Source organism: Pyrgilauda ruficollis, unplaced genomic scaffold (genome assembly GCF_017590135.1).
Source record: "Pyrgilauda ruficollis isolate IOZ18807 unplaced genomic scaffold, ASM1759013v1 scaffold10, whole genome shotgun sequence".
In the NCBI taxonomy this organism is placed as follows: domain Eukaryota; kingdom Metazoa; phylum Chordata; class Aves; order Passeriformes; family Passeridae; genus Pyrgilauda; species Pyrgilauda ruficollis.
Window position 1 is genome coordinate 14,478,143 of NW_024508101.1, and position 140,823 is coordinate 14,618,965.

General features: G+C 47.1%; 3 protein-coding genes across 7 annotated transcripts; 2 read left to right on the top strand and 1 right to left on the bottom strand.

Annotated features, from left to right (window-relative positions):
• Window positions 1-2,940: 2,940 nt before the first annotated feature.
• ALAS1 (5'-aminolevulinate synthase 1) lies at window positions 2,941-10,097 on the bottom strand. The gene is made up of 10 exons (XM_041463799.1): window positions 9,829-10,097; window positions 8,880-9,083; window positions 7,751-7,906; window positions 7,446-7,668; window positions 6,811-6,995; window positions 6,060-6,239; window positions 5,725-5,889; window positions 4,378-4,646; window positions 3,771-3,933; window positions 2,941-3,220 (listed from the first exon to the last, which is right to left on the bottom strand). The coding sequence occupies exons 1-10, from the start codon at window positions 10,025-10,027 to the stop codon at window positions 3,060-3,062; spliced, it is 1,905 nt and encodes a 634-aa protein (XP_041319733.1). The 5' UTR covers window positions 10,028-10,097; the 3' UTR covers window positions 2,941-3,059.
• Window positions 10,098-32,915: 22,818 nt separating this feature from the next.
• POC1A (POC1 centriolar protein A) lies at window positions 32,916-111,515 on the top strand. Of its 5 annotated transcripts, XM_041466143.1 has the most exons (12): window positions 42,014-42,070; window positions 43,255-43,339; window positions 44,008-44,179; window positions 45,076-45,255; window positions 46,358-46,465; window positions 47,725-47,840; window positions 52,063-52,196; window positions 60,016-60,084; window positions 61,335-61,430; window positions 74,477-74,617; window positions 87,125-87,267; window positions 111,331-111,515. In XM_041466143.1, the coding sequence occupies exons 1-11, from the start codon at window positions 42,053-42,055 to the stop codon at window positions 87,221-87,223; spliced, it is 1,218 nt and encodes a 405-aa protein (XP_041322077.1). In that variant the 5' UTR covers window positions 42,014-42,052; the 3' UTR covers window positions 87,224-87,267; window positions 111,331-111,515. The 5 variants fall into 5 exon arrangements, with proteins under 5 accessions (XP_041322107.1, XP_041322077.1, XP_041322067.1 ...); XM_041466173.1 differs by lacking the exons at window positions 42,014-42,070; window positions 111,331-111,515 and adding an exon at window positions 32,916-33,666 and having other exon boundaries at window positions 74,480-74,617; window positions 87,125-87,380; XM_041466133.1 differs by lacking the exon at window positions 111,331-111,515 and having other exon boundaries at window positions 87,125-87,380.
• A 20,447-nt stretch (window positions 111,516-131,962) lies between these two features.
• DUSP7 (dual specificity phosphatase 7) lies at window positions 131,963-140,149 on the top strand. The gene is made up of 3 exons (XM_041463815.1): window positions 131,963-132,584; window positions 134,846-135,274; window positions 137,748-140,149. Exons 1-3 carry the CDS (start codon window positions 132,173-132,175, stop codon window positions 138,053-138,055), a joined length of 1,149 nt encoding a protein of 382 aa, XP_041319749.1. The 5' UTR covers window positions 131,963-132,172; the 3' UTR covers window positions 138,056-140,149.
• Window positions 140,150-140,823: the final 674 nt, after the last annotated feature.

Below are 140,823 nucleotides of genomic sequence, written 5' to 3' on the forward strand. Positions count from 1 at the left end.
GAAGCAGAGGGGCTGCAAAAGAGTTACACCTGGTTGTAAGCTGAAGTAAGAGTCAATTGGCACCTGGGCTGTGAAACCTCAGGTGCCTGTGGGAAAGGGAGATGAGCCCCGTGCCCTCCCTACAATCCTTGGGGAATGGCAGGAAGCAGGTAGGAGCATCAGGGATTCAAAGATTTTTTACCTGTGGGGTAAGGATATCTGGGATCAGCCCCCCTGGGACTGTGCAGGGTTGGGGGTCTGGGTGGTGGAGGAGGGTGCCTAACCTGACCCTCACCCTCGCCTAACCCTGATGAGGGCTTGGGATCAAGCTGGAGCGGGGCTGGGGCACAGAATGTCCTAAATGACCAGGAGTCCAGCCGTGCTGTGGTGGGCTGGCAGCTCTGGGCCAGGGGCTGCCTTGCACTAGGCTTTTTGTGCCTTGTGCCACTGTGTGCCCCCACAACAGTGGCTTGTGGTGAGTCCACAGTCATATCCCCCATCCCAGCTGCTGGCAGCAGGCCAGGGTGCTATGCAAGGGGTGTGTCCCAAAATAAATGGGGGCAAAGCATCGGGGATGCCAGAGCTGTGGATTTGGTGCTCTCAGTAACGCCCCAGGCCATGGTAGGAACAGAAGCCCCTGCAGCCTCTCCCAGCAGTGGGGAACACGTGCTCCTGCTTGCACTTGGAATGGTTTTGCTGCTCCTGTAGCACCTGGGGTTTCTCCTTTGTGTAAATAGGTTGGGAAATGGAGGGGGGTGTGAGTTTAGGGCTATGCAACATTTAACTAGATGAATTATTTTGGCCTAAACAAATGTTAGCCATGGCTTTATGGCTGCATTCCTGCTTCCTCACTCTGCCACTGCCATTGTCTGACCTTAAACATATTTTACTGATTACTTCCTCTATTATTTTTTCCGGGAACCAAACTAAAGTTTGCATAACTTATCCCTACTTATACAACCCCCTATTCAATTTTTATTAGCTGGGAAACAATATGTGTTTGTTTTTTCTTTCTTTGTCCTTTCCATTGGGGAGAATTTATCTTTTCAATGTGCCATTGGATTTGTCTGTCTTTCTTTTGCAGTTGTGATGGACATCTGCTGGCCTCTTGCTGTGCCCTCATTCTGCTTTCACACTCTTGCTTGCCAACAGCAGTGCTAAAGGTAATTTGTCACAGCTGATGTTAAAGGTGTGGAGGTACTGGCTGCCACGTGCTGAGGTTATTCGTGTTCCTGTCATTTCAAAGGTTGCCATCTTTGAATCCTGGGGTTTGGCTCTCTCCTGTGATTAATTTGGAGGATCTTTGGAGATTTCTGGTAGCTGGTGCCTTTCTGTCTTATTTCTTCTCTTTGGGAGAACAAAGTGTTGACTTGCCATTATAAAAACTAAGAAATAAAACTGGGCTTATAAACTGGTTTGTAAAATGGACTGGGCCAATTCTGAAAGCTTTCAGTGAAAAAAACCTAGAAATGCAAGTGACCTGGTACTGTCAGAATATGGCCATGTGTGAGTCAAAATGTTATCTCACACACACACTGATTGCTTACAGCTGTTCCCTGATTGTTGCCAGAGTTTGCAATGACATTGTTGGCATGTCATGGTGCTGGGGACAAAGTCCTTGGGAGAGGCTGATGGAGGAGCTGTGGCTTGTTATTTTATGTCTCCAGTTAAAAATGCAGTAATATAACCTAAAAGATAATGGGAAGAGCTCTATAACAGATGCATATGCATTGAGTCTTGGGCCACAAATGGTCCATGGCAAGGCCAGGTGGGTCACATCCTCCCTTCTACAGCACACCTGCATGTGGCAGAGGCAGCAGCAGCCCCTTGGCTGGCTGGCAGAGAGCTTTTTCAAAGTACCTTGACTGCTTGGAAAGTCAGATGTTTTATAAAAACTCTTCTGAGAATGGCAGGACCTGGAGAAAGGTGACTCTGTACATACTTAAACAACTGGTGACTTCCAGCTGATGGAGCTGATGATTTTGCTTTAATTTGGGACTCTATCTCCACCCCACATGTGTGTATTTGTGATACTATAACAGATCCCTAGTGGGAGGCAGCCTCCCAGCGCACATGTGAGTGTGCCAGCAGGGGGAAGTGCCAGGCTGGCTCCTTACAGCCACAAAACAAGAGTCCCTGGGGGAGAGTGGCTGTTCACAGCCAGTGCAGCAGTCTGGCTGTGCCTGCACCTGCAAGGAGCAGTTCAGCGCTCTGCCTGACTTCATGCCAACACTGACCTCTGAGTACATGTGCTCACCCAGAGAATTGACTTCTCCCTGTTCAAAGCAGGCATTAAATAAGATAGGCCTGTTACAGCCAATTGCTAAGGTTTCAGAGGGGTTGCAAAGGCAGTACTGATGCTCTCCCATGATGACTTCTCTCAGAGACCTGAACTATTAATATTGCTTGCTGCCAGTTTTTACAGCAGCCCATTGGGATCTGCAGAGACAGAGGCAGCCAGAGCCCACCTACAAGGGTGAACACACCTTCCTTTTCCAGCTCCTGACACACCACCACCTCGGTTTTCTGTCAGGTAGTCAGAAAATACCACTTAATTGATGCCCTTAGCACCTTTTCCCTCAGTGTAGTGAATGCTTGTGCACAAACTATAAAGGAAGAAGAAAGTAGCAGAGGGAGACAGCATCTAGCACAACCCATTCTAAATGCCTGCCTCCCAAAACATGGGAGCTGCTGCTTTTATACAGCACTTCTCAAGATGCCTAAGTATCAGTGGGCATGTAGAACTATACCTGCATGGTTTCAGAGGCTTTCAGGAAGATGGCCCAGAGAAGCCATTTTCTCTTTTCATAATAAATGAACCCTGTGCAGGAAGCACTACTGCAGTTCTGTGGGCATAGTCACTGGACAGGCACTGTTTTATTCCATCAAATGCCATCCCCCCAACACATCATTTCCCAGTATGGAAGGGACACAGACAAGCACACAAACACAACAGGGCCATCATGGCTCTTGAAATTTATTTTCAGAGCATAGTGCTTCAGCTACATTAAAATACTTGAGCAATTAAAAAATGCTACTGACTCAGTACTAGAGCTGGACAACAACTAACACTGTTACTCTCATGCACTGACAGATACTAGTTTGCTCATGCCACTGAAGTAGGCTCGCTCTCGTTCACTCATCACTTCAAAATGCAGGGGTCGTCTACAGAAGTTGCATTCAGCTGAGGAGTGTGGTTTCAGCTCCAGACCAACATCCTTCCATGTAGCCAGCAGTTTTTCTGTTAAGAAAAGTTTATTAAGATCAAAGCTTAAGACTGGATTGCTTTAGAGAAGCAGCAGAAGTGTCCGCAAATTTATTTTCCTAACAAGTGTTTCAGAGTGAAATCCTATTATCCCTGCTCAATCTACCTCTTGAAACAACTGGGCTGCAACTAAGCCTCACCTATCCTCATACCACTCTCCTGACAGGATCAAGAAGGATCTACTTTCTCTGAACAGATCCACATTTAAGACAAGTTAACAGCTCAGCTGAGGACAGCTGAGTTTGGAATCCATGTACCATGTGAAGATTGGTTTGGACAGTGCATGAGCAGAGCCCTGGCTGGGTACAGGTCTGCACTGGCTTTGCACCCTCTGTTCCAAGTCACAGTGCACTGGCCTTCACATCTCACACTCCAAGCAGGGAAATGTGCAGCATGTGCTGCAGCATGGAAAGACACTGTCCAGCTCATGACATCTAAAACTTAAGTACTTCCCAGTCTCATCTTTAGTACAAAGACTGCACAGACAGGCAGGATCTGCAGTGCACTGATGCAGGAGTCCACTCACCGATAAAATAACTCATCATCTGGGGGGTGTGGTGAGGTGTAGGGGCAATTCGGAGCAGCTCCTCTCCACGGGGAACCGTTGGGTAGTTGATGGCTTGGACATAGATGCTGTGCTGGCTCATCAGCTTGTCACAGATCTCTGTATTTTTAGCAGCATCTGCAACCTGAAGTTCAAAATTTTACGTTACAAGAGCAACCAAAAGAATGAGAGTTGGTAAAACTGTCAGCCCAACTTAGCAAGCTGTAAGAATGCAATAGGGGTGGTAAGTAATGTGTAGGTCAGAAAGAAAGGCTAAAAGTCTGTGTTGCAAAGCACTCTGGGCATAAGAACACCACTGCAGCCTAGGCAGGTAGCAGTTTACAACCCACATCTTTTAGCTCGTTAGCAGTTTCCTTATTTTCTGTGTACTGTTAGTGTATGAAACCCAGTCTCTCCCTCTATTTTATATTTACACCAGACTTAAGCCAGACTCCTGGCACATCACCACTGAGCAACAGGGTGAGTTTGAACTTGGTGAAGGCAGTAACAAACACCTGACGGTACAGCGTGCTCATGGACACTCGAATGGGCACCAGAGCCCCGTGTTAACCGCACCCCAGGTGCTCACCCTTATGGGAATGATGTGGCTGGGGCAGTGCACCACGGGCAGCCCTGCGTCCATCAGCATCTGCCTCATGAGCTTGACGTTGCGCTGGTGCTGGCGCCTCAGCGCCTGCCCCTCGGCGCTCTTGAGCGTCCGCACGGACTCCAGGGCCCCGGCCAGCAGCATGGGGGGCAGCGACGTGGTGAAGATGAACCCGGCCGCGTACGAGCGAACCGTGTCCACCAGAGAGCTGGTGCTGGAGATGTAGCCTCCCACGCAGCCAAATGCTTTGCCTGAAGGAAAAAAAAATAAAAAGGTAACGGACTGGACTTATTTTTTCCGCCTGTTGGAATGATGTGAAGTACTGGAGCTGTTCGCTTGGAGGAATGGGTTATTCTGGCTAGGCATGTAATGTAGTCATGGCATGTTCCAGCCCCCCCTCAGTAATCTTGTATTTACTCAGCACACTTTGTTTTTAAGCCAATCTTGATAATGTGGATAACTGTCCTGCACAGCAAGGACAGTTCATGCCTCTATCAAATACACAAGTTTTGATTTTGGGGAAGACCTTCCAAGCCCAATCATCAAGCAAGGACTTGAACAGTGACCCCAAGCAATCAACACTAAGTCTCTCAGCAGATTTAAAATAATCTGTTTCAGAGATGCTAGAAATAGCCTGTGATCCTAAGGAGCACAGAAGGCTGTTACTGTGATTGTGCAGTTGATACCAGCCCTCCTTTCCAAATGTTTGGAGTGCAGAACACAGCCACAGACAGAACTAGGGTGTCTGGTGAACACTTCTGTTCCTATTAGGCTGTAACCCAGGACTAAGTTCCAAAGGGAAAAAACTTTGCTAGTAAATTTTATTTATGTTTTGAAAGGTGTTTAAACAACCTTCCAAATTACAGCAGTAAACTTACTCCCGAGCCTGCAGCATTCTACTCAGATAATAGCAGTTGCTTCAGTACTTGCCAAATCTCTTTACATAACTCCCCATCTCAGGTTTCTAGATTAGGAGCACTCCATTTCACATAAAGGAACCAAGTACTACTAAATATAGAGAACTGCTCTACTAGCATGCTCACCTGAATTTCTTCTTGAGTTGTATAACATGCCACTTGGAGGACTTTTTACTAGCTTGCTTAAAAGAAAACCCCATACAAAGCTACCATAACTATTTCTAAGGCAGTGTAAGTAGCTTAACAGAAGCTTTTCAAACGGTGGGGCACACTTAAATCCCTTGGGCTTTCTGAAAAATCCTAGGCCCCAGCAGACCTTAACAAGTTCATTTGACTGATTTTGAGCCACTTAATTTGGCTGCTCAGCAGCTTTGCTGCCTCAGCTCCTGCAGGAGTGCCAGGCAGTGCATACCAAGCGTTCCAGAGATGATGTCCATCTTGTGCATGACTCCGTCCCGGTCTCCTATCCCACCTCCTCGGGCTCCATACAGCCCCACAGCGTGCACTTCATCCACAAAGGTGATGGCCCCGTGCTCGTGGGCCACGTCACACAGCTCTTCCAGAGGACAAACAGCACCTAGGAACCAAAGCAGTGACTGGCAGTTTAGGATTTTCTGTATGACTGCATAAACCCCAGAAGTACCCCTAGACAACCCCTATAGCACTGTACACTTTGAGACCTAAAACACAGATGATTTGAGCAATAATTGTCCCAGAAGCAGAGAGGAGGCTTTGATGTCAACTTACCATCCATTGAGTGAACAGTTTCAAATGCAACAATTTTCGGGGTGGATGGATCAGACTTTTTCAATAGTTCTCGAAGATGGTTGACATCATTATGGCGAAATATATGTTTTGGCACCCTGCTGTTACAGATCCCCTGGATCATGGAGGCATGGTTTCCAGAATCAGAGTAGATCTCACAACCTGAGAAAACAGGTTACAGCCCAGTTACATTTTAAGTATAGAAAGCATTAACAGATTCCTAGCATTGCATTATGTATGGGAAGAGTTCAGGAAACAAGGGTAGCTTGTTCTTGAAAGTAATGCTCTTGATCAAAAGAGTAAGTTAGAGATCATTAAGCAGCAATAATATTTGAGGTTTATTTTAGGTGTTCACACTAACACAAATGACAGCTTGAGAAAATAGTTATCTAACTCTCCTAACTTCTGAAGTTAGAGAGAAGTTCACCCCTTCCAGTAGGAGGATGCTAAATTCCTGCTGTCTCATTTTCAGGTAGTTTAAACACAAGAACAGAAGACTCAGCTGGTCTCATTCCTCCAGCAGTTCCCAACTCACAGATCTCAAGCTCAGCAGGTTGATATTGTCATTTGCACTGAACATAACTTGAATATGGTATTAAAACCAGCAAACCATACTCTGACCCACGGATTAGGGTGAATCCTCACTTTGGACAGCCATTTGCAAAACATACTCCCAACAGCTTGGGGCAAGGCTGGGTTTTTGTGTCAACAGAGGTGCAGTTTGAGATCTTACCTGGCAGCATTTTAGCCAGAGTGAAGAGAGTGGAGTCATTGGCTACAAAGCAAGATGAGAACAACAGTGCTGCATCTTTTCCATGAAGATCAGCTAGTTCTTTTTCCAAGTCAACATGAAATTTACTTGTTCCTGATATATTTCTGGTGCCTCCTGCTCCAGCACCATGTTGTTTCAGTGTTTCCCTAAAGAAGGCCCAAGAGAGGCATTAGCTTTGCTGTGGGACACACAGAAAAGGATCATTGCTGAAAACATTCCCATACATAATCAGGACTGTTTTAAAAAAGAACTGGCAGCAAAAAGCAGCTGTTGGGTCTTTGAGCAACCTGCTCACTCAGGAGTTCAGTAGGGTCAGGTATCAGCGACCAAGCACAGCTGCAATATACAATCCAGTTTATCTGGTAACATTTGGGGCTTTTAAGGAAGATCCAAGGAGCACAATCAGTGACCAATACACACAGTGCAGCCCTGGATCTGAACACTAAGTGACCGCTTAAGAAATGAGTGCAATCTTAACCGCACACCAAGAATCACATCAGAAGCAGCTTATGTCCCACAGTACAGAATCAGTTTTTCAGAAGTCCTCCCACAAAATACAGCTTGAAAACGCCTCTTAAGAACACAGCAGCACTCACATAACAGCTCCACAGACACGAGGGTGGCGGCTCATGCCCAGGTAATCATTGCTGCACCAGACAGACACCTCCTTCTTGGTGATCAGGGAACCGCTGTAGTCGTCTGCCATGGGGAAGATCTGCGCCTTGCGGTTCACGGTCTTGAACACTCGGTAGGTGTGATCCTTCTTCTTCTCATCTATCTTCTTCTCAAAGAACTGATCATACTGGAAGGTGGATACAGCTGAAAGGAGGCAAGAGACTTCAGCACACAGGAAATAATCACAACAGACTGGGCCTCTGGGGGTTTTGCCAGACATGCTTACATTTTGGCAAGTTGTCCTGAAGCAGATGAGAGACGCTTTCCGGTTTTTGCTTCAGCATAATATCCTTAAACTTCTCGAGCAAGCCACTCTGCTCTGCTCCCTCAGTCTCAATCTTTCTCACTGTGGAAGTACTTGGTATTTTGGCAAATTCTGTACCTACAGATATTGTAATAAATTCCAGTGAGTTTGTTTGGTTTGAAACAGAGTGAAGTAAGTTGAATTCAGCAAAGCAAACATTTTAAGTAAAACCAACATTTCAATCTTTAGGAAGGACATGCCCAAAACCCCATGTTGATCCTGCTAGGATGAACTATTTTATTTGCTTACAAATTTGCCTTTGAGAAGACAGAAGGATTAACCTTGCTAATCAATCACAGTACAACAGGTAATTTCCTTATAATGTATTTAGTTCATTATGACTCAGAGAATCACGTTATACAGCTACAGCACTCATCTGAAAGGATTGGTACACACCTAACTGAAGGCAGAGTTCTAGTCAGCTGCTTCCTTTTTGTTCTGTTAGCACAGATTTTTTTTTTAAACTATGCCACAGAAAGCAAGCAGAAAAGTACAATAAGCCTTGTGAGACAGGCAGCAAGGCTTTATTGACACTGCTGAAAAGTTCCTTCCTTTGAAGGACAGCCCTTCCACACTACCACTGCAAGCCAGCCAACATCCTTTAATTCCATGAACACCAAAATAAAACACCCCAAAACCCTTTGCGTGCTTTCAAGCTTGGATCTGTGCTCGTACTTGCCTGGTATCTTGACACTTTGCTCCATTTTGGATATAAAACTTTTGTCTAAAGCAGCACCCTAGCAAAGCTCTCTTCAGATCTAAGCATCTGCTTGGGTGCAAGTGCAACAGCTTGACTCACACATCTAGAGCCAACCAGCACATCAAAATACACCTCACAGTATTTCCACATCAGAATCACCCAGGGAAGCCCTGCACAATGTCACAGGTATGTCATTAACACCCACATTCTACAGCAGCTTTTCCCTGCAGTCTCCCATAATCCCAGCTGCATCACTTCAGAGGTGCCTGTCAGACCTGGCATGCTCCAGATCCAAGTCAGGCACCAGAAGCTCTCGGGAGGAATCTCTGCTTCAGTGCACAGAGAACGTACCTTTCCTGTCAGCCTGCACTTCCTGCACATCCTCCTGCAGTTCCAGGCTGGCTTTGCAGAAAACGTTGCTCTTCTTGTGGTTCATCTGAGCTGCCAGGAACGGGCATTTGGTAGCTGTACTCTGGCTAGCACTGGCAGGTGGGTGGCCAGCAGGAAGCTGGGTTCCATCTGCATTCTGCTGGGCCACATTGACATTCTTGGCCTCTGAGATGGGGAGGCAGAGAAGGGAAAACAAGTCAGCTTCATCATTTTAATACACTGACTTCAGTTTTTTGATCCATTACTTTTGCAATTAATTTGGCAGGACCCATTCAGAACTATTTAAATGAGCAGTCACATTTTATTTATACAAGCGCAAATTTCCAGTAACACCCAAGGGACATCTGATTTAAGAAGCTAGATCTAGCAGTGTACCCTCTGAGGGGCAAAAATACCTCTCTTTCACTCCCAATGGGAATATTTAAGGAAAGACTGGTTATGGCATTGAGTGCCATGGTTTAGCTGACACGGCAGTGTTCAGTCATAGGCTGGACTCGACCTCAGATGTCTTTTCTAAGCTGTGATTCTGTGACCTTCTTTCGAGGACTTCAGAGATTTTTCGGCCATGCAGCTTCCTCTGCTGCAAGCCTCAGCTCCTTGCCCTGAGCGCCTGGGCAGAATTCCCCAAGGAATATTCCCCAAGGGCGGCGTGAAGGGCCACGGTACCGTGAGAAACACTGCCCCGAGACCCAGGATCCCGGATCCCCAGCCGGGGCTCGCCGCAGGACGCCCCAACAGGCCGGTCCCTGATTCATACCACGGTCACAAATTTCCTTACCGCGGACATTTCAAGGATTGAGCAACCCCTGCCTCAGGGCTGCCTATTCCAGAAGTTTCCCGCCGTGACATGCGGTGTCTGTGTCATATTTCCCCCTCGGGGACCCTCGGCTCGCTCCCCGGCCGTACTCACCGCGGCGGCCCGCGGGGGTCTCCTCCTCCGCCTGCTGCCCGCGGGCGGCGGACGTGGCGAGGGCGCGGGCGGCCGGCGGGGCCGCCTCCATCATGCGCGGGCAGTGCTGGGCGTACAGCAGCAGCGACGGCCCGGCCTTCTGCAGGAACGCCTGGGACACACGGGCCAGGAACGGGCAGCGCCGCACCACCGCCTCCATCCTCGCTATCGGACGGGACACCGGAGGTGACGGCAAAGCTACGAGGAGCCGACACCGCGCTGCGCTCCCGCACTGCCGCCTTTATAGTCCCGGGGGCGCGGCGCAGGCGCGGTGGGGCTGCGCAGGCGCGGGGAGGGACCGGGGGCGGCCCCTGGCCGCTCTGGGGAGTTGTGAGGGACCGCGGGGAGTCCTGAGACAGTGGGAGCGTCCCGAGGATAGGGAGAGACCCCCGGGGGTTGTGAGGGACTGGCGGCGCCCCGAGCACGTGGAGAGGCGCAGGGGGTGTGAGGGACTGGAGGCGTCCCGATCCCCGGCGGTCATGAGGGCTGGAGCGGGTGTGGGCGCCATGGGGGAATAGGGGCGCTGTGAGGGTGTGCGGGAGGCTGAGCCGCTCCCGCAGCGCTGTCAGGGTACGGACGGGGCTTGGGTACTGCCGGGGGCTGTGAGGCGATGGGGCAGCCGGCCCTGAGCCGGGGCTGTGTGGGCATGGTCCGCACGGGAAGCGCTGCTATGGGTTTCCTCAGAGCCCCAGGCTGTGCAGTGCGCGTTTCCCGGGAGGTTTGGGCTCCCTCGCCCCCGGAGACTCGGGGTCACCCCAGCGCCCGTTCGTGGGAAAAGGCGAGCTCTGAGTCAGCTGCGCTGGGGGAAATCCAGCTCTCGGTGCCTCGTTCCTGAATGCCCCTGTGACTCCCTGCAGAGCCATGCCCGGGGCTCAGGTGGTGGTGGTGGGATCCTGAGCTCCTCTCGCTTTTCCTGCGGCTGGTATCAGTCTAACAGCTCCCCTGTAGGTGATGCTCAGACTTTCACCATTGCGTTTTTGCCGGGTTTTGAAGGGAAGAACAACAGCAAAAAGTAAAATAGAACCTTTCATTCTCTGGTTTGCAATGGGCATTAAAGCTTGTTTGCTTACAAGAGTATTTGGTGGGGAGGGTCATGGTAAAAGGAGTTCTCCTTATGTGTGTGGCCATTCAAACCACAGTAGTGCTGCTTCCTGTAAGCACTGGCTGCTCAAGTGTGGAAAGAATGGAGAAGGAAAAACGACAACGCATTTTTTTTCCCTCATCTTATGAAACAATTTCACGGAAGACAGGATTTGGGTAGAGAGCCAAGAGCTGTCTTGGGTGCTTTGGGGCAGGAGTGGGTTTTGTAACAGGTGTGGAGTTTGGAGGAGAGCTTTCTTAAAGGTCACTCCTGGCTCTTGCCTTGCATGAAGTCACATTGTGTAGTTACTAGAAGGTGTTCACATAGCATGACTAGAGAAATACAAAGCCTGTGTAGGACTGTGGCTGCTGGACACAAATTTGGCTATAAGAAACACTTCTGAAAGTGTTGGTTAGCATTTAGGTATTGCAGATTAATCTTTTAATCTGGGGGACAACCAGCAAGGTATTTGCCTGACCCTCTTTTATTCACCGCTGACTTGCTTTGAGGAGGTTGCGTGGAGTTTGTAAACTTTGGGATCTGAGTAAGTTGGTCAGGAGGAAAACCTCATAGTCAAATGTCAGATTTGATGTCAGCTCCAGTGTGTTACTAAGCTCTGAGGCAGGAAATGGGACAGAGTTCTGCCCTCATGTACTACTTACAAGGCCCTGAAAAAGTTAGCTGGGGTTTGACAAGGTGGGGTGTGGGATTTGGGTTTTAGTAGGGCTTTAGTAGGTGTGTTTTAAGCACAGTTCTCTTCTTGCTTTTTAGAAATTTAAGACAGTGTTATATAAGAAGTCTCAATGCTCAGATCTTAATTCAGTATTTGTCAGTGTAATGCACAATTGGTGTCATTAAACCAGATATGTGCTAGTTTTAATTTGTTCTGTAGATAAATTATTAAAGTAGGGCAGTGGTATTTGACCTCAGCCCCTGTAGCAGTTATGATAGCAGGAGTCCTGATCATTTGGTAGTACCAGGATAGTGTTTTGAGTTATTAGTTCAGTTGCTCATTAAGAATTTATTTTTGTTCCCCACCCCCCTCCCAACTGTGTTTTGGCCAGTGTTACATACCTGAAGTATTTAGCAAAATAATAAGTTTAAAGACAACTGATCTGTGTTTCAGATTACTGCTGTCCCCGTTCCCTGGAACATCAACATTTGACTCTCTACCCTGAAGTTTTGTATCACATCATTCTAAAGATGGAGGGAATACCACAGCATTCTAACTTGTGGATACTGTGGATACCTGCCAGGTGTCCTTGGAGCACAGTTAATGTGTCTGGGCCTCAGGGATCACTCCTGTACTCCTGGGGTTAATTGCAGTTTTAGGAACAGAAATCAAGTCCCATAAGCTTGATTTATAGTATGTTGAGAACATTTCTCTTTCTCCTCCTATTTTTCCCTTACCAATTGTCCATGACACTTAGCTCACAGGGAACGTGTATTTCGTTGTAAGAGGCACTAGAGAAAGGTGTTGTGCAAATGAGCACAAATCTGCTGCAAGAGGCTGCAGAGCTTGTCTGCCTGGACACCTGCCACAGCAGGTTAGATCCCTCAGAAATCTGATAATCCTCCTTTATCCTGGTAATCTGAACAGCAGCATCTTGCCATGTTGTAGGGCTGAGGGATGAAGTACCTTAGTCTGCTTGGTTGCCGGAATTCAGGCTGGTGGGTTTGTGTTCAGCAGTGCACGTGAAGCCTGAAGAGCATCAGCTTTTTACACAAACATCATTCAAGGCTGGCAGCTGAGACCCAGCGCCCTTGGCTATGATATGGAGATCTCCAAATGCAGCAGAACTCTCAGCTTCCCTGTCACACTCCCCTCCAATCTGTGCTGTTCATCAAACACTGCAACCACACTTCTTTTGAAGCTTGATTTTGGTGAATTTATTTAACCTTGTACATGACAGGAATTGCGTAGAGCGGTGGAACAACGTTAACTTGACCCTCATCTTGGAGGGTGCTGAAGGAACTGTCCTTGTCAGAGCTGGATGGAGCTCTGGGAGCAACAGAGCAGGGAAAAGCCAGAAAAAGGGTGTCTTGTCAATTGCTCTGCCAGTGTCCTTCCTCCCTTTGGAAATACTGCCACAGCTTGCGTGTTGAAGGTGAAGTAAATAGTAATAAATCTGTTGTTAATTAAAATTTCTTATGGCTTCATTGGATTAATTAAACGGTGTTTAAGGATGTTAATTGTGGCAGTGTATTACTGCCATCCTACAGGGCTCAGGAGAAACAAATGCTATTTGCCACACTGCAGGAGGAGCACAGTGTGCAGCAGGGCCAGTGGCAGCCCAGGAGGGAAGAGGGGGCCCATCCTGAGAGAGAAAAATCAGGCTTAGACCGGAGAGAGGCAGCAGGTACAGCTGGCAGCGGAGAAGGAATGCTGCTTGGCACTATGGAAAGGACAGGGTAACATGTAATAAAGGAGGAAAAGGCTTCAGGCAGAGAGGGTGGCATTGGTGTGAGAACAAATTTATTCAGCTGGCCCTGACAAAATGTAGCTCAGAAGGTATTTCCTTACTGAACCTATGTTTTGCAGCAGCCTTTAGAGCTGGTCCCTGAGACCAGATGGATTGAGCAGAGGAAGCTCAATCTGCCTGAAAGGGCCGTGTGTTGCAGTGGCAGAGGAAGAGAAGGGAAGATCCTTTAGAGCTGGTCCCTGAGACCAGATGGATTGAGCAGAGGAAGAGAAGGGAAGACTCAGCTATCCTGAGAGCCTCTGCTGATTTTAGTTTCCTAAAGTCCATTCTGTTCTGATGATTTGTCAGTTTCTTAGCTAAATAAAAGTTAAGCCAAAACAAGGTTAAATTCCAGCAGTTCGAGTGGAGGGTGAGAAGCCACAGAAAGTGCTTCCCGCAGTGAAATTGCAACGGGGGAAAATCCCCTGCCACAAGACCAAGTTAATGTCGGCAGATGTCTCTGAAGAGTTGCTGCTGAAGATGGTCTCTTTCCATGTTGCTGGTTTACCATGTAGGGTCAGGTGTAAGTTACCTTGAATACTTCCCTCCCATCCCTCTTCTCTCAAGCATGTTTTCCTCAGTACTCCTGGAAACAGAACTTGGTTCACAGGTTTGTAGCATTCATCTCCCCTTGCATTTGTCTGCAGGTAGCTCCTTTCATAGAATTTTCATGAAATTTATGCTTTGAAGAGAGCATTTAGATACTTAGCAGAAAAGCAAAGGTCAGAACCCTTCTGCATTCAGCCTGTTCAAATGAAAGGCTGTAACTCCACCATAATTAGCAACATCTAATCCCTTTTGCCCACTTCTGAAGTCAGGACTGTGCATATTCCTAATTTTTTCCCATCCTGTCAGTGTCAGAGAGGGCAAGCCAGAAAAACAATTCCCCCTCCCCATGCACAAACGCTTGTCTATATTGAGATCTGAATTTTCCGAGGGAGTGGGTGTGATCCTGACATCTGGATTTAATCCAGACTCAGATTCCAGGCTTCATCTGAGAACTTCCACCTCCGGTCCTGAGACCAGCAGTTCTTAGAGAAGATTTAGTTTATTTACCTTTTAAGGCAAAATTAGAGACTTGTTCTAGCAGCTGCATAATGACAGTTCTTCCGATGGTGATTTTCTTTAACACGTTTCCTGATTTGGAGCCAGTGTTTTCTTTACATGACAAAACAGGAAATCTCATTTCTTTCTAGGACCCTCTAAGCAGCAGAGACTTTGAGCAAGCTGGAGGAGCTGCTGGATGCTGAGGCCCATCTTGTGGAGTGGCTGAGCAGCACCCCTGAATCACCAACAAGGGCCAGGCAAGACCTGTACCCATCTCATACAAATGAGCATGAGTTGTTTTGTTCCCTACTGTAGTGGATCTCCTAAAATTCATGCAGTGCTGGTGGCCCTCACAAGGCTCTTGGGTCAGGACACTTTTCCTGTCTGCCAGGCCCCAGGAGCTGCCCACTGCTGTGGAGGAGTTCGGTTTCCTGGCAAAGTCCCATCACAGGGGCGTGAGTCAGGCTCAGTCCGGGCAGTGGGAGCTGTTGCCACCCTCATACAAGGTACCTTGCTGTCCCCCACACTGCTGCTGCAGTCCACAGCCCAGCTGATTAACACATCCAGCAGTGGCTTATCCTAAGTCCAGAATATCTCCCTGCCATCTCTCCAGATGCTTCAGATGTGGAAAATGACATAATAATTTATTTTTCATCTTTCATTGTTGAGTTCGTCTTGCTTCATGCAGCACATAGCAGGAAATGATACACTAATCCTTCCAGCTACTGTGTGCTTTGCTGCACTTGCCATGACTTGCCTCCACACCCTCATTTCCTCCTCTCTCACGCAGTTTTCCTTCTTCTCTTGAAAGGAACCAGTAGACCCTAATCAGTATACTTTTAGTTATGGTTATTGAAGTTATTCAGCCTGTCATTTTTCTTGCATATCTCAGCTCTCACTTCTCATTAGGTAGTCAGTCAGAGCGAACACCTTCTACATCCAGTTTAGGAGCTTGAAGTCTACTCAACAGAAAGCAGAAATACCTTAGAAAATAAGAATTCAAGTGCTTCCTATATTGAAGGTGTGAGAATGTGGGGAAAGGACTTGGATCTTTAGTCAGAGCTCTCTATAGAAATCTGAAACTGGGGTTTTCCAGAAAGTATTTAAATAGATAGTCTGCTCCTCTCTATAACAGGAAGGACAGCTGTCAGAGGTGAGAAATGTTTGAATTCTCTTTGAATGTAAATGCTTTAGGGCTAGAAAGACACTCAAATCATGCTTATGTAAAAAAGCATCTTTGCTATAGCAGGTATCTCTAGTGAGAGCCCCTAGTGTTGCTCATACCTGTGCTACTGTGGGCTTTGGTAGGAAGGTGGAAGTGAAAGCAGAGGAGGGATTGTCCAAGTCCTTGAAAACAAGAAATCAACCCATAGCAGAGAAAAATACTGTGCTGGAGCCTATGGACTCTCCCTTAAAACAATGTCAAAGTTGGGAGTTTTCTGTCAAGATTGCTAGAAAGCAAGGAGCAGACCTTGTTCTCTCCCTCTTGTCCTCTAAAAATATGCTGCTGTTGGCTGGGATAGAGTTAGTACACTTCATAGCAGCTTGTATAGTCTGTGCTTTGGATTCCTGATGAAAGCAGGGATGATAACAGAGGGACATTTCAGTCATTGCTGAGCAGTGCTTGTGCAGTGTCAAGGGCTTTCTGTTTCTCACACTGCCCTGCCAGCAAATAGGCTGGGGGCACACAAGAAGTTGGGAGGGGATGACCCCAACTGAGCAGAGTGATATTCCACACCATATGACATCAAAATCAGCAGTTAAACTGGGAGGGTAGAGGTTGGCTGGGGCTGTCGTAGCTCAGGGACTATCAGGACATCAGTCAGTTGATGGTGAGCAATTGTTTTCTTTTGCATCACTTTTTTTCTCTCTGTTACTTTTGTTCTCTTTTTTAGTTACTAAACTGACTTTATCTCAACCCACAAGTTTTTACACTTTCACCCTTCTGATTATCTCCCCCCATCCAAGAGAAAAGGGGGACTAAGTATGGGCTGTGTGGGGATTTGGTGCCTACTGGTGTTAAATCATAACCAAAACTCATCTCTCTGACTTGTCTACCTGTGCCATGGGCCTGCCATGGACACCTGAGAAAGCAGTAGCATAATTAAACTGCCCTCACTTCTTTCCAGTCACCACAGACTCAGATTGATACAGGAAGTGAAATCCTTTGTATAAATTGATGTCCTTTTTTTTATCAAAATGAAGATTCCCTGACTGGACAGTTTTTAATCAGTGCTATTTCCTGCAGCCTTTACATGCTGCAGGTGTAGCAATACAAGTAAGATTGCCTTTTCAGCCTGGGAATAGGGATAAAGGCATCCAGTGAAGTCCTAATAGTCACAGTACACCTATGAGTAAGGCTCGTGGTTGTGGTTTGTCTCAGCAAAGGCTTGTTATTCTTTTACACATCTGGTAATATAATTTCTTCTGCAAAGGTCAGTGAAATGCAGTGAAGTAAGGAGAAGCATTTCAGAATGAAATACCTGCTGATGACGTGAGAAGGTGGGGGAAAAATCCTGCTCCTGTCTAGAGCCAAGCTGGGTGTTTCTGTGTAGGTGTTATCCCATGAATGAGTACCCGGTGAGGCAACAGAACTCTGTTAGCTGGGTGGCTTTTCTCCTTATCCAGTCATTTCATAGCATTACATATTGCTGGTTGTGAGACAGTTTTAATAACTGTCTTGGAGAAAGCAAGCAGTAACAAAGTAAAGTGTAAAGCAGTTTTGATCTTTCATTGTTTCCATCAATGGCCAGGGAAACGTTATAGTTTTAGAATTAGTTGTCGCAGTTAATATTGTATGCTATAGTTGTACAGTCAGAATCAGCTCCTTGCAAGATATAATCCAAAGGATTGAGGTGAAGCAGCCAAGCAGTAGAGCAGAAGGATGATGCCTCATATTTAAGTAGAGGTTTTCCAGGCATGAAAACAGCATGAAAGTGTGTGGTAACAGGGGGTATAAAACCTCACAGAGTCAAATTCTCCTGTGAGTGGAACACCACAGTCTGTATATACACCAGAAAGGTGGAAGAATGAGCTTACAGCCTTCTTAGGGTCCAGCTCCAAGTGATTCCACCTGCCAGTGTGCATTCTGCCCATGGCGTTTGCTGTGCTGTTTTGCAATAGCTCTTGTTGCTTAACCTGTGAGATGCAAGACATGCTATTCCTCCTTATGTACTGAAGATTGCAGATAGAGGGTGGTGATAAGTTATTAAAATGCGAAGAGTGTCACCTATAGGGAAGAGAGGGCCTTGTGCTGAAATATTAAGGGAGGAAATTAGCACATTGTATCTCCAAATCTGAACTTGACAGCTGAGATGAGAGAAACTCTGTGACGTATTGAAATTACTGGAGTATGCAAGGCTTCCATTCCTTGTTTGCTTTTGTACTGACCTCTCCCAAAAGCTGCCAAGTGCTCTGTGTGCCCTGTCTTACAAACAGCCTCAGTCATGCAAAGCTCTGGACTCCACTTCCAAGGCTCCCAGGCCGCTCTGCCTGCCAAGCAGCACAGGCAGTACCAGGAGCAGTGAGGATGCCAGGACAGCTGGACTGGGAGGTTTCCTGGGGTACTGTGACCCTGCTGGCAGCCTTGTGTGCATTGGTTTATTAGACCTGATGGTTCTGCAGCTGCTTTGAACATCATTCCAGCTGAGATCTATTGGACTAGAGGACTCAAAGGAGTGAGCTGTCTCTGGCTTGGTGTGCTGAGCAAACCTAGTTGTGTTGTGTTGGCTTGGGGTGGTGGTAATGGTGGGAAGATGTGTTGCTCTTGTGCCGCCAGGAGATGTGGTAAAGAACTCAGAGCTTTTAAGGTCTTCTTTTCAGGAATCTCGCTGCTTAATTGGGGGTTAGGCATGTGCTCTCTCTTGGAAATGCATCTTGTCCCAGCCCTGGGCAAAGATGAAAACTGATTCTAGAGAATGTCCTAGAAAGAGATGGAAGTGCAAACATGACATAGCAAAAAGGTTGAGAGGGATCAGCTGAGACATTAAGATTGAAATGGCAAAAATACAAACCCGAGGTTAAGTCATCCTCTTTACTTCTGTGCCTGGTTTCTCATGTCACACTGCTTGTAAGAGCAAACCAAGGGAGAGTGCAGGATTATTGCTGGCTTAGCACTAGTGATGGATCAAGTGACTGACCTGTGTGCTGTGGTTTTATAGAGAGCTCTGATAATCTTATGGAGCTTTTATATACATTAGATAATCTAGTCTCTTCAGACTTGCAACCCAGAAATTCCTGCAGACATCCCACAAGCTTTTAGGAAAACTAAGGTGTAGTTCTGATGATTTAGTTTTGTACTCCTTGTCTTTTTTTTTTTTTTTAAAGACCTCTAGTCTTGAAAAGTCTCTGCTTCAAAGTTTAACTTGAAAAGGCAATTCAGAATTCATGTTCTCAAAAAGATGCATTGTGTTTTCAGTGTGAAATTTAATAATGCATTAATTAATACAAAATAAAAATAATTCTGTGTTACTCCAGGTGACCTGTCGTGAGACACCCTGTCTAGGCACTGGTAAGGATGATTGATCACATAGGGAGGAAGTACTGAGCCTGTGAGAGTGAGGTGTGGTGGCTCTGTGTGGAGAGGGAACTCGGGGCAAAGGATAACTGGTGGATCTCCAGCCATCAGTAGCACCAGAAAACTTTCAAATTAGCTCCACTGCACAAGGCTCTTGCTGGCAGCGGCTCAACTTTTTCCCCCAAAAGCCCTGATGGGAGTTTTATATTTCCTTGTAGTTCTTTGACACTTCAAAGTGTGCAAATACAGCACATAGTGATGTATTATGGCAGTGTTTGACAAGTAGAGGGCTGGCTGGGTTGCTTTGCAGTGTTTTTCCACAGCCCATTCACTACTTTAACGTTAGTTCTTTTGCCTCTGATGGAGTGTGCTGAGCAATCTCTGTGTCTAGGTGGGTGTCAGGTTGGGTTTTTTTCTCAAGCTGAATTTTGTGAGGCAACAATATCTTGCAGGAAGTAATTTTGGGGAGAGATGCCATGCTGGGCCATGCACACTTATTGGTCAGGCTCTGATATGGAGCAAATGTTCATCCTCTCCAACCTGCAGCAAGAATGAGCCATTGTAGTGGAGGGTGGGGTGCCTGAGAAGGGGACAGCCACCATTTCAACCACAAAACAGGAGCCAGCAGTTCTAACGAGCGAAGATGTGCAAACCCTCTGGATCTTTGTGCTCTCTAGTGCTGAAATCCAGAAGGATCTTCAGGGCTTGTGTAGCACCTGGCTTTGCACTTTGGTTGGAAGAGGTAGAGAGGAGGCTGGTGCTTAGCACAGCAAACAGCTCTGCTGTTCTTTGGAGGGTGTCATGGGGGCAAGCTGTGAGTTCACTTGAGAGCCTCTGCGGCCATGGATTGCTCTGTGAGACCTGTGCTCTCTGTACTTCTGTCTTGGAAAGGTGCTAATGTTTCCTGTGTTTATTTCAGCTTCGTTCCCAAAACTGCCTGCCTCCTCCACAGTAAAAAACTCTGTCAGGATTATTTACCATGAAGAACACTGAGATTTTGAGCAAGTAATTGAAATTTAAAGCTCTAATTACAAGAGCAAATAAACTAGAGATGCTTCCTAAGCTCATATTTCAATTAGAAGAAGTGATTTCAGTGCATCCTTCCCAAAGTCCTGGCACTGTCTCTTGGGTTTGATAGCCAGTGACCCAGTTTTCATGGAATGATCTCACTGTAGTGCAGTCCCTTACTCAGCTGCACTTGGACCCAGTGCATGTCTACAGTGATGGTGCATATATTGTGAATTTGATTGCTCTGCTTTTCAAAGTTTCCTTGGGTGAAAATACTGTTTTATGTTTACTTGGCAGCTTTTCTCCTTTCTACTTGTCCTGGTTTAATTGTGTCTGTTCCCTGGCGTGCTGTCAGTTGTTCCTGTTGGGGAATACAGTGCCTTTGGGGGTGGTGGTGAGCACAAGTGACACCTTAATAAGGGGCCCCAGAGACATGGCTTTAGTACTAAGCTGCCCCCCTCTCCCAACAGTTGTCAGTGCAGGGCTTATTAGTCATCCATCTCTCCTCTGAAACACGATTTTTAATGCTTCTGCTCTGTGCTGAGTGCTCAGAAGCTCTGTTAGGTGGTGTTGTTTTTGCTGACAGCAGCTGCTTTTTAATTGCTCAGGTAGCAGAAGCAGGGCTTGAAAACTCCATCAACATTATCTTGTCTTATCTCCCTGTCAGCAGTGGATTTAAGCAGATCAAGATATTCATATGGATCATGTGTAGAGGCAAAACACAACCAGCTGTAGAGCCCAGGGCAGATGACATTTACCTAGACTGCTCTCCCCAGTGCCAGCCATCCATGGCCTTGCCCTCAGTAGTCTCTGCTCCCTGTTGGCAGATGTGCTCTCCACTGTCATGGTCAGCACCAGCTCTCTCTGCCAAGTGAACAGCCTGGCTTTGCCAGCATGTGACCTCTCCTAGTGTCAGCTGCAGTGTCAGGCCCTTTTCTCCTCTGGCCTTGATGCCCCTTTGCAGCACCCAGGGCTGTGACTGCCTCTGTGCAAGCTGAGGCAGCCCAAGCAGAGGGTATCTCTTAGCTTCTCCCAGAGGAGTTGTGGGAAGAAGTGACTTGGGATAGCACACCCCACCCAGCACAGGGACATGCAGAGGAGAAGAGCAGGGCTGCAGGTGAAGCACAGCCCAGGGATCCAGGGTTCAGCTGTCCATCAGGATTTGGTACAGCTCCTCTGCTGGAGCCTCATGTCTGCCTGCCCTGTCTGTTTTCAATCTCATCATTCTCCTGTGTCATGGATTATGTCAGTGTGGTTTGGGCAGGGGCTTGTGAACAGGCTTTGGGTTGCTGTCACTTCCTCAGGGGAGATGGGGGAGCCTGGTGTGTCTGCTGTTGAAAAGCTTGGCAGGGAGCAGGCTGGGCAAAGCAGTTACTGCTTGGCATAGTTCTGGCATAACCCCTGGCCTGCTTTTTTGCTTAATGAGCCACCTTAACTGTCATGTTCCTCATGGCAGATGGGGAATCTTCAGGATTAATTAAGGATCATAACTGTGACCTAGTTACCAGACTTGCACTATTGTCACTGGAGCTCTCTGAGCCATCAGGCTGTTTGAGAGAGCTTCTTACCCTTGCCTTCTCTGGTTACTTGCTCTGTGTATCCTTCTGGGACTGACTCTGAGCCCCAGGCAGGATCACATTACATTAATTTCTCTAATAGATCCCTGCTTTACCCTACCTTTAGGGTAGGTAACTCTGCTTCCTGCTCGCAGTGCCTCAGTTGGTGTGGGGATTGTATGCTGACAGACCTTTCACAGGGCTGTCTCTGTTTGGGAGCAGGGGAGAGATTGGCTGCAAGATGAGGGAGGATGGTGCTGGAGACAACATCCTGAGACAGTCCAGTACCATGCTGCCATACCTTAAACCGTGGATACTGAAAGGTTATTCCAGGGCCTCTCTTCTCTTGGCTCAAATCTTATTTCTAGCTTGTGCTTCATTGTGGCAAGCCCTTAGGAGTGCTCCCCTTATGAGGAAGCAGCAAGGATGAGCTTGAGAAGTAAACTGAGTTCAAGCTCTTCTAACCCTGCTTTTCACCTGCCAGATTTTCAGGTAGAGCACTGTTCCAGCTGGTAATGTCTCAGCCCTGCTTTCCTGTGCTCTACAGACCTGCTACCACCCAGTCCCTCCTTCTGCTGGGGAGGGGTTTGCACCGCAGGGATCTTCTTGTTCTCTCCCTCCTGCTGCTGCTGGTTTGGTGGGAGCTTGCCTTGCCCACGGGACTGAGTCCCACACAGCCAGGCCATTGCATGAGCTCCCAGCCTCGTGCACAGGGGCTGCACATGGCCTCTGTACTGCTCACGTGAGGGAGGTTTGTGTTCCTGAAGCTCCCCTCGGTCCCCCATGGAGCTTTAACCAGCCTGGTGTTCTGCTCAGGGTCTGTCCATAGCCCCAGTGAGATCCCGGCAGCTCCTGCTGGTTTTGGGCAGAGGAGCATGAAGGAGGCTGTGGAGTGGGACCCTGGGGAAGCAGCACTTTGTCCTCAGAAGCCTGTCTGGAGGGGGGGCTGCCTGGCTTTTCTCCTCTGCCTTGAAAAACATCTCTCATGTTCCAGTGACCTGCTTATTATGTAGGTCAGCATCAACCGGAAAAGACAAACAATTTCAAAAGTAGGAGAAATCCAGCATGAATCCTCCACACAGCAGTTCTTTCCAGAAAAGCAAGGAAAGTTTTCCTGGGGGAGGTGGCAGGCAGCATGGCCTGTTCTTCCACCCACCCAGGGCAGAGCAGTTGGAGAGGGAAAGCTCTGAGGCTGTAGGGATGTGTGATACCCTGAAAGTAAGCACAGTGTGCCATGTGATTGGGGAACAGTGCATTAAGTTAGGCAACAGGAACCTGACTTGAGTGCTTGGGGGTTGTTTGTCCTTTTTTGACTTCCTTGGCCTTGATTTTGGTAAAGAGGAGGCAGTTTCTGCTGGTCTGCTTGGTCGTGTCTGCACAGCACACTGGTGCCATGTTGCTGGAGGACTTGTCCCTGCTGGGACACAGCTGTCCTGCCAGGGTGAAAAGGGGACACAGAACAAGCAAATGCCTTTGGATGCCAAAAGTAAAACTGGGACCTCAACCAAAATTCATCTCAGTGTTGTGCTGGTGCCATTACCCTGGAGCTGCTCCACTATGCTTGTAGCAGAGCTGACACCTTGTGATACCCACTGAGGAAAGAGAAAGTCCTTATCATAAACTCCTGACTGTAACCTAAGCAAGGGAAAAGTTACTCTGTGCACAAGAGGTTTGGTGAAGTCCAGCTCCACTTGTACTTGCCACTGATGCAGTAAATCTTAGTATCCCTCACTATGCTCACTTCTCTCCCACATCACCTACTGAATATCAGCTTGGTGGGACACACTGTGTCCTGGCTAATTCTCACTTGGGAAAGTGTGTGTGTTCTTGCTGGCCAGCCAGCAGGCAGGTGATCGCTGCAGCCTTTTCTTGGCAGGAGCAGGAATGTAGCTCCCCTCTCTCCCCACTCACTATGGAATTACTCTTTCCCTTCAAACATGTAGAAACACCATGTTTTTGAGATAGCTGGGTTTGACAGGAGAAGCTAAAAATCACTAAAAGGCTTCACTCATAATCAAGGTGAGGCAATACAATCTCATAATTGTACAATGAGATTTCAGTATGCTGCATTTTTGGTGATGAAAAGGTGTGTGGGGAGGTGGGTTGTGCAGTGAGCAGACGGCTCTGCCTGCATCTGCCTTGCTGTTTGCTGGGTCCCCTCCCCATTCACCCAGCCTGAAGCTGAGTGTTTGAAGCCTCTCCAGCTGCAGGAGGCTCCTGGCACCACCTCTTGTGCTTGAAGGTGCACTGACTTTTTCCCAGACCACAGGTTCTTGCAGAGCTGCTCACTCTGTTTCAGATACAGCCTCCTGCAGCCTTTGCTCCTTACTTTATACCAGCATCTGCTGTGCTGGCTTGATAAAGCATATCTGTCTGTGACTGGACTGTCCTTCCTCTTCAGTGGCTTGATCTTGGTGGTTTCTGTTTATTGTTTGAAGAGCTCTCTGCAGATCCCAGCTCTCCCACTGTCTCACCCAAGGGCAGGCAGTCCTTGCCCCATCACACCATGGTAGTCTGGAGAAGTCAATGCAGGAAGCAACACAGCAATGAAATTTTGAACAGAATGATGTTTTTTCACCTGCAGTAACAAGACATCTCCCATGCTTTGTGCACTCACATAGAGCAGAGCATTAAGGCAGCAGGCATGTGTCTTAGCTGGAGGCACTGCCAGTGCACTGCACACAGCTTGGAAGTGTCAGTGAAGATGCAGGAGATTAGGGTACATTCCTAGCACAAGATTTTCTGAGTTAGCAGGGGATGGGTGCCCTGAGGCTGGGATTGTCACACAGGCTTGGTGGGTCCTTGCACAATGAGGCTGCTGTGTGTTGGAGACAGCAGAGGGCTGAAGCTGTCGTGTACTTGTGGTGAGAGTGTTGAGGATGGCTTGTTATCTGTGCTTGGAGGAAGGATTTGATTAGAAACTGTCTCATAAATGTGTGGTTATTGAATGAGTTGCTCCTTTAGTATGCATGAGCCATCTCCACGTACGTGACAAGTGCATCTGTCCTGGGCAGGCAGCTGCTCTAAAGGAAAGCAGATGAGCTTTCCTCATCACAAGCCTTTTCTCATCAAGCTTTTTCTAAATTGCTCCCTGCATGGAGCAATTCTACAACAATATTAAACACAGCAGCAGGGGTGAGTCAAGCAGATCTTGTCAAAGCTGCCCTATTTTTTCTCTTTTTGGTTTTATTATAAATTGAATTCACTGTGCCACAGGGAACAGTGCTGTTCTCAGCATGATTGGTAGCAACAAATAGCCACCCAGGAAAAATATGTATTGTGTGGTAACTAGGAAGAACCTCCTGTTCCCAACATCTCCAGCCTATCTGGGGCTTGTTGCCATGAAATTGTGGAGCTTAACTAAAGGATGATTGGGCTGTGAGAAAATCCTTTTAGCCACTGGTTAGCTGAGCTTACTTATGTGCCTCATTGTCTTCAGAAGTTGGTTAGACCATAAATGTAGCAAGATGGAGTGTTCAGCTCAGGTTCTTAAATGGAAAACAAGGCAACTTGGTGTTGGAATCAACAGTGATGCTTTTGTGAGGGAAACTTGGGTGTTACTGTCCAGACATAAACCAGTCCTGAGGTGCTGGAGGCCAGGTATACAAGTCTGTGGTTCTTGCACCTCTTTGGGAAGTGTCTGGTGTTGGTCTGGATAAGAGATGAGGTGAGGTGGCCCTTGGGCTTGACATGGAGGCCTTGAGAGCACTCTGCCTGGCCTGGGGCTCTGCATAACTTTCTGTTGCGAGAGCACATCTCCCATTTGCTCAACTTTGCTTTGCTAACATCAAGATAAGTCTGGGTATTGTTCAATGTAGGGTTTTGCCCAAACCATGAACAGCAGTTTAACAGTTACTGCAGCCTCAGATGTTGTAAAACTTGAGGGCAGTGGGTGAGCTGTACTGGAACATAGAGGGTCTTTGAAGCAAACACCAGCCTAAGTCTTGGATAATTACCTGGGCTGCTAGCAAGTGGTTGTCCCACCAGTTACTTGTCTTGGAAGCTTCAGTTGTCCTGTGGATGAAACAACTACTAATTTCAATTAATGTCAAAGTAAAGAAGAAATAAACCACCTTGGCTGTCTGTGTGGCAGTGAGTTCTCTGCAACCTGGGGTTGTTCTTTCCTGCACACCCCCAGCTTGCCAATGCTCAGATCTTGGCTTCCACCTCTGGGGTGGTGCAGTGGCCCCAGCACAGACCTGGCCTGCCCAGGGCAGGAATGAGTGAGGAGCACAGCTGGGCCCTGCTGGGCAACAGAGGGAGGACTTGGAGATGACTGTGCGCCTCTGGATGCAGGTTGAGGGAGGTAAGGAGGCAAGATGAGGCTGCTGGAACCTCAGTGCAATGGTCTTAGCGTGCCTCTGCTCTTTCTGCAGCCTGCAAAGTAGGCCCTTGCAGCCTCTGTCTCTGTCCCTGCACAGCCTTGCCCAGACACTGCTGGGTAAAGCAGGCAGGACGTCCTCCCTAGCAGGTGATTTAATTACAACCAGACACAGCCTTAAGGATCACAGGCTCCAGGTAAGCCTCTGACATCTCTGGTTGCTCAGCCCAGTGGAGTGGCACCGTGCAGGGAACTGGTTTCACAGCTCTCTTGTGCTGGGTGAGATCGTGCTGTGAGGGACAAGAAAACAGCCCAGTGTCCCAGCATGAATGAGCCATCCATTCATACCCAGCTTCTCCAGCAGTACCAGGCAGTCCTGCCCGGAGATGGGCTGCAAGGATAAAGGACTGACTCTCCTCTTGTGACAGGAGGGCTGATGCCAGGCAGTTGTGGCTGGCTACTGCTGGTGATAGGAGAAGGAGACTTGGACTCAAGAGCTTCCCTGCACTCTGGGTGTTCAGGGCTGAAGATCCAGTCTCTGGATCATGACTGTCCAAGTGCTTTAGTTTGGAGGTTCAGACTACAACTCTAAGAACTGAGGAGACGAGCCTACAAACAAGAATCTTCTGATTCTCTGCCTTTTCAGATTTGGTTTTGCAATTCTCTTGTGTTTTAAAGGATTTTTGCTAGACTAGGATATGATTTGCTCTTGGCTTCCTTTTCCATTTGTTTCAAGCTGAACTCTGTGAGGGCACAGTGTTGTACTGTGGTTGTGCTGAATGCCTGGTGGTCGTGCTTCAGTTCAGTGAGAAGCTCAAAGAACAGTAAAGCTTTTAAAAGTTCCTAAGAGATCTCTGAAACCACGAAGCCATTTGATAGAGAACTTGCCATCCACTGACCAAGAAACAGGCTGTAGCAGACTTGAACTGTAGCAGCCATGAGGAAAAAAACCAAACCAGAAACCAATTATCCAAATACTAAATCCATGAGGGACTCGGTTTCCTTAGGTCTGCTGTTGATGGAGCTCTTTGCATGGCAGAGGAAACAAAATCGCTCACCAAGCAGAAACTAAATGAGTGGAACTAATTTCTGGATTGCTTGCAGCTATTTGCCAGTAATGTAAGGTAGGAAAAGGTTAAACATTAATTTCTATTTATCCCTTCTGTACTTTTTTTCACTTATCCAGTGTTAATTCAGTGTAGCAATCTGGAGGGTGGATGGCACACGCAGTGCTGGGGAAAGAGGTGCTTTTGGGTGAGGATATAGTGGGAATGTTCACCTTTGGGGGATATCCTGCCAGGCCAGAGCTGCTGTTGCCAGTTAGGCCAAATGTCACTGAGCTGTTGGGGCGAGGGTTTGGACTTGGCAGCCAGGGTTGCTGTGCTGTGGAGCTGCCCTGCTGCAGCCAGGCCCGTTCTGTGCTGTGTGCCTGGGCAGATGAGAAGGTGAGGACTTAGTCTGTTCTATAACCCCTGCCCTGGGTTTCTCCAAGCCTGTCACTTGTGAGTCACTATTTGTTTATTTACAAAGGGCACACAAATGATATCAATGCAGAGGCAGGCTGTTACAGACACTGCTGTTTGGACATCAGGCTGTGTTTGCAGAGCAGAGGCAGAGCAGTTGCACAATCTGTGTAAGTAGTCAACCATTCCTAAGAAAACCACTCAGATATCTCAGGTTTTCTACCTGATCAATTGCTTGAGCCCGATGACCTGACTCTCTGCTTGCTTTTACGATGTAGAGGGTTTGATTTTCCTGTTGCAAAGGTGTTTTACCATGTGTGGGCTTTGTGTCATCTTTCCACCTCCCCTACTGCATAAAAAGCATTAGCTCAAAAGCTGTAAGAGCTCCACATCCATACAGTTGCATTTCACTTGGGAAGGACAGGGGTTGTATAAAAGATATGTTCAACTTATTTAATGTAGTTACTCATGATTTTATTTTTTGGCGTTAAAGCTTCCTCTCCACAATCTAAGCTCAGAACCCCATTGTGAATGCTGGTTTCATCAGCACAGCAGAGACCACAGCTCAGCTCAGGGGCAGAGTTTTGTACCACACTGAACAAGGTATAAGAACTTATGGTGGGGTTGGCACCAAGAAACTTTACCTTATAATTATGACATCTGGAGGTGATATGAGGGTACCTCTTTATAGTAGCAAGGAGCTGTTTCTGTAACTGTGCAAGAAATGTATATTCAGCAGTAACAGTAAAATGATGCTTCTGCTGTTGACCTTGTAGGATCAAGGCTTCCAGATATGTGGCAGAAAATCTGCTCTAGCATAGTCCTCAGCTAAGATAACAGGCCACAGGTAGGTGCTAGTTGTTTGGCCTAGCTTAAGAGAGCTGGGAATCTCTGTTTATAATTAGAGTAAATAAGCACTGATGGAAAATTGTCATCCTCCTCTTCTTTGGGTCATTTTTATCCATGACATCCATGATTGCAACACCAGTGTGATTAATCTAAGATGTCTTTTCATGCGAGGTTAGACCATTTGCTTGCACAGTGTTGTAATACTTTACAAACAAGAAGCAGAGCAACCCTGTGCCTGCCCTCCTTGGGGATGGTGGTCTGTCTTTTCAGGCTCACAAGAGACACAAGGAGGAACTGAACACTCTGAGAAGACACTTTGAGAAATGAGCCTGTGAAATCCCACACTGCCAAATGAGGCTTTGTTTTGCACAAACAACACTGAGACTTGAATACTTCAGTCTTGGCTGACTGTGTGAGTCCAGTGAGTCAGAGCAAATGCCCATCCAGCTAGCAGCAGACTCAAAATGAAGATGCTGGTGTGCATTGTGGTCCTGGCAATCCCCTGAACCAGAGGATATGAACCAGGATTTAAAAAAAAAGAAAAAAAAATTTGTTAATCATTAAAAGAATAAAACTTCTGGTGAACTCTGCTTTGATGAACTTTTATGAACTTCACAGAATCACTAGGTTGGAAGAGGCCTTCAAGACAAACGTGCTTCGTTTTGAGCTGAAACTTGGCAATGAGTTAAACAGTTCTGTGTCATTTGGAAACGAACTTCTGTAAAAGAAAATAGTATATTTGTGTTCAATATCAGCTGCACTTTCCTGCCCTCTGAACTCTAGGATAGCATATCACACTGTCATGAAACTTGCTGGTCTTTAAACTCTCAGTTTAAAAGCCATACAGTTTTGCTTTGGCTGAGTATCCTGTAATGTCAACAGCCTGCATTTCTGACATCTTTTGTCATGGTGTAAGTATTTATGGCAACCATGTTGTGCTAGAGAGATTTTTCCCTGAAGGTCAGGACAGCTGCAGATGAAATAGCTGATTCCTTACTGTTCTTTACTGTACCTCTGCAATTTCTAATAAAGGTTTGCTGATTAGAATAATTACCTTTGGGATAATTTGACAGAATGAAATACTGCTAACTCTAATTGTTCAATAAGTTGATTTAGCAAGTGAAGTACTTCCCCTTTGCCTTAGGACCTTTTTGGTGCACGTAGGTTTGCACCACTAGGTTTGGACTGCTTAAGTAGGAAAAAAAAAACTGGATGTTCTTAGCATGAAGTTCTCCTACCCCCTGAAATTGGACACCATCTCTCTTCAGTTAACACAAAATACTGAAAATACTTCAGGTTAACACAAATTACTGAAAATTATAAAAATAACAGAAATTAGAAACAACAGGTCTAGCACTTCAGCTCTAATTATAATAGTGTTCAGCCAGTGCCTGCATTTGGCAGAGGTACTGGCTTCTGTGATCAAATCAGCCAGCTTGAACAAGAGCTTGGCCATTCTCCAGCTTTAGTGTGGCACTTTCCTGGGCAGGCAATGCCTTTCTCGTGCTGTTCTCTGGGGAAGTTCCTCACACAGAACAAGTTTCAGTGGATCACTTCCTCATTCTGCTCCTCAGCTTCTGCTTGGCACAGGCTAGAAGTTGCCAGGAGCTTGACAAGTGGGCAGTGGCCATACAGCCCTTGAACTGGAGCCAGCATGAACACAGCTATGGCAGAGGCTGTGGGGTCTGCTTCCAGCAGCTGAGGTCTGGTCCTTCTGAGCAGTGGTGGTTATTCAAGGGACCAAGCAACCCCTGAGGAGCAGCTGGGTGTGATATTCCCCCTGTTCTCCTCCTGGCTGCTTGGAGCATCCTGAAGCCCAGCAGGTGTTTTCTGTTCAGCTGTGTAGCAGGCTGTACTAGATAAATATCTACATATTCAGCAGACTCAGGAGGGTTTGTGAGTGTCTCTTTTTAGGCTGGTCTGGACTTTGTAATGTTTTGCTGCCCTTCCCAGATGCTTCCTTCTGCACTTAATAAAGTAGGGTATGGCGTCACTTTTGGTTTTGTCTTTGGAAGAGTAAACAAAACAGGGACCAAAAGCCAGCTACTTAAAACATATTCCTCTGCTGTAACTGGGAAAAATCTCTCCTCCAGAAACAAGCATCCACTGTTTGCATTGCTCATCCTCCTGGCAGGGGTTATAGGCTTTGTCTGCCTCACTTGGTTCAAGCCTAACCTTTCTGATCTTTCTATTTTTGAAATGCCTGAAATTCTATTGCTTCTTCTCATGAATTCTGGCTCCAGCTGTTTCCCACATCTCCAGGACATGATGAAAATAGAACTCATCAGTGGGTCAAGGTATGGTGCTAGACAAGAATGTGCTTGGTTTTGCCAGGGCTTGGTTTATCTATCAGACACATTGCAGGCCTGGCATTGAGCTGAAAGGCAGGGGCAGAGGAATGTGTCTGGTCTCCAAGAGGGAGTAAGTCCGAAGGAAATGCAGAGCTGGGTGACTTGCAGTGGGAAATAAATTCTTTTGAGAAGGCCTGAGGTGTTGCAGGAGACTCCTACACCTACAGGCTTTTCCTATACCTCAGGATAACACAAAGCAGCACACCCCAAACTCACTACAGCTGTAGCACCTCCCTTTTTTTTGCCTTGTCCATCTTCCTGTGAGAACCAGCATCTTTCTTCACCTTTCTGCTTTCACAGGAAAAAACACAACAACTTACTTCCTGAAGGCTGGGTTGGGAGAGGTGGTGCTGTGATCACTGGATGCTGGCTCTTCACCCCAGAGGGTTTGCCCTGCTGCCAACAACTGCATGTTGCTGTTCCTTGTCTTCTGTGAATGCTTGGTGACCTTGGCCCTTGGAGTAAGCCTAAATTGCTGAGGATTTTCTGGAGATAAAGCTGAAGTCAAGAGCTGAATAAGGACACTATAAGGGTCAGAACCTGTTAGGAACTGGCTTGTTTTGAATGAATGATTCACATCCATTTGCAAAAGACTGGAGCTAGACAGTGAAATATCCTCTGACCCTCCAATTTTCCAGCCCTTAATACAGTATTAAAGCTCTGTTGCAGCAGCTTGAAGGATTCACAGCTAGATATAAACCATTCTATAGAGGAAATATAGTCATGTTTATACTTCTCCCTTGTGCTGCTGGTGACTCTCCCTCTGTTGACAAGCTCTTCATTCATTGGCACGACCATGACAAGCCTGCTTTTAGCACTGTTTCCAAACTTAGCCAGTGTTTAGAACAGATTGTCAGAGAACAGCAACCTGGCAGTGCTAACAAGGTGAGCTCAGGGGCTGTTCTGGGCTCTCAGCCGTCTGCTGGGTCTCTGTCACTTCAGAAATAGCCTCCCCTCTTACAAAGATCACAGAATGCTGCAGCCAAACTGCCTCACACTGGGCTGCAAGAGAGAGACAAGCAGCAGCTCAGAACTGGGTACCAAGACAGGTTGTTAGTATTGATCCTGCTGGCATGAAGACTGTTTACTCCACACAAAGGCTTGCTGCAATGTGTTTCAACAAGGAAAACCCTTTCCCCTTGCTTGGCAGAACTTTCCATAGCCAGTTGAAAGGCTAGTTTGTTACCAAGGAGCTTTGTAAAGTGTTTCTCCAGTGAATCTCAAAAGGTGCAGACTGTCAGGGTGTCTCTGCAGGTGTCAGAGGGGTGCATCTGGAAAGGTTTCCAAAGGGGGCACTGGGATGTCCCAGGCTGCAGCTGTCCCTGCTGCTCTTTGGGGAATCACTCCTGGGTGCAGCTGAACATGGCCCAGGCCTCTTCTCCTTGCCCACAGCCCTTTAGGACAGCTCTGTGGACTTGCTCAGGTAAAAACCCAGGGCTGGTTATCACTTAGTAGAACCATATTGTAACATCTGGGCCAGCCCAAGCTTGAGGTTTCAAACTCCCCTGTCTTCTTCATACCCAGGCTTGGATTTTGGCCAAGACTAAAGTCTTAGTTCTTAGGTATTTTTGTTTTTCAGGCTTGAATTGTTATAATTAACTCTCCTCCTCTGCACTTTCTAGGTTCTATGATTCTGTTACAGTCTAGCTTTAAGATGGACCATCCCAAGGTGCTGGAAGGCTACAAGCCAAGAGTGAGCCACAAAAAAAGAACCCCAGCTGCATTGTGCTTGGATGAGGAGCTGGAGGAAAGCTGCCCCTCAGGAAGCTGTCAAGATCTTTGGCCTGCCCAGGGAACTGCTGCTGGCACGGAGAAGGAGGTGTTCACAGCAGCTCCTGCACAGGACACACAGGTGTCTGCTCACAGAAAGCCTGTGCTTGCCAAGGCAACACAGCTAATCCCTAACACGTCCCTGCATATGCAGACCCTGTACACCTGGACAAGCAGCTGCTCCCCCACTTCCCAGCTGTGCTGGAGAATGCCTGGAATGCCTCATCTCTGTCACCACTACCCAGCAGCCAGGCCCTGGCTGGCCTCCACCTTTGGCATCAGGGCTGGGCTTTCCCACATTCCCCTGTGCAGCCTAGTGCAGTCCCTTGGGCTGGTCCCCTGGGCTGACCTTTCTTCCTGAGATCCACAAGGACATTTCTGGAGGTGTCAGAGGGGCGCAGCCAGAAAGCTCCCCAAAGAGGGCCCTGGGATGGCCAAGGCTGCAGCCAGCCCAGCTCCTCCCTGGTGAGGACCCACTCCTGCTGCAGCCAGACACAGCCCAGGCCTCTCCCTGCCCACAGCCCCTCAGAGCTCTGTGGACACTGCTGGGCTCTGGACTCCCACCGCTGCTGGCTCTGGGACAGAGAAGCAACAAGTTCCTTCAGCAGTTTCTGATCAGGCTGCTCCCCCTGCCAGGACAGCACTGAGATCAGTGGTGAGATCTGTGCCAACCATCACTGAGATGTCACCTGCAATGTCCCCACAGCACAGGCACCACAGTGATATGCCAGAACATTCCACTGGAACCCACAGTTAGCCACGGTCAGTTGGCTTTTGCCCACTGACTGGGAGAACGAGGTATGGCTGTGCAGGGTGATGGCCAATGAGGGAAGCTCCAGTCCACCTGTGGGAATAGAAAAGCGAGCTGATTTCCCCAGAAACACCACCCCTTTCTGCTTCAGATGCACTGGGGCAGTGAGCTGACATGGCTGCTCCTGGCCTTCCAGGACAGGGGGGAATTGTACCCTGTGACACTGCCATGCAAGCGATGGAGGACGAGCAGGACGTCTGGTCTTGCAGAGACAGACACAGGACCAAACGAGCTCCTGCTGTTTCCAGTGAGAGCACAGGCAAAGACAATCGATTCTTGCCCCTCTGCTTTCCAGAGAAGCTTTGGAAAATGCTGGAAAGTGACCAGTTTCAGTCCATTTGGTGGAGTGAGGGTGGAAAATGTGTGGCCATCAACAAAGATCTCTTTGAAGTGGAGGTGCTGGGCAGGGGAGTTTGTCAGCGGGTTTTTAACACACAGCACATCAGGAGTGTTATTCGCCAGCTGAACCTCTATGGATTCACCAAAGTGCAGCGGGATTTCCAAAGATCTGCCTCTCTGCCTGAATTCCTATCAGAGGAAGCAGCAACTTCTGCTCACAGCCAGGTACAGCAGCTGCTCTGCACAGCTACTAATGCTTGTGATAACGTGGGGGGGAAGAGGGACCTTCACAGCAAGTAAGGCCTTGCCATAGAAGAGGTGGGGATGGGAGTGAGTGGTCTGGTTTTCATTCCTTTCTCAGCCTGTGTTCAAGCAGATTTGAGTGAGTCTTTCTGACTAGTGGAAATGCAGATGAAATACATTTCAGTGAGAGCTACTGAGTTTAAACCTGTTTAAGGGACAGACAGACTGAGTGTAGTCTGATTTCTCTGAATGTTTTTGCTCTGTATCTTGCTGGACCAAATCTGGAACCTCCCTGTGGCACCTGCCCAATGCCAAGCAGATGTATCCAAGGATCATGGGATTACCTGCCTGCTCATATCTGCTCTGAAGTTGCAGAGAAATAGTGATGTTTAGCTTTTGAAAACAATTGTTCTGATTTAGCCCCCAGGAGGGTAAAACCTCAAGTTGTGATGGCTGAACACAATGGCCACATAATGCTTTAGCCTGAGCTTTAAGTTCCATATTTAAGTTCAAAGTCCTTTTCCTTAGCCATGCTCCCCTTTTGCAATTCAGAGTCCTAGTTCTTGTAGCTTGCATTTTTCCAGTCTTTGAATAGTAGCAACTAACTCTTCTCCTTGTTTTAGATCCTCTACTACTATAACCCCAGCTTCAACAGAGCACATCCCTGGCTGCTGGGAATGTGCAAAAGGAGAGCTGCCCTCAAACAGAGAGCCCTGTGTGCAGCAGGGTTGGATGAAAGGCCTCTCCAGAAGCGCAGATGGTCAGTGTGGAGGGACATGCAGGTGTCAGCTGAAGCCCATCCATCTCCACTGGCAGCTGCTCCCATCCTTCTAGAGCCTCCTGGAGCACTATATGATACAAAGTCTGATAGCCACAACCTAATAGAATTCTAATAGAATTGATAATAAACTGTTTGAACAATAAACCTTTCTGGTTGTCCTGTCCTATTTGACCAGTGGAAAAATCTCCTAAATTGTTCTGTGTCTTTAATGTCCTACTTGTCCTTTCGTAGCCTCAGCAAGACAGATGTCCCAGTACAAATGTGGCCATATCCTGCTAGCACAGAGGTGCAGGAAAGGCTGAGCTCCTGTTGGCACTGGACAGAAAGGAAGACAAGAGCGTCTTTCTCTCTCTGAGGAAAAAATATTGGAAGGGCAAATGACCTGTGCAAGGAAGAAATTGGTTTGGGTGGTGGGCAGTGAGTCCACCACTGTCTAGTTCTGCCTGCTTCAACTGGCTTAGAAATACAAAGAGCCACTACCCCCTCACACAGCTCAGTTCACAGCAGGAATGTCTAGCTTTAGTAATTATAGTCTGTTCAGAGGGGAAAGTGCTGCAGGGGAGATGCTCAGGTGGGTGCCATAGAGTTTATGCTCGTTGGAACAAGGGCTGCTCTGACATGTTGCAAACAGATGCATCCTTCCCTTCAGCATGTAAAGGCAGCAAATGTAGCAGATATTTGGGGCTGTTCTGTAGTCTGCTCTGGCCACACTTACCTGCCATTCCTCTCTGCAGCGTGCCGGAATGGCGTGTGGGAAGGAGAGAAGCCAGCTTTGGGTCTTCAGGAGATGCAAGGCTCCTGAGAGTGTAGAGCTTTAGAAGAAGGACTGGGCAGTTCTGTGCTTGCCTGTGCTGACCAAACTCTCCTGTCAGCAGGAGTTTCTCAAGGAAGGTTGATGTCACCCTGCCCACTCTGCTCTCAGCATTGCTGAGTCTCCATCCTTTTAGTTTTTCCCATGTTACACTTTCCAGAGACACCTGATACTGTTCAGCAGGGTCTGACTGATACCCTCCTCTAATCTGCAGAGTGGGGATCTGGATTTGTGAAATTCTGGGATGAAGACCTGTTCGATAAGATTAGAGGCTTAAAAGTCAAGGCCAAATGTGATTCAGCCCAGTGATCAATGTTGTTTGGAAAGCAGCCCCATGGGGAGAGGTGAATTCTGGAACATGCTTCCATGGCACTGGTAATAACAACCTGCTTTGCAGGTGAGTGGTGCTGGACCATGCAGTTACCTGCCCTGGCCAGGCCAGCCCCAGCACCAGGGTCTGTGTGGCAATAAACCCTGCTGGGTGTGGGTGCTGGATGTGTGCCCCGTGAGTGAGGAATTCCGTGTCCCAAAGGTTTCAGCTTCACTCCTGTGAACTCAGCTAGCATTTTCCTAGCACCAGTTTTTGTGCACTTTGGGCTGTGGGTTGATGCAATTGTGAGTTCAGCAAAGCCTGAACTCTACTCACCCCTACAGACACCAGTAGAGAAAGTTCAGGGACTGAAAGCAGCCACCTGCCCTTGGTCAGCAACATCAGCACAGCTGAGCCACCTGTGCTGGAGACATTTTAAAGCCAGGTTTTATCCACATTCCTGTAACAGATTTTAAGATCTTATAGTGGCTTAAGACGCTAGAACCGATGTAAGTCGTCAGAGACAACCTTGTAGATGCCAAGAAGCTGCTGATGGTATTCTGGCTGGATCCAGCTTGAGGTTTTCTCACTCCTGAATCCTTCTCCTCCTTTAGGCTGGTTCTGGAAACTGCAGGCATGTATGAGCTCCCTTTACTTGCTCTCTCTCGGATGGCTAAGAACTGTGTAGCTCCACAGAGGGAGTAGCAGCGTATTCCTCTGGTGCTTCTACATGCATGCCCTTGTCACCCTTCCCCTCATACGGATGAGCAGTGAGTAGTACAAAACCACTACAAAGACTAGGCAGCAAATAAAACAGGGTATTGCAATTAACAGGGTGCTTTCTGACTCTCTGCCTAGCAGACACTTCAAGTCTGAAGCAGAAATATTTTCTCTTAGTGTCCTGAGCAACTGCAGAGTCCAGCCTTTGCAGGCTCTCTGCTTTACAACAGCAAAGACCTCCAGCATGCCGAATGCTGAGGGGAGGGCTCCCCCAGCCCTGTCAGCTGTTTCCTGCTGTTGCTGTAATCAGCTCGTGTCACTTTCCTCCCTCTTTTCAAGGTGCTGATAACAAGCACCTGGGGCAGCCAGGTGACCTTTGTCTGAGCTTCCTCTTTAAACTCCCTTGGCTTTTGCTCCCTTGCCTTGTTACGCAGCAGTAAAGATCTGTTCTGATAGAAGCAGAGGCTGCTCCTCTTCCCTTTCTCTTCTTATGCAGCATCAAAGCTCTCTGAATTTCCTTGAACAGATTTGCATTTAGGTCAGGACTTACTTGAGTAAAAGTTGGGGTTTTTTTCTCCCTGTCTTTCTCTTAACTCTGTAAGGAATGGTAATAAACACAAAGACAGGTGGGAAAAAGAAACGTGGGCTATAAATAAACAGGTTTGGCACACAGGGGAGGACAAAGTAATTAGTAAGAGAAAAAATAACTGATGTGGCAGCAAGCTACATCTTCAGCTGATGTAAAGCAGCCTCTTCCCACGGAAGCAATGGGACATGGCACTGTCATCAGCTGAGCGGCTTGATGGGTCTGCTCCCTTCTGCGGTGTCTAACCTGTCTGTAGCTGCCCCGTTCCACAGCAGCAGTAAAGGAGGTTGGACCACAACTCTCTGTGCTATGAATCTTCATCTACATTCTTTGGCTCCTTGTAGCTGTGTGCTTGGGCTGCCTGAGTCCCTGCTGCGCTCTCTGGATGCAAAGTGCCAATACCAAGGTGGCTGTCACAGCCCAGATGGTCATTTTGACCTATGCCATAGCATTGCAGGGTTGGTTGCCCAACACTGTCTCCATCTCCAGGATGTATTGGGATGGGACACAAAAAAGCAGTGAAGGAGCCATGCTGGGATCATGGGCATCATGGAGACAGGATGACCTTGTTGTGAGAGTGCTGCTAGCAACTGGGAGACCTGGGTGTGGGTGCTGGTTCCATTTGGTGTGAGCACATTGCATTCACTAACTCTGTGTCTCTTGGAGCTTCCTTTGTAGATGGCAAAGTACTTCTTCCCAACACTGGTCTCGTTGAGAACCTCAGCTTTTTCAGAAAAAGTCTCATGGTGGCTTTCTGAAGCTTGGCATGCTGTCGTTTGGAATACTCTTAGAACTGCAAAGGTACAAGTAGAGACTGGTGTGCTCAGCCGTTTAAGTATTAACAGGACACGTGACAACTGGGGTTTGCCATATAGAATTGGTAAACATTAAGTTTGGTTGCTAAACTTAGACCCACACACTCTAGTGAGAAATTCAGGGTTTTATGAATTGGGCTTGCAGTCAAAGGTTAACTGTAATTTCATGCAAGAAAAACGCACCTGAATTCTGGGTGTGTCTGATGCTCTGCAATAGCTTTTGCAGCATGCAGAAATCACAGCTTTGGCAGGGCTGCCAGTGCAAGGCTCTGTCGGTGTGACAGACGGGGCAGATCCTGGGGCTTCTGGTCTCTTTCTGATTCACTGTGACAGAGATAAGCCCAGGGAAGGACTTGCTGAGAATTACTAGATAATGCCTAAAGGTGGCAAGCTGGGAAGTGGCATTTGAAAGAGGCACGCTCAGAGCTTTTATCGCCCAGAGTTACGGTATTCTTCCCAAAGAAGCTGCCTAGATGGGCCTGACTCATCTCTAATGCAGCCGCGTGCATTTCATCCCGTTTTCCCGCTGGCTTTTCCCTCTCTATCCCAGGGAGCTGCTGCGGCCCCGCCTGCCCCCCGGTGGCCACCCGAAGGACGGCAGGAGTCCCTCCGGGGAGGGGCTGCCTCCCGGGGACACCGTCCGTGAGGGACAGCCCAGAGCCGGGGCAGATAACGCCACAGGCATGTCTGAATGGCTGAACTGGGCTGTTCAAGACTATCAGCTCCACCGCTGGACCCAGTGTGTGCTTGTTGATCCCAAGGGCACCTTTCCCCCTCTTGACATGAATTTCCTTTAATTCTTTCTCTTTTGACCTTTGCTCTGAACTCCCACAGGTGAGGGTGTCACGCCAATGATCTGCTGTCACCTCTGGCTGTTGGTGTTACACAGTGACACCCCAGGGCTGGGGTAAGCAAAGAAACCATCCATGGCCACCATAGATGCTGCTTGTGTATTATCTAGAAGGCAGATTGGGGTGGTTTTTTGGGTGGTGGAATCCTTCAATTAAAGCAAATGTTCCTATCTCCTGCTTTTATAAGTGGGAGTGCAATCACAACATGTTTCCGGTTTTTTATTTCTCTAAAATTGATTCTTTCAGACCTCAGGCATATATAGCATCATGTATATCTTTCTATTTCAGTACAGAGAAAGAAAAGCTAATACTCAAATGCCAAAGAATTTAATGAGGAACAGGTCAGGCCATGATAGAAACTACTTCAGACTTCCAGATCCAAAATCCATAGCTATGTGGGCAGAAGGGCCATGTCTGAGGGAGGAATGTATCTCTTCAGATGCAGTACCTCAAAGGGCAGGCAGGAATGCAGAGCTTTTCAGGCACACAAACACCCCTGAGCCAGCATGTCTGCTGCAGGAAGGCAGTGCATCAGGGAGAAGGAGGGATGGCTTCCCTGAGAAGACCAATTCATGGAATTGTGTTCATGGCTCTGCACTTATGAACAAAGCAGGAGTCATGCAGGTAAAGTAAACCAGAACATCTCTTGTCTAGATGGCTTGAGTGAGGGCTTGGGCTTTGCTCCCCCAGCCTGACTGCTGGGTCATTCATGGATGGAATGGAAACTACTGCTTTTGGGTCTCATGCCAGAGATGAAGCAAGTGTGTCCCCTGGTCCATCTCTCCCAGCTAGTTTTAAACCCACTAGATAAAATAGTGCAATCCTGTTCAAGAAGTTTGCAAAAACAATGGGTTGACATCAATGAATCCCTGATGCTTTGGGGTAGGAGATGTCAAGAAAATTATTCTCCATGCTATCACTGCTGTTTCTGCATTTCAGGGATCCAGGGAGTCACATTCCTGCAGGTGTCAGAGGGGCGCAGCCAGAAAGCTCCCCAAAGAGGGCCCTGGGATGGCCAAGGCTGCAGCCAGCCCAGCTCCTCCTTGGTGGGGACCCACTCCTGCTGCAGCCAGACACAGCCCAGGCCTCTCCCTGCCCACAGCCCCTCAGGACAGCTCTGTGGACACTGCTGGGCTCTGGACTCCCACCGCTGCTGGCTCTGGGACAGAGAAGCAACAAGTTCCCTTCAGCAGTTTCTGCTCAGGCTGCTCCCCCTGCCAGGACAGCACTGAGATCAGTGGTGAGATCTGTGCCAACCATCACTGAGATGTCACCTGCAATGTCCCCACAGCACAGGCACCACAGTGATATGCCAGAACATTCCATTGGAACCTGCTGTCTGTTGGTGCCAGTTGGTCTTTGCCTGCCAGCTGGTGGGACACAGCCAAGCTGTCCAGGAAGATGGCCATGGAGCGAGAGTTCTCGTCCCTGCGCTTTCCACAGAAGCTTTGGAAAATGCTGGAAAGTAGCAAGTTTCAGTCCATTTGGTGGACTGAGGGTGGAAAATGTGTGGCCATCAACAAAGATCTCTTTGAAGTGGAGGTGCTGGGCAGGGAAGGTCAGCAGGTCTTCCACACACAGAAAATTAAAAGTTTCATGCGACAGCTGAATGCATATGGATTCACCAAAATGCAACGGAATTTCCAAAGATCTGCCTCCCTGCCCGAATTCCTGGCAGAGGAAGCAGCAGCTTCTGCTCACAGCCAGGTACAGCAGCTGCTCTGCACAGCTACTAATGCTTATGATAATGTGGGGGGAAGAGGGATCTTCACAGCAAATAAGGCCTCCTTGTAGAGGGCCATTTGCAGGTTGAAAAGAAGCCACTTTTTATAAGGGGGCTTATAAAAATGAGGGAGAGGGACATTTTGTGCAGGCAGAGAGAGAGAGGACAAGGAACAGTGGTTGTATAGTGAAAGAGGCCAGGTTTAGATTAGCTGTTAGGAAGAAATTATTCCCTGTGTGTGTGGTGAGGCCCTGGCACGGGTTGCCCAGAGAGCTTGTGGATGCCCCATCCCTTGAAGTATTCAAGGCCAGGCTGCATGGGGCTCTGAGCAACCTGGGATAGCGAGTGGCATCCCTGCCAAATGAGTGGGGTTGGCACCTGATGATTTTTAAGATCCCTTCCAACCCAAGAGAGTGTGTGATTCTGTGATGGAGGGGATGGGGATGGGAGTGAGTGCTCTGGTTTTCATTTCCTTCTCAGGCATGTTTGAGTGTGTCTTTCTGACTAGTAGAAATGTGGGTAAGATACATTCTGGTGAGATCTACTGAGTTTGAACCCATTTAAGGCACAGACATGTTCAGCATAACCTGATTTCTCTGAATGTCTTTGCTCCATGTCTTGCTGTATTAAATCTGAAACCTTCCTGTGGCACTTGCCCAATGCCAAGCAGATGCATCAAGGGACCAACAAGATTACCTGCTCACAACTGCACTGAAGCTGCTGAGATATAGTTGTGTTTTAAAAAACAGTTGTTCTGCTTTTGAAAATCCCACACTGCTCTGCTCTCAGGAGGCAACACCCCAGGGGTGGTGATGCCTGAACACAACCGTACAAGCTTTAGGTTCTACACGGCCCTCAGGGTATATGATCCTCTGCTGCAACTTGCAGTAACTGGGGAGATGGCGGCAACTAATTCTTCTCCTTTGCCTGTTTTAGATCCTCTACTACTATAACCCCAGCTTCAACAGAGCACATCCCTGGCTGTCAGAAACGTGCAAGAGGAGAGGTGTCCTTAAAGGAAGGGACCTATATGCAGAAGAGATGGAGGAAAGGCCCCTTTAGAAGCTGAGATGGTCAACCCAAGCTTCATGGAGAGGCAGATCTGGGCTAACACAGGCGCCTGTTAGAGAGCAGTCACTGTGCAGTCCATAGTGTCTAATTAATAGTGCTGTTCCTAGACAGAGATGAACAGCATTGGAATAAATAGATTTGAGTTGGTATTAAACCACTGGAAGAAGAAACCTTTCTCGGCTGTCCTGTGAGCTCTGCACAACCCCGGGGTGAGTTCCTATTTGGAACACTCACAGACCAAGCAGAAGCAACTGCTCTCCCAGCAGCTGAACCACTTCTTGGAAGGGGTTCCACTTCTTGGAAGCCCGGCTTCTTAGCCCTAGAGAACACGGCTCTGTGGTGCTCCCCCGGCTGCGATCCGGGGACCGCCTCACCATTCGGCCCCAGAGCAGCAGTGAGACAAAGGAGCGGGGCGCTCGGCACGGAACGGGCTGCCCAGGGAGCGGCACCACGCCTGCCCGGAGAACTGCTATAACAGCGCCGGACGGGGCTTTCCCAACGTCCGCAGCCCCCTGACGGGGCCGGCCCTGCTCAGAGCAGCCCACTCCCACGCTCGGGACCCTCCGCGGCCCTGAGGAGCTCCGGGGCCCCCGCCCCGCGCCCGCCGCGCCGCCCTCAGGCCGGGCCCGCCCCTCGCAGGGCGGGGCCGTTGCTACGGAGCGCGCGCGGCGCGGGAACCGAACGGCGGCCGCGGGGCGTCATGGCCGCCGTGTGCGAGGTGAGCGGCGGCCGGGCCGGAATGGAAAGGAAAAGAAAAGAAAACAGCCCGTGTGGGGCCGCTGCGGCGGGGCCGGGGTACCCCGGCGTGCTGCGGGGACTGCCGCCGAGCGGGGGCCGGCGGTGGTAGCCCTTGGGCCGTTGTGACTGTGCCGGGAAGAGTGAAAGGGGAAGGCAGGGCTGGTGCCGGCCCGGCGGTTCTGGTGCTGTGGGGCGCCCTGAGGCCGCGGTGGCGGTGGGAGGCAGTGCTGGGCTCAGGGGGGTTCAGTGCTGCTGTGGGGTGGCATCATGCAGGTGGGGCTCCAGGAGCTTGATGCTGGGGTAGCCCTGGGTGCGCGGTGCTGCTGCAGCCGGGGTTGGTGTGTGTTTGTGCAGAGCGGCAGCTCCAGGCCGGTGGGGCGGTTCTGCATCTCCGGGAGGCCGGTGCTGAGGGGGCAGCGCTGCCCTGCTCTGGGGCTGGGTGCTGGTCTGGGCTGGGGGCTCTGCTCACGTGCTGAGTGCGAAAAGGCTGTGGTGGGGATTGCCAGGGAGGCAGTGGCAGTGTGTGTGAGAGCAAGGACTGAAGGCTGATCAGCCTGTCCTGAACTCTGGGCAATTTTCAAGTGTTAAAACCTCTTGTAATAGTTCTCTCGGGTCTTTGTTTTTTTGCCTGACCTCCGGCTTTTCTTGGCCTTTGCAGCAAGGTGCTGTGGGAAGGGTTATGTGTCACTCTGTTTTACTGTTCTCATTCCTCCTGTCTGTTTCAACAAGTGTGTTAAATGTTGCGAGTTTGCCTCTTCTGTGGAAATAGTGGCTTCTTGGCTATACCTAAGCTGAGCTGAGCAGCTGTCAGAGCAAAGCTGGGCTTGGCTGCCTGCTCAGGTGATCATGGACATGGCTTATCTGTTCTACAGTCAGCTTTAGAATCTCTGTGCCAGCAGCATGTTGTAAAAATGTGTGAGGGATTTGTGCAGTCACTCAAGATCCAAGCTAATAACAGCTTGGATAATTTGCTTCTTTTAAAATTTATGGTATATGTGAAATTTGTGTTTTGTGTTGTACAGTTGCCTGCACAACAGTTCTTGCCTCTACCTGTTTTTTGTGGGGTGAATATGTGTCTTGGTTCACTTCTTGTAGAAATAAAATTGTTTTATTGTACAAAGATGGTTCTTGAATCTGTAGCGTCTGAACATTCTTGTCTTCTAGGAAGATCCATCCCTGGAGAGGCACTTCAAAGGCCACAGAGATGCTGTCACTAGTGTGGACTTCAGTCGTGCTAAGAAACAATTGGGTAAATTGTCTGTGTTTTGATGGCCAGAGGATAAAGCAAGAGCTGTTCTGATTTAGTTAGAGGCGGGGAGCAGTGGAGGCAACAGCTCTGCAACAGCTAAAGTTCCTGCTGTTGCTTCCATTGCTTCCTGCTAACAGCAAGTTGAGCACTGCTCCACTCACATTGCAGGCTTGTGTTTTTAATATGTTGTGAAGAAACAGCTGACCTCACTTTGGTCAATGTTTTGCCACAATGGAGAGGTGTAGGAGGGAGATGTAGCCAGGGTGCTTTTAAGTCACCAGCTCACGGGTCTTCTCTGCTTAATCTGAAGTGACAATTAACCTGCTGCAGCTGATACCTGCCTCTTCCAAATAAGAAAGTGAAGAGATAACCTTCATTTACTGAGTGTGTGGAAGATTTGCACCCTGTGGCTGTTGCATGGCTGGACTCTTGGAATTAAATTGTCCAAAGTAATGCATGGCTAGCCTTGTTTTGTTTGAATTACCAATGAAATGTTATGCATGACAATAATGAAATACACAGCTTGCAATAGACTGGTGAAGCTTCAAGGGCAATGTATTGAGATTGCTGGATGGGGAGCTGAGTGTGAAATGCATTTTTAGTGTAATTAGAGGAGAGCTAATGCAAGTTTGGTTTGGTGTGGTTTTGGTTTTCCTTTTTTATTTCAGTAAGTGGCTCAATGGATTCGTGCCTGATGATCTGGAGTATGAAGCCTCAGATGAGAGCCTATCGCTTCTTGGGCCACAAAGATGCAGTTCTGTGTGTCCAGTTCTCACCTTCTGGTCACCTTGTGGCTTCAGGCTCTAGAGACAAAACAGTCCGTTTGTGGATCCCTAGTGCGTGAGTACCTGTTCCCTTCTGCCTCTCTTTGTGTTTAGCTATGGCTTGGAATTTCTCCTTACTGCTTTGTTGCAGTTCTCTGGCTGTGGGACAGGGATCTGTTCGAGGGACAGAAGAACCACTGTGTCTTCTCTTCAGTCTGTGAATGTGGAGCTCCTGGTGGTACAGTACATGCTGGAGACAGATTTTGGACCAAGAGTTCCATGAACCTCTTGGATCTCTAAATACGCTCTGCTTTGGATCTCTAAATATGCCTTGTGTTTATTTGCCAGAAAAATATATCTTGCATTTATTTGGAAATGATGTGTAAAGAAAAATGAACACATTTGAGTTGTCTTGCCTGGCTGAGTTAATGGCAATTTGCTCACAGCTGTACAGCATCAGGTGTGCTGAATTCTTGTGTGATGTGGCACTGGAATGGCCAGCTGGAGCACGGGCCATTGCAGGAGCAGTTGTGAGGTCCTTGACTGCTTGGCTCTTGTTTCAATGAGCTGTGAAAACACCTCTCTCCTTGCCTGCCTTGCAGCGAAGGACCTGGCAAGAGTACAGAACCAAAGTGTCTTCTTTTGCCTTGATCTTTTTGTGTTTAAATGGTTGCACAAATTAGCTGTAGCATTTTTTCCCCTTTATAGGAAACATGGGTTGTTTCCTGTTGGATTGGCCTCCAGTATGCAACTGGAACAACTAGTTTTAGCTGTGTATTCTGTACTGGTCGTGAAGCATGAGCAAATTTGGGGTTGATCAATGTTTTTATCCTAATGTGGTCACATGCAGTTCCCATAGAAGTGGGGGTGAGCTACTAGCACTGCTCAGCATACAGTAGCTCTATGTTTTCAGGTACAGAATGCCTTTCCTGCCCTTTGTGCAGTTTTAAGGAGCTCTTCCCTTTTGTGTAGCAAGGGAGAATCGACTGTGTTCAAGGCTCACACAGGAACCGTGAGAAGTGTTCATTTCTCCAGCGATGGCCAGTCCTTAGTTACAGCTTCTGATGACAAAACAATCAAAGTGTGGACGGTTCACAGGCAGAAGTTTCTGTTCTCACTGAGTCAGCACATCAACTGGGTTCGCTGTGCCAGGTGAGTATGGCCCTCTGACAAGCAGAGATGGAGATTTATCCCTCAAAGCAGAGGCTCAGTGTCATGGTCTGGTGCAACACATTTTTGTTCAGGGTGATTCAGGTGTGTCTAGTGACTGAAATATATTGCTGACCTGCAGAGACATCCTTTGAGTAATGGTCTGCACCCACTTTGTGTTTCTCCAGTAATCTCTGTCAAGCAGAGGCTTTCCTGCTTTGTGATTTGTTCTGTGTTTTGTTTTTACCTGGTAAGGAGAATTCTGTGTCTTGAAGTTGCTAATAGAAAAAAGGGAGAGGTTTCTGCTGTTATTTCAGCTTAGTTTCTTTAGACTTGCCATGCCCTTGTTAAAATGATCACCAGTGTTACCTCTAAAATGTTTTAAGTGCTGTCATGATAAGAACATTATTTCCTGATAACTGTTTCAGATTTGCTTTCAAGAAGTTATTTATGCATACATGTATCTAGGCTAAAGCCATCGTTCCTCTATAGGTGAAAAGTTCATTACAGTTCTGCAATGTGGTGGCAGTGGGTAGTAGGACTATAGATGCCCACAGAAGAGCAGAAAGGATGTTTTTTCCAGCATGTCCGATGATCTGTAGTTAGGAACTCAAGTCCTGGTTCTGTAATGTGTATTCCTGTGAAGAAAGGTCTGGATCTGTCATGTGTATGATATTTTGATATGGGAACTTAATATATTCTCGTAAAGCACTGGAAATGGTGCAGGCTATGCTGCAGCTTTTTTCTTGTGAGTGGCTGCATTGCTCTGAGCTCTTGTGGCAAAGGCAGGAATTGTTTTGAATCAGAGCAGAGAAACAACTTGAGGTACACTTAAAACAAGTAAGACACAAGATCTCAAGTCAGACTCGAAGACCTTCCTGAGGATTATTTTATGTGCTCGTGGAGTTAGGGATAGTTTGAGTACTTAGGGCTTGCTTTCTTTTCCCTCAACTTAGTGATTGGATTTTCAGTCTCACTGATGCCTCTGTGACTTCTTGAAAAGCTGGGTGTGTTTGCCAGCATACTTTGACACCTGGCCAAGATCAGTCGACCCCTACTCCTTTCATTTGAGGGCTTTTGTTAATTGCTGTAACTCTTTCCTTAGATTCTCTCCTGATGGACGATTGATAGTGTCATCCAGTGATGATAAAACTGTCAAGCTGTGGGACAAAACCAGCAGAGAATGCATCCACTCCTTCTGTGAGCATGGAGGGTGAGTACCTGGTGGTGATGTGTGAAGTGGGGTTGCCTGGGGAATTTACACCTGGTTTGTGAGGTTCAGAGGTCTCTGTCCTGGCAATTTTAAAACTGCTTAAAAAACCTTTAGCACCTCTTACAAAAGTAGCCAGTGTGGGGGCCCAGTGCAGAATTGCCCTGGCCCCTTTGACTGATCAAGGTTAGAACTATGAGGGTTGTATTTCAAGCACATCAAGCCTCTGTTTCTTTGTTCTTATTTATTTTTGGAGATGCTTAAATTCCTTATTTCTTCTTTTATTTTGCTCTGAGCCGATGTAAATTAAAAGTGCAAAATTCTACTGACAGAATGGCACTTGGATGCTTTGATTCATCTTCAAGTTTTTAAATAATGAGGTTATTCAAAACCCCCACTTTGCATTCAGAAAAACAGCTGTAAAATTTGGAATGTAGCAAAAGATAATTTACCCAGAAACATAAAACAAGTCTTCAGAGAACTGAGACTGGAATCTCCCTAATTCATTGCTGCACTGAATTTCTAGTGCAATATTTTGTTATTTCTAGGTAATATACAATGATAATAAGACAAATTCAAACATTATTTTTTTCAGTGCTGTTAAGTACGTGTCTTGTCCAAACAACCTATTTAAATATCTCAACTTTTTCAGTACTTGCTACAAGAATACTCAAAAGATAATTAATTTTATCCAGTTTGTTTTGTGAGGAGTTACAAGGTATCTTTCCCTGAAGGGTCTGAAGCTTTTATTGTACTTATGTATTCAAAGTAAAAATTGATTGGATTCAGGTCCAGAAAGAAATATGGCTTCAGCCTTGCTGCTTTCCAAGTGGCAACATACGATTTCAGGCACAAATTCAGTAAGTTCCATCTTAAATTTAATTAACAGAAGAAAAGTCTCTGTTCAGTCTTGTACACATCACTTTGGAAATAATGTTAATAGCAGACATATATTATGCAAATATTAAATGAATACTTGAAAATGTTGTTGTGACAGTTGGATCCATCAGATTTCAGGAGGTTTGTGTCTGCAGCTCCTACACCTGTAATGTGAACTACTGAAGATATGCTTAGGTAGGAGCCTGCAGTCTGGCTGGAGTTAGAAGCAAGGTCCTAAGAGAAATTCAGCAAAATAAATTTTCAGGTTATCTCCTCCTTTCCTTAATGTTCAGTGAGTCATGGTGTAGCTTCCCTTGCTGAAGAGGCTTTTTTGATCTGCAGCAGGAGTTGCAGTAACAGCTGGGTTTGGTTGCCGTTGGCAGGTTTGTGAACCACGTGGATTTCAATCCCAGCGGTAACTGCATTGCTGCGGGCGGTACGGACAGCACGGTGAAGCTGTGGGATGTCAGGATGAACAGACTGCTTCAACATTACCAAGGCAAGTCAAGAGCTTAAAAAAGTTGAACCTTTCATGTATTGATGCCAATTGCTCTGAAGTCCAAGGATTGTTTCTCCATCAGCTGCTGCTTTTTCGAAAAGGCACTGGGTTAGGCCTGCCAGCGGGAGCCTTTCTTCACCAGACATCATGCTTTGCTTTGTGTTTAGCTCCAGAGCTAATCCCGAAACTGTCCCATGTTGCAGGTGGGCATGGGTCTTACCTGTGATGCCATTTGGCTCATATTCACTGTTACTGAGAAGGTGGTGTGCCACAAAAAAGTTCCTCTGAATAAGCCTATAGGAGGAACCAGAACTGTATTCCAGCAATTCAAAATGTTTGGCTCTTTTATGAGAAAATTAGGAAAAGTTAACAAAAAAAGGAGAATCAAAATCAATCAATTGCAATTCTATACTATGATCCATGTTTGTGGTTCCTTTTCCAGACTCTGTTTTTCAGCTTTCAAAATAACTTTGATGATGCCAAATGGCATCTCTTCCCATTACAATTTCTTGTCCTACTGATTAGTGCTGCTCTTTGGTAGATCTGGAAAGGAAAAGGGTGCTTTCCCATCCCTGCCAGCTTCTGTGAGATTGATTGACCTATTCTGTGCATTACTTTGTTCAGCCAAAATGTGGCTTTTCTTTGCTAATAACAGTTTTTAAGGCTACTGTGATATTTTAAAATGAATACATTCTCAAGCACTTTTCCAGTGTTGATGGCTTATTAAACTTAATTTTGCTAACTTTCCCTGAGGAACTGTTTTGGGCATGCTCATAAAGCAGATCAGAGACATGAGGCTGGAGCTTGGTGTGTTCTTTCTGCCCTCAACATAAGCTTTTGTGCATTCCTGCTGTGACAGCCTCCCAGCTTCAGTCATTCTTCTGGATCACAGTCACTCCCAGCTCTCTGATAGTTAACAAAATCTAATAGAAATCAAACTTTTCGGTGACTTGTTCCAACTCGTCAGTATTGAGTGTGCCATTTGTGGAATAAGTATTGTTAACTTGTGGCCCATATCAAAACTTGGAAATGGCTTCCTGAAGTCTTGTTGCTAAAATCAGTAGTGTTTTTAAATATTTGGGCAGTGTCAGGTTGTCCTTTAACCTGCTTTATCAGCTTTTCAGTGGTGGCAAGATCTGCAGTGCATGTTTCCAGCCACAGTATAACTTGGCTCAAAAGTTGTCTCTTCCTGCTTTCCACTTGCTACTGTTAAATTGTCCAAATCTAATGTGGTTTCAGCTTGGCTGCCAGGTTTATTTTTTGTCTTGGAATGATATTTTTCCCTGGTATCCCACCCTTACCGAATGACATTTTAGTGTGACACCCTTGTATTGAAGTGATGATTTTCCTGAGGTGAGTGTTATTTTTAACAGCTACTGTGTAAATCCTAACTGTGTATTAAACCTTTAACTAAAAATAGTAATAATAGCTGAAGAACCTTAAATTGCAATGGTGGTTTTTTGCAGTCACTTCATGCACCTGTGGCCACAAACTGATGTGTTTGTAACATGTTCTGGAGATGTTTATAAGTCCTGCCCTTCTGAGGCCTCCTTTTGGCTAAATCTGATTTAGTTTTGTGTCTCCCCTGTGAGGCTGCCAGTCCTGCCCCACTAGATGGCATCTGTGCCTTCAGAATGTGCTGATGCTGCCTGATTTCCAGGGAATCCATTTTAAACATGGAGTTGCATGGAGGAGTTAATAGATGAGTAGCCCTGCCTCGGGCTCTTGCGTCTTAAGGTTGGGCTGGTTTCCAGCACTGATTAGTCTTTTAGCAGTGTTGCTCTTGTTGCCAGCACTTGTTCCAACTGTGACATTTGTAAATGAAAGTTGGAAGTAGAGAGCAAGCTGCAAAACCTTTTGTGTGGTGTGTTTTTCTTTGAGCCAAGCAAAGTATGCTCTGGTCACGTTTACTGTACAGGAGAGCACACAGATGCTTTATTTGGTTCTCTGCCTGGCACTGACTCTTTTGTACAGCAGATTTTGTACAGCCCCTACAAAAATGGCCAATGTTTATTGCCTGACATTTTTTCCCTGTCCAAAGCTGTGTGTGGGACACCTCTGTAGCAGGTCTATGGAAACAGCTCTAACCTGTTTTTTATTCCTGTTTAAAAAGAGTAATTGGTACTTCTATCCAGTTTGGATGGGGCTGATGGTGGTTATCTGTTCAGTAGAGACTGTGGCTGTTTCAAATTCATCTTGATTTATCTTCTCCCTGGTGATATTAAGGGTTGCATTACACAAAAGAAGTGTTGTGGGACTTGGAGCAGTTTTGTGCAGGCTGTGAGGACTCAATTTTAGATGTTAACCCCCAGTGTAAGTCCCCTAAGAGGCTCTTACTTTGCTAGGGCTTGGCTGGCAGAAGGGTGGGCTTGTAGCAACGAGTCAATGGGAGATGCCACCTTGTTCTTGTTCACAGCATGAAATCAAGTGAGGTGGCAGGATGTGTTGGCACATTTTTTTGGAGAGGTGTTATGAATGGTCTTGTGGGAGGTATGAGCTGCTTTGACAGTAGAGATGAACTTTTCTCTGAGTTTACAAGAGCCAGTAACTCCTTGGGCACAGAAGCTGTGACCACTTATGCAGCCAGTCTGTGTGTCTTTTTTCCATTATGAAAAGGACTTTTTGTGAAGCTGAAAATACTTTATGTACCTTCTGGAACTTGGTAGATGTGATACGTTACTAACCTTGTCTATTTCTGATGTGATTTCTTTCAGGACTTTCCTTAGTTGACAGATACATTTACATTTATCTGAATATAGACACTAAGGGGGTGAAGAATACTACAAATTGCTCAGAATAAGATTTTCAAGGGACAAATATATTTATCACTCTTTCATAAGAAAAAAACTCCACACAGACCTTTTTCTCCTCTAATACATAACATGATACAGGGTTGGGGATAGAGGAAGATCTAGCTGTGTGACAGACAATATTCACCAACAAGAATAACAGTCTAGAAGTTACCTGTGTTAAGGTTTTCTTCTGTTTTGTAACAGTCTGGGTCAAGAGGAGTTGTTTTCAGAATTAGCTGAGGTATTTAGTGTTCCTGAGAATTTCAAAAGTAGAGGCATTCTGTTTTACAGTTGAGCAAGGTTATTTCAGCTATCTGCTTCAAATCCACGTATGCAAAAATAATATTTGCTTCTAATGTACTTTAAATGGTATTTTAAGGGGTTTCTTAACATGCAGTGTGGATTCAAAATGCACAGTAGACTCTCAACAGAACATAAATTTAGTTGGGTGTGATGTATCAGAAGTAGTAGATTTGAGATACCAGAACATTTGGAGGGCATATAGTATAATTAAGAATAATTGGATGGTTAAATCCCTCCTCAGGCATATTAATATTCTGTAATGTCACATACGCTCAGGAAGCTGGGCATATGTGAAGTACTGCGTGTTCTCATAAATAAATATGTTCAATAGCCTGTTCTGTAAAAGTTTGGGGAGGGAAAAAAGTCGTATATTAAATGTTTAATGTTACACTGAACTTCAGTGAAGTTTGACTTTTTTCCTAGAACATTTTCTTTAGCTTTTTTCAGAATAAATCTTGGGCTTCATCTTCATGTAGGGAAAATGGCTTTATTGCAAGTTCACACTCCTGATAGTTTGTCTATTTGTATTTGTTTTAAATTTTTGGTGAGGCAAATAGGATATCTGAGGAAATAATGCTTATACTGGACCGTCTTCAAGTTGCTCTTATTTCCTAGTTTCTCTTAACCCCAGTCTTGGCTAGAGTCAGATAGTAAATCAAAAGAAGTTGTGCAGTGTCAACTGAGTGTCTTCCATTGTAATTTCAGTCTTCTCAGCGTCCTAAGATGCAGATTTTAATCTAGAATGACTTGAGAGTGAGGCCAGCAGCTCCACAGTAGTAAAGTACATCAATGTCCAGCATTCTCACAGAATCCTGTAGTTCACTTGCACATACAGTATATTTTGGGGCTATACTGGAAGCTTTTGTAGCATTAAATCTCCCAGAAAAATTGGCAAAGCTTCCTTTTTCCTTTCAGTAAAGTAGTGCCTATTTTTACAAGAACTGAGTTACTGTTATTGTTCTCCAGTGCTTTGAAGAGCTTTTGTGGAATTTTTCCCCCATGATAATTTTCCTGTTAAATTTTATAACAGAAAATTGCAATGTGCTTGTGCTTTATTTTATTCTTTTGCCTTGGGCTTATGTAAACTGGGCTTTGTGACTATTATACTTTTTTTTTCCCATCCTCAGTGCACAGCTCTGTGGTCAACAGTCTTTCCTTTCATCCCTCTGGAAACTATCTGATTACTGCTTCCAATGACTCAACTCTTAAGATTCTGGACTTGTTAGAAGGAAGACTTCTCTATACTCTGCATGGTCACCAGGTGAGGCAAAGCCTTTTTTACAGTAATGTACAGACTCATAATAAACTGAGCAAATGCAGGCTTGAGACTTGCATTCTTCATGACCAGAAATGGTTTGAAAGCTTCCTTGTGTAAAATCGTGGTTATAATGCTAATCATCTTTGAGATCATCAGTGTTTTGAAGGGAGGGAGGTAAGGCAGGAATGGAGAGAATGAGAAAGCAAGTCTAAAAGTGAGCTCCAATACTGAGGATTCAAGTCTGAGGCAGAAGGAACTCAGAGCAGCACCCTTGACTCTGACTGACCCTGTCAGCCACCCTCTAGTGCAGTTCTGTCTCCCTCTCTAGAGAGCTGCAAATAACACTTGGCCCCCTGACACAGGTGTTTTGAAGATAAATGCTGTTCACCTGGCAGGAGACTCAGGAACAGTAGCAGTAACATAGAGGATATCTATTTTGGGATTTGATTTGGGAACATTTTGTTAATGGACTGAATCATACAATTGAAGGTGATAAATGGTGCTGGTTGGTTAAGTTTAACTGATTTGCCTATTAGTATTATGCTGCTGGATGTGTTGCTTGTAAGGTTAATTTTATGAATGCTTGGAGCTCTCTTTCTAAGTCTTAAATGAAAATAAATAGACTAATTTCATTGTCCATGCAGAGTGGGGTGTGAAAAAGCAGGACTGCCTTAAGGGATCCCTTTCCAAAGGGACAAAGAGAACAGAAATTCTTAACCCACTTTAAAAAAGTGGGGGCTGAGTTTTAAAGCATAAAAACTGTCAGGGAAAAATCACAGTCTGAAGCTTTTTGGAGATGATGGAGATTGTTGTGGGCAATAATGGTATCTATGGAAGCTGTAAATCTGATAATTCTGTCTTCTTGTGGCTTTGTTTAGTGACTGCTTTGTTTGATGTCTAAAAAGATCAAGTTTCTTCTGTAACTTCTCTTTCGCTATATATTAATAAAATTTTCCTTTTTTTTTTTTTTTTTGTAATATTAATGGAAAAAAATAGGAAAACCTTATGCTTAAATCTTTGATGAAGTAGAGCTTTGATTGAAATTGACCAAAGGGTTCAACTGTTAAAAGAATGGGGAGGAGATAATAAATGCTGGTTATCCTAATATGTCAGCCTTGGCTGTATAAAACTGTTCTTGGAGCACTACACTAAGTGGATGCTCCTGTCAGTTAGGGGCTGCAAAGCTTCTGTTGCCTTAATCTTGTTTTCATGTTTGTCTGTTGTGTTAATCTGCCAAGTGAGTTCTTGGGAAGAAGCTTCCTGGAAAAGGGTAAGTGTTGGAAGAATGGGAAATCTTTACACTTCCCCCCTTCCCTCAGGAGGGATGTGCCTGGTTATGGTTCAGCAGGAGGCTGAACCTGCTTTCCATTTTTCTCCCATTTGAGCTGCTAGCTGTGCCTCACTCACTGCAGTAGCACAAAAAAAAAAAAAAAAAAAAAAAGAGTTTAGCATTGAATGAGAGCCCAAAACTGATTATGGTGATGGAGGTTCTTCACAGTGAGCAATAGAAAGTCCCTTTAGGCTAATGTTGTACTTAACTCGAGGCTTTAAAAGAACAGTTTGTGGATCATCTATTCAAAAGTAGAGTTAAAGCTCCCTGTTCTTCCTCCCTGCTGCGTCAGATCAGTAAAACAGTGTCTGTCTCTTTCTCCTGGGCATCTAACTGGCATTAGAAAAGCTTCCTCTCTAGCACAGCTGAAGAGTAGCTGCTGTTGTGGCATTACAGCTCCTTCAGTTTGGAAACAAGTGCAAGTATTGAAGTGGCTGGTAGAGCTTTCTGGTTGCCTCTAAGGGTATTGCACTGAGATATCTGTGAAACCAGTCCTGGCACAGTCCTGCCTGGCATTCTCTGTCTGGCGTGTGCTGTATTGTTGCAAGTTGGTTCTTTTACTGCCTGATTGAACAGATACCTTGCTTGTGCTTTTTTCCTAGTAAGCCACTGTCAGTGGCTACAGGCTGGGCTGTCACCAGAGGTGGATTCCTGCACTGGCTGCATCTCCAGCTAGTTCTGCTCATTGATAAATCCTTGTTACTTAATAATGAGGGACTTTTTTGTCCCCTCTGTTATTACTGTGACTTGTGCCAGTATCCACAAGAGGCTAAAAACAAAGTAGTGTGGACTTTTTGATCATTAAATTGATTTGCCTTTTTAAATGAGTGCTGCAGGTTAGTCACCAGATGGACAATTTGTTCTGAAGATGTTCTTGAATTGTGACTTTTTGAGGTTGAACGTTCTGGTTGACACTTTGTTCCTACTTTTACAGCTGGCTGCTGTTACATTGTTCTGGGAAGGCTGCATGCAAGCGGACACTTAAAGGAAAAAAACCCTACGGTGCTTTAGACATACTTTGACGCAACTGCTGGAGTGCCAGAAATTTGTTAGCAGCTGATTAGCTGTAGTTTACATGGGGAGGTTGGCCAAGTTTACATTGCTGTCTTTAATTGAAATGTAGCTGGCCCCTTGTAGCAGGAGGATCATTGGAGGCAGAAGTTTGCAGCTTGGAGCTGACATCTTGCAGCTGCAAAATATCATTATGTATTGTGCTGCATATTTTGGTTCTGGAGCACTTCAAGCTGTGAAGGGCTCTTATCTAATTCCATACAAATGAGACACTGGCTTGGTATGTAAATCCACCTCTAGTACTGAATCATTGTTGAAGAACAGAATGTTTTGAGGTCTCTAAGCCACCCCCAGAGAGTTGCTAGAGGAGAGCAGGTATGTACATGGTACTTGTCTGCCCTTTGGAGTGGTTTAATTAGAGCATTTCCAGACTGACTTCCTCAGTGGAATGGAAGTTCTCAGTAAATATTTAGAAAACATCTCATGGTTACGTTCATAAATAGGAAAAGAGAAAATGCAAAGTTACAATTTTTCAAGCAATCTTGACTAGAATTATGAAGTAGCTACATTTTACCTAGCTGGGCAACATCAGTGCTCCCTGCTTTGCTCACTGACTAATGAGTGAGGTCTCCTGAGCAGGTGCACAGGAGACAAATGTGCTCCTTTACTGTTAGCTGACAGCTCTGCCTAGGTGGCATTAAACATCTGTGCAGGCCTGTCCTCCTTGAAGAGTATGAGGACATCTCCGGGCTACACAGAAGTCAAACAAAAAAGAAAGAAATGTGTGTTGCAAACAACAAGCAATTGACTTTAGGCTAGCATTTCTAAGTCTCAAAAGGAAATACGAGTTCTCTGTCCTTGCCTTGTGTTTTTATAGACTGAAACTTTCAGGAGTTAAAGCTGCTGAAGATTCAGCTGTAAGATGCCAGTATAAATTTTCCCTATGTTAGTTGTAGCTCTTACTCCCTGGTGAAGGAGGATGCAAACATGTCAGTCTTGCTCAGGAATTTTTCAAGGCCCAGTGTACTGAGAATCCTTGGGGCTTCTTGTCAGAGGTATTCCACCTGAAAACATCCTTTTTGTCAAGGCCACCTCTGTTGCCTGTGCTTTTCTCCTTGCTTCCCTTCCCTTCTTCCTTTCCCATGTGACTTGCACTCTCCTCCCATGCATGAAGCAGCTGAAGGCACAGTCAACAGTGGCAATGTTTGTTCTCTGTTTGTTCTTAGTTCTTTTATGCCTAGAACCGATGATGCCAGGGCTGAGATCCCAGTGTGCTGGTTGCTGCTGGATTTGCTTCTCAGGCCTTGTCTCCTCTCATGTCTCCTGTTTCTCTTTGCACTAGTTAGTCTGTTCCTGGACAGTTTGGCTGAATATACTGGCTCCCACTTTTACATCTCCTTTTGTGGCAGTGGAAGAAGAAGCTGTCCTTTAATTCAACTATTTGCATCCTCTAGATATGCCTTATTCCAATTCTTAGCTTTTCCTTGCTCTCTTACCTGGCTTTTCGCTACTATGCGTTGGTTTCTTGCAGGACTGAAACAAAAAAAGTGAAAATCTACTAGCATCCTTGACCCCACTTGTCTCTCCAGCTTCCTTCCACACTGCCTCTCCTTTCATAGTGCAGGCAGTGCATCATTAAACTACTCTTCTCTGGCTTATTCCTGGACCCTCTCCAACCTGGCTCTTGTTTCTTCTGTTATGCTAAAGCTGAAATGTTACCTCTGTTCCTAGCTGAAGCCTGAAAGTCTGGCCTCTCTTGACTTGCCTGTTGGTGTTGGCCCTATTGTTGTTGAAGTGTTGTGCCTTCTATGCCCAGCAGCTCTGGGAGAAGAAAAGGGCGTCAAGAGAGATTTCTCTGTGATTGTCAACTCATTATTTATGGATGGTACACATTCATCTGCTGCCTGTGTGCAGGTGTGATTCTGGGTTCCAGTCATATTTCTCCAGACTAAACTCTCAGCCTTTCTCTTAAGTATTTCTTTCAGAGACATCTATTTTTAGCTCTACCCTTGAAAGCTTTGTGTTCGGGGATGCTATTCCTGTTGTCTTATGTCACCCCTGTGTCAGTTGTTACTGATGCTATTAGCATCCTGCCAGTCACTTGGTGGTGTAATCTGTGTCCTGGCTTCAGATCCCTTCTCTCTTGGTGATTAATGCATTCAAGTCATTCAGAATAGTCTGACCATCTATTTTGAAGTGCAAACGTAATGTTTTATGTAAGCTGATCATCCTGTGAAATGCTAGGGCAATAAATGCCTTGCAGTCGCTAACCTCCTTTGTAGGAAGTGGGAAAATAGGCAGAAGGTGTAATCTCTATCTCTGCACATAAATTATATAACTTTCTGGGCCTCACCTTTCTCACCTCTGAAAGCAGCTAGAAATGGGCTGTCACCTGGTGTTTCAGCTGCCATGCCATGCATATCTGACCTTGCCTGAGTTGTGTTCACTGGGAATGCTCTGGCAAACAATGAGGCTTGATGCTGTTATCATTCCTTCTCTATGGTTCCTTTTTCTTTATGGTTGCTTTGCTCCATCCAGTGTTTGAGCTTTTTGTCCTTTTCAAGGCTCTCTGGTACTTGCCTCTACTTTGTCTGGTACTCTTTCACTAGAGGGGATGAGTTGAATGTCGATTAGTGGCCATGTTCTTCTCACTCAACAATTTCAGTGGATGACTTGTTGCCTTCTTCTCTATTTTCTTCAAAATTCTTGCTGCTCTTCCAGTATCACTAAAGCTGCTGTTATAATTTCAAACTCTACTGGATATGCAAAAAAGCTTGACAGTCCTGACGTTGACCTGCTGAGGATTAAACAGAAATGTTCCTTACCACTGACTTGGTGTATGTCATTGCCCAACCCCTTCTTCCTGCAGCTTGCTGTCTAGTCTGAGGCAAGAATCTGCTGGACTTTGGGGATTGGTGCTAGCAGCTTGTGGGGATCACCTTGGGCCATGGGGGTTCAGACTGGAAATTCTGAACCTCCACAAAATACTAATAGAGGGTCATTTGATCCTTCTACAGATCCAGTAGAAGAAGGTTGCTTCATCCCACAAGTTCTAGTTATGTGGGAAATAAGCTTAAAATTATCTCCACAACTTCTGTAGAAGAATATGCAACTGCTACTTTTTGATACTTTTAATGGAAGCAGTAAGTTAAAAGAGGGGAAGAAGGAAGGTTTGAGGTGACAGTCTCATGTCTGTCACCCAGGTCTTCATCAGAAATCTGCTGGATTTCTGCTGTGCTTTCCTGGGACAAATGGAAGTGAGGCTGTGTCTAATAACTGGCAAGTGTAGCTTTTTATTTTTGTTTGGTGTGTCAATATTAAATTGCAAGGGCATTTGGCAAACTGTCGCTATGGCAAACCTGTTGTATCTTGGAAGAGTTCTGGGAGTGTATGTAGCAGGAATACTTTTTCACTTAACTTATGTCAACAAATCTGTAGAGGATGTTGCGTCTGTAGACTTGTTTGTTCCCTTTCTTTCAATTTATAAAGGCACATTCAGTCTTTGATATAATTTTCTATTTTGGGAAGAATATGTTCTCTTGAACTTTTTTTCCCTTCAGAATGCCATGACTTTGGAGTCAGTTCATTGCCTGTTTTGATGTGATTTGTGTTGTACTAGATTTTGTCTAAATACACTGAAATATTTAGACTGATAAAAATATTTTTAGGAAACACTGCTCCTTTCCAGTGTTCCTTGCTTGTGCTTATTCCTGAACACTTTGTCTTAAATTTTTTTCTGCCCTCCTAACTCTGACTGGTTTATTATAGTCCGGGAGCAGCTTCTGTATGCTCAACTTCTATTTTCTTGGAGCGATATTCACCACTGCAGTTTTCTGGCTGTGGGGTTGTTTCTGTGCTTTCTTATGCTTGTCTTTTGCTTTTGCATTTTTTTAGAGCCTCCATTCCTGACATGTGATTAGAGAGCTGAACACTAGGGTGGGTGGGTGGGAATAAAGGCAGAGGCACAGTTTGTCTCAGCTGATTGATGGCAGTGTCTTTGGTCTGAAATATCTCCCCTAGTTATTGCTGTGTCAGGTGAGCGAGCTTAGTCACACCAACGACTGCACGTGCGCTTTGGAGCTGCTGCTGCTGCTGGATCGTTCCTGGCAAGCCCTCTCTAGTGAGGTGTTGCTAGGGGAGGCCTTAAAACATTTTGAAATCACTGTGTGTTAAATGATAATATGGAAACACCTTTATGTGTTTTAAGGAAGCTAAAATTGTTCACACTGGGATTGAGCACAGCAAGGTTCTCGTTTTGCTGCCGTAACCTTGTGCCAGCATGTTTGGAAGCCCACAGGACTGGGGCACAGGTTGCAGTGAGAGCTGTGTGCTTATCTCACATGCAATCTTTGGGTATTTGTCTAGCTTCAGGATTTACTGTGTTGAGTTCACTTTTACAGAGAAGGCAAAGAAAGGGTGTGAGGTTTTCATGCAATGTCCCTTAGAAAGATGTGGACTCAGAATTGCGTCTCCTTCCAACAGGGTAGAGAGAAGCTTCTTAATTGCCTTCTGAGATACATGATCTTACTTGAAAGGGGGTAACTGCTTCTGTCAGGAGGTGGATGATCACGTGGTGGAGGTTTCTGGTGGTTGTTGTGGATTTTCTGATTGGTTTGGTGTTTGTTTTTGGTGTTTCCTCCAACTCTACCCAGCCTGTCAGCTCCATAGGCAGCCTCTGGAAGTTCTCATTCTGACCTCTGCCCATGCTGCTGAACAGTCTGCAGAGGAATGTGTTCAGCAGCTGACATAAAACTCCATTATCTGGGTTCTCAGCTGTTTACTCTGAGCAGAACAGTTTGTCTGTTGTGCCTGGGCTTGAACACACGTAGCAGTTCCTCAGCTCTGTTTAACTGCAGCTCCTGTCTCAGCCTGCCATGTGTATCCTCCTGTGTGCTTGCTGGAAGGTGGAAAACATTGAACTAGGTGTGTGGTGTGAAAGATGTGCACTCAGAAGCATTTAAAGTCTCTCAGAACTGAGTGTTTTAAGCATGAGGCTTCTAAAAAATGTAAATGCTGTGCAGAGATGATCCTGGATGCATTAACTCTGGCATCTCTCCTATCAGACTACTAGGAGAAATGCAGTTTAAACCAGCCTACTATACAAAAACCTCATAGTTTCAACACTTTTAATAAATGAACAGGAGTTTTAGAAATTGCTAATTCTGAAGTGAAGAGGGAATGTTTGAGGGGAGCAAGAAAAAGCCTGGTGCTGTAAAAATTGGTTTATTCCTGTCTCTGCCGTGGATATTGAAAAGTGGGTGTCTTAAACTGGGGTCAAAAGTGTGGGAAATGGTAAGTGCCAGCAAGCTTAGCATCTTAATTATGGCCCATTTACTTGACAGGTAAGAGCTTTTTAAATCTTGCCTCTAGATTGCTGATGTCAAATGATAAATACCTTGTAAAGCTGTAATGAATGGAGCATTGTAACAATTCATTTTCTTTTATCTTTTTTTTAAACTTGTCTTTTAAATGTGTTTGCAGGGACCAGCTACCTGTGTAGCATTTTCAAGAAATGGAGACTTATTTGCCTCTGGAGGTTCTGATGAACAGGTACCTGATTAACTTCTGAGTTATAATCCAGATTCACATTTTCTTAAAAGCTGCTACTTTTTGTTCTCTGTTGAACAATGGGGAAAGCAAAAGTGTACCCTTTGTCCAGTATGCCTGGACCATGCTGAAACAACTTGCTGTTTTATTAACAAAAATCTGGAGGTCAAACCCAATTTTTGTGGTGGTAATCTAAGACATGTAGCCCAAGAAACCCATACTCCATTGCCAAACTGCAATCAGGCCCATTGCATGAGCCTGTGCTGCAATTATGTCCTGGTTTTAGCACAGTGAGTTGCCCTGCTGAAGACACAGACAGACTTCAACCCAAAGCAGTGGTCTGAGTAAGGATCATCAGTCTTCAAAGAGCTGTGTTGCATTGCTCCTAATCCCCAGGTTGGACCAGGTGGCAATGCCCATCTTGAACAGCACCTTTGTGAAGAGACAGATTTGTCTATTCACTAACAACATCATTTTTTTCTCCCTGTTGCACAGTGGAATGGCCTTGTTGGTTAACCATGCAACAGTGAAAGAAAATGCTTTTATTTTATGCAAAGCAGTGATGCAAATTTGTAAATGAAGATTAAATGTTCCTTCTGATAATCAAATGAGCTGTCTGGATTCTTGGGTGTCTTGCAGACCTCTGAAATTGTTGATTGATTGCTCTTTAACTTTTTTAGACTTGCGAAGTCTCTGTTGAGGCGTTCACTCCATGGATTTCCTCTTGATACGTTGAAGTGATTTATGTGTCAGAGGCCTCTTTTCTGTACTGTCTTATGGAAAGCAGAGGCCTATAACTGGGATTTAAGTTTGGTGTCCAGCTGACAAACTAGCTTAAGATCTCTGGGGCTGGTCTTAGTACTAACTCTCTTTTTCCTCTGAGTCTCATGATAAATGAGTGACTGAGTTGGGGTGTGGCTGATAAATGTTATAATACTGAGCATGGTATTTTAAAATATTTGTAGTTTTAATGGTGTATTCTTCATGTTGCTTTGAAGTTTTCTTGGTCATTCTAGTTTAATGATGTTCTTGACCCAAAGAATGCTGAAAGAGGTCATTATCCATTGAGAGCTCAGTTAAACTGTCTGTATTTAGTAGCATATTTACAAACAACATCCTTAATTTAATCAATGGCAAAGCTCTTCTGGGGAAACTTCTTGTGGATTTGCTGATTCTTCTCTGAAGGGTTGAAAAAAATTACCTATAAGCAAACTTAGATGGAAAACTTTAATGGAGTTAACTTTCTTCTGCAGGTGATGGTATGGAAGACTAACTTTGATGCTGATTATGGTGATGCAGTGAAACCACAGAAACATAGCAGCAGTGTGGAAGGGACCCATGGCACTGGGGTAAGTCAGCAACCAGTAATTGTGGAGAGTTCCTTTCCAGTGCACTTGGTGCAGCCTTGGAGTGTGTGACTCAGGTGGCTGAACTGTAGAATCATCTTTCTGTGCTGTTTATTTGAGCTGCAAGACACTTGTTTTTTAAGTAACCTTGTATTGTTTGTTTTTGTTTAACTGTACTAACTTCATAGGGCAATTATATATAATGATCTTAAAAGGAAGATAAACTTAGTGCGTGTATAGATGTGTTTTCTAGTAACAGCCACTGTTTAGGAATGTGTGGTTCATAATGACATGAATGACAGTTCACCAAAAAAGCAGATGTAAGCAACAACTGAAGTTGGCTTTGCTAGCTGACATGAATTCTTCAGGCTGGTGTCAGTCCTGAAAATAGAATTCACGATATCTTTTCACTGACAGTCAGCAAAGACAAAAAAAATTGCCTTGTGTAGGTGTCACACATGACAAATAGGTGACATATTGTACTGGAGCTTCTTTCCTGAATACCTGGAGACATTAGTTCATATCTGCTCCCTGAATCATGTGTTGAGACCTCTGAGTTCTGACTGTACCTGAGGATAAATCCAGCAGCTGAGCAATTCAGTGATGCACTGATCTGAGTGGAACTTAGATCAGTGCATCAGATGCTGATACAAAAGTGACCCTTGAAAGCTGCTGCCTGTAAAAGCTGTAATTTTTACACATGGTGGTGATTAATTTACAGGTCTTTATTTTGCCTTGTCAGTCTCTGGATATTTTTGATACATTTGGGTATACTGGTAGGATTCTGCTGTGTGTTATTACCATGGCTGGTGTTTGGTTAATCTTGTTCAGCATGAGCTGTAAGCTGAAAGGCTTTCTGTGAACCAGGGGTCTGTGCATAAGTGGTATTGCCCCAGCTGAAGGGCAGACTTTAGGCAATGGCTGTTTCTCTGTGGCCGTGTCTTTGACCATATCAGTTTAGATCTTTACTGGGGTCCTAAAGTTTTCTCTCAAGCACAATGGTCTTTTTATTTAATATGGCTTCAGTCTATTGCTGGAGATACTGGAATAGCCACAGTATTTTGGGATGAACAAGATTTGAGTTTGCAGTCTAAGCCTGATGCCCTGCTATGTGGAGAGCTGTGTAGAGAAAGCCTGAGGTTGGTTAATGTAGGTTAGTGGGAGAGCACGGGAGGAAGCAGTCACATAAGGAAGAAGGTGAAAGTGTTTATTGATCCTTGGCTTGTTTTGGCTAAATCTGACTTCTTTCTTTTCCTCCCCTCCTGTTCTAACTCTAAAGTTATGCAGGCTATGAAATAATCAGTCCAATGACCTCTTTGTTTATTGAACTGGTCTAGCTTTGAACTCTATCTGCTTTAATTTAAAATATGGCATAGTGTAATACGGGGCTGAAATACATCATAGATACATCCTTTCTGGGAGAAAAATAACACTTTTGGTTTGTAGCATGCTTAATGGCTTAAAAAATGTAGACAAGGTATCAGCTAATGGGAAATGATGGTAAATTTACCCTCTCCTGTGCTGCTGTTATTGCTAGAGCATCTTATCCAGTAGTCTTAAAGAAAGGAAGAAAATGCCTGAGCTCTTCTAAAGCTTAGCTTTTCATTATAAAACCTCTTAAGATTCATTGAAGTCCATTGAAGGGAGCTGCTGAACAAATCCCTTGAACAATGCCTGACCACCTTGAACATCTGTACCTACAACACAAGTGTTTCCCTGTGGAAGAGGGTTTACCTGGCCAAACATCCAGTAAATGCTGCTGGGTTCAGCTGTTTGTGTGCCACTGACAGCAGATCTGTGTCATGTGCTGGTGGCTCACAGGGTTTGCTCTAGTGATGCTCTGAGCCTGTAGGAAACAAGGCACTCTGCATTCTGAGGTGTCATGTGTTGGTTTGGCCCAGGTGCTGTGTATTTGCAGAGGAAGAACTGAATCCATGCTCAATCATGCAGCAGAAAGATACTTTGATTTGGGGTCCTAAATTACTTCAAAGGAGTTTTCTTAAACTGCCATCCAAATGCAAGCTTTGGCTTGGGCATGCAGCAAGGGAGGTGCAAAATACAGCTAGTACTAGATCCTTGGATTAAGGCAGTTAAAATTGCTAAAGTTAGGAGGGGAAGAATAAATAATGTCCTCTGAGACATTAAAGTTTAAGATTAAATTTAGAATTGATCTGGAATGTTCTTTGCTGTTAAAAAGAAACTGATATCTGAAAATGGCTTCATTCTCTATTTTAAGTATAACCTGAGCATGAAGATCTTGGCTCCATAGTGACTTATACACTCATGTCAGTCTCCTCTTTTAAGTGACTGTCATGTCTTGTATCTTTTAGAAATAGATTGTGCTGGGCTCTTTAAGAGTACCACCATTCCTACAACTCACTGCAAGACTTAAATTTCACCGTATTTTAATTTCTTTCTTGTATTGAGCCAAATGCTTGCTTTTATAATAGTGAATTGCTTATTTTGATGGGTTTTGGGTAGGTGAGATAGTTATTTTCTGTCAAATTCAGACTTGACGCTTCCACCTGCAGATCTTGATTTCATTCCAAGGTCACCTTTTCCTTCAATGAAAAGTGAACCTACTCCTTCTTTCTCTACTGCTGTGCTAGTGTGCCAGGATTCTGCCTATTGATTAATCCTGAGATTTTGCAGACATTTCAGGATGTAATTACATTTAAAATAGGCATATGGGTTATTATTTAGTTTTGGTACCCCTAAAATACATGAACACTATTCTTGACGCATCTTGATTCTGTTTTCACCCTTAAGTCCATGAGAATCATTTTCCAAGGAGAGCTTTTACTGCTGTGTAGCTGTATAATTTTTTTTAAGCATTGTGAAGGCACAGATATTGATGAAAATGGTGGCTGTGTAAAACCACTCAGTGCAGTATCTGGTTTCTCATGGAGAGAGGCTGACTAACATGCAAGAAAGAATAACTGAATACAGACATAAAAACTAGTTTGTTATCAAGTTGAATAGGAAGGAAAAACAATCCTAAATAAGCTGTGGGATAAGAGTCATGAAATATTGTCAAGGTTGGTGAGCTTGAAAAAAAATTTGCTCCAAACCAATTTTCACTTCCCTAGGCAGAGGGAGACTGGAGCCTTTAGATGTTTCTGGTTTCTCAGGCAGTTGGTTTAAGTTCTATATGAATCAGGGTATTGGACATGTTTGTAACAATGGACAGAAACTTCAAAGTTGCTCTGCCCACCTGCTTGTGTTTTCTGTAAATATAGAGGCTTGGGAGATGCAGCTTGCTTTGAAAGTAGAAGTGATCTGTGCAAGGACTAATGCAAATGAAAGAGGAGGACACCATGGGCAGAATTGCAGTCATGGCTGGTGTGAAAGCAGAGATGTGAAAGCGTGATAAACAACTGAAGCTGTCAGGAGTGAATTCTAAGTATGTTAGCATAGATGTGAGACTGTAAATGTTAGATCAGAAGTAGTAGCTCTGCAATAAATGCTTGCTCTTAAATTATAGGCTAACAATTGTTGCTTTAAAGTGTTGCATAATCACCTTGAAACCCGAAGTTCAGGGCAAGCACTCCCAGTGTGTGCAGTGGGAAGCTGATGGGAAGAAAGGAAGTCTTGCAGTCCTGTGACTTGATCCTGTGAATGTGCTTGCTTTGGTCTAGAATCTAAAGGGTAAATTCATGCTGTATGCTGCAAATTGAGTGGTGAGGACCTAAAAGAAAGTCAGAATGAGAGAATGGATTTTGCAGGTGATTTCAAAAATACAAGCTTTTATACTTGTCTGGGGTCAGTAACTGTAAGCATTTAGGTCTGTCTGGTTGAAGAGTTGTGTAGGATCAGATCAGAGGATGTGTTCACTGTTCTAATAAGTTATGAAAATATTCAACATATGATTATTTTTTTTTCCAGAGAGGGCAGATAATGTGTTTTATTTTGGGGATTTGGTGGGGGACTTGTTGGTTTTTTTACAGGTACAAGGAAATAGTTGCATGTGTGGCTGCAGCTGACATGAGTGTGCAAGAACACTTGTTTTATTATGGGACAGATTTGCTGCTGTTGTTACTAATTCCAGGAAGGCTGTGTATAGTCAAGTGTCACTGCAAATGCTGAATGATTGATGTCACATGGACAGTTAGAAAGTGCTTGGGTGTTTATCTAAACTTGCTTATCTAAACACTGAAAATGGTGAATAAAAGCGTTGTAGTATAAGCTAATTAGGTAGACAGTTTTTTTGTGAAATATTATGGAAAATAAGAAATATGCATTGATATATAGATTTTTTTGTTCAGATTTAAACATAAACCTTCTGGAGGCATGTTTTAACTGTGCAAAATGTTACTTTGCAAAGCAGGAGGCTTATGAGGCGATTTTAGCCTCAGCATCCATATATAACTTTCTAATGAAAAATACCTTAAAACTTGCTCATGCTGAGGTGCCTCAGACAGACTCAGAAAGAGGTAATCCCTTGGTAGGGCAATTTGAGAGACATGGCCAGAAGTGGGAACTGTCCTCCAACATTCATTTTTTGTTCAGATTTAAACATAAACCTTCTGGAGGCATGTTTTAACTGTGCAAAATGTTACTTTGCAAAGCAGGAGGCTTATGAGGCGATTTTAGCCTCAGCATCCATATATAACTTTCTAATGAAAAATACCTTAAAACTTGCTCATGCTGAGGTGCCTCAGACAGACTCAGAAAGAGGTAATCCCTTGGTAGGGCAATTTGAGAGACATGGCCAGAAGTGGGAACTGTCCTCCAACATTCTCTTGCCAAAAAGCCTTTCTGCTCTTCTGAAATTCAGGAACACAAATGTCTTAAATATTCTTAGCACTTACGGAGTTAAATGGCACTCATTTGTGAAGGTACCAAATTTCTAGGCATAGCTGACCTTCACCAATGCTTGGTAAGAGCAGCATTTCAGCAGAAAGGACTTAGAAACAAGTAGTCTGTGACTCTTCAAATGTGTCTTTCAGCTAAGACAGACATTTAGGCTCTTTTGATGCTGCTGGGTTTAGAGCTTTCTCCAGGCCTTGGACCGTGCTTATTTCTTCAGTGGTAAATTATCCAAAATGGTCCTTTTGGACAGGATTGGAGGCAAATTCCAGAAAATGTGATTTGATCATAAAGTTGTCTGAAGTCCATAACTGAATGTCCAGAGCTGACTCCACCTCTCTCCTTTGCTGGTTGGGTTTGTTTGGTGACCTCGGGTGCCTCCAGTGCTCAGCCCATGGTCTTGTGCTGACTGCAGCAGTTCATCCTGTCAGCTTGTCCTTGTGTAAACAAATTCCTTCTGAATTACTCATAGGCCAGATGTGCCTCTCTTTTTGACCTTTTGGCTTCCAATTTGGTAGCTGTATCTAATTTTGGCATTTGTTAATACTTATAAATCCTGTTGTACCTTTTTTTTTTTACTTCCTGTGAAATTCCTTCCTGGGAATCAGTTTCATTGCATAGGGCTGCAGCTCTTTGCAATGGGATGTGAATGTGGGTTTTTGTTTGCACCTTCTCCACCCCCTTCTGTTTATGTAATTTTAAGCATTATAAGGGAGGGATACTGTGAGCAATCTTCAGTCTATGGCGAAGATGTGGTCTGCAAAATGATGATTTTTCCCCATCTGCTATCACCTTACTTTTCTGAGGATTCCCACTCCAGGAAGCTTTAGTCTTGTGCACAGTTGCCTTCCTCCTGGAATAGGTAGGTAGATGGTTTACTTGGAAGAACAACAGTGTGATGGGTACTCAAGGTGTTTCCACTGTTCTCTATCCTACTTGGCTGTCCAAGGAGGAACTTGGTAGGGATGAACAGGAGCCTTGCTACGATTGATCACAGGAGCTCTTCCCTACATCCTTCTCAAGCAGGGTGGTTGCAGATGGTTACCCATAGCTGCCTCTCCTTTTGTTAAAGGAAGCCCACTTATCTAAGCCTGTTTGGAGATGTGACCTTGTAATTGGTTTGTGAGGGAAGGGATCTTAAACAGGAACAGAGAAAAAGAGATTGAGAGCAGCCCTGAAGAAAAAGACTTGTGGATGTTGTTTGACAAGAAGTGTGACTTGACCCAGCAATATGCACCTGCAGCCCAGAAAGCCAAATGTGTCTTGAGCTGCATCCAAAGCCCTGTGGGCACAGGCTGAGGGAGCTAATCCTGCCCCTCTGCTGTGCTCAGGTGAGACCCCACTTGCAGTGCTGCCTTCAGCTCTGGGGCCCCAACGTGAGAAAAATCTGTACCTGTTGGGGTGGGCCCAGAGGAGGCCATGAGGATGATCAAAGGGCTGGAGTACCTCTGCTGTGCAGACAGGCTGAGACAGTTGGGATTGTTTAGCCTGGAGAAGACTCCAGGGAGACCTTAGAGCCCCTTCTGGTACCTGAGGGGGGACTACAAGAAGAGCTGGAGAGGGTCTTTGGACAAGGGCATGCAGTGACAGGAGGAGTGCCTTGGTGAAGAACGTGGGAGAGAGGAGAAGGCAGCACCCTGAGCTTGGCTTTCCAAGGGGCCTGAATGACTGCAGCAACCTGCAACAGCTTTGCCTGGCAGTGGATGCAGCAGCTGTGCTGCTACAACTGTTTTCCCTTGTGCTCTGGTTTGACAAGATTTCTTCCAGAAATAAGAGGATCAGCTTTTAATTTTTGTCATCTTACAGTGAATAGATTTGTTCTTAGACTCTGGAACAATGAGGCAAGTCCTGACAAGTCATTGTTGGTCAGAAAAAAAATTGCCTTTTAAGTTCAGCATCTCAGGCTAATTAATGTAAATTCTTCCACTTAGGTTGCTGCTGTATGTGGTTTGTTTTAATGCTTGAGTCATAATTCAAAGAAATGAGATGGAGGCAAGATTTTAAAGTTTTTTTTCAAGCTGTGCCAGCTGGGAGATGGATGAAGTTAGCTTAAGGTTTAAAAGTTTCTAAGATCTTGAACTTTTCTGCTAAAATTTAAGCTTCAAGAAGGAGTAAGAATAAGTGCATGTGTTGTGTGTCTGTGTCGGCATTTACATATACATGGCATGCATTTTTATTCATGTATATGAGTAAAAAATAGGTATGCACATGATTTGTATGTTACACAGTGTGTATATACCTAATTCAGTGGAAAAAGAAAAATTATTCTGATGAAGGGAATGAGCTGGAAGCTGTTGTTCCCACTTCAGGAGATCACTGTGTGTCTTGCCTTGGAGGCTGGTGCTTTTGGTGTAAAAAAACCTGTAGCTGGACAACCCAAGGCTGAGAATAAACAGTTTTTTCCATGTTTGGCTGCCTTTTCTTGGGAGTTTTTCTCCAAAAATCAGGACCAGGAAGAAGCAGTTCAAATCTTGGTGACATTTCTTACAAGTGGTTTTCACTCTTATGCTTTTGTTCCTGTCATAGCTTGTTTCCACACAAAACTGTTCTGTTGAAATTTTTGTTGTTGTTATTCTCCAGGAGCAGTGTTAGACAGTTGAGCATCACCTATGCAACAAAGCTTAATTATTCCATGCTGAATTCTGGAAGACCTCTTCCTATTTCCTAAATAAACTCTAGGATTGATGGGAAGGGAAAATTGGTTAAGGGAGATAAAATGCAGGAAACATAAATCTAAAATGTTGAAGTCCACCCTTAGCTTTTCCTTCTCAAGAAATACAGGCTTGCTTTATTTTTTTTTTTAACAGTTAGTAGTCATTAAGTTTTATCTGTTGCTGGGCTTTCAGTGTCTGGCATTACTATTTCTCTTCACATGAATACTGTTTGTGCTTTTGGACATGCAATATGTGCCAAACACCAATTTGTCTTCAATGTTACCTTGAAGCTGATGGTACTACTGTCTGTCCTGATTTAAAAGTGACACTTACAGACTATAGGGGTAAGTAAACTGGACCAATAGACACTGAGGCACAGAGCAAGGTCACTGAAATGTGAGAACAGCTTTTCCCTTCTGGTGTGGACCTGCTCTTGGCTGGAGATGGCCAGACAGGGTCACTTGCAGAGATCGGATGCTGGTATTTCTGCAAGCAAATCCAAATTTCAGTCCAAGTGTAGCCTTCTCTGTATGGACAGGTTGTTTTGTACATTTTTGAGTCCCTTAGCTGGCCACTAGCTCTTCCCCTGTTTCTGTCCTTCTGGGCATTTTGGACAGCAGAGCTGGATGCTCTGATGCTGTTTCACTTAAAATACACGGGCCTGCTTCATCTGCCTCCTCCTGCCAGTGCTTCACTTAGGCTTTGGCACAAGAGTGCCTTGGGACTTAAATGGATTTGAGATGTCCCTATTAACTTATTTCTTCCTGAGTTTATCAGGAGCTTAATATTTATTGGCCTATGCTGAAATACGGCTGTTACAGTAGAGGTGCCAGATTTGAGTGGTTTTTTAGTAACACCACTAGGGGAGGAGGGTTCTGCGTAAATAATTGCATCAAACCAAACGTACCATTTATCTGAAGCAAAAATAAAAGTAGGTAATGTTCTTTTCATCTGCCTTCTCTTTCCTCTCTCTCCCACCCAAATTCCCTGCAATTGCAACTTGAATTCTGACATAAGAGTTGGGCATAGATGAATGGTCATATAAATTGTTTCACACAGCTAATTTAACTGATGTCCTAAATTGAGTTGTTACCCTGTGCTGGTCTGGACAGTAGATGGGGAGTAATGCAAATCTTGAAGAATGTGATTGCTCCAGAAATTTCAGTGCTGCCTTGAAGAGGGGATGCTTTCCAGGCCAGAGAAATGTTCCTGTGCTCAGTCAATGGCACTTTGTGTGCAGCAGGGAGGACTGAGGTTACTTCTCAGCTTTTCATGAGCTCTTCTATCTAGCACGGTGTACTCCACCTGACCTTCCTGTGGAACTCACCTTGGAGCTGATGTGCTTCCACTGGATGTCACTGTTGCTCTTTGGGAACACATGTAAAGTATTTTACCTGTAGTGAAAATGACTCCCCAAAATAGACTTTTAAAAGTATTTCTCTTTTCTTTGGTTTAGTAGAATTGGGGTTCAGATTAACTGCATACACCACCTTTGAGGGTTTTCTGCTGCTCTGTTTTTAGGTGAATTTTTTCAGCTAAGATATTGAATTTGTTTGCACTAGGGAATTTTAATAGATTGAAGGTCTGTGTTGAACTGAACACGTTGGATGTATGTTGTTTAGGGGGTGTGCTGTCTTTCCAGATACTTGAAAATTAACTCTTGGCAACATCACACTGTCTTAAAAAAACCCCACCAAAACACAAAACCCTCAAAAGAGTAAAGACACTGTTATTTAATTGAAAGGGACTTAAAGGTAGACCTGAACCTATTCCCTTCACACCACTCAATTCTTCCCATCCAGTGCAGAGAGGGGAAGAAAAGGGAGAAGAAATATTTCCTCTGGACTGAATTATAAGAATCCTACATTTTATTAGTAGGTGTAAAAATGAGGTGGATGGTTATTGTATCAATATGTCTTCTGAGGATCACCATTTAAGAAGCAAAATGGCATTTTTTAGTTGTCTCATGCAGTTTCCTACAGTTGCACATGTGTTTTTTAGTTCATACCTGCCCCCCACCCCCTGATCAGCACTGTAATTGCTGGCCAGGATGCTGTTTAGCCAGAACAATTTTCATAAGAGGCTCAGTAAGAGACCTCTGGAATGAAGGCTGATTAATTTTCCCCTTCCCCCAAGTAGTTGCCTTGTGCTGTCTTTAAGTGGTTGCTATAAATAAATCACTTCTGTTTTCCCTTTGTCACTGAGATCTGTATTGTACTCTGAAACTGCTCATCTCTTCTTCCTTTAATGTTCAGCTGCTCCTTGCTCTACTCCCAGGGTGTAATACACAGATGTAGTAATAAGATATTTAATGGCAGAGACGTTTGTTTGGTTGTGCCAAATAAATTGTACACTTGAACTCTGACTGAAATGAATTAAACCTCTGCAGCAGTGCAGTTTCTGGTGCCTGTCCCCAGGATTCAGCTGGCACTTTACCCACAGGTGAGTCAGATGAGAGCACAGGTCTCTGCCTGTAATCATGATGGTCGTTGGTACTGAGACTGACGCAATTTTGTATTTTTGCAATTTTTTTCTAAACCTGTTAGAATTTAAATTCCTGATGGCTGGCTCAGATGATATAATTTGTCATTAGAAGGGCTCCTGGAGTATGGCTGTATGTTTCTAAGGGTTATCATTCTTGGGAACAGCAGCTGATTTAGTCTGCTTTTACAGAACTTGAAAATGTTTCAGTGTGGAGGCAATTTGGTTCTTCCTCAGCTAGGTGCACACTTCCTAGAACCGAGTGGTCAAAGACCTTGGTCAGCTGAAACTCTCCTTTTTGGAAGTCACTGCTGTGTCCCAGTGGTTATTTGCTGGCTGGCTGTGTCCCTGGTTTAGACACAGGCACTAACTCAGAACCTCACTGCAGAAGGCTGCAGCTCTGGGATTTCTTGATGATGGGCAGTAGGGAGCCTTTCAAGCAGCTGTGGTGTTTGAAATGGGACAGTATGCCATGTTGTCGTGTTTCTACATTTTAAATGTAGATATAGTTCTGTTCTTGGGGCTGTTGCCTTCAGGAGTCCCCATGGCCTTTCTGGAGGTGGCTTTTCGTGGGAGTAGTACATAGCTTGTGAGGTGAGCAGCAGAATATGGCATCTGACAGCTCTGGCTTCAACTTGACATGATGAGGGACCACCTGACCCCTAAAGCATCAGTGTGGGAACATCTCTGCAGTATTGCCTTTGCCAGACTCTTACACTTTGTGAACTGTAACAAAGAGAATATAGACTCAGAGTTCAACCCTGAAGCTTTTTATGAAAAGCTGTCTGACATATGCTATAAAGATAGATGGAGAAAATCTGTTGGTACAGTCATTTTTCTGCTCTGTGAGTCAGCTTGTTCTAATGGGTTTTGAAGAGGATAGCTCATCATCATTTGGGGTTTTTAAGTGCAGGTTGTATGCAGCGTTAGCTCACTAAAATTTCTGCTGTGCCATGATTGACTGGCCTGAAGTTACATCATCAGCATAAGCTAGTCAGCCTTAAAATAGAAAGAAAATGTTTATTTTATGCTAGTACCTATTGAAAAGCAGTGGTTTGTGGTTTTTGTTTGTTTTCACTTTTAAATTTAAACAGCAAATAGTAGGTTTTTTAGACTAGATTGATCTCATCTCTGCAAGAACATATTTTAGTTAATTAAATCAATGCATCGGTGAGCAACCTTTGGTGGCTCTTTGGCTTCCTGCAGCACAGGAGTAGCTGGAGTGTGGCTCCCATGCTGTGTTGGCCAGGGACCTGTAGACAATCCAAATTATTCAAGCAGGTGGGAGGAAGGAAATAAGCAGAGGCCGGTGTGGCTGGTACCACCTGATACCCAGCGGCACTGCCAGCCTGTACTGGAGCACAGTGACCCCTGTGGAGCAGCTGTCACTTAAACCTTCCCCTTCTTTCCTGCTCCTTATGCAAAACTGGCCATGTGAGGCTTAGCAGCAGAAGGATGGTTTGGTGGGCAGGGTCTGGAAGAATGGTCAGCTCCTACTAGCAGATGGTGGCCAGCAGCAAGGCATTCTCCTGTCAAAGCTGCTACTGCTGCAGCCTCTTATTTCTTCTTTTGCTCACCCCCTCCAGTCTCCACCTTGCCTAGGTACTCATGTTTCTGCTTCTTGTACTACTTACTGCATATTTTGCCTGTGTTGTTGAGCTGGCTCTCAGCCTTGGGAGCCTTCATGTGGCTTCAATCAGTGGCTCCCAGCAGCACAAGGGTTTTTATGTATATTTTTTAAATACATGAAATTTTTTGTATGCATGTATATATCTTCATGATGTACTGAACAGTTTGGTGGTTGAAGTTATGTGAGCTGGTCTTGTTGCAGTTTATTTGCACATCTGCACACATCTGGCATCAAATACAGAAAGGAGCAGGTAAATCAGTACTGTGCTGGTGAGAAATGCATTCATGCTGTTGCATAGGAGAGAAGAGACAGAGGCAAATCTTTGTTTCTACTTAGAAAAAGTACATGTGGAAGAACTTCTGGAGTTTGTTTTTCAATCTGTCAGAATTCCTTGCTTTGTTGATTTGTAACTCAAAATCAACAAAGTAATCAACTTTTGTTGATGACTCAAACTTTGTGTGAGTAATAAGTGCATGGGATAGAGCTGCACAGGCATTGGGCTATGGAGAAGTGTTTTGAGAGCTGTGATCTTGGCTTTCAATTCAAATTTTGTCCATTCGTGTAAATTGAGAAACTGAAGTCTGCAGTTGCTTAACCAGTTGGCTACCTCCTTTAGTTAAACTTCTTTGTACTGCTTCTACTGGCAATATTGCAGATAAACAATGCAAATAGTGTTTGTTCTACAAGGAAGATACCATTCTGAAAGAAAAGGAAAGAAGAATAGGTTCTTTAGTAGAGATCTATTTGTGTTTTTCAAACTTAATTTATTCTGAATGAAATATTCAAGCTTGCATAACTAAAACAGTTGAAACTTCAAAGTAAACTTGTTCTTAATCTCATTGAGGAGGAAAACCAGTTCAAGATATAAACAAAATTTAAATTACTTAATCAAAACAGTCCCAGTGCATACTGGGACATCTTGCTTCTGCTGAACTTAACTATGGTACAATGTCTTTGCCTTCTTTAAGCTACCAAACATGGAGAGAGGCTTTAACTTCACTTTTGGAGTGAAATAATCAGACTCCTCTGGCGTAGCTTACTTAATTCCTGTCATTGGGATGTAGTGCTTCCCTAAGCAGCTCCAGTAAGTCTTCACTTACTTAGTCTGTGCCTGTGTGCCACAAGAGCACACCAAAGTTCTTCGCACATAGAAAATGTGAACGTTGCAGGATTGCTTCAAGATTTTTATCTAAGGTTTGCCTTTCCTGCTGGTAGTTTAGAAACAAGCAAAAGCACACACAAAACCCCCCCAGAAAACAACAAAACCACTGTCCACCTGGAGCAGGCAGACAAGTCAGCAGAAGCTTTTCCTTTTCCAGCTGTGGCAAGAACAATTCCTTTCCTCCTTTGCCTGTTTTTAATAGCATAGACTGTCCCAGCATAAACTGTCCTTTACTGTTTACCCTCCGTGGAGCAGAAATCCCTGTGCAGTTATTTGCATTGCAATAGCAGATTATGTCTGTTTGTTTTTCTAGCAGTCAGAAATGGATGGTGGCATTCATCATAAGAAAACAAAAACTCAGGATTCTGTTAGGACCCATGAGCAGCAAGAGGAGGAGACCAGTATTGCAAATACCCTGGAGCATATTATGGGACAGCTGGATGTTCTGACTCAGGTATGACTTGCTTTTTAATTTGTTATTGACAAAGGTACCTGTGACTGGAAGAATTGGGAATGTTTTGCAATAGTTTCATAGAAAAATAATATGGCTAGTTCAAAACCTCTTGCTTTTCAGTAGTATTTTGATGAGTCTTTCATCATCTGCTTCTCAGCTTCTCTCTATCAGTTCCCTCACACTGACTTCCACCTTAGGCCCTGCTCTTCCCCAGTTTCTTTGTGCTGCAGCGTGGTAGATGCTGCTGGAGCCAGCTGTGATAGACTGTGCTGGTAGCCAGGGTTTATCTAAGGTGATGCCTAAAGGATTGGTTGGCAGAACAACTCTGTTTTGGTGAATAATCTCTGTCTCTCTTCCCTCCTCTGTTATACCACAGCCTATAGGTGAACTCTGTTCAGATCCTGCTCCTTTCCTCCACCCAGCACTCACCTACACAGTCCAATCTCTGCAGAATCCTCCTCCCATCAACAAGTCTGGGCCCTTCTGTGCCTCGTTGCTGGAACATGTTTTTCACCCACAGCTACAAACAACTAATCCCTTGCTAAAACATTAACAAACAGTTCTTTCTTGGAGTCAATAAGCAATGTTTGAACAGAACCAGCCATGAATGGTGATCATCACAGAATGTGTTTACTTAATAAGAATTTGGGGATAGAAATGTTTTTTGACTTACTAAACTGCTTCTTGCTCATTGTGGAGACATACTGTTTCTGGTGGACTGGACCTGACTTTCATTGTCTTTTTTGAGGTATGTGAGAAGCAGGGAGAAAGTATGGAATGTCAAACATTGGAGGTCTCCTGTAGCTGAGACTATGGTGGTAGGATGGAAAAATCTGTTGGGAGGGTTTTTCTGTGAGTTTAAATACTGTTTCTGAGGAAGAATAAGTAGGTCTTAAACTCTTGGTGTTGAACATACTGATTAGTAGTCTGAGTTAGCTCTCTGCTCTAGAGAGAGTTAACTTGTCAAAGTACTTGTCAAAGAGTGTAAGATGATGGGTTGGAGGGCCCATCAGGAGATTGAAGGCTGTTTTAGGGATTAAAAAACATGCCACAACTACAAGCAGTCTAAAATAGTGTAGGATGAAATCCAAAAGGTATTTAAGTTCACTTGGCAGAAATGCAAAAGAGCACTTTTGCTGTGATCTTTAAAGCACTGAACATTGGAGGAGGGGAGGGAAATCTTGTGTGACACTGGGCCCTTATACTTGTGAGTAAAAAGCAACCCAGTGTATACACAAAATATCTTAATACTGTTTTTACGTCTCCCTAGTAAGCTTGGAATGTGATTGTTATCTTTCATTACATTAATCACATCCACATTTCTGATGATGGATGTGTAATGGCTCCTTTTCAACTTCATAGGTGTTTAGAGGAGGCAAATATTGCAGTAAACAGTATGTGTGGGATTTAACCTAAATATAAGCAATGCAAATATCTCTGTTGAAGATATTGTGTAACTGTAGAAAATTCTAAATGTTGTTTTAAACCTAGCAGAAAGAGAAATTGAGATCAGTGGGGGAGGAATAAATTAGTAAGTTATAGGATAAAATTGGAAATAGCCCTGAAATAGTAAAAAAACCAAAAAGCTGCCTTGAGTAACTGTGTTCTTCAACCTTTTACCTTTTTTGTAGCATTTTTACCATCTTTGAAGTACTTAATTTCCCATTGGTTCTACTCTGTGTATGTTGTATTAACACCATTTTAATGCATTTGTACAGGAAGGTGTTCCTGACATGCTGCTTTCATGCCAAGGTTTTGATATGTAGCAGCGACACAAACTGACACCAAACAAAAACTTTAGCAAATGAGCCTGGAAGAATTCCTCATTCCTGGACTAAGGAAGAAGGCACCTCAGTGAGGAGGGATGTGGGCAGTAGCAAAGCAGCTGTGGAGGGCATTGACTTGCATGTCTGAACTTTGTCTTTTCCAGCTTGGGCTGGTAGGAGCAGGGACTGCAGCTCCAGCAGAGCCACTGTTACCCCTCTTCCATGCAGCTGGATGTGCTCTGGTAGGAGCTGTGGTGTGCAGGGATCCAAATGAATTGGAAGCAGGGCCTGCTGGTGTGGGGTTGGTTGTCTTTCCAAGGCATTTCTGCCAAAGGACAAATGGATGCTGCTCCCTGCAGGCAGCAGATTCAGACCAATGTCTGTGTGTCAGCTTTGGGCCTGCTGACTTCTTTGTGAAGGGAGGACACCACTGCTTCTTCAAAACAACAGAAGGCTTTCATGAACAATACTTAACAGGTGTCACTATTTTCTCTTCCTGGAGAAGGGCTGAAGATGCTCCTAGTGCTCTGTTAAAATCATAATTCCTGAGTACTGTGTGTTTCAAGAGAACTCCAAGGGCATAAGCGGGGCCATCCACTTGAAGGGAAAGAGCATGTGACATTTCCAGAAATGCTCTACTGATATAGCCATCCATGGGCTTCTCAGGAATTTAATCTGTTAGCTCCATGGGAGCTTGGATTAATTTCTGCTGTGGTATCCTGAGTTCCTGTGTTCATTGTTCTTGTTGTAGATACAAGGCTGTGTTGCTGTCGTGTAAAGTACCGGTGGGGGAAGGTTAAAGTTGTGATAAACTTCTTTGGGAAATTATGCAGATCTAAGCCAAATTTATTTTCCTAATATTTTTTCTCTAGCTGTCATTTCAAGATTTAAACCTGGTGTCATGTAGAAGTGGGAAGGAGAGAAAATACTTCCAATTTCTGCTGAAAGAGGTGATAGTAAGACATCAGCTGTGGGCTGTCATCTCTTGCCAGCACACAGCTTTGTTCTGAGCTGCACACTTGAAGCTGCATCCCCAATTATTAGTACCTTCCCTGTGCTGGCAGTAGATTTCCAGATGAAATGAGGTGTCATGTGCTTTGATTGAGTGAGATTGTTTTTGTTCAATTCAGAGGTCTCTTCCAGCCAGTCACCAATCACTGAGGCTGTGGAGGTGTTGCGCCCTGCACAGGAGGATACACTGAAGCAGACTTGCTCCTTCAGCTGGCCACTTCAATTCTTATCAGAGGGAGATGGATCAAAAGAACCCAGTGGCTGTTGTGTATCACAACTAACAGTAACCATGACAGTGAATAGAAGATTTGCTAAGCTTCGTTCTTATGTTGCTGATATGATTCAGTTCTTTAAATGCAACTTTCTTTCAGCTGGTCTTTGATTCAATGAAACCTTTTTTTCATCCTCCTCCCCAAAGCTCTGTCAGGATATCTTTCATTTTACTTGTAAGAAACTGGGCTAATGTGACCTGACAGAGTCTTCATATTTTTTCCCAAAAGCAGTTTGTGTTTGGCCTTACATGGCTCTTTTTCAGAACAGTAGCATATGCTTAGTAATTCTGCTGCCTTGAAGAGTGAAGTTGAGACCTGGACATAAGCCAGTTGTTCCCAGTAGTTTTGCATTACTTAGATGCCCTGGTTTCCCTCTGTAGGAAAGCAGGCAATTCACATCTGGCAAAGGAATGAGGAAGATGAGAGTAATAAATGTATGATACTGATGCTTTCCTCCTCCCTTTCCTGCAGCTTATTCTCTTGTCAGTGTCTCAGTGTTTAAAAATCCTCTACTGGCATTTCAGAGATGTGGAAAGGATGAAAATGGAAACTGTTTATCAATTTATTTGTCTCTATTGAAGACTGGATCTCAGTATCTCAGAGCCTATATGAAGAGTTGGGGTGAATATTTAACTTGGAGGGGAAAACAAGGTGGTTTTCCCTCTTGGATAATCTGGCACAGAAAGGTTATTTTGGCTGAAACAAAAATGTAGCAGATCAAGGATTTGCTTGGTTCAGGTGCATTTCCTGCACTTACAGCTGAGCTGCCCTTCTGAAAAGATCATCTGTGAGTAACTGTCTTGGCTGCATTTGCAGTGATCATCTTCAAACAGTTTAATGTTCTCTTGTCCTCACTCCAAACACCTCCAGCTGCTGTGTTCGCTCTGTTCATCTGTGGGCAGCAGGCACTGAGGCAAAAGCTGCTGGTTTTATGTGGGAAGGAAGATGTCTTCTCTAAATGAAGAGTTCAGAACCAGGTTAGCATAAAAATTCATAAATAGCTGCGATAATCCACCCACAGGAAATGGCTTTATATGCTTCCCCAAACTAATCTTGCATTGAAGCTGGGAGAAAACAACACAGTGAAATGGAGAAGACTTGATAAATCTGTAAAATAATCCAGAGCCTGAATTGAAGGACAGTCTAGCTCATGTGAGATTAAAGGATTATTTCACTCCAGAAGATTGCAGGCGGAGAAAGAATTTTTCTAAATTATTTTTCTAGCGTAAAAAAAGACTTGGATGCAAGTAAGTTGTTTTTTAGTTAAAGCTGAAAATGTTTGTGTGTCCAGTGCTTAGTAATGAAAGTGAATAAAATAAAATTTTTACTCCTTTTTTGAGATGCAGTCTCAAGCCTGTGTTGGTGAGGGATGAATGTGGTCTCTCTTTTGAGAGGCACTGAATGTAAATTAAGGAACTGGTTTAGTGAAATATATGCTTTATGACTTCAAGGAGTTTCAAGTCAAGAAGAAATATTTGGCAGTGCTGTGGGGATCATGTCACAAGTGCTTCTACCTTTGCTGTGCACAAATATCTTGGTTTCTGTGTTGCTCTCAAGACCTGAACACCGATGGACCCAATATACAGGAAAAAACTGCAAGTAATTTTTATTCCAAGAGAAATAGTTTGAAATCTGAAACACTTTTAAAAAAGTTCTCATCTGAAAATCTGTGGAGTGTCAGATGAGCTTGGTTTTTAAATCTGAATTTAAAAGACATAGAGGCTATTTCTTGTGAATCAGACCCATCTCTTAGCGATTCAGTCGCTTTGATCTCTCACTCAAAACAAATCAAGTACCCTGGCTGCTTATTGCCAGTCCTCTGTGTCATTGAGCAGAGCAACTTTTTTTCCCCCTCTGAAATTTACTTCCAAAATATGCTTGTTGATGCAAATACATTTTTCTCCTTTCTAAGACTGCTTAAATTAAATGCACTCTGAGGGATATTGCTGTGTTAGCAGGACACCCTCTGAAGGCTGGCTCTTCAGAAGTGCTGATCCTCTCCCTGGTTGTTCACAGGACCTTCACCTTCCATTTTCCTTCAATGGGAAGGAATATTAAACACCTCCCACAATTTGTTTTCACAAGCAGACTTTGAAGATTAATATAAGTTGTTATCCAGCTATTGGATACCAGCATCTGAGTTTATTTAGATGAGGTGATTTGCATCCTCTCAGAGGCAGGGGACGGATATGGGAAGGCTTTGAAATCATTGTGGCTGGGGAAGACCTCTGGTCATTCGGGGCTCTGACCTTGCTACTGTGCAGCTGCTGTCATGGTGCATGTCTGGACATTCTGTTGCAGCTCATCCTGACTGCCTTGTATTTTGTGTGATTCTGGGAGTCTCCTGGCTCCAGAGGTCTGGGAGTTCTGCACCAAGGAAGCTGCACTGAAGCCATCAGCCATTCCCTTCTAGAAACGTGCAGGATCTGATGTAATGCCATCAGTTTAGCTGTGGCTGATCAGCTGTCAAGACTAAAGCAACAGCAACCTGTGATGAAACATTTCTAGTCAGAGGGCTGTAAATGGAAAGACTCAGTTGCAAGTGGCTTGTCTGCCTTGTGTCTCTACCCTGTGTGGATGAAACTGGCAGAGCCTGTGGCTAATTTTTGTAGCTAGGATTGATTTAATAAAAAGGACAACCTTTTCTGTACCCCAGGATCCCTTTGGTCACCGGTACTGATTATGCTGCTTGCACTGGCAAAGACTAGATAGTACTGGAATTTTTGTGTATGCTTGTGTGGTTTTCCTACTGTAAAAAGCACAGTGAGCACTGCAAGTGATCACTTGTTGCTGTGCTGAGTACCACAGGAGGAGATTTGTGCATTACACCAAAGTTGCTCCTGTAATTTAGTGAAAGGGTTGGTAAACTGTCATTCAGGTAATTGTGCAGAAAGTGAGGTGTGCTGGGAGATGGAAGGAGAGATGGCAGCTGAGAATGATAGAGTGGTTTGTTTGACTAGAATCATCTAGTTCCAGCCCTGCTGCCAGGCCAGGTTGCTTACAGCCCCATGCAGCCTGGCCTTGACCACTGCCAGGGATGGGGCAGCCACAGCTTCTTTGGACATCCTGGGCCAGGGCCTCACCACCCACATTTTAATATTAAGGGGAGGGTAGCTGAGCAGTACTGGCTTTGAGGTTTCCCATTAACCATTTCCTTCTTGTAGTGCTTCAGGCTGCTAAACAGAAAAAATTCTTTACTTTTCAAGTGTCCTCAGTAGCAGATGTCTGAATGGTGTGTGAAGAGAGCTGGTGGGACTATGAATTCATGCCCTGCACTAAAGAACAGACAAGGAGGTTGGTTAGCAGCACAACTTGAGCAGATCCTGATGAGGCCAGGCTAGTGCTGGCATTTGTCCTTCTGCAGGCATTGTCATGTATTCCTGATCCATGTGACTCCACAGTGAACCTTGGATGGGTGTGCAAAACCTGCGTGGAGGGCTCTGTGGGACTTCCTGACTCAGAGCTGCACAGCAGCACTGACGAAGATGATCCTGTCCAGCCACACTGGAGTTAAATGTGTTGTAGGAGCAATAATAAAAGTTTGTAGAATTTGAAGCAAGTTACAAAGTAAACCCAGGAAGATTCATGGTGCTGAATTAGAGAACGGGATAGTGTGGAGTCTTCACTCACTAACTCACCTGGTGTGAAATACTCTATGCAAATAGGCTTTGTGAGAATTCATGTTAGAGTTTGCCTTCAAAGCAATGGGGATGGTGAGGAGTTACAGACCTGATTTTAAATGTTTGGGGTAGCCCATCTTGTTTTAGTCTGAGCACATGAGGAGCTATCGTTTCTGTTAGAAATACTCCACATTTTATTTTAAACCACTCTGAGGTTAAGGTTTTGACCACTGGTGTAAGGCTGGTCCTTGCAGTTGTTTGTTTGCTAAAGTGTTAATTCTGTGAAAGCTTCATGCCTTGTTCTGCTGTGAGATGAGACTTCTCCTCACTCAGTCTGAACTGCCAGCTCTTGCTGAGAATGCTTCAGAGATGCAGAAGGTGTAGCTGGCTTGGGTGCCATCTCAAAGCTGTTAAATTATGATCTGCACGTGAGGAGAGCAGCCCAGCTCTCTAAGTGTGCTTGGTAAGAGCAGGGATTTGCTCTGGGGGTCCAAGTGCAGCTGCTGAGGTGGAGGGGCACTGGCTGCATGTTGGGGCAAAACCCAGCATGGTATGGGAGGAGGAGAAGCTGTTCTTGCCAGACAGGTTCGTGCTTGAACTCTCGCTGTCTAAGTTCTCCCATGAGCCTTTCAATCTTGCAGCTGCAGTTTGGAGTTGTAAACTGTGATTAGTGGTGGGAGTTCAGGTTTCTTTCCTCCTGGAAAAGGTAGGTAGGGCTACCCCAGTGCAAGCCCTTCCTGTAGTAGTTTGTTTCACTCATGGCATTAGTTTAGAGAAAGGGCTCCCAAGCTCGATTTACCTGGCTGCCCCTTGGATGCTGTTATAAATGAAAATTGCGCCAATTTTTAATAAAAATATGAAAAATAAAATTTATTTTGCGACCGTAATAACAGTCCGATAGCCATCACCAAAACCGGACAGCGTATCAGCCCCGGGCAGTGATGCGGGTGAACGTGGAACCTGGCTTCGCTAAGACCAGATCCTCCCCGTCCACACACACTGCTCCGAGGATGCAGTTCTTATACGGTTTAATTTGCCCGTGGCCAGTAGTCCTTTGTTTCTTTCAAAGTCTCTCATATTCAAGTTGGTTTCTTTTCTCTGTCCCAAGCTGCACAAAAACCTTGTCCAAGAGCAGAATCATCCAAGAGCAGAATCGTCGTATTCCCGTGTTCCTGGCATTCAGGTCTGAGGTGCCAATGGCCCTCAGGCATCGCCCCGATTTCCCCCCCCGGACCCGGGCATTCAGGGTCCGGGTGTCAATGGTCCCAAGATAGGCATCTCATCTGGTGCCATCCCTTGGGCGTAGGGTCACTTCCCCTCTTGGCAGCTGCAATCTTCTTCTCATGCAAATGTCCATCTGCCGCGGGTTTCGTAGTGGTCTCCAGGCTGGATTTCCTAACCTGAAGAGAATGAGAGGAATCCTCCCCCTCCCCTTCTTCTCTTCCCCGGTTTATTTTATTTATATCAACTGATACACCATATATTCCCATGAATTACTACCCGTATTCCTAACAGATGCTAAGGCAGCATTTTTACGATGCAGTTCACATGTACTTCTTGGCCATGTTTGGGAGTAAAGTGGGCTCTGAAATTGCTAATTTAGGGAAAATCACCTGAAGTTCCAGCAGGGCATCTTTGAAAACACACCTGCACTGGCCATGCTTGTTACAGAGGGCAGAGCTCTCTAACCTGCAACTCCAGGTCAAATGTGACTAGTCCCATTTTGTAAACCTATGGGCAATCTGTAGTCTTCAATGGACCTTTTAAAAACCATCAGTCCCTAAGTTCTTCCTCATACCCACACAGTGGAGTGGAGAAAGTGTGGGTGCAGAAACTTACAAACTTCTGCATTTGTTGTGTGCTTATTGTGGGTGATTTATTCTTTTCTATAAATTGAAAAGAAAATGCTGTCTTCATAAATTAACATGTCAGATAGGAAAGAAAAATGTGAAGAGGCAGAAGTAATGTTTTTTTCTTTGAGCTGTTTGATATGTTAGTGCTCTGCAAAAGGTTTTAGCATATGCTTAAAAAAACAGTGGAGCAAACTTTTGAGGATCTTTTTAAGTAAAGCTAGAAAACTACTTCTGCTTCCTTTGAGATCAATGGAGAGAAGGATTTTCTGCTATGAAGAAACAGGAATAGAAGTGCAAGTGTCCTATTTTTCCTGCATAGAGCCAAGAACACTCTGTGGTGCAATCACTGTGCAGGATCATATCCCTTGTAGGTTCAGCCAAGCTGTTGTTACCTATCTGAGGAACTGCTGTGTCCGTACTTTTTGGGGTGGGTTCCCTGATTACTGGTGATCAGTCAGGCAGTTCTGTCCCCTGTGCTATCCCATGGCTAACTCAGAGCCACTGTGACTGCATACTGGAGAGGCCCTGTGCTGCGCCTTTGGCCGTGCAGAGAGTGTTCCTGAGCAGGGTGAGCTGAGCATTGGTTATTCCTCCCTTCTGTGCCATTGCCCACCTTGCCCCCAGCTCCAGGCTAAGTCCTGCTTTAGCCTACAGCAGCCACCTGGCTGGCTGGATCTCTCCTGCCAGGGACTCCACTGCTGCTCCAGAGCCTTGCTGGTGACCTCTGCTCCCTGGCTCTGGACTTTTGTTCAGATTTCCTTCAACGATGGTGGAACTGGTTTCTTTTGGCATTCAATTAGCACCTGGTTCCCCTTATCTGGCCTCCTCAAAAGCCCCTCCAGGGCTGCTGCAGAAGCTTCAACCCTAAGGCCAGTGGCTTTTGAACTGTCTCTGCTGCTTAATCAAACATGTTTAAGAGGGGCTAAAGAAAAGATACCGATGAGAGCATCTTGGAACAGCATCCCAAATCACTGTTATTTGGGTTGTGAAAATAACATGGAGGAATGGCATAAGGGGCTTGTCATCAGGTAAGCAAGCCTGGTGCCTCAGTTCAGGTGTCCTGGGGAGCATGGAAGTGAATATTCCCCAGAATTTTTAAGTCAATTGGAGGCAACTTTTTATTTCTCCATAGTTTCTCATTAATGTTTGCAAAGAGAAGATTGGTTTTTTTTTTCAATATTGAGTTTGTGAAGATAAATGAAGACAAATGTTGCCAGAAGTGTTGGTAGAAGTGATTTAAGTTTTCTGTGAAAAATTCCTGTATTCTGTTCTGATGCCCATAGTAATGCTCAGTATATTACAGTAATGCCAGAAATAACTCCTTACAAAATAAATAGCTTGGCCTTTTTTTCTTGTTTAAGCCTAAGCTGTTATCCTTTTGCCAGTTTGAGCCAGGACTTTAATAAATTATCCAGCATTTACTCTCTGGTGCATAATGGAGACATGTACTGTATTCCTGACAGACCAACAAGCCCAGATCCTGCCACAGAGTGCAACTGGGCTCTGGTGAATCCCCACTGGCTCTGGCTAAGAGTGTTCTCCTCCTTGGCTTAACTGCTGATTTGTTATATTTGAGAAGCCCTAGCAAAGCATGCAGGAGTTGAATGGGTGCAGTTTCTTTTGCCTCCTGAGAATGACTTGCTTTATAAATAGTGGCATGGAAATATTGTAAAACATTCAGCTGCTAATAAAGGAGCTTTTCTTTTCTGTTCAAGTTGCAATATAGCACTTACAGCAGCTGGGCAGTATTTGTGCTTTCCCTTACCTTCCTAGGATATCAGATGCCCTGTCTATTTATATTCGTCATACATTCAAGTCTAAATGGACTATAGTCATTGATTCCTACTTTGGTCTTCCTGAATTTAATTTCTGACTGCTACTTTTCCACTTTTAGTTTCCAAAAAATACTTACTGCAAGTTTCTGCTTATACTTACATGCAGTTTCCATTCCAATAAACATTTTCCTTACAGCTTTCTCACGAATTCAACACTTAGTGAAATCTGCTTTACTTGTGTCTCATGGTGCTGTGTGTAACAGCTCTTAACTCCTATTGACAGGATCATGGTGGCAGTAAATCATGGAACAGAGGAACCACGAGTGATCTGGGCATTGCTTCTGGCAGGGCACTGTGATGGGCCTTTAATTCAGCTGATTATCTTTCTAAAGGAAATTTGAAGCAATGTTTCATTCTCTCTCTCTTTATTGGAGTGTTGAGTTACTAGTTCATTTTTCAGATGGAAAAGCCAGGATCCCTACTGATTTTCATTCTCTCTCTGGTTGCTTAAAGGATAAGATCTTTGCTGTAAACCCTTGGTAGACATTTGGCCTGCTGTGTTCTGCCCTTGGTAGCTTTGTCCTGGTCTCCAAGACAGTCACTAGGCAATGGCATGGCTGGATGTGGAAAATATTAAGTCCTCTCTCCTTTGAATAGATGGGAGGGCTCCTGCTGGCTTGGGGGCACCTGGGATGTTACCTGCTGGCTCCACAATGTTTCTTCTGGTTCTCTGTGTACTTCAGTTTCTGTGCCTCTAAGGGATGGAAATAGAAGAGGAAAAAACTTAAATGCTGCTGGTGCTGTAGCCCATGGAATATTTGGGCAATGCAGGGTTTATTGTTTCAGGTGAAGCTTTCTACAGCTGTAGCAGAGCTCTTCTGCCTTGTCACAGGTCAGAAATAAGAAATATATTAGAAATAATCTTTGAACTGTGTTTAGGGAGGAGAAAAAGGTGCATTCTGATGCACTGGACAACCTCAAGCCCTTCCTGACTTCCTTGATGCAGTCTTGCAAGATGGCTTTGCCTTATGCCTGCTGTTGTTTTTACTATGTCTGTTTTCTCTTCTCCCCCACGACTTATCTCATTCCCCAAATCATTTTACAGCAGACTTTTCTTAGTCTCAAGTGGCTTTAGCCAAGCTATTTCCTCTCTTTGTGCTTTCGTTTCCCCAGCTGTAAAATGGGGATAATGAGACCTGCTTGCTTTTGTCAGGCACTTAGAGATGTGCTTACGAAATGTGCTATTAAAAGGCTTTCTATGTATAACTGCTATACAAACAGCGGTTGTCCAAGTTTATTTGAATTACTTTATTAAAGTCCAAGGTTCTGAGCATCCTTTGTTTTTAGCAGAGGATGTTATTTATGCAGTAAAAATGCCCAAAATGTGAAGCTATCGATCGTTGCTGATAAGTTTATGGATATTAAAGCATTAAATCATCGCCACCCATTATCAGCCATTCTGGTGTCTCTGGAAGCTGAAAGTGGTTGTGCATAGCTGGGGCCCTTGATTATCTTGGAGTGATCAATAAAAGGTTTTCAGCAGAAGCTTTTATTGCCACGTGGTTAAAATGTTCTTCCTGTGCATCCTGTACATGATGACTTCAGCTCGAGGAGAAAGAGAGCAATCCTTTGCAGGGTAACTGGATTACACAAAGAAATGTAGGCATTATGTTGAGGTAGATATTGCCACTTGGAGTTTTTCCCCTCCATCTCCTGCTGCATTGTCTTGGGCTGGGAAGGTTTTCTTGCCTGTCATGGTGCTTGTCCAGCAAGTTTTGAGTGTTTTAATTACAGCAGACCCATGGTGTTCAGGGAAGGGAGGAAATGGTTGGAAGCAAAGAGATAAAATCAGAGCCATAACTGAGCAAAATTGTTTAAAATCTGTGTGTCTCGTTAGCAGAGGCATGTCTGGTGGCTCTCCAGTGTCTGGTGCCTCATGAACCTGTCCAGGAAAGGAAGTGCAGAGCCTAGTCTGAAAGCACCAGTGCTGAAATGGGTGCTTGGGGTTGTCTGCAGGAGGTACCCACTGTCTTCTATTGCTCCTCTCTGAAGTCATGTGGGGCTCTGCCCTGCTGGAATACTGACATTGGAGTTCCAGCCTCGAAATATTACTGTGAATTTAGCATTTTATTGGGCACATTTTATTGAGAGGAGAGTGTGCAGTGTGTCTTTGTCAGTAGCTCAACAGCAGCTTTCACTTTGTTTTGCAGACAGTTTCCATCCTGGAGCAGAGGCTGACACTCACTGAAGACAAGCTGAAGGAATGTCTTGAGACTCAGCAGAAAATCATTCAGAACAAAACCAACTGATTTCCTGAGATCAGACAGGAGCTGAAGGAGTTGGGAGGTTTGAGGTTGTTTGTGTTCCTAACAGACTGTGTGTGACTTGCTTTAACAATTTTGAGCACAATCTATTTTTCAGTTGGAATGTATAGTTACTGTATCTGTAAATAGCTTTGTAACTTCACTAAAATAAAAGCAATATTTTATTCGTAAGTGTGGGTAACAATTGTGAACTCTTGTGCTTTCGAGAAGTACAGCAGCCAGCATGTGGATTGAGTACTAACCAGGAAGGTCACATCTCTCCTGCCTCTGGTCCTACTAAGTTAAAGTGTGTAAGCAACTTGGAGTTGCCAGATGCCTGGCCCAGGCTGTAGTAGGCTTGTTGCTGAGGCATGTGCTGCCTGAAGGTGAGAAGCAGAGTGTTCTCAGGATATTTGGGGCAGTGGTATTTCACCTCTGGTCTAGGACCATATGGAGCAGGTGAGGTCCTGTGCAGCTGGCACCTGGAAAGGTTTGTCTCAGCCAAGTCTCACACAGCCAGTGTGACACAGCAGCTGAGACCCTGGATGATATTTGTGCAGAGGTGATTAAATCTGACACATTCAACCTGCTCCCATGTGCAATATAGGAAAAATTACTGAGGCTGGAACAGAGGCCCCAGCATGTCAGATGCAGGGTGATTTCCAGGGAGATTTTGCTTCATCTTTGCTTCTTAAGTTAAAGACAGGGCAAATGGACAGGAAAAGAACTAAACAGTGGAATGTTTTCTCCATCGTGGAACTCCCCTCCTCTCATACTGGACTGCATTTAATTTTTGGTCATTTTGCAGATGTTTTCACAATTGAGCAGCTCATCACTGACACCTTCCTCCCCTCATTGCTCCTCCTGACTGTTCTGGGGCTTGGGCAGGTGTTCAGTATGTAGCTGCACAAGAATTTGGACTTCTGGGAGATCCTGTCTGCAACACCTCTTCTGCTAACACATACTGGTGGTCTCCTGTCTTGCAATAAACTCTGACCCACATTCCTGGAGAAACTTGAGCACCCCAGGGTTGCCTTCCTCACAGAGGTCCGTCTGACCCCTGCAGACAGGGAGGCTGCCTCAGTCCCTGCCTGTGGTGGTACCTCGTGCCACCAGCACCTGCCAGCCTAGCACAGCTTCCAGGGCCTCCATCTCCACATGTGTTGTGGCACTCTGGATGCTTGCCTGAGGACAGGCTGGCATCCTTACTTCACATGGGGTTTAGCTGGTTTTAAGGCCAGGCCGTGTGGTTTTGGCTTTGGGATGGTTTCTGGTGTTGCACCTGTTTTTGTTGCAGACTGTGTTGGCTGGGACAGTACCTTGGTGGTGTTAATGCTCCTCATCCTACATGGGGGGAGCTGGTTGTGTTTTGCTGCCAGCCACTAGGAAGGTTCTGGTCTCCTTCCCTCCTGGTCCTTTGTACATCTCTAAGAGCCCCTTGCTGGCATGATCACAATATTTCACTCCTTCATTTGTGGGAGGCTGAGAGATTTCTCATTTCCATGCTTGGTTGATGATGAGTTTCTCTCTGCTCTGCCACAGACTTTGTTTTCTGTTTCCAGGCTCTGAGTCTGATAAATCATTACTTTCCCTTAATGGAATCAATTCAGTGGTGATATTCTGTGCTCTTGCTCTAAGCTTTCAGTGGCTTTTTGCTGAGAGACTGACATCATATTCATTGAAATGAGCTTGTGTGGTGATGCAGATGGGTGGGGAGGAGGGGATTCAAAGATGCTGTGGCCAATTTGCTGCTAGAAAAACAGCTGTTCCTGCCCTGATCTGCTGCCACTGAAACAATGACAAAAATCATTTGCAAGAGCCTAAACTTTCAACTTGATCCTCAGTGTTGTGGGCTGGCCTTTGGGATTGGGGTGTGGAGGGGAAAACTGAAACATTCCTACACCAGTTTTTAAGCTCAGTCAGAGCGTGGTACTTAATAATGCCAGAGTTGTGGATTTGATCCCTGTATAGGCCATTCACTTAGAGTTGGATTCAATAATCCTTGTGGATTCCTCCAACTCAGAATATTCTGTGATGTACTTTAAAAATAGCCTTTGCATCCTTTTAATGTGTAGTTTCTAATGTCTTAGAGACACAGAAGCTACTGTATATAGTATTTCAGAGAGGATGGCAGTACAACTAACACATTTCATGTGTGTCCAGAGATGTCCACATTTGGGCACTTTTGATACAGATGCTTTTCCTTTTCAGATGTGAATCCATTTGAAAGACGTAATTGTACTTCTAAAACAGGTTAAATGCTCAAGTGCTGAGGACAAGTGGGATGTAGGGTGTTGTGTTTGAACCCCAGTTGGCAGCTAATCTCCACCCAGCCCCTCACTCACCCCAAGTGGGATGGGGAAGAGAATCAGAAGACTAAAAGTGAGAAAACTTGTGGGTTGAGATAAAGACAGTTGATCAGGTAAAGCAAAGTGTGTAATTCATTCACCACTTGCCATGGGCAGGCAGGTGTTCAGCCATCCCCAGGACAGCAGGGCTCCATCACGTGTAATGGTGACTTGGGAGGACAAATGCCAGCACTGTGAATGCTCTCCCTTTCTCCCTCTTTCTCCAGCATTATATGCTGAGCATGATGCCACATGGTTGGAATATCCCTTGGGTCAGTTGGGCTCAGCTGTCCTGGTTGTTCCCTCCCAACTCTTTGCCCCTCAGCCTCCTCTCTTGGGGTGGGGTGAGAAGCAGAAAAGGCCTTGGCTCTGTGTAAGCACTGATCAGCAGCAACAAAAGCATCCCTGAATTATCTACTCTGTTACCAGCAGAAATCTGGAACAGCCCTATAGGAGCTACTGGGTAAAAAAAAATAACTATCCCAATCAAAAGCAGAAGATTGGCAAAATTGCTTTTCTTACCTTCTTGTTCTGTGTTGTTGTTGTAGCTGTAACCCCGGGGGGTGGGAGTGGGGAGTGAGAAGCAGAGGGAATCTTACAACCTCTATATGATTTAGGAGACAAAAAAGTTTATCTGAAAAGATTCTGACAGTATTGTCTACCTTCTTTGTCCTAAATCTCAGCAACCTCATTTTCCCCCTTACAACCCTCTTACCTGGAATAGGACTTAAAATGTACCAGCACTTCTGGAGGCTGGCTATTGCTTGAGAGGCAGGCAAGGCTTGGAAACTACAAGACTGACATTTAAATCCTTGTGCTTAAAGATTGAACAACAACTTAAAAAAAAAAAAAATCTTGAGGAGCCCAAATCGTGTTGCCTGTCTTGTCCTGAGGCTCCATACTTTATCCACTAAGCACCACAGTTTTTGAGTGCTGAGGAGAGAGTAGCTCCTGGAGTGAGTTAAACACGCTTTTACTTTTACACTCCTGATCTTTTTCTTTTACTTGGGCATATCTGCAGTGTCCCATTTGTGAAGCTGTTAACTCAGAGCAGTGGAGCAGCCAAGTGAGGAGCAGCCTGTGGCTCGTCCTTGGGCTGACATGGCCTCTGCACTGCTCGAGGACAAATCCTGCCTTGAAAACCTCACGTGGTGAGCTCTGTGCAGGAGGAGGCTATGAAGAGTTAAGGATTTTGTTTTGGATCTCCAAGGCACAGTGGAAGCCAAGTTCTTAAAAAAGTAGTTTAATTTGTTGCCATTACATTTGCCAGACATATGACCTCACTAAACTTTCAGCAAGGGTTCTTTGTGCTGAGATTGGCCCCTGGGGAGCCCGGTGCTGCTGCAAATGGCTTTTTGGCTGCTGTGAGTATGGAGCATGTTAAACATAACCGTGATCTGTGAAAAAGTAAGAATCTTCAAGCACTGCCCACTTTCCTTCCTGTCTGGGAGCTGGAGTTGGACAGATACAACAGCAGAGCTCACTACTGAATAGGCAGAAACAGCAGAGCACTGTGGTGCTGACTCTCCTGGCCGGGAAATGCAGTGGCCAGGAGCATCCTCTGCCCACAGGCTCGTCACTGGACATGAGTCCCGCCAGCTAACCAGGAAACAAAATCCAACTATGATCTAAGTAGCTGGGCTAAAACTAGCCAGCCTTGTGGTACAAATCACTTATTATATAACCTCTTTAAAGAGCTGCTTTTCAACGAAATGTTTTTTGAAACACGAGTGAGTAGGAGGGAAGGGAAGCGAATCGTTTTACAAAGGTTTGTCACTCTGACGTGAGAGCAGGGCTGTGTTTCTTCTCTTGCTTTTAGAAATGGTTGGTTTGCAAGTGCTTCTCAAGTGGCTGGACCTGATCATCTGTAGTTTTGGAAAGGAAATAAGCTGGGAAAGAAGATTCTCTTATTGATACTCCTCTATGTGTTTGACCTGGATTTAGTGTGCTGGAGGAAGTTTTATGTGTGTCTGAGGGAAAGCTGGGATTTGTAGCTCTGCAACAGAGCTGTCACTGCAGGCAGACATCACTCTTCAGTCCCCCTGTTCTCTGTTCTCCTTGTCAGGGGAGATATCTATAAATTACTTCCTCTGTTGGGGTGCAGGTTCCATGAAAGAAGAGCTTGTCAGAGATTTGAATGTGGGGTGTCAGTGAAAAGAGTGATGGGTTTTCAGGGCACAGGTCTCTGGCATTCCTTCCTTTCTCCCTGTTCTTGTAGCATAGCAGCCAGTGCTGCTGGTAAAAGTGTGCTGAGAGCCTTTGTGTTGCACTGCAGAAGTGGTGGCTGTCGCCTCAGGTGGAGTTTGAAGTTATCTGGTGTCAAATCTGGGCAAAGGTAAGGGTACATGGTTAAACCTGCAAGTTAGGAGAGAGTGCTGTGGGGTGGTTTCTGGTGGGGATGAGCATTGTGAACACCTGGATGTATTCTGGCAGAGGTCATTTTCTGCTTAGCTGCAGCTGAGACAGGCCAGGTGACCACTGCTCAAGGCCAGGAATTTGCCATCTGCAAGGAAGTCTTTCCCCAGTGACCACCTTTAGATTTCTTTATACTCACTCCAGCCCTTCCTCCTTGATAATGCAATACAGCTGGAAACACACCATTCTATTGTCACAAAAATGCTAGACTTGAATCAGTGCCATGACCCAGTGCCAAAAAGCTGTCACCCCTGTTCTCCCTCACTGTTTCTGCTCCCTACAAGCACCTTCCATGCAGCTAATAACTCACTGCTGCCTTCCAGAGACCAAGCAAGCTGAGGATACAGTGGTGCTCTGCGTGGCACAAGGATTTTTCTGCAAATTTCCAGTGGGGAATGCTACTGCGGCTGATCCTGCTTCCTGCAAGAGCTTGTGGCTGTGTGGAGCATGTGCCACTGCTGGTAGCTGTTCTTGCAGCTGGTGGCTGAAAGGGTTAAGCTAAGCACTGCCTGCATGGAGCTCCTGCATGGCCTGGCTTCCCTCTGGGGTGGCTGCTCCTGGCAGTGATTCCCTCCTCACGTTTTCACAGCCAGAGCTGAGCTTTGCTGTGCAGATCTTCCAACTGCAGGAAGGACTTCTGCCTGTTTCAGCTGAAATGAGCACCTCGGAGTGTGCTGGGCACCACGAGATCCTCCTGGCAGCGTGGTATGGGCAGGGGACAAGGGGGGCATTGCTGTTCCCCTGGTGTGAATCCACTCTGCCACGTGTAGATGCTGTAACAGCCACAAAGGCTCTGCCTGTCTCCTGTTACACCTGGTCCATGTGGTGAAGCAGGCTCCTTGTGCTGACCAGGGTTAACTGAGATGGTTTTCATCCTGTGAAAGCCTAGGAATATCCTTTTCCTTCTGTTCTTCTAGGCTGTGGTTACTTCAGAAGACACTGTTCTTTTCATCCTGGGAGCAGTAGGTGTTGATTTCTGTGTCAGTCTTCTGATGCAGGCCTGTGACTGGAAAAGTTTCTCATTGCATGTTGGGTTTCCTAAGCCAAGAGCTTTTTACAGGAGTTAGGGATAAAGATTTTGGCTTTTGGCACTTGTCCCATGTGGACATCAGTCAGTAGAACCAAGACAAGAGTTGCCTGTGGTGTTGCAGAAACTGCTGAATGCTTCTGGAGTGAGAAAGGCAGGCTTCAAGACTCTTGTTTGTGAAGCAAGATCCCCAAGGTGACCTGTTTGACTCTGGCCCTATCTATGTGCTGTTAAGTTAATTAACAAATTACTCTAATGCCACTTGATCTCCTGCTTAAAGATCAATGCTCGCCTGCTGGGCTATTTTTTCTTCGTAGCTCCTGTTTGTTTCTTAAGGGAGAGATTATCTGACCTGTGTATTTGTGTGATGTGTTTCTTTCTTTTAGTCTATTATTTATGAAATCAATAGGTCTCAAAAAGGAACTCTTACCACAAAGTGTCTGGAGCAAGGTGTGCTGAGGAGAAAGTGAAAACCTGCCTGCTGGCCAGCCTTTCCCATCAGCCTTTGGTGGAGAGGAGCTCAGCTGAGCACAAAGGGGTGGATTGTCCATAAAAATGCCTTGACAGCAGCCCAGGTGATGGGGGCAGAAGCAGAAATTCTTGCCTGAGGACCTGCAGGTCACACAGTGAAGCAGGGCCAGGAATAAGGGTGGGCCATGAGATTGGTGTTTTAAATTTGGGAGCCCAAATGGGAGGTGTGGTCCATGCTCTGTGCTGCAGAGGATGCTGAAAATTCCTGGGATAGTTTTGAGAGGAGCTGTGGGTGCTGTTGAGCAGGCTCAGAGTCCTCTGGAGACATTGCAGTTGTGGTGAGGGAAACAAAGCTGAGCAAGTTTCTGTGTCTGGTCCCTTTTCCGTCCCTTTGATAGCAATGGGCCTGTTGTTTTCCCTGTTTCCCGTGCTCCCTCCCCGTGGGTTGGCAGTGCATTTTGCAGGTTATGTTCTTTGCTGCAATTCTCCCACTCTGCCTCTCCTCACTGTGTGCTGCCTTCATTGCCAGCTCTCACAGGAGAAGTGAAGATGAAAGAGAGCAGAGATGATTATATTTAATAGCAATGAAAATCGGTGTGGTGATTGAGGGGCTGTTTTCCTTCCTGTTCTCCCACCTATTGAAGTTGGGAGGCAGCTTTGAAATCTCACGTGGTCATTTGACCAGCCCTGTACCAGACTCCACTGTGGCACCAGAGGGGAGGGGAAAGCCAGGTTGCATCTGTGTTGTCTGGATTTTCCAGCCTGGCCCAAGTAGACAGGAAAGTCTTTTCCTCCCCTCACTTAAATAAAAAGCCCCTTTGCCCCTTCTGCAAAGTGCCTCTGCCCTAGCACCAGCAGGTTGGCTCACCTGCCTTTTGGATGCAAATACTTGCTAATTTACAAGTTGGGAAAGGAGCAGCAGAAAGCTAATGAAAGTCAGCTGAAGTCCTCTTTCCTTAATCCACCCCAGCAGTTCACAGTCTGGATCAAAGAGCTGTGGGATCAGCTGCCACTCATCCTGCAACAAGCTGCTCTGGCCCTGTCCTGGGAGCCCAGGCTTTGGGAGAAGTTGCTGGAGGTGGAGAGGTGCTGAAATGCCAAATGATAAATCTGCAGCAGACACTGGAAAGGTTTTCCCTGTCTTTGAGACTGGCATGAAATGGATGCTGTGGTATCTCAGGTGTTCAGAGAGCTCAAGACTGAGTGAGTGACAAAGGGACTTTGACTCCCGTGTTTGAAGCCAGTGTGTCTGTCTGTCTGTCTGTCTGCAGTGAGTGGCAAGGCAGTGCAGCCACCAAGCCTGGGGCAAGTGCATGCTCTGGCCTTGGCAGAAACCTCTTTAAAAGTGTGCCTGTAATTCTTATCCCAGCATTTATTTCATGTCCAGGGACCTCTTATCCTTCATCAGCTTCCCACCACCCTGCACCAAATGCTGCTCACTGCCAGTGTCTTCCCCCAGCCTCTGCAGCCAGAGTGCAGAATTTGGCAGTGAACCAGCTTTATTCCTGATGTGTAGCATACTTCCCTCTCCTCTGGCTACCTGTAACCTGCCTCCATCCTCCTGAAACCCTTCTGGCCTGCACAGACTGGTGAGACTTTACTGCTCACCAGGGAGATGCTGGATCTGACTCCACCTCCTCCCCCGGTATTTCTGTTTTTTGATTTTTGTTTGCCTCTACTTTCCTGTAGCCTCTCGAGAAGCCTGGCCCGACTGAGAACTGTGTGCACCGTGTTTCTCATCCCACGCTGGCAGTCATGGACTTCTGCAGGCCCCACTCCTGAGGTCCCAGTTGTGGGTTTTGCAAAACCCCTTTCTAAAGGATTTCAGGGCCAGTTCTGTGAGACAACACAGGGCTGGAGGGAAAAACATGTACCACTTGTGTGTGCTGGTATGTGTGTGAGTCAAACTACATCCAAGAGTCCTGGACAGTGCTGGAAACAGTCATTTTTTCCAGCTGATAATCCTTCCTGGAGCCCCACCACATCCCTACTGGAAGGTTTCTCTACTCTCTGGTCTGGTGGAAGCTGTCACATAGGTGGGATGTCTTGTAATGACAGCGTTGCACAGGCATCATCTTTGCTGGAGACCTGTGAGCTAGGAGAGGTCATACTCCAACCACTCTTCATGGACAGGGATCCTGACTCACTGGAAGGTGGAGTGACTTGTTTCTGACCATGGCACTTGCCTGCAGGTGGTTGTGCTGTAGCCTCCAGCTGGGACGTGGCGAGGCAGGTTTGGTTGAAGCTGGCTGGGTGCTGCTGGCAGTGGGAGTGTGGTGTGGCTGGAGCATCCAGCTGTTGTGCCACTGCCTCAGCTGGCTTTTGCAGCCTGTGTGGAGCTCAGCTTTGCAGCTGCAGTGGCTGGGCCAAGATCAGCACCTGTGTTTCTGTTTCTTTTGGCTGTCCTGTGGGACACTTGTGGCTTTGCATACTGGAAGGCACCCCAGAGTTTGGGTGCTGGGTAGGGATGTGGTATTGCAGCAAAAGTTTGGTTTGGCTCCGAACTCCCTGTCCTGAGCTGGAGCTGGTGACTTGACCCTGGAGACCTAGGCCCATACACAACCTTGTACACAAGTGGTACATGTTTTTCCCTCCAGCCCTGTGTTGTCTCACAGAACTGGCCCTGAAATCCTTTAGAAAGGGGTTTTGCAAAACCCACAACTGGGACCTCAGGTGTGGGGCCTGCAGAATATTCTCCATAGACAAGGATAATACTGCTATGAAAGAGGTGGTGTGGAAGTCAGAGCTAAGTGGTACCAGAGTTATTGATGAAAGACCTGCTAGTGTGGAAAGCTACAAGAAAACCCATTGTGGTGATGTTCTCCCCTCTGTTGTTACAGTCCAGGAGATGGAAATGTCAGTCAAAACAGAGGCTGCTGAGGGTGAACCAGTCTCTTTGGAGAGGAACAGCATCCTAAAGACATCCTCACAGTTGCCTCCATCCCTCACCTGTGTCTGTGCTTGGCTGAGGAAATAGCTCATGGCTGTGTTGAAATGTGTTTGGCTGGGTGACAGCCCAGGTGCACAGCTCTGGGTGCTATTTCCTATGCATCTTACAGCTCATCTCTTGAGTGCTTTCTCAAGAGGCTTTCTTGTCTTCCACACCAAACCTCCTCCCTTGCTGACTCTTCACAGGATGGTTTCTGCACTTGGATTTTGTGTCTTATTTCTTCCTCTTTGTCTCCTGAGGGTTTCATGCCTGTTAGGTACACTGGAGATCTCTGAGAAGGGAGGGATACATCTCTCTTTTTTTCTTCCCTGCAGACTATATCTCTTGATAAAAGACCTGTCTCCCTATTGTGTTGTGCTCAGTGACCAGGATTGTGTCCCTGCTTCAAGTCCATTTTCTTGGCTCACCCTGAATGTGCTCAGAATTTGCTAATAGGATTTGCAGTTCCTGACAACTGCATCTTTCCTCGAGCATCAGGTGTGGAACAAACTATCGCCACCACTTGGAGACTGGTTTCTCTGGCGGTGGGCTTCAGGTGCAAATCCCAAATTTAAGTTTTCCTTCCTAGCCTCTCAATGCTCTCCCATTGCTCTGATCAGCCAAGGCTGGTGGGAATCTGCCACCCCAAGCAGGATGCTGGGATGGGGGCAGGCAGCAGGGTCCTCTGCCATCAGTGCTGTGTGGCTCAGTGGCTTGGCTTGTACAGGGCAAGAGAAAGCATCTCCTGCTGTCCAGCAAGTGCCATACGTGGTGTGTTCCTGATGATGTTCAGTGTGAGCTCACCCCTCTAACCCGACCCACAGAGCTTGTGCTGATGAGATAAGCCTCTGCTGGATGGGATCTGCCCTGGTTGGTTGTGTTACACCTGCATTGCACAAAGTGGGTTGTTCAGGCAGTGTTACATCTTTCTCTAATGCATTTGGGATTATACCTGCACTTTCACCAATGCCCACGGTGTCTCAGGGCACGAGGAGAGGCTGCTGCAATAGGCAGGGGAAGGATCCAGGAGATGAGGCTCCTGCTGCTTAAGCTGGCTGTTGAGGAGTAGAAGGATTTCAGAAAAAATCCACACAATTTGGTCGTGGCCAACACTTCCCCTGAGCTTGTGAGCTTGACCTGCCCCCAGGCAGCTCAGTTCCCCCACCCCATGCTGTGTGGGGCTGTGCAGCTGAAGGAAGCTGGGGAGGTCGTGTCCTCCCCCAGCCACAGGGGAGGATTAGCTCCCTGAACCAAGCCAAGACAATAAGCTGCAGATCAAAGGCAGATGAGGTTGGCCAGGCTGTGTGCACTTCATCTGCCCTTCATCACCCAGTGCTCCTTGGATCCTGCCTGGGGGTCCCTGGGTCACCCAGCGGTGTGGGAACAGTGCTTTGGTGGTCTCTGTGCAGATTGTGGGCACAGATTAGGCTGCATGGGAGGCATAATCAGGAGATTATCATACCTTCTCTTATCTTAAATGCCATCTCTTATCTAAATGCCCTCAGTTCAGTGCCTTCTGCAACAAAGGTTTGAGTAGAAATGAGTTTACCAGGTGGTTGCTGTGGTGTGGCTGGGTGTGAGCAGCAGATGCCTGGCTGTGAAGGGAAGCTTGGAATATCTTTGGTGCATGATGCTTGTGGAAAGCCTCTGGGCTGGCTGACTTGGAGTCTCTGTACTGCTCTAGAGAGTGAGGTTTCATGTTGTGGAGCTGAAAATGGCACTCAGGATATGGTGAGTGAAGGCTAGGGAGTGTGGCCCTCCAGCTTTACCCCAGTTTTCTGGAACAGAACATCTGCACTGTTAGGAAACACTTAACTGGTGTAAGCTCTTGTTGAAGGAGCTGGGTTTTACTGCAGCAGGAATGTCCTCAGTCCGGGGCAGATGCCTGCTCTTCTCAAAGCCCAGCCAGTTTTTCTGCACAAGTTCATTTTGTGTGGGCTGTTTCAGAGGTCTGACAGTTATTAAATCCTACAGCCCAGGTCAATAACTCCTTCTTGGCTCCCAAGCTGAAGGAGCTGATGTCACTGGAAGCAGTGCCATGGTTATGTACCTTCCATCAGGAACCTAGGTGGGTCTAGAAGAAATGCTGACTGCCTTTCTTGAGGTGCTTGAGAGCTGAGGTAGAGCTGACAGCTCTTGGAAATGTGTCATACCTGTTGCAGGTGTTAAGGAAGTGTTTGAACTATATGCTACACACAAAACTGTCCCTCTGCCCAGGACCCAGGTGGGTTGTGAGCCGTGCCAGGGTACACAGTCTCTGGGCAAGGATGGACAAGTACCTTGGTGGAAATAGTGACACTATTGTATTCTCTGATGAGTTGTCTTTCCTAATTTCCCACTACAATTTTGACATGTGTGGACAGAAAAAAAACTGTGAATCTTTTCCCATAAAAAGTGCCTTTGTTTTCCAGTAGACTCCAGATCTGACAGAAATGTTTTGGGGTGGGAAGTATTAATTGCCTTTAGCACAAACTCATTTTGCAATGCAGGTGTAAGATGTAATGGCACATCCATTATCAGGAACTTGGAGCCTTATTGCTCTCTTAGAGGTAGTTCTGATTTTTTTTCCTGTTACATTGATCCCATAGATGTTTCCATATACTCAGTTGTGTTGTGGAGGAGGAATCAAGCAGCAATTTTCTGGTTTTCATTCATGCTTAGAGACCTCTGGGGTCTTTGGGGGAAAAAAATAACAATTTTCTTTTATGACAAAAAGAAAATTTATTGTCCCGTTTGAAATTGCTTGTTTCTTATTGCTTAGTTGTTCTTAGTCTTCCAAAGGACAAGTAATTATGATTTCCCTGCTGTTGTTGAAATATGATAGACTTCTCACTGGATAGCATTGGGGAAAATTTTCTTTACCAAAGGTGGAAATTTTGGGAGTCAATTTAGCGCTTCAGCAGGAGTCATTCTGCAACATCAGCAAATGGCTTTTGCTGCCAGCCAACATCTACTGACTTGCTGTGAGTGAAGCTGAGTGAAAGATTCGGGTGAACAGCAATTCTGCAAAAAAAGTCACTTTCTTTACCCCTAAATCACAGATTTAGCCTGACTTTGGTCAGGGCAGTGCTGGGATTTTTGCTGCTCCCCTGTGCTCAAAGCACTCCCTTGGAATTGCATCCAGGTGCAACTTCCTCTTGCTTCTAGAAAGATCTGAATCTATTTTGCCCAGTTCCTAAATCCTATAATTTAGTTTTATTCAGCATTTTTTCAGTCAAGTAAGAAGCTGCTCAGTTTGTTGAAGCTCATGAAGATGGGGGAAGATAAACTCTTGAATGATCGAGGCATGAGGACATCAGAGCTAATTTTTAAGGTGTCAGGAAGGAAAAGGCTCTCTAAATCACACACCCTGGCACCCTGATGTTACCTGCTTGGCTAATGGCGCCTGCATGCTTCCCCTCTGGCCTTGGATGACAAAATGACTTGTTGATGTTTGTGGTGTCCCCTTCCACATGATGTGGCCCTTCACCACAAGCCTTGGAGGGCTGCTGTGACCCTTGGGTTCAAGAGGAAATCAAGGAGAATTCAGGGACTTTTGTGCCCCTGGAAAATCTTGCAAATATTTGCCTGGGACTGAAGAGCAAGGGAAAAGTGACCAAATAAGTTGGAGACCTCCAGAGCAGAAATGTCTCAGGCACAGCAGCTCTTCAGAGCAGCAAAACAACTGGAACTGGACTCCCTTTCCTCACACACAGAACTTCCACTTAGACTCTCCAGGGAATAGACCTGGAGATTCCAGAGATCTGGGCTGGAGGACCTGGCACTGGGGACAAGTGCAGCAAGGATGTTGTCTCCCCTTCTGGGTGTTGAGATGTGATGATGCAGCCCTGTGTAGGTGTGAAATGTCAGCAGTGAATGTTTACCCAGGGTGCCTGGCGTGACGTGCAAGGACCTGCCTGTCATTTTGGACCATCTGTTTCTTGCTGTGGAGGTGTCTCTTGCCTTTCCTGGTGTCTCCCTCAGCCTGGTTCTTCTCTTTCCAGTCATGGTCTCTTACTGCAGGTCCTGCTCTCTCCCTCTTCCTGGTCTTCCATCCCAAGCCTGCTCTGTAGCCTTCTTCCCACCAACATCCTGGTACTGGGTTTGATTTTTGTGGTGGATTTGATTCCATGAAGCAGCAGCCCTTTGGTGAACTTGTTTTTCCTCATTTAAGTGGTTCTTTCTGTCTCTCTCTCTCTTGGCGTGGAAGAGACACACTCAGGCTCTGCCTGTCTGACTTGCACTTGCTCAAGCCCTGGGGACTGCAGAGCTTGTCCTGACGTGATCCTGCAGCAGTGGAGAATACCTGTAACACAGGGGAGAGAGATTCATTGCTGGAGTAACCAGGGAAATGGGAAATGCCTGCCAGACTGCCTTAGAGCCCTTATGGTGGCTCTCCCAAAAGACTCTGCTCAGGGAAGAAGCTCCCCTGGTTGTTTCCCCTGCCTATTCAGGGCTTGGCAGCACTATAGGAGAGTGTACTTGTGCATCTGTGGGTAATTCTTGCCCTGACCCCATAGCACTGGGTCCCTGGTGCAGGAGGAAGGGGCCATGTGCCCACTGCAGCCTCGTGTCAAGTGGGTGTGACTGTAGTCAGTTCTGCCTTGTTTTTGGTGTTGGGGAAGGGATCATCCCTTTTTCTCCCATCTCTGAGGCAGGAGTTTTGTTCTGCTGTGGGGATGCCTTTCTCTAAGGGAAAAGGGGAAGACCCAGGAGGAACAATGTCAGAAAGATCTGATCCTGTCATTTCCCTCCCAGCCCTGTGTAGTGCTGGGCACGTCTGCCCCAGCCACCACCACAGCTTTTTGGTGGGCACAGGATGTCCTGTGCCTTGGCATCTCTCCTCTGGCCATGTGGTTTCTCCTTGCATTGTGGTTTCTCCTCCCTGGGCAGATGATGAATGAAGGAGAGCATTTCCCAGGACATCTCTCCTGGGTAAACCTCTATGTTGCCATATTTATTTTGCAGGATTGATGCGTTGTGCACTTTTCTCTCTGGCTGATTCAAGCAAACACACACAAATAACTCTGCTTTTATCTGCCCAGGTCCAGACCCTGCTCAAAGCCTCCTCTTGGCGTGACTCACTCCTGGGCAATCCCTGGAGAAAATAGATGTGGTAATTCAGTTGCAGATCCCATCCTTTTCTCACGGCCCTGTGGTCAGCTGGCTTTGTCAGATGTGCTCCAGGTGGCTGACAGGAGAGCAAGGTGCTCTGAGCAGGAGCCTTGCATCAGCCAAGTGTCTTTTCCTGCCTCTCCTGCCTGCTCCAGCCCTCCCAGAGGGATCCTCCTGGTTGGCAGGATACTTGGTCCCACAGCCACTTTGGGACACTTTCTGTCAGCTGTGACACTTTGGCTCTGGTAGAGGTGTGGGTGTAAATCTTAATCCATTGAGTAATTCATATGAAGTAATTAATAAAAAATGTAAACGGTCACTTTTGTTGCTGTCATGCCTTTGCTGGTTTCTGTGAGGGTAAATTTTGTTCACTGAAAATTTTGTTGTTTTTACAGAAAGCCTATTTTTATCATCTTGTTTTTCTGTCTCCTGTTTTGCCTTTCTGTGTCTTCCTTTTTAATCCTAAAGTAAAATCTCATCATAAACTAAAACCCATATTTTAGGAAAAACAACACATAAAATTGAAGGGGGAAGCTGGAATCCAATTTGATGAACAATAATCAATCCTGGACTCAGAAAAGCCTCAGCTATTTTTCTCAAAGCATCCAGTGCACTGCTGGCTGGATTTGCTGCTATGAATATTGGCCAGGTTCTTTCAACCCTTGGGAAGGTAAATGAGAAGCCATTGCCAGGTTTGGTTGGTGCTGCATGTCCGGGATGACGAAAGGGCCAGAGGAAGGGGCAGATGTGTAACTGTGAGTGGGGAGCCCAGCCCCAGTGTGGGCTGGCAGCTCAGGGTGCAGCACAGAGCCCTGTGCTTGATCTGGGATCTCCCTTTGCCACGGCTCAGCACCAGCCTGGGCCAGAAATTGCACTGGCTGCAGCGTGGCAGGAGGCTGGAAGCCTTCCTGCCCACACGAGGAGCTGAACCTCTGTGACAGGCACTGGGTGCACGCTGACATTTCCATGCTGCTTGAGGACACTCCTCACACAGCCTGGAGTGATGGAGCAGTTGGACATCAGTGGGCAGCTTGGTGCTGTGATGTCCTTCCTTCCTAGGGCCTTAGAAGAGCATTCTTTCCTTCATCAAGACCCACTTGTGACAGCTGGAGCTTTGTTCCCTCTCTGTGTCTTCAGTGAATCAAGTTTTATTCTGCTTTCCTTTGCAATCTGTGTTATCATAGGGCCATCAAATGGTTTGGGTTGGAATGGGCCTTAAAGATCATTGAGTTCCACTTCCATGCCTTGGAGATGAGCTTTTCTAGATGACACTTTTCACTAGATGAGCTTGCTCAAAGCCCCTGTGCAATCTGGCCTTCAACGTGGAGCTCTTTCTGCTTGACATGCTGGTAACTCCTAAACTCACAGGACTTGTCTGCCTCTCATCTTTCCATGCGTACAAAGCCCTTGCTGTTGTTTAGCTCAGGACAGCTGTCCTCTGTCCTGCCCCCTGGGGCAGGTTGCTGCAGGATTGAGTGTGATCCTTTTTGGCACAGTCTGAGCTTTGGATATGGACTTGTCCCCAGCCCTGCCTAGCACAGGGCTTGAGCACAGACCTGAAGGAGGAGATAAGTACAGCCTTTGTGTGTCTGACTGTAAGCATCTCCTGTTTCCAGCAGCAATCATGAGGGATGCCAGGAGCTTAGAAGAAGAATCAGGGGCATGTGTAGACCCATCCTTCCCTGGCAGGCAGCCCTTGGCAAGCCATGGTTTAAACTCTGCTTCCCCTGGCAAAGATGGTTTCCATCATGCTTAAAAGAGGATGGCTTCTCCAGGAATTTATAGCCTCTGTTATTAACGCAACTTAAGCTTGTCCTCCAGGCTCTGTGGAAATACCCCCATCACCCCGGCTGCTGTTCCTGTCCTGAGGGGCTGCACCTTGCAGGTTCAGGTCTGAGGAAGGTGCATCAGGCTGGGGTGCATCCTGCTTTTCACTGCAAGGACTTTGTCTTCTTGTGGTGGCCCATGCCACACCTGCACAGGGCTGACTTGTCTGGCCAAATGATTGAAGAGACCAAGTCCTTGAGCACAGTTACCTGAAGAACAAGAAACATTTGGAGATGTTTTTCCCTTGACTTCATAACTTTCCAGTGGAGCTAATGACAAAGCAAGAGCTGCATTGCTACCACCATAAGTGTCAAGTGGTCTCCAGTGGTCTCTGGTGTACTTGCCATTGGTGCTACCCTGAGTTTCCTGGTCTGAGGGGGTTTCACTGCTGTTGGTTGGGGGATTTTTTAGCAAGTTGACCAAGGGGGATTCTCCAGCAGCACTGCCTCGAGGATCCTGGCTGTGGTCCCTGCCTGTGCTGGCCGTGCTGCAGTCAGATCCAGTAGCATCGTGTCCATTTCCATGGCAACAGCACGTGCATGACCATAATAAAGTCAGATTACAGCTCCTTCCCTGTGTGTGTGGGCAGGAAAGGAGTTTTCTGAGGTAAGAGCTCAAATGACTTGCAAAGGAGCATTTTGGCTGGGTAAAGGCAGACTTTCCAGTGGCTAGGGAGGCTGTTTGTGCAATCCTGGAAATGCTAATGAAGATTGAGTGAATTTTCTGGGATTCTTTTTGCTCTGCCAAGCAGATTTCATGCACACATGTAGCAGGAGCTACATTTAAGGGGTGATTGTCCAGAAAGGGCTACAGAACAGGTCTCTGAAGCCTGCTTGTCCCACAGGGTAATAACATGGGCTGTGTATTTTCTCAGAAGTGGCTTTAACGCTGTGGGATTCAGTCTCAGCTTGGAGCCTGCTGCTGGGATGGCTGTTTGTCATGGGCTGAATGCCAACAGCCAGGCTGTGGGGAGAGCTCACACACAGCTCTTGAATTTAATCTCTGAAGAGCAGGAGCTGGGCAGGACTCTCTGCTTGGCCAGTGATGAAGATGATCTCCTCTGGAGATGTGGTGTAGCCCATAGGGGTCCCTTTGGTACCTCTGGAAGTCTCTTCCACATGAGGCCATGACAGAACTGTTGGTAGGTCGCTGGTGTTGGTTGATGTTGTTGGGGCTGTTGGTTGGTTGCTCTCCAGCATTGTCAGCACCGTGGCTGAGTTTGCATGGGTCTGAGATGATGAGTCCTTTGACCCCAGCAGTTCCAGCACTTTGGTTAAAAAAGCAGGAACTCTTTTAATGTGGTCAAACCTGGCTTTCCTTGTCCAGTTCAACTACAACTAGTAAAGTGAGATTCCTGGGTGGGCTTAGGAGTGTAATTTCTACTTCAGTATTGAACCGTACACAGGACCAACAGGATTTAGGCACCACATGGGTTTTGGAGGACCAGGCATCTGAGCTGTGCTGAAGTGGGAGCGGGGATGCTGGTGGGGCAAGGACACCAAGGAACCTTGCTGCATTCTGAGAGTGCCAGATGAATCTTGGTGAGGTTTCTGTGGTGGCTCCTCACTCAGTCTCATGGGGTAACATCAAAGGAGCTGCCAGGGGAAACAGAGACCAAGGTAATACCTCATCATGGGAGAGCCTTGAAAGCCCTGGCCAAGGGAAGCCTGCCTGATTGGCTCCAGTGGGGCCAGCAAAGCTGGCTCTTCCCAGCACAGTGTGCTGTGTGACAGCTGTGCATGGATGGGACTGTTGGACACTGCCCTGGTGGCTGCTTACAACAGAAAATAGGGCAGTGCTGGGGCAGGTATTGCAGCCCCAGGAAGCTCCCAGAAGATTCTAGGGAGGGGTTTGGTTGTGGGTTAAAAAAGGTCAGGCCCCAGGTACAGTCAAATGTCACAGAGGTTCAGTACCACAAACATCCTGTGGTTTTGTGTTTCCCTTTCCCATCCCTGCCACGGCCTCTGCTGTGGCCCCCAAGATGTGGCTGAGAGCTGACTGTGTGTTCTGGAGGTGGCACCCGGGTAGCACCCACTGACTCACCAGTGGGTGTGAAAACCAGGGGCTGGCTTTAGCACCAGCCCTGCCAGAGGGATCTCAGCAGTTTCAAAGCATCCTCGCTGCTCAGCCCAGCTTGGCTCGCTTTCAGCAGCCTTTTGCTTGAGCACCAAATTCCTCCTGGGGAAGTGCAATATTCATGAAGGAGACACGTTAATTAGCAAGCTGTCTGCTCCCTGCTTTGGCATGTGAGTAGGTGGTGTTACCTCTGGAATTAGGTTGAAATCCGTTTGGTATTTAGGTGCATTTGATTTGCAAGAGCTTGTAGGCCCCTTAAAGAGCACCTCTAAAGCACGTTGAGCTGCACACAACTTTCATGTGATATGTTTTCTTTCTGTCACTCTGGGACATGCAAGGACACCTCATTCCCAAGCTGGTGTCCCCTGGCCATCTGAACAAACTGTGGGCAGCTGACTGCCAGCATTCAGGACAGATCCAGTCGTTGCTGAGGGCATCCTCTCTTACTGGCACAGCAGCCAGCAGGTCAAGAGATCTGTGATTATCTCAGACTTGGTCATGGAAGTTGCTCAGAGGAAGCTGATTCTCAAATTGCACTGTGTTTGGAAGTCAAATGAGCAAACCCCAGCTATGCAGCTTCACAGCAGCTGTCCCCAGCCTGGAGAAATGTTACTGTCTCTGGTTGACAGTTTTAAGCCCCAAAGGGGTTGTGTTGCAGCCTCTTATTGAACCTCAATGGCATGAAAGGGAACACAAAATGGTAAAAACACCATCAAACCCAATTAATTTCAAATAAGTTCCTGGCTATTGCCACCACCATCACTGTTCCAGTGCTAGTATATTGTCTTCAAGTATCAGTAAGTTTTGGCAACTTCTCTTGGGCATGAGAAGCCAGAATCTGTGGAATCGAGCTTTTTTTCCCCCTGAATCTTTTTAAGATATCTCCTTGTTCTGCTGAATTCTAGGAGTAAGAAGGTAGAAAGTGAAGATGCTAAAAAAGACTAAAAATCTTGCTTGTGTTATAATTGAGAAATGAGATTTTCTTCCCTTTTGTAAATGATTTTCAGTGGTTTCAATATTCTCTTTTGCTTTCTGTCATAGCAAAAAAAATGAGAGGAAAAAATGGAAGAAGTCATGAAAAGACCAAATGTTTTTAATTTTCTGGTCAATCTCTTAAGAACTTTAAAGAAATGGCTCATGCTAGTTTTTGGAAAAAGGCAAAGAAATTCCAGTTTCTGCCTGTCATTTTTTCCCCCCACTTGAAATAATTCATCCAGCCCTAAATTAAAACATTTGATTTGGAAACTGGGGCAGAAGGTGAGTGTTTGTGGGTGTGTTGGCAGGGGCATTCTGAGCAGAGAAAAGCTTTTGGAAGGGCAGGATGCAGCCCCAGCACTGCAGGGTGAGCTATACTGGGACTGTCTTTGGGTAAAACCATGGCGGGTGCTGCTGGGGTGGACGAGGAGGTGAAGACGCCAGCCCAGAAAATCTTTAAATACTTCAACACAGGAGCTCAGCCCCCACTCCTGTTAATTTGGGAGCTACTCCCAGCTGCTCTCTCTGGCTCTGAGGGATGCCCCGCTCCCAGGGTCAGCAGCCTGGGCACCCAGCACCCCCCAGGACAGCTCCTTGCCCTCTCTGCCCGGGTGTTGTGCTGAACACTGAAGACAGTGGAGGAGAAACCATCGCCGCAGTGAGGGGCAAGTGCCTCCTTTCCTGTCGGAGCCCCTCTGGAAGATGATCATCACTAATGCCTTGTTTCTCTCATTTAAATGAAGGTTTCTGCATCCACATGCATTCCTGCTCCGGACCACATGAGTCTCTGCTCCAGGCTCTTGTCCTTGGGGTAGGCAGAGGCTTTGCTGAGCCCATGGGCTCCTGGTTATCCTCAGCATGAGGGTGCTCCCAAGACAGGTTCAAGACAGACTGAGCTGGGTGAGTTGTTTCCTTCCTGCTTTCCTGAGCCTTTTCCCAGCAGTGTCACCCAGCTCACTGAACAGGAGTCCTGGAGGGCTGCTGCTCCATGGCAGTGCCCTCATTTGGGTGCACTCTGTGAGCAGCCAGGCTTCCTTTTGGGTGCCTCTGGAAGCAAACCCTGCAGCAGGGCACCGCTGTTGTGCCTGCTGTGCCCCCGTGGTGATGTCAGGGAGGAGAAGGCTCTTGGGAGAGAATGACTTCACAGAGCCGCTCCGGGAATTGGTCACCCCTCCTCACAGCGAGGGCTGCTGGAAGGGAGCCCAGGAGAAGCCCTGCCAAGGATGTCTTCATCCTCATACCCCAATGCAGGCACTGTTTGCAAATGCTGAGGTGATGCTAGGGGGCCAGGGGCCAGCCAGGGATGATAATGTAGCTTTTGGTGGCTCTGCTCAAAGGCCCAAGAGCCTCAAGGTGTGTTTTGGCTTGTGGGGCACAGTGGTGGGTTTGGATGGCCCTGGAGGAGGTGACAGGAGGGCATTGGCTATTTGGCTATGAACCCAGGACGGCTGTTACTGAACCTGACGTTCTCCAGCTGCACCTGAACCACAAGGGGGGATCTCCTAATGTAGCACAACTTTTGTGGGCTGAATTGATTGCTGGTGAAAAACCCAAGCCTCAGTATGCTGTGAGACATCCCTGCATCCCACCATCACCTCAGAAGAGCATTGCAGAAACATTCCAGTCCTGGTTCAAGGGCTGCATGTGGCCAGAGTCCAACCACTGTGTATTGTCCAGGAAGGACTCTTTTTCTTTGGTAAGAGTGAGAAGCAGGTTCTTTGCAAAGATCTCCACTGGAGTACCAAAAATGCTTTAAAATGGTCTGTTTTGCATTGAGAAGGTATAGAAATGCAGAATGGATGCCCCACCTGAAACACCAAAGGATGGAAGTAATGAATGAATTAATTTCACTGTCCCCATTGGAAAGGTGATGGCCACAGCCCTGGGAAGCAGTTGATGGGGATGTGGAAGGCAGCTGCCTCCCTTGCTTTGATCCAAACCAGTGTGAACACCTGTCCAGAAATGTAGGGTCATGCTGGCATCTTGCAGTGCCAGAGCCTGAGATGAGACATGGCTTCTCTTTGAAGTTAGGAACAATAATCTCTGAAAATAATATTAATTAAACAAAAGCAAAACAAAAAGCAGGACCTACTCCTCTCCACGCCCCCACTGGGAAGATATGACAAAGCCTTTCCTGTGTTTGGGTTGGTGCTCAAAAAAGAAGGAAGATTTCTAACAGCCTATCTCCTTGGTAATGGGCCCATTTCAATCCTGTGGTTAATTATATTAAATAATTAAGGTATTCAGCTCACTTACCCTGTGCCTTTTCACACCCTGGGTGACAGTGTGATGGCAAGTACCAGCCGAGCAGTGAGGGGAGGTGGAGTCCATGCCCAGCCTCAGCACTCTGTGCCAGCCCTCTCCCAGTGCTGGTGGGTTCAGAGGTGCCCAGGCTCATGTTGGCTCATGTGGAGCCTCTGGAGCAGGGGGTGATGCAGAGGGAGCAGCCAGAGCACTCTGGAAGCTCTGGGAAGCTCCGGTGCACAGGGCCAGGAGCTGTTCGTTCTTGCTGTGTAATGAGACACTGCCACGCCTGTGCAAATTTCCCCATAGCCCGGGGCTTGGGTGGAATCGTGTGGGGTCATTCAATCAAGCTACTTAGGAGCTACTTGAAGATGCAAGGTGTGAAATCCACATATGAAATGGTGGTCATGTCTAGGCCATCCCCTGAGCTCCTGACCAGTGGCTCTGGCTCTTGGCCCATGCCCCTGAGGGGCAGGCAGAGCTGGCTGGTGCAGAAAGCCCAGCTGAGCTTCTGCTCCACGTTGCAGACTGTTTGGGGCTTGCCTGGCAAGGCCAGGATGCCCCCTGGCATGAGGAGGCAGCCGGCAAGCTGAGGTGGTGCCTGTAAGGACAGGACCTAAGGGAGATGGAGGAAGGGGTGTGTGGATCCGGGAGCAGAGCTGGCCCTGCTTTGTTTGGGGCATGGTGCCTGCCACTTTCAGAAAGGTTCTGCTTAACTCCTCTGCATTTGTGCTTCCTCCTTCCCCTGGACTGGGATCCCAAGGAACTGGGAAGGAAGCTGGGAGGGAGAAAAAGGCTTTTGGTTTGAAAGGCCTTGTGTGTTTGGGAGCTTCCCTAGTGCTTTGCTGCACGCACCCCAGAAGAGAGCTCCAAGCCGCTCCCTGCTTATGTGCGTCCCTGAGGAATTCTGTCTTCCTCCCCCACCTTCCTTTCCCAGGGCATTAATTCCTGGGAGCTGGGGCTGTGCTCTGGACTCTAGTAATGCACTGTCTTTTCCTTTGGTAGTCAAGACTGCAGGGTAGCAAGCTGATCCCACACCACATCTTCATTCTACAGCTCAGTGATGTATCTCACCTCTGGGCAAGGGGGTGGATCAGAGCATGGAAGCCACATTTTTCCCTTGGAGACTTGTGCAGAGCTGGAGCAGCTCCAGGCACAGCTCCCAGGCTTGCTGCCTGCTCCATGCCAAGCTGCAGTGGTACAGGGGCTGACGGGGATCCAGGTTTTGGCTGGAGGAGCAGCAGTTCTGGTACGAGCAAAGACGATGCAGGCAAGTTGTTTTCCTCCTGTTCCACTGCACGTTGCCTTCCACACCTGTGCAGTGTGAGGGGTGTTTTCCCCTCCCTTTGCTTGGCACCAGGTTGGTCTGTAAATCCCTGTAAGTCCTCTGCATGGGGACAAATGCAAATGCTCCATCAACCATGGCCCCCCAGGTGACATTCAGCACGCGCTTCCCTGTGCTCTGACTGCCTCCCTGCAGCCTCAGCTCAGAAGCACCACTCAGGCTTTAGCATCTGCTCTCTTTAGCTTTGCAGCCCTGAAATGCACTTTGCCTTCATCACATGTTATGTGCTGCTGACTGTGGGATGCGCCCAAATATTGAGTAACTTCCCAAGCTAAGCCTAACTGCAACCAATGGGATCTAGGGCTGTTTCTTTCAATTTGGGTCAAGAAAAGAATTTGGACAGGTAATTAAAAGAGGGGCTGCACTCCCCAGACAGCTGGTGGGAGAGGCAACTGCCAGGAGAGAATGAGGTTGGAGGTTTGCTTGGAGAAAGATATAGTGAAATTCTCCTGGAGATGTCACACTGGGTCTGAAGATACCTTAAGTATTTTGGAGAGGACCAAGACTGATGCTAGATGGTAGTAAATTGCTATCAGAGGGGACATTTGGGAACCAAAACCCCAACTCTAGAGCTTGATTTTGGGTTCCTCTTTCTGGCACATGGGACCTGCCTCTCCCAACAAGACGAATAACACACCTGCTGTATCCCCCTTCCCAAAGCAGCCTTGGGCAGCTCCCATTGGATCCCCTTAAAGCCAGCCCTGCTTGACCTTTGTGTCCAATTGAACAGCATGACCGAATCCTTGCCCATGGGGAAGCCTTGTTTGATTGTGGAGGTAATAAGCTGATTTGAACACAAGAGCTGATAGTTTCAAGTAACTGAAACTTAACCTCGCTGCATAAAGCATCATTGTCCTGCCACAGAAATCCTCTGTCCGGGAGAGCACAGCTGCAGGGGAAATAAATGCTCTTTTTTTCCTTTTTCTTTCTCTTTTGCTGTTTGTTTGTTTAAACCCAGGGCCCTTGGGCTGGTTTGCTCTAGTTGGCTGCAGCAGGGCAGTGGTGGGATGTGGGTGCTGAGCTCTGCCCAGGGGGCTGGGGCTCCCTGAGTGACTACAGGGCAAATTCCCTTTAATCCAGGGAATTAAACCCCAAGCAAAGCCATTGATGGTCATGGGTTTAGTTGAGATCCAGGCCAAATCCTGTTTCCATTGAAGCTAAATGGGAGCTTTAGCTGCTGGTTTCAGAGGGATCAGGGCTAGGACCTGCTGCCAGGTGTTGAGCACATCTGCCCTCCTGACCTCAGCAGGATGGGCTGCCCTACCCAAGGGTGGGTTCTGGCTTTTCCTGGGTACTGCAATGATCTCAGAGTATTTAGGGTGGCAGTGGATGCTCAAGATGTGCTTTGCCTCTCCTGTACAGGTCCTGACACCAAAACCACCTTGACAGGTTGACAAGGTCCTGACAACCTTGCTCCATTTGAGCCATCACCAGGCACCAGCTGCTGATTCGATTTGCCTTCTCAAAACCATCTCCTGATATGGAAACAGTTCATCACTGCCTGTAACCCGCAGGAACACCAGATCCTGCCAGCATCTGTTTTGGAAATCAAGGCAAGTGGGGCTGAGACAGCTTTATCTGGAGCAGAGCATTACTACTGGTGTTGTACTAGAACTGCTGCTTGCCTGCTGCGGCCGTGCCATGAGGCCAGGAAAAGCACTCCCAGACAGGCTGACCTTCCAAGGCATGTTATAAATGGAGAGAAAACCCAGGTATTTTTGAATACATGTATATCAGTGGTTGTTTGGGACAGAAACTGCTGGTTCTGGGTGCTGGGAGCTGCAGGAGCAACCACCTCCATCAGTGCTGCATCTCTAGCTCTGAGGGCTGGAGAGTCCTGACTCAGGGCTGTGTTGCCCAGCACACAGAACCTTGTTGTTCTTCCAGCAGTTCATGCTGTGTGAAGGTAAGAGGCAGAGGGGTTATTTTGTTTACTTAGTTTTATTTTTTAAAAGCTTCCTATATTTTTTAAATTCCTCGCCCACACAAGTCCATGGGGTGAACAAGCAAGGTCGTAGTCCAGCTGGTTTTGGGCGCACTTAGAAATCCCCACGGGGATTTTTATCTGGCAGGGCTGGGATCCTCTCTTCCTGGTCACAGCTAGCATAAAAACATTTCTACTGATTAGTTGCACTTATTTATTTGTCCAAACACACAGCAGCCCAAGCCTGTGTTTGTGTGTGTACTCAAATGTCTTCCAAAAGCCACTCCTACCACCCCTGCAAAATAGTTGGAGGGTGACACAAGAGTGATAAACATCTGGCCATGGGAATGCTCTGGAGTGAATGGAGTTGTGAATGGGGACCAGTGGCACTGAAGTGGTGGTGATTTCACCCCACATGAGACCAAAATAACCCAGGCTTCGATGCCCCTGTGTCCCAAGGGACAGGCAGTGACCCTGAGCCCCCAGCTCAGGAAAGTGCCTCACTCAAGGAAGAGGCTTCAGCAGATGCTTCATCCAAACTTTTCTGCTGGCATGATCGAGGCTGGATTTGTGATTTCATTGTTCACACTGAAATCTGTGCTTAGCATTGACTCAGAGGGGGAAGGAGAGGTTTGTGATCTGTGGCAGGAATCAGCTGTCTTGTTCGTCAAAGCTTCCAGCTTGATGACGGGGTATTTGTTGGAAGATGTAAGAAATTCTACTGCTTGGGACTGAAATAATATCAGTTAATTGCTAAGACACTGGGAAAGCCTCAGAGATTGGGTCCATACCAACTGCTGGTTCACATGCTGGTGAAATCCTGCTGTTGTAAGTATATTCTTAGACAAATGTGATTTTTGTGCTCTGGGGAGTTAGCAAAGTTTTATTATTTTTTTATTATTTTTCAAACATTGCCTCTACAAGCTATTCACACTTCTCCAAGAAAATATCTTTGCCATTACTACTAAGTAGGTGCTTTTTAGAAACTTCAGAAAAATGAACACTGAAATTAAATCCAGAAACAATTAAACATCCAGTTCTGAAACCTTCTTAACCATAAGTTATTTTCTCTGGTTTATGGGTGTCTTCCCCATTCTCTTCTGGAATGCTTTGGCTTTTGCTTAAAAACATTGCAGTAGTGGGAAATGGTTTTAACAGAAGATCCAGCCCTTTTTTTTTGCATATCCTCAACACAGAGGCAGCAACTATTAGAAGAAAACCCCAAATATTTTCTGCCTGACGTGTTTCTCATCTGCCACTGTTGTGGGCACTCGGAAATGCAGGAACACTCTGCCCAGCTGCTGGCAGTGTCCTGAACCTGCCACTTGCTCTTCTTTCCCAGGGCAGCACAAACTCCAAGCTCAACAGAAGTTTCATGGTCCAGCTTTTTAGGCCCACACTGCAAAGAGCCCAGCTTGGCTCTGAGCCCTTGGAGGTGCTGATGGGGGGTCCATGGACCACCTGGTGCTGCACCTTGCATCTCTCCCAGCCCTCATCCACCGGACATGTGCAGCTCTCTTAGGAATTGCTGGAGTCCCAGCACCCCACCACTTTTTGACCTGAATCTCTAGCCCTTCTGTGCTTCCCTTCTTCTCTCTGCTGCCCATAATTAGGGGCAGATCTGGGACAACAGGAACAAGTAGGGGTGGGAATGTTGATGTGGCTCAGGCTGGCTAAGGAGGAGCTCAGTGATGAACCCAGACAACAAGGACCAGGGTGGCTATGCTTTGGGGTGGCTGTGATCTCCCTGAAGACCTCACCTTCTGGACCTGGGGTTCTTCAGCACGTACCAGGCTCAGATCCCAAGAAGCTCCAAGCCATGTGTGGCTTGGCCTGCTCATCTCAAGCTGAAGGTGCCTGATGAAGCTCCTGTTACCTTCCACCATGGCCCAGAGCAGGGGCCTGGCTCTGCTTGCATCTCCTTGGGCAGAGGTATTTCCAACGGCCAGCATAACATCACTTTTCTCCTCCAGCACAGATGCACAAGCAGGGAAGCTCTGTCAAATCATAGGGGCTTATTTGCTTTGGCCCTTGAGAAATCTCTTTTTCTTCATTTTTTGGTGACCTGAGCCTTATCCCAGCTGGTGAAGAGCTGGCTTATGATTCATGGCTGGAAAGAGAGGCTGAATCAGAGAGTCTTGGCAGCAGCCAGGCTGAAGGTGGGGTTTGAGGATGGTACTGGCTGCAGGAGCTATGAAGGCTCAAGCAGCCCCCCAGGAGGGTCCCCAGATGTTCCCAAGCCACCTGCACCTCTCCTAGAGGCAACCCCTTGCTGGCATTGAGATTTCTCTGCACGGTGCCTTGGTCCTAGGAGGGCTTTTTTTCTCGCAGGGAGGGTTGCATGGAAATAACCTGATGTGGGAATCTGCTCTTTGCACTGAGGGGTTAAAGTCTGCTCCCTTCTTCCAGGCTGACCGTGGAAAATACTGCTCATGCCAGGGACTATGCAGGACAGAAACTAGGGCTCCTAGGATACAATTATACAAATAATACAACTTGTTCCACGAGCGGCGGAAGCCAGCAAAGCCTGGTTTCCGATGGGTTTGTGTGTGGAGTAAAGGACGTGCAGGAGCTTTCACTGGCCAGTAAAAGCTAAACCCACACCATCACCTTCTCATCAGCCACCAAACTTCACAAAAGTTACATTGCCATAATAACTGGGAGTCCTATGTGGCTGAAAGTGTCCAAAAAGCAGGAGAATGGAGAGGAGGGGTGCAGGGGTGGTGTGGCTGTGAGAACCTTGTTTCTGTAGAAAATCAGGTTGTAAAAATGAGGATGCAGGCAGACAAACTCTGGGCTAGTTTAATGATGTTTCCATCATTTTCTGCCTCAAACTATGCATCTGCTTTGTGATGATGATCCTTTTGCCAGGGCCAAAGGCACTCAAAGGCAGAGGTTTTACATGACGATGTGACATGGGGTACTTTGGGCCCACAGGGAGAAGTGTCATTCTGTTTGGCAGTCTGGCTTTTGGCCTTCAAACTGGAAAAACTTGTGTCCCACTGCCTGTTTCAGCCCAGACCTGGCATTTTTGCTTTGATTGCCCCTGCATCTCAGACCTTGGGATATCTGGTGGTCAATGTGTGCTAAAAGCAGAGTCCCTGCCCTCTGCACCAGGCGTGATGACCCCTGAGCTGTCTGACACTGAGAAGATGCAGCTGTCACATATCCAGCTTCTGATGACCACTTAAAGAAACCAGCAGCTTAGTTTTCTACTTTTTTCCTTCTGGGATCACATCACATTTGATTTCTAGGAGATAATACACGTGTGATGGAGATGTTCAGCAGATGCACACTGGAGCCTCATGGGAGCCAGACCTTCATCTGTTTGTCACAAGCCCCTTCTTAGGAGCAGCACCAGCTCATGTCACCCTTTGAGGGACAGAGGGGCAGTGGAGATGAGGAAGACGTTTCTAACCCGACAAAGTAGTGCTCGATGATTTTTGTCAGGATGTGGTGAAGGCTCCTTGGTGATGCACTGCTGGGGAGGAGGGGGAGTTACTGTGTCATTTTCATGAGGGTGGCAGTGGGGCAGGGTGTCCCTTGACTCTGAGCCACCCACCCTTGGGGAGAGGCCCCACCAGGACTTGGTGTCCTGTGAGCGAGTGGGGGCTGTGAGAGCCCTGCTCTTGTTCCCACTCACCTGGGTAGGAAGCAGCGTGGTCCATACCCTGCCCCACTCTCCTGAGCCAGCCATGGGAGCTGTGACTCTGGTCCTTGACAATTTGTCTCTGGGTTTGAGGGATGAGCATAAAAGCTGTGCCCAGCCAGGTGGGGTGGCAGGAGGCTGCTTTGTCCTGCTGGGAGCACAGCCCAGAGCCTGGCGTTGGCAGGAGGTGACACAGCTGAGGTGACTCGTTACTGCCAGCACACAAGACACTGCTGGGGTGCTCATTAACAGGGGGAGGAGAGGGTCTCGAGGTAAACAGAGCAAGGCTGGCAGATGACTGTGCCATCTCTGTGCAACCTCGTCTAAGCCTATTTATATAAATCATGTGAAACCCAAATTAGAATTTTATCCATCTGCTGTGCTGTAAGTCGCTCTTCCACCAGCACAGCAAGCCAAGAAAATGCTCTTAACTCCCTAAGATCTGCCTTGAGTGTGAGCAAGTTTTGTACACAAGGCCCATGGCTGGTGTGGGGGTGCTATGCTGCACATCCTGCGAGGCTGCAGGACAGGCTGTCACCAGGCCCTCCAGCAGACAGCAGTGTCTTGACATCAAAGGCGAGCCAGACAGAGGTGTGGATCTTCAGAGAGAAGTCTCCAAGGCTCCTCACTGTGTGTGGGAGGACAAGGGCTCACCTCTGCCTCACGTGTGACACAGCCGTGGCTGAAAGTGTGGGGCAAGGCCACCTCTGCCTGCCTCCTGTCCCGGTGCCAAGGCCCAGACACTGGGGTGAACCTGCCATGGTTTGGCACAAGGAGGAAGGTCAGCAAATGCTCTCTGCTCTTTCTCATGTGTCCTACTTGTAACAAAGCTGTACTTTCAGCCTTTCCCTCAGGGAGGCTGTTCCCCCTTTTCTTTGCAGTTGCCCAGTGCTCTGCATGGGGCAGCTCCTTGGAGGAGTCACACCCCGGTAACCCCAGTGTGGCCACAGCTCTGGGCCTGCCTTCATGTGTGGTCACTGAACCTGCCACTCCTGCGGGAGCACACACTTGTGGGAGCATCCCAGGGCCACTCCTGCGGGAGCACACACTTGTGGGAGCACCCCGGGGCCGACGGCTCGGCCGGCCGGGCGCTGCCCTGGCAGCCAGCGCGGGGCTGGCCCCGGCACAGCACAGCAATTTCTAGGAAACACGTCTGCCTCCTCGCACTGGAGGTCCCTGATGGAGATGATGACTCACCAAGGGATCTTTTGACCTCTTTACCCACCACTGTTATGATCTTCCTTTCTGGGCATTCAGTGCTTGTCATTAAAAATAAAATATTTTTTAAAATTAATATTATTATTATTATTTTCCCCTCACCAAACTGAAGATTTCAGTGAACAGTTTGGGGGTAAACAAGCAGAGATGACACTGTGGAGGAACAGTTGGTCAAGCTTGTGAGAGATGGAGCCAGATCTAAATATGGCACAGCCTCGCTGGTGGGGAGCAGAAGGAAGGAGGCATATGTGTCTGAGCAGTTGGATTGCTGCACGCTCTGTTAGATTTCCTTATCATCAAGTGCGTATCTTCCTCTTTTCTTTCCTTTTTAGTTTAAAAAAAGGAGTAGAAGCTCACCAAAAATGTCTTTGTGTGGAAATAGGGATGGGCTAAGAGGAGGTGATGGACCCTGTCCATTCCCACCGGCTCAGTTTACAGGTGCAGGCAGATGTGTCTGCATGAGAGGCTCCTCCGCAAGGACCAAACCAGGAGGCCGCCCCCAAAATTTGGCCTGGCAAAGGCCTTCTCCCAGGTGACCTCCATGCTGCTTGGCATTGATGGAATGCCCGCTTTGGGCCGTGTGTCCCACAGAATCCAAGACCTGCAGGAGGGAGGAGGTCACCGGTGCTCATCTGGAGATGCTGCCCACTCTCAGCCTCTCAGCTGGGCCTCTGCCCACCAGGGGAAGGAGGGACCAGGTGCTCTGGGCTGTGCCCTCAACCTGAGTGTCTCCTACAAAGTCCCAGGCCACTGTGTTGACAACAGAAAACCCAATTCCCTCTAGCAGTTAGCCTCTCCTGGGAAGTACATCTTCACACCCCACTGGTTGCATCAGCTTTTGAGCCCCTTTGTCTGCTGACAAAAGGCCTGCAGAGAAATCAATGTCCTTAGAGTCTGTTCACTGCTGGAAAGAGCTGCACAAGGATTTCAATCTCCTTCTGTGGCTGACTGTGGAGACAACCAGAGGTCAGGTTATGCCAGGGACACAATGTGCTGCTGGATGCACACAAACACTCCTCACGTGGCTCCTGCCTGCCTGGTGGATGGGTGTCCTCACAGCCCCTGGGCTGGGGGACTGAGGCTTGCTTGTCTGTGGGATGCTCTTGCTGCATTTTCCCACAGCCAGGGAAAGGCAGGGAGCTGGAAAGGAGAAGCCAAAGCTGAGACTGTTGCAAGCAGCTTCGGTCAGGGCTGTGCAGAACGTGACCTGCACTAAAAAGTTATTTGCAAGGAAATTACATATGTTTTTATTTTTGTTTAACTGCCTCTGTTTCCTTAACTACGTTTTAGATCCGAGACCCCCAAATCCTCAGCACAGGAGAAAGAGCTACAGAGAGAGAATGGAGCAAGGCAGGTCTCAGAGCTCTGGTTGTGCTGCCTGGTGTGTCCCAGCAGTGTCAGCTGTCTTAGAGCAGCACCTCAGCTGCTTCTCCTGCCCTCTGAAGATTGTGTGAAAATGACCAAGATACCAAGGGCCTGGGCTGCTCCTGGAAGAGGAAAAGCCTGTTGGTGTTGCTTGAATGAAGGGGCTGAGGACAGTGCCTGAGTGTCTGCATTCACATCCTGGGAAAGCAGATGGACATTGATCCTGGTTTGGTCACCCACTGATGAGCTAATTTTTGACACCAACCATGTGAGTATAAAAAGGATTAACCCAAAGTTTTAGAGCTTTGATCACATAAAACACCATGGTCAAAGTGTTTGTGTAAGGAGATGTTTCAAATGCCCTGTTGTGGATGCAGAGGTTAATCTCATTTGAAGAGGTAGAAACAGGAAGACAGAAACAATCTTCTGCAATGCAACATTGCTGCTTGTTTCACAGTTTTGCTTAATTCATTTTTATGAACAGGCTCTTAATTCAGTTTAACTCAGTCTCTTTTCTCCCCCTGCTCCCCCTGTGCAATGCAATCCCATTTGTGTCTAGGTTACTGGCAACCAGTATATCAAGCTCTAGCCAAGCATGTATTAAAATAAAGCTGCAATCTGCTGAAAAACAGGTTTTAAGATGGAAACAAATAATTAGAAACACACCAATTAGTGTCTGTCTGACAACAGGTTGAGCTCTGCACGGATTTAAACAAAGCTGTAATGGCAGGATGTGAGCGATTCAAACTGGAGGCAGTGGCTGAGTGTTGATTTTAATGGGTCAGCTGGAAAAGATGTGGGGAAGGAGCAAACCTGGTTGGTTTTGGCTGGGGCTGAGCACCCAGAATTGTGAGATAAAAGAGAAACGTGTGGAGGCCTTGTGAGGACTGGGGCCTCGGGTGAAGCAGCAGTTTTGGCTATGTCAGAGTGCAGCTGCTGGGTCCTGCCCCTCCGCAGGTGCCTGTGCTGGTGTGTGTTTGCTGGGCGCTGCTGACACACCAGCCAAAGGTGTGGAAGCATTTTCTGTGGTTTTGTGCCTTTGCTGTGGGCGTTTTTGTGCCTGCAGGCTCTGGCAATGCCCTGGGGCAGGGCAGAGAGCCCTGCCCGTGCCCCCTGGCCAGGCAGTGGACAGCAGGGCCTCTGGGGAGCTTCCCAGCACTGCTGAGAGCAATTCAGTCAAACACTCTTTTTCTCATTCACACCAACATCTCACCGCCGGAATTGCGGTGTGCGCGGTCCTCAGCGAGCGTGAGAGCGAGCAAATCACTCCAGCAGCGTGGATCGTTCTTCTGCACCCATTGTTATGGAAATCGCCTTAGAGACTGTTGCTCCAGCAAACATTTTTAGAAGCACGAGCGAGTTGCGCAACAGGAAGAGTGCTCGGAGGTGAGGAAAACCCCCCTCCAGGCTCTCAGCACTGCCCCTTCCTCCAGCGGTGCTGTGGAGCCCTGCTGGCTCTCCTGGTGGGGATGGGATTCAGGGTGCGGATGGGATTTAGGGTGTTCCTTTGCCTGGTAAGGCAGGGAGAAAGTGCTTCTGGAGGAGAAGCCCCTTCTGCGTCAGTCTCCAAGGAAACCCTGGGTGCTGCGTGGCTCAGCCTTCCTTGCACGCCTGGGCAGTGGCTCACACATCCCAGGCTTGTGCCTGAATCACACATCCACACTTTGATCTGCCAGTGGCGTTTTATGGGTGCAAATTTTAGGCAAATTGTGGGGTTTTCCTACCCCTACATGGCACTTTATCTCAGAGAGCCTCGTGGTTGGCTTTGGTGTGCAGCACAAGTGAAACCAGCCCTATCTCTGTTTCGAGTGCACATTCCTCACCGTTGAGTCTGGAAGGAGAAGCCTTCTAATGCTCCCACACCTCCCAGCTCCTCCAGAGCAAGCCCGGGAGCCTGGTGGTTACAGGTGCCTGTGCGCAGCCGGTGTGCTGCCCAAGGTGTGCTGCCACCAGCCTGGGTGCAGTGCCTGGGCCAGGGCAGGCCACCCCTCTGCCCCCTGCCTGGTGACAAGGAGGAGGGGTAGAGGAGAGCAAGTCACTGCCCCAAAAGCTTCTAAACCCCACAGGGCAGTTTCACTGCTCACCCCTCATTTGTGCTCAAATGCCCAGCCCTGAGTTTTAATTTAAAAAAATCATCTATTCTTGTCTCTATTAACTACAAGCAATTGCTTCTCTTGAGTTTGCTGGTGCTCCTCATCACTGCCTGCTGTGGAGCAGGACCAGCTCTCCAGCCTGTGCCCAGGAGCTCTGAGCAGCCTCAGCTGATGGAAGGGGAAAAGCACAGATCCAGTGACCTTTGTTTGCCTCACTGCTGCCCACGGTCCCTGCCTGACATTTGAGGAGTGCTGTGAGTGCTGGAGGGGGCATGGGGATGGGGTATTGGGCAAAGCACATGAACCTCATCCTTGCTGGTAGAATACCAGGCCGAGCTGTCTCCCTTCCTTTCCCTCTCTAGAAGTCACAGTTGACTTTCACAGTGGTGTCTCACCAGGAACCAAGAACAGGACACTTCCTCCAGTCCCTGCTGGCCAGGCAGAGGGACTGACCACAGTTTGTCTGTTCCCAGGACTGTTTTACTGCCCACAGCAGTGAGGCTGGAGCAGGGTGGGATGTCTGGCTCTGTGGGATGTTGTGTTGCTCGCTGCCAGTGCCATGGGATAGGACAAGAGGGAGCTGATAGGCTGGATCTGGGAGGGGACCTTGTCATCCCAGGGGAGATGCTGGGAATCATGAGGTGGTGGCAAGATGCCACTGAACAGCCTGGCTGTTAAACACTGACCTGTCAGATCCCCAGCTTCAGCCTGGCTGCTCCCTGGCATCCCCCAGCACTGCCTGGGGTGGGGAAGGGCAGCTCCATCCCATCCCACGCCTGCCTCCTTTGGCTTTTCTAAGCTGGCTGGTCTTAATTTCTCCATGCACTTCCTGCAGGACCACAGTGCTGGGTGCTGCAGATGTGCTTGAAGACACTGAACACCCTGACCCTTGTCCTGGTAAATTGTCCATCTTTGCAGCCAGTGGGTTTTTCTCCCTGAACCTGGCAAACTCTTTATCCCAAGGATCCTTGGTGGTGTTAACCCTCAAACCTCAACCCTCAACAGCCAGAAGCACGAGATTAGCATAAGCCCCCAACTTTCTTTCGATAAAGAAAATCTGGGGGGAGGGTGAGAAAGGAAAATTCTTTGGATTTTGCATTCTGAGCCACTTGTGCTTATTTTACCTCCCTTGGTACTTTATCTGCTGCACTTGTGCAGGCTGGAAGCTCCCTTTTATTTTGTTTTGTTTGCTTTTAATGTGAAAACTGAGCTTTTTAGGGCAAGTAGCTGAAGCTTGGCCACAGGAAGTGAGCCCTGGGCTGTGCCTGCCTATGAAAGTCAGATGCCTTTGCTGGACATCTGGCTGCTTTAGTGCCAGATAGCAGGGAAGAGCACTTTAATATTTATCCTGAGCTAAAAAAACAAGTAGAATGGAGAAAAATATACAAAGTAGGCCATGAAAACAGAGTTTGTGAACATCTGAGATCCGCTCCTAATTAATAGCAGTTCCCATCCCAGAAATCATACCATTCAGCAAAAGTTAATCATCTTTGCTCATACATACAATACCCTTCAAGAGAGAATGAGTCACCCTCATTGAAATGTCTGATGTTATGAAATCCAGTGTGACTGATGTAACAGACCCAGCTAAGCTCTCCAAATTGGCCGGCAGCACCGCGGCGAAGCTGCCTGTGTGTGAGCTGACTTCATTGAGTTTTGCTTGTTTGCACCCAGGATGGATTTTCCCTTTAGTTTCTGGAACAGACTCACAGCAAAGGGCCCAAGAAGGCTGTGGGAGGGCAGGTGAGTGTGGCAGGAGGGGATGGCATCACCAAGCCCCCGTGGTCCTCACTTCCCAGCATGAAACTGCTTGTCCGCACCTCTGGGAGCCCACAAAACTACAGCAGCCCCTATCCTGAAATTATTTGGGCACCCACGTAATTCACAGCTCTTCAGGGTGTCTGGGACCAGCACTTCAATCACACCACTCTACATCTTTAACCCTTTGCTGGCCTGGATCTTTATTCTTCCCTGCTTGGTTGAGAGAGAAATGTAGGTTGAATTCAGCATTAAGATTCTGCCTTGATATCAGCTGTTCCCTTTTAAATTAAATATTATTACCTGCAAACATTTCCTTTTAGCACTGGGAGCCGTTTGCTTGGTGTACTTTGTTTAAATGTCACCATATGAATTACTGAAAGTAATTTAAATATTTAAAGACATATACTGCAAGTCTAATTTTATTTTGAAATCCCGAGCCAGGCTCGCAGCTGATGCAGCAGATAACAGCTCAGCCTGGCACCCCTGGTTCTTGGCCCAGTTCTTTAAATTAATGATTTGCATTTCCAACACCTTTCACCCAGCAAGTCTGGGCTCTGAGATTTTTTTTCCAGCCAGACTTTCTTCTCTCTTTGAGGCATTGCAGCCCCTCTAGGATGGGTGTGAGTCCCTTGGCAGCTTCTCTCCCATCCACCCGTCCACCTTGGCTGCCCTTCTGGGGCATCTGCTCCATAGGGCAAACCCTTGGAGCAGTAAGATCAGAAATGCCAGGGCCCCAGCAGAAGAGACAGCAGTGCTCTTGTATTTTGTGCTTTCCAACCAGAGAAGATCCCCGTCCCGACACAACCTTTTCATCTCTTGTTATCTTTATGAACAGCTTAAAAAAAAAGTACCATTTCTGGCACACTGGCCCCACTGCTGAAGAGCTGTTCCTCTTCCACCTCCTTCACCTGCTGGGATTAAAAGCTACAGGTAATGCTGGGGAGTAAATGAAAGGCTTTCCACGAGGAAATAAGTTAAAACAGTAAACAAAAGGTTGATTCTTAGAAGAGAAACAACTGAAGCTGTCACCAGGAAAACATGGTGATGCACTCTGGTCCTCGGAAGTTGCTTTACATGTGTTGGAAATTACCTTCTGACTCAACCAGCTCAGTGTGTCTGGTGCCACTGTGCTAAAAGCTTTTAGCTGACCTGAATACCTGAGGTTTTCAGGGAAATAACATTTCCCATGAGAAATGTCACCACCAGAGCCAAGCCTTTGCTGAGGAAAGCCTGGGTTAGGTGGGTGATTTCTCCTGCTCTGGGAGCAGCCTCCCTGAGGAGCTGAGCTCCCACTGCTGTGTCCCCGTGGGCAGCAGCTGCTCTGTGGGCACACCCAGAGCTCTGCTCTCACTCCTCTGTTCCCACAGCAGGGGGGTCTCCAATGCAAGGTCCAAGAAAAAGCCTTTAAATCATCCTGCAGCCGTCTCCTGGGAGTGTTCAGCTTTCCTGCTGCCCTTCTCCCTCCAGAGCGGAGTCTGGCTTCTTACGCAGAGCCGGTGACTCATTCCCTGGGATGTCTTTGCTTGAATTTGCCTGGTCACCTCTTTCCCTGAGCGCTGCTTCCTCGCTTGTCACACGGTGAGTGAAGGAACACAGGCACAGTGTGTGCTGGGATGGCACCAGCTGCTGGCAGGATCCCCCTTTCCTCACGCGCTGGGTGTCCCGAGGCTGGTGCCCCACTCTTGTGGGTCAGAAGGGAAGCGATGTGTGTCTCCAATTCCATCCTTTTCTCCAAGATCCACCACCTGAGCTATGAAATGCTGTGAGCTCTCCCTGCTCCCCTGGCTCTGCGTGTTCCAGGGTGCCATTCACAAAGACCTCAACGTGCAAAGAGGAGCTTTGTGAAGTCCAGCAAAGGGAACAGGAACTCTTGCCCCCAGGGAGGAATGACCCCACTCACCAGTACAAACTGGGGATCAGCTGGCTGGAAAACAGCTTTGCAGGTGAAGACCTGGGAGGTCCTGGTGGATAACAAGCTGACCATGAGCCAGTGGTGTCTTCTCACAATCAGCAACATCATGAGCTGCATTAAGAAGAGCATTGCCAGCAGTCCAAGGGAGAAGGAAGAAGGAGGTTTTGATTCATCCTTTTTGATCAAGCACTGTGCCAGAAACTGGATTGGCACCTTGTGAGTGTTTCAGATAGTTCTTGATAACTCTGAGGTTGCATGAAGGAACTTAAACCCCAGTTCAAGGCTTGGAAAGCAGGACACAGACAGAAGGAAGGGACCTGCCCAGCATCACACAATTAAGCCAGTGGTGGGCTGGGAAGTGACTGGACTCTTTCCTGAGACCTGGTTCAGTTCCCTCAGTGCTGGGTCTTGTTCTTGTAGGTCATATATGTGTATTCAAAAGTTGTGAATGTACCCAAGAGTGTCAGGCTGGCCGAAGAGATGCTTTGTGTTCAAAATAAAGTCCTGTTTCCTGGAAACAAAATTTTTTTGGGGGAAAAAAGAGCAGGGCTCAGCTGAACATTGCTAATACTGTGAGGAAAATGGAAGTTGTTTTTTGATACTCTGAAAGAGGAACCAGCCCCTTGCTCCTGAAATGCTTCACGGAAATGGATTCTCAGATGTTGTTTAGTTTTATTTTAACTGCAGTGAGGGGTTGCAAAACCAGAGAATTTGACGCAAGGAAAAAAACTCTGGAACTAGAGCATCTTCACAGATGTCCAGCAGAACTTCTCCATGGGAGAGCAGTGCTGCCACAGCACAGGTGGTGAGAGCTCAAAGCAGGGCACGAGCCTGGGCTGCCTGTCCATCCGTAGCCACAAAATACCCTCAAACCAGAACAACTGCATGAATGAAAAGCAGCATTGTAGGGGATATGAACCAGCTGGGAGACCTGCACAGCTCATTGGAATAAAAGGATATGAACAATAATTAACTTTAACACCACCCATGGTGAGGAGCAGCAGCACAGTGCAACTTGCTGTCCCAGTGTCTGTGTTGGCTGAGGGTTTAACCGGTGCATTTTGGGGTTGCACTGCTAGCCAGGGCTGTGGGGCACTGCTGTGGTGCTGAGGCTGCCTCTGTGCTCCGGTGTAAATCCCAGCAGCGCTGCCAAAGCCACTGGGACTGCCCTGGCTCCACCACAGCAGAGCTGAGCTGGGCTGCCCCTCTCTTGCAGCAGTGGGGGAAGCCCTGGCAGAGTTTGCATTTCAGAGGAGCACCCAGAAACCCAGGTGCCTCCCAGAAGCAGGCTGAGGAGCAGTGACACCCAGCTCTGTGTGGGGAGAAGCTGCCCTGGTAGCTGGTGGGCCTGCTTGAAATCAGACCCAACAGCACAGTGAAGAGGGAAAATGCAAAGGCTGGAGAGCCAAAGTATGGTGAAGTCTTTATGTCTCCTCAGCTCCTCCCACACCTTCTCCCAGCAGAGGGACAGGCCATGCAGAACCTTCCCTGGGAGGCACTGTCTGCACCCAGTCCAGATCTTCGCCATCTTTCCACTTCCCCTGCCACAAGTCAGCATCCCAGCAGCAGCCTGGGGAGATGAGTGAGGGTCACAAAACTCACCCCCTGGGCATGTCCTGGGAAGCTGGGCTGGGGACACAGAGCGGAGTGCAGCCTGCTCAGTGACAGCCCTTCCTGGTGGGTGGTGAAGCTGCTCTCACAATGGTTTCCCATGAAAAGCCTGCACCAGGAAGTTCCCCACTTAGGCTCCTTGGAAAAAAATCTTCCTCTGCAGGAAATTGCTTCTTGAAAACAGCCCGGCCGTCTGGAGAAGCTGCCGAGGAACTGACGTGTGTGGGGCGGGCGGGTGCTGGATCTGCAGAGCCAGGGAGGGGATGGAGCCCAGCAGAGCCGAGGGCCAGGGCTCAGACAGCACCAACAGGTGCTGCACTCCATGTCTTGGGCCATTTCTCTCTTGCTTCACTCTTTTCTAAGGAGGAAGGGTTTTCCTGGCATACAAAAGGAGGAATAAATGGGATAGGGAGGTCTGTATTCAACTCCGGGCTGTGCAGGCTGTGTCCAATACATGCCTGAGCCAGGCTTGAGAGTAGATGTTATTGGCTTCTTAAGTCCCATAAATATCCTGTCCTACTCCATCATTGCAGTGACAGACTCTGGAGGATCTCATGCCAAAGGGAGCATTGGAGATTTCCTCTCCTCTGGTCCTCTGCAGGGGATGATTTTCTAAGGATGGTGTCACGCAGCTTCCAGACCTCCTCATTTAAACTCGCTGCTAAAGGATAAATAATCTTAAATATTCTCCAGTTCTTCCACTGCGAGGAGCCTGGAGCCCAGGAAGTAAGGCAGGGTAGAAGGGAAATGGTGTTGCTTAAGGATGTTTTCTCAGTTTAATTAGATTGGAGCTGCCCTCCCTTGCTGGTGGAGCCTCTGGGCTCTACGCTCCTGCTTAAACATGAGCCCCCTTTCTGTTCTGGGTTTCATAGAAAACACACCCATTTCCATAAAAATTCAGGGGTTTCCTCAAACCCTGAACATGGAGCCAGACTTTTCCTGGGTGGCCAGTGAGGGCAACTGGAACAAATTGAAGCACAGGACATGTCAGTTCACTTTTTCACTATGAGGATGGTGAAATATTGCACCAGCTTGCCTGGCGAAGGCGTGGAGCCTCCATCCTGGGAGATATTGGGATATCCAATAGGTGCAATGCTTGCCCTAAGGATGCTGCTGTGAGACAGGAGCTGGACTGGACACTCCTCAGAGGGACCTCCAGCCTCAGCCCCTCTGGGCTGCTGTGCCCCCTGTGAGATGGTAACAGCCCCAGGCTGCCCAGACGCTGCACAGGAGGGGATGGTTTGCTTCTTCTGCAGGAACCTGCCAGAGAAAAATTTTGTTGTCTTTGCAGCAGAGTTCACTGACACATTGACAAGAAAGTCTCCAGCTGTGCAGCAAAAGGGCATCTCAGAGAGTCAAATGTTATGTCCATTTAATAGAAGAAAAATGGCATTATCCCAGGACCTGGCATGCCAGTTCCACGTGCTTGTGGCTGCCTTGTGTTTCACGAGATACTGCACAAAGGTTTCTCCTTGTGGTGCTTCTTCCCCAGCCTCCATCCATCTGCCTTGCCTGGAAGATGCTTCCAGGGCTCAGCATCCCAGCGGGATGGAGCCCAACATCAGAGACTTTGCCCCGAGGCAGGGCTGGGTTAGGAAGGGTGAATCTGTTCCCGTGGCTGAGTTGGATGCCTGCAGTGCCAGAGCTGATGCTCCACGGGGATTGTTTGCTGCAGACAGGAGACTTGGACCCTCCTGCTGAGTGTTTGTGGGTGAAAGGCTTTGCCAGGCCAAAGTCATCTGACAATTTTCTCGGGGGCGGGTGAAGTTAATGAGTCCAGATTAGGCAGTGCGGAGGCTGGGGAGCTGGATTTCTGCTGAATATATATGAAGACAAATGTAAATTCTAAACTTTCTAGGGAGTATTTTTACCCTGGCTCAGTGCTAACATAGATAAAAATAGTCACAAATTAGTGCAAGAGTAGAAAGTAAAATTGGGGATTTTTTTTCCTGTTAAAACCATGCATCTGCTACCATAACTACCAGGAGTTAACCTCTTCCATGCATTCATGAAACATGGGGTAAACCATCAACAAGTGCCCTCTCCTGACAAAATAACTCCTACTACATTAAATAATTAGGAAGGGAAGCTGAAGTTAAATAAAAAGTCTTTTTTAAAAATTTATTTTTAAAGACAGAAAAAAGTGATTCAGTCCTAGAAATTCAGCACTGCAAGAGGATGTTAACATCACACCAGCCCACCTGCCTGGTTCCTTAGCACCCAAACGCTTGCAAAGGTGATGGGAGGTATCAGCCCCATTCCACAGATGGGAAGTACACAAATCTGTGAATTCACTCAACGTCACAAAGCAAACAAGAAGCTGGCCTGGGGGCCCAGGTTAGCTGAGCAAATTCCCAGCCGAAATCTTGCTCACAAAACACAGATTTGAGCTGCCAGTCCAGCATTAAGCTGCCAGGAAGGTGCTTCCTGTCTTGGTACTGATGGAGATTTGATCACAGGTACCTGAGCCAGGTGAAGACTCCTTCTAGAAGGAGTTTAATAGCTTTATGGCTGGTATTTGGGCCACCAATCATACCTAATACCTCTTATTAGATGTAGCAAACAGCTGCTGAGCGGTGAAAAGGTAAGTCCTACGAAAGTTTGGCTGCTACAGCCCAGGTTTGTTGGGGGAAAGGCTGGAAGAAAAATCCTTTTTCTGGGTGAAGTGTTGTGGAGAAAGTGCGTGTTACAAAAAAATAGTTTTTCAGAGGTTCATTTTTAAGAAGAAAATAATGAAGAAAAAATAATTAAGAAAATAATTAAGAAATTAACTTCTGACCAGCTTCTAATTTACTTTATTCTGTAAGTCCTTAGGAGCCCCTGCCTTATCTAAGCTGTAGGTAGTACCATGCATCCCCTTGGGGTGTGACACCTTCTGCCCTTTACTCACATCTTGCCTTCCGCCTTGGCTCAAAGTAGGGTCTGTCACATCCTTGGGAGCGATGGCTCTGCAAGGGCTGCCAGGGCCTGGAGTGGGGTTTGGGCAGACATCTGCTAATGATGCACTTACCTTGTGCATCTCTGCCATGACTCATGGTCTTTGTTTCTAAAACATCAAAACAACCTGTGGGCTCTGCAGTCAGAGAATCTGGGAAAAGAGAGGTGGTGGTGATGGAAATGAGGAACCTGAGCTGGCATCTGCACCAGCATCATGGGAGATGGGGACAGATGAAGACAAAAGCACTCTGAATTCAAGCCAGCAAGATGGGGCTGTGGGCAAGGGGAGGTTGCCTGGTCACTGCACTGGGCATCAAGCAGAAGAACTGTTGGAGGAGAGAGCCTTTCCACAGCAAAAAAAACAGCCAGAAAGATGCACACAGCCTGTATTAAAAACCTGGGTCAGGTCTGGTATTGTGGTATGGGGATGATGGCAATCCCTGGGCTCCCCAGGGCAGCAGTCACAGCACCAAACCTGCTGGAGTTCAAGAAGGGTTTGGACAATGCTCTCAGGCACGTGGTGTCACACTTGGGATGGTCCTGTGCAGAACTAGAAGCTGAGCTCAGTGATCCTTGTGGGTCCCTTCCGACTCAGGATATTCTACAATTTCATGAATCCACATGTAGAGTGGTTATCACTTTGTGCATCCTTTGTCACAAGCACTTGGGGCTTTTGGGACCTGGGCTGGAAGCTGCCCATTTCTGGACACGTGTTGTTCTTCTGCCTGTCAGCAAAGCCTTTTACATGGGGAGACAAACCCCACCAACAAACAAACCCCTGAGCCCCCGCCAGCCGCGCTGGGCTGAAGGAGGTGCTGGCACACCTGCAAGGTCCTGGCCCCAGCCTGCGAGCCATGTCTCAGGAAACCTTGCGGGGTGGAGATGCCTCCTCCATGGGAGGGGATTTCAGGGAATGCCTGCAGCTGCCTGCAGAGCAGGGATTTCTCTCTGACGGGAGAAGCCCCCGGGGTGTCAGTCCCGGTGCCTTTGGCCGGGGCGCACTGTGGAGCGCTGACTCCAGAGGGCAGCACGGCCACGGGCGCCGCCGCTGCTGCCGCACGGCACCAGCATCCTGGAGCCCGGAGCAGCCAGAGGCGACGGGAAGCTCTTCCAATGTCCCTCAAGTCTGGATGGGCAGGTAGAGGGTGTCGCCCTTCTGTTAAGTGACATTATTTTGCTTTCGCCCTTCTCTGAGTGAAATGTACGCTTGTCTCCGCAGGTGACGCGTCTGGAGCATGTCCCGAAACTCATGTGGTTGCTGATGCGACCGCAGAATGGAGGTGAAACGTTTCTCTTCTGGTTTCACAGGACCACATGCTGGCGGCTACACCTGCCTCCCTCGTGGCACCAAAAAGGATCCCTGTAAGATTTCTGGGCTGTTTTCAGCACAACAGGGACTTTAGACCCAGATTTTAGTTCTTTGCACAAGCCGCTGCTGTTCCCCTTGTGAACTGAAGGTGCCTCGATAAACATTCTGAAAGGTCAGCTATTTTCACTGTGCCTGTGGCTTGCATAAGAACCTCAACATCCTCTGCTGCAAAGAGCAGTGTTAGGAACTTCCTACTGCCACACTGAATCACAATAGCTTCCCACAGCAACCAGTGGTAAAAATAAACTGGGCAAGGGGAAGTGGACAGCTTCTGCTGTTCCGCTTTCTTGGGCACACTTGAGTCACAAAAAAAGCGATGTAGAACAAGACATTTATTTTGCTGATGCCAATGAAATCCATGAATGGTTCAGAGCACGGTCCCGCTGAAATCACAGAGTGTTTTGCAATGAGACACTCACTGTACTCAAAGTTAAGCATGTGCTCAAATGCTGTCTTAAGTTGGTATTTTCATCAGGATCCAGCCTTAGGAATTAGACTAAAAGGAGGCAGGGACCCCTGCACATCCAAGAGCTGCTTTTGTACTAAAGGCACAGGAATACAGCCCTCTTGGTTACACATTTCGTGTGTTAAGGGTCTATAAAAGACCACTGAGGAGACAGTGGCTCTGAAATGGTTTTAGTAGTAGATCTCAGCTTTGAGAAAAGCAGGTTTTGACCGGAAGAAAAGTGTCCTCAAATACAAATCAATTTGAAGTTCTGCCTAGAGACAATGCCATTTGAACAGCACAGTTCTCAACAACATTACAACTAAGACTCTGTGTGTGCACGTGTTTGTTTGCGTGTGGGGGAGTGTTTTAAGAGCAATATTTTTCCTGTTACACAAGGTACAGCCCAGTTCTGGCTGAAATTCAGCCAGCTGGGAAAAAAGGTTGAGGAGACCTAGTCAGGTTGCTGAGCCTGGGAATCTTCTGGTGAAACAGACCTGCCTCTTTCCTTCAAACAGTGTGTGCTGACAAAGTTTATATTAAGAGGCTAAAGAGATGAAAAGTTAGGGAGAAAAAATTTGAATGGCTTATCTGTCCCAGACTGGGGAGAAGGAATGGTTCCCACTCATGCTTACAAGAGTTTGGAGAGCAAGGGCTTGTAGGATAACCCAGGTGAGAGGAGACCACAGCAGAGCTCCAGTCAAACCTCTGGCTGACAGCTGGGTCACCCCTGGGGGCAGGCCAGGTTACCTGGGGATGCCTTGAGCTGGCTCTTGAAATCAGTCGAGGATGGAGATTGCACAACCTCTCTGAGCAACCCACCAATGTTTGACTGCTTGCATGGTGAAAATAGACTGCAGTAGAAGTGGCTCATACAGAACCACATTTTTAATGTCATCCTGCTCATTAAAAAGAGAAAGATCAAATCTATTTTGTAACAGGAACAGTTTGTGTGAGGCACGGAAAACTTCTGGTACCAAAGGACTGATTCACATGAGAAGGAATGTAAAAGATGGAAGGAAACCAAAGGGTGCCTCCAGTTACATTCCTGTCTTGAAATGTTAGTGTTGCAGCACAAAAGGTTTGTATTTATAGTAGTGGATACCAACAGGGAAGATACTCTAAAAATAAACAAGGATGCACGGATAAAAACATCTATGTTGTAGCTCATTCTGAGAACGAAAGGCAATGCGGAGGCTTAATGAGTCTCAGTCAATTTTATTTTGGAACTGTGAGTTCCTGTCAAAGACCAAACAGGGCTGGGCACGACCCACTCAGAACCCACGCGGGCCTGCACACCCGCCGGCCCGCGTCACTTCACTGCCCGACCTTTTCATTGAGCCGTAGCCCGCGCTCGGGCGGAGGGCCCAGGGTCAGCCCCGGCGGGCCGTGCCGTGGCCTGCGTCGTGCCCGGTGGCCGGTGTAGTGCCCGGTGCCCTGTGCCGTGCCCGGTGCCCCGTGCCGTGCTCGGTGCCCGCGGCCCCGCGTCCCTTCCCGCGCTCTGCCCCCGCCGCGGCCCCGCCCCTGCCCATATCGGGCTGTCCCGCTCCCCTCGCAGCGCCTCATTGGCCGTGGGGCCGCGGGGGGCGGGGCCCCGCGTGGGGCGGGGCCGGCGTGTGCGCGGCGCGGCGCCGGGCGGGGCTGAGCCGCTGGTCCCGCCGCCGCCCCGCCTCCCGAGGCATGACTCGCCGAGCCGCCGGCCGAGCGCCGCTTTAATTGAGGCCGCCGGCATGGGGCGCAGCGCGTAGGGCAGAGCGGGGGCCGCCGCGCTCCGGGCTGCAGACACCGCGCACCCACGGCCGTGCTGAGCGGAGCCGCGTCCGGCGCAGCGCAAGACCGACCCAGCGGAGCGGGGCCGCGTCCGGACGCCGCGTGGGTGGCCGGCGGGCCGGGCGCTGGCGGCCGCCGCTGCCGAGCCCCATGAAAACGCAGGTCTGGGGGAGCTCCCCGCGGGCGCCCATGGCTGCGGCGATGCCGTGCAAGAGCGCGGAGTGGCTGCAGGAGGAGCTGGAGTCGGGCGGCGGCCGCTCGCTGCTGCTGCTCGACTGCCGCCCCCACGAGCTCTTCGAGAGCTCGCACATCGAGACGGCCATCAACCTGGCCATCCCCGGGCTCATGCTGCGCCGCCTCAAGAAGGGCAACTTGCCCATCCGCTCCATCATCCCCAACCACGAGGATAAGGAGCGCTTCGTTAAGCGCTGCAAGGCCGACACGGTGCTGCTCTACGACGAGGCCACCGCCGACTGGCAGGACAGCGGTGCCGCCACCTCCGTGCTGGGGCTCCTGCTGCAGAAGCTGCGCGATGACGGCTGCAAAGCCTATTACCTGAAAGGTGAGGTGCCCCCCACTCCTCCAGCCTCGTCCCGCTCCCGCAGCCCTTGTCCGTGTCCCCCTGCGCAGCCCCTGGCCGGCCGCTGCATCCCTAGGGTGCCCATCCCCTGGTCGGACGGAGGTGGCTGACTCGTTTTGCTTCATTCCCCCATCTGTTCTCCCTGATTTATTTTTATTTTTCTCTGTTTCCCGCCCCCCCCGCATCCCGCTTTAATCCCCCGCACAAAATGGTCGCAGGCTGGAAGCGGCCGGGAGCGCCCCGCTTCTTCCTGCGTCGCCTCCCCGGTAGCGGCGGGAGGACCCCCCCGGCCCCGCCGCCGGCGCGGCCCCTCCAGAGCTGCCCCGTCCCAAGCCGATCCCGGCTGGGCAGCGCCGGGCGCCCCCCGCTCCCCGGAGGGAGCCTTTCGGGGCTGACCCGCGCCGGCACCAGGCTCCTCTCAGGTCCTCCGGGAGGAATGGCCGGATTTTGCGGTGCAAGAGAGCCCTTCTCTATTTTTATTTTACCTCCCAACGTAACCAAAAAGCCCTCGCTTGGGTTTTCCTCCCCCTTTGCCAGGCAGTGCCGCCGGTCTGGGAGAGGGCAGCCCGGCTGCTCCCCCGGGACAGGGCGATGGGGAGCGGGGAGCTGCGCTGCAGGGGGGCCGAACCCCGCACACGCCCCTCCACAGGGCTGGGGGTGCTTTGGGAGCTTTAGGTTTTGGGGGTTTTTTTGGCCATTTTGAAAGATCGCAGCGGGCTGAGCAGAGCCCGCAGCTGGGCTGCTGGGACCCTTCCCATCCTCCCAGTGCTCCCAGTCCGGTCGCTGGGTGGCGGCTTTGAGGCAGGAATAACAGGAGAGCGGGGGAGAGTGGTCAAGAAAGTTGCCACTTGCGGCTCTTTAAAAAACACGGCTGTTCCTTGATAGACTCTTTTTTGGGGAGCCGGGGAAGCCCCTGGTGGCGGGGTGGGGCGGCAGGGGGACAGTCAGGTATTTGGGGACCAGCCCTCGGGGCTGCGCAGCCCGCACACGCCTCCTTCTAAAACATGGTGAGGGGCCAGCTCAGGGGTTGATCCCGTTCCCCGCTCGACCCTCCCATCCCTGTCCGTGGGATCTCCCATCCCATCATCCCATCCCGGTTTGGGGTTTCCCAATGGGCTCCGATGCTCCCTCGCTTTGCATTCCCGCCTCTCTCCCCGTCGTCCTCATCCCCAGCAGGAAGGAGCGGTTTTGAAGTTACTCCTAAGCTCTCCCCGATGGGCAGGGGAGGAGCTGAGCCCCTTTCTCTGCCTTTTTCCGGGAGCCTCGGTGGGAAATGTTTCTAATTAAAATTCCAAAATGGCTCCTCGGCGCTGTCTGGCGGCGCGGGGGGAGGAGGAGGGCGAGGACGAGCCTTTTTCATGAATGGATGTGGCAGGAGCTGTCTGTCCTGCTCAGTGACCCCGCCACAACCGCCGAACCCACTAACGAAGTTTCCAGGAGCCCTTTCTAATTAAACCATTTGTCAGTGTCAGATCCCGATGGCTGAGCTCCGCTTTAATACCGCCTGGAAAGGAGGTAGATCGGTGGGATTTTTGCTTCCCTGCCTCTGCCTTCCTTCCCAAGCAGCTGAGCTGAAGAGCTGGAGAAAAAGTCTTAGGGCAGACGTGGAGGGTCCCATCCCTCTGTGCTCCTGCTGTGGTTTGGGTGAAGAACAAACCTGTGACATTGCTCTGTTGCAAAACCTATTTTGCAGTGATAAAATAATTGTGAGGATCACTCTGTGACAAAACTTAGGGTCTTTTTTCCCTGCTTGGAGGTGAATAATTTTGTTGGGTTTTAGTGCCTGGGGGTGGGTGTGTGGTGGTTGTCCCTGACCCGTCTTTTCAGACATGGATACTTTTCTCTCTAAGTGGCATAATAGCTCTTGCCTAAACTGCCCCAGACCCTTATTTTTGAGAGGCTAGCAAGGCGAGGTTGTGTCTTGGCATTGATTTTACTTGTAGATGTTTTTTTCTTTTGTGGTTGAGATTTGGCTCTATTTTTCACAAGCAATATTGAACTTTGTAAGAACCACTCCTTGCTCTCCTGGGACCCGTTTGCTCAGTATCAGTTTGCCCAGGGAAGATAAGGGAGCAGGGGAATGCTTTTCTTGCTGTGAAGTTGAAGGGACACCAGCTTCTTTCTGGTAAAGACTTTCTGAGTAACATATGTTCACAGGTAGAAGGATTTCCCATTCTGAAGATTAAAGCATTTTTTTTTTCTCTCTGCCTATCCCCTTCCCTCTCTCCTTTCCCCCTTCCCAGGTGGCTTTAACAAGTTTCAGACTGAATATTCTGAGCACTGCGAGACAAACCTTGACAGCTCCTCACCCAGCAACTCTCCCCCAGCATCAGTCCTTGGCCTGGGAGGGCTGCGGATAAGTTCCGACTGCTCGGATGGCGAATCCGACAGGGAGCCCAGCAGTGCCACGGAGTCGGACGGGAGCCCCATCCCGAACAATCAGCCTGCCTTTCCAGTCCAGATCCTACCCTACCTGTACCTGGGCTGTGCCAAAGATTCCACCAACTTGGATGTCTTGGGCAAATACGGCATTAAATACATCCTGAATGTGACTCCTAACCTGCCAAACATGTTTGAGCATGACGGAGAGTTCAAGTACAAGCAGATCCCCATCTCAGATCACTGGAGCCAGAACCTCTCGCAGTTCTTTCCCGAGGCCATTGCTTTCATTGGTAGGTAGTTGGCAGAACATCTCTTTTCATACTCACCGCTTGGGAATGTGGTGTGCCGCTTCCCAGGGCTGCTGCTGTCTGCAGCCTCACCTCTCTGGGGCACAGCATCTGCTTAGCAGCCGAGTGTCACACTGTGAGGTGGCACATTGGTGCAGCTCACCCTGGCTGTGTTCAGGGAGGCCTCCCCTTCCAAAATTCAGCCCTCTTGTAGCACCTCGGCCGAGCTACCTGCAAGTGGTTGGCCTGGCCCCGCTGCCTCTTGCCCTTGTGTGGGGATTTGCACTGCTGTGGAATGGCTGAACCCAGGCAGTGGGGAGCTCCTCTGCCTGCTCTGCTTGGGAATGGGAGCTGCTTTAGTGTGACTGGTGCCAGCAATTCCTTAGCCCCAAATGTGGATAAAATCAGGGAGTGTGTGTGTGTGTGTTTTCCTGAGGGGATTTGCTAGTCTAGTTGGGATCCTGCTGTAAGTCACCCTAGCATAACTAACTCCTTGTATGGATACTTCTCCTAAGGTAAGTGTCAACACAATGAGTTAGTGATTATAATTATACTGCAGAATTTGGATGGAAAAACTGCTCTGTAGACTGCCCCTGCCACAGTTTTGGCTGGTGGTGGTGGGGTTCAGGAAGGAAGATCTCTTCTTTCAGGCCAGCCTTGACTTTGAGAATTGCTTCTTATTCTGTGGGAAGTGTATGTTGGGCTGAACAGGGCTGTACACTTCCAGGCTGACCTGTGCTGTTTGCTCACGATAGTCATTAGCCTAATCAGCTCTGTTTTATGGGGGTGAATGGCACAGGCAGTAATATCACTGTTAACTATTACAAGCCCCATGGCTTCATGTCTGATTACAAACACTTGTACGGGTAAAGGAGAGGGAGACCTTTGCCTGCAGACTGAAGCCTGTGCAGCCCATTTCAGACCCCGTAGCTTGTGCTTGCTATGCTGTAAGGCCTGAAATGGGGCAGAGCAGTGGTGGATCCTTGGCTGCTCTTCAGCTGTCAGAAACCCTGATTCCCACACGCTCTCTTTTGCCCCCAGTTTCTGCCCTCCAGTAACATGACTGTGGTCAGAAGCTACTGCTTCAGTGTGGCAACAGGGACCTGTCTGATGTCCCATCTGCACTTCCTGCATGAGCAGGGTGTTAAACGTCAGGGGTGAGGTAGAGTGTTCCTGCTGACATGTGGCATTTGGGATCTGTCTGCTCCAGTCAGCCCATGTCTCTGTGAACACCGAGCTTGTGCTTTCCAGTTAATGACAGGAAATGGAGGATTACCTCACTCTAAAACCAAACACCAAGAAATGCTGTGCAGGTCAGATGAAAGGCAAAAATGTCTGGAAAAATGTTGAACAGGAGAGCCTGGGGGGAGGGCTGGGTGCACTGGGCGGTGATTGCCCACCCTACTGGAAATTCTTGCCTGGTTTTGGAGGCTGGGCAGAAAACTTGTTGTGGCTTGGATCTGGATTTTTGTTTTGCCTGCTTCTTCTTTGCCTTTCCCCTGCACTTACGGTGCCAGAGTGTCTCTTACCTCTGGCTTTGCCCGAGGATCCTCTTTCTCCTGCCACTTTTTCGCTCCCCGCCAAGCTCTCAGTCAAATGACTGACTTCAAATAGGGCTGCCCAGAAGTAGAAGCAGCGCTGGGTACTTGCGTGCATTCAGTGCTCTCAGTGGCGTGTCCCTCTTTCAGCACTGAGATGTCAATTCATAAAGGGATCACGCTGTTCCGGCTGTGCGAGAGACAATGAGTGTGTGTGTGCTTTTCAGTTGGTGGCAAGGGAGGGGAAATTTCGCTGCTGTTCTCTCGCCATTTTTTGGTCCAGCCTGCATTCCTGCTTCCCGCTACCATTCATCCTGAGAGCCTCCTCCAACACAAGCGTTTGTTTGTGGTGAAGTGCATTTCTGTCGATCCTAAAGAACAATTTCACAATAAGGGAAGTTCCTGCACTTCAGACGCCGCTTAAATTGGCATTGGTGCATTCATGTAACTTTCTAGTGGTAGGAGGACAGGAACAGCAGAAGAGAATAGCTTATGTAGTGCTGGGCTGCAGCCTTGCCCTGAGTGCACAGCCATCCCTGGTTTAGTTGGAGTTGAGGTGGGTGTGCTGTGCCCAACCATCAGCATCTCCGTGGAGCTGTTGTCCCCTGTGGGTTACTCCAGCTCTCTTCAGTAGAGGGTACTGATGTTCCCTAGGCAAGAGATGGGTTGCTAGACTTGATTGATACTTCTCAAGCACGTGAGATGCTTGGCCTTGCTGGGGATGTGCAGCTTTGCCATGCAGCAAGGATATCTCAGGAGCCCTGTGGGGAGAGATGTGGGTGTCCAAGGGACACGGGATGGTGTCACTAGGGGCAGGGGATCTGGTTCTGGCAGTTGTTGTGGTGCTGGGAACTTGCAGCTGCCACCTGGCCCTGCTCCAAAGCCATGTGGTTTTGGTGCAGAATAATAGACTCCCCCTTCCCCTTGTCTTGTTTCAGATGAGGCCCGTTCCAAGAAGTGTGGGATCCTTGTTCACTGCCTCGCTGGCATCAGCCGGTCTGTAACAGTCACTGTCGCCTACTTGATGCAAAAACTCAACTTGTCCTTGAATGATGCCTATGACTTTGTGAAAAGGAAAAAATCCAACATTTCCCCAAACTTTAACTTCATGGGCCAGCTCCTGGACTTTGAGAGGACTCTGGGACTCAACAGCCCCTGTGACAACCGCTCGCCCAGTGAACAGCTCTACTTCACCACCCCCACCAACCACAACCTGTTCCAGCTGAACACTCTGGAGTCCACATGAAGAGGACGCTGCCTGGTCGGGAACTCGAGCATCGAATCGCTTCTCTTGAGTATTTCAACTCTTACGAAAATATCTGTCTAGCCAGGCAGCTCTGAGATGAGTAGCTTCTCTGGGCAGAGGTGCCTGGTCGCTGCTTTAGGAAGGCTAATGCCGCTCACTAAGTATCCTGATCCAAGTGGTTTGAAGAGGTAGTGTTTTTACAGGGGGTTATTTAACACGGGCGATGTTACAGCGTTTCGGACGCAGCTGTCACCGGCAATAACCGCTTTCCTGGGTGCATTGAGACTGTCAGAACACGCACACGTGTGAAGAGCTACCGGGGGTTAGCTTGCTGTGGAAAATGAGGAGATTTATGCACTTGGAAACCTTGAACAAAAGGTGTTGGGCCAAGACTGTTTTAAAACCCAAGTTTACTTTTTTGATTTAAAAAAAAAATATAAGAAAAGGTAGATCTTACTCGAGCTTTGGGTTCAAACTCTTTTTAGATATGTAAGTTCTTGACTGTTTGTACAGACCAGGTTGCAAAACCAGTATTTTATTCTGTTTCTTGTTTGATCATTTATTATTTTTTTTAATCAAATGTTTATATTGACCAAATGCATTTTGCACACTTTGTGAAGCCTTGGTATGTCCTGGCATATTACTGGGTACTCCAGAGAGAGATACATGCTGCTGCTGTTGTTGTTAGCATCTGGTAGGAAGCTTTGTTACGTGTGAAGGCCAGTTGGGCTTAAACGCAACCCCTTCACCACTCCTGCACTCACAATCACAAACTCTGCACTGATTCAGCCAAGGTGACTAAGCCGCAAGCTTTTTTTTAATGCCACCCCTGCCAAAAACACTGTTTGCTATTGCCAGAGGTAAAACTCTCGTAGCCTCCAGAGTTGGTAGAAGCATGTCTGAGCCCGGCTTCATTCTCTGCTGCCTGTTGACTGATTTAACGTCATCCAGCTGGCCCGAAACCATTCCAGCTTCCCGAGTCCAGAAGGTAGTTGCAGTGCTGGCGTTTCTTGTGCACACTGGATCCTTTCCCACGTGTGCGGGGTGGAGGGGGAATGCAGCGAGCGCCTGGAGCAGAGCGAGGATTGTGTGGCGGGACAGGACTCAATCGCCACGCACGGAGCGCGTGAGGGGAGTGAAGAGGTGTGGAAATGATGAGGAGAGCATTGTAACAGGGAATTTTTATATATATATATATATATATATATATGAATATATATATTAACTGGCAAATTCTGAGATGATTGGAGCTTTCAACAGAGGTTCTGATTTTTTTTCCTTCCTCTTTCGAATAACTTTATGCCGTGCCTTCTATTCTGAGAAGACTTGTATGTATTTCTGGCTAGTGTTTGGCAAACTCCTTTTACCAAGCTGGGAGGGGAGGAAGTGGTAATAATTTCTGGGAGGAGGGCAGAACGGATTTAGAGATTTCTTTATTGGCTGCAATGTAGTCCCTCCTTTCTCCCCCCTCCCTGTCCACTTTAACTCTCATGTAAGTGAAAAAAAAAAAAAAAAAAGCCACGGATTTTTTTCTAAATATCCAGTTTTTTGTACTTTTTTCAAGAAAAATGAAAAATAATCATAAAAAAAATCTCCATCTGGAGGAATGTTTGACGCTGTCACATCCTGAAACTGTTCTTTTTGTTAAAGATGTTATCAGAATGTTGGAATGAGCTCCTGTTTCTTGTTTTCTGGTTGTTTTCTGTTTGTTTGTTGGGCTTTGTTTGCCACAATGTTGGGATTGTAGGTCATTGGAAGGGAGAATGGGCGTACGGTTGTGAGTGAGAAAATTGAGAATATTCTAATTGCATCTTACCTCATGGAGGAATTTATTTTTTCAGGGATTTTTTGACAGTGCATCTCTATTGCATTACAGCTAAGCTGGTTTGTAAAGGCTTCCTGTGCTGTTAGTGGTCTTTATTCTTTAAAGGAAAAAAAATAAGATGCATCTTCTGATTAGTACAAATGAGAGCTTGTTAGTGAGGAATGGTTCTGCTTTCTGAGTTATGAAGGAAAATTAGTGACCCTATATATACTGATCCAATATTGGGACTTTGTTTATATTGCAAATAAATATTATTTTTTCTTTAAAAATGATGTTTGTGTGAGATCCTTGTCTAGCCTCTGCCCATATAAGGGCACGCTGCTCTTATCCATTTTTTATGGTCGATTAGGATCCTTCTGTGACCATGGAGAGCATTTGCTGGGCTGTGTTCAAGTGTGGTGTTTGGTTTCATGCACAGCTTAATTTTTAAGACCTGTGGTAAAATGGAGAGGGGGAGGTGGGCGGGCGAGGAGAGGGATAAGGGGATATTGGATAAACTGGAGAACAAAGAACAGCTTGAGAATGGGACTGGCTTTGACCCCAGCCATTCCTCTGTGCCAAAAATAAATAGATAAACTAAAGACACTTTTGTTCGCTGTTTAAGCGTGGCCTGCAAAGGCATTGCAAGGCCTTGCCCACAACTGTTGTGTTAGCAGACTTTGGTAAGAAAGCAAGAAGTCAGGGGCTTGTGGGCAACCACCTGATGGGTTATCCTGGGGCTCTCAAAGAGCTGGAGCCCTCTCCTACATCCCTGGGGAAGGGGGTGTATTACACTTGGGCTGTGCTGTGTCTCCCTGTGCTCCCTGCTTGGTTTGTGGGAAATCTGGAAGGGCTGATGAGGATGCTTCAGGGTGAAATGTGGCTCTAAACATCTGAGTGCAGCCTAGCTAAGGGAGCTGTGGCTCCCTGTGGCTCTGCCTGTAGCTGGACAGGAGAGGGGTTC

Coding starts and splice junctions, on each gene's coding strand:
- DUSP7 (XM_041463815.1), top strand. CDS start 132,173: ATGAAAACGCAGGTCTGGGGGAGCTCCCCGCGGGCGCCCATGGCTGCG. Junction 132,585..134,845: donor CAAAGCCTATTACCTGAAAG/GTGAGGTGCCCC, acceptor CCCCCTTCCCAG/GTGGCTTTAACAAGTTTCAG. Junction 135,275..137,747: donor CGAGGCCATTGCTTTCATTG/GTAGGTAGTTGG, acceptor GTCTTGTTTCAG/ATGAGGCCCGTTCCAAGAAG.
- POC1A (XM_041466173.1), top strand. CDS start 33,217: ATGGCTGCTCCTGGCCTTCCAGGACAGGGGGGAATTGTACCCTGTGAC. Junction 44,180..45,075: donor CGTTTGTGGATCCCTAGTGC/GTGAGTACCTGT, acceptor CCTTTTGTGTAG/CAAGGGAGAATCGACTGTGT. Junction 45,256..46,357: donor AACTGGGTTCGCTGTGCCAG/GTGAGTATGGCC, acceptor CTCTTTCCTTAG/ATTCTCTCCTGATGGACGAT.
- ALAS1 (XM_041463799.1), bottom strand. CDS start 10,027: ATGGAGGCGGTGGTGCGGCGCTGCCCGTTCCTGGCCCGTGTGTCCCAG. Junction 6,996..7,445: donor CGTGTCTGTGGAGCTGTTAT/GTGAGTGCTGCT, acceptor GGCCTTCTTTAG/GGAAACACTGAAACAACATG. Junction 3,934..4,377: donor GCCACATCATTCCCATAAGG/GTGAGCACCTGG, acceptor TTTGAACTTCAG/GTTGCAGATGCTGCTAAAAA.